This window comes from Microtus oregoni, unplaced genomic scaffold (assembly GCF_018167655.1).
Source record: "Microtus oregoni isolate MIOR12 unplaced genomic scaffold, Mior012 000022F_ref0000154, whole genome shotgun sequence".
NCBI lineage: Eukaryota > Metazoa > Chordata > Mammalia > Rodentia > Cricetidae > Microtus > Microtus oregoni.
In genome coordinates, this window is record NW_024543081.1 from 29894845 (window position 1) to 30039023 (window position 144179).

The following is a 144179-nucleotide window of genomic DNA, read 5'->3' on the forward strand; positions in this document are numbered from 1 at the left end:
TCCTGTCTTTCTGAAGGCCTGCTTGGCTGGTTATTGAAAGGAAGTGCTGTGCAAAAAACTCATGGCAGCTAGAAAAAACTCATCAGCTACGCACGCGTCCATGGGTACATTCCAACTCCTGTTATTCTCACCTGTAAACTGAGAAGAGGCGGATAGGAGCAGAGCTAAGGTGCTACACAATTTACAACTCTGCAGTCAAAAATGATTTCATCTGATGCCAACTCCACAACACAAGGCTTTCACAGGGAAATGCAATAATTAACATGTCAGCCAAGGAGGGGCCTCAGGAGCCATCACTCATGTGTCTGGACTTCCAAAGAAAAAAGCTAGACAGACTCTCATAATAGCTAACAAGGAGAAATTCTGTCAAGCACTCAGTAGCCATTAGGCATTGTTGCAAGCATAGGCTTATTCGAGCCCCTGGACTGGATGAAGCACATGCAATTGCCATCATCATTGATATGCGGAAATGGAGGTGGAGAAGAAGAAACAGCTACCCAAGGCCATACAGTTGGCAGAGCCAGGATTAAGCTCCAGGTGATCCAGCTTTGGAGCCTGCACCCTTTAGCACTCTGCAAAGATTTTGTAACGAAAAGACAAGGATGCTCAGACCTGGAGCAGATACAGGCATGAAGACAAACTGCTGTGGCCTGAATATCTTCACTCCTTTAGGTATATTCGAGCTCTTCATCCCAGGCCAGACATTAATGGCTATGGTGTCCTGTCAAATGGTTAGTTGGAATTAAATGGGATTGTTTTTGCCCCATCCCCCCCCCCACTTTATGAGGATATGCGCCCCTCCAGAGAGGCAAGGTAGTGTAGCAAGGGACCATCTTGGAAGCAATTACTTGGTCCTTAACGGACATTGAAACTGCCTGTGACTTAATTTTGTATTTTCCATCCTTCATAACTTTAGGCAATATATTTCACCCAGTTTCCAAATTATCCAGTTGTTACAGGAACACCAACTGACTCATTTAAGTAACATGGATAATAGTAATAACCATTATTCATAGAATATATATTCTCTGTCACACACTTGTGCCAGGTGACTTACCTCATTAAATTCCAACTTGATAATTCATTCAGTAAAATTTATTGGGGGACTGCCGTTGAGTGGCTACAAGTAACCTGAAGGAATTAAATTGTTCATACTTTAAAGAACCATTTCTGGATACATTATTTATTTATTTATCCATATATTTAAGTTTCTAAGTGATAAAAAATAACACAGTTTAAAGCTAGGCCCATAGGACCCCAAAGCCTGCTGCATCTGTTCTTGATAATAGGCTTCATGTGCCATTCAGAATCTAAGAAATACTTTCTTTGAGACAGTTTTGAGTGTTATTTAGTTACAAATGCAACCTCACTCTTAGCCCTGAAGATATTTTGACTTTAGAGTTTTGAGTTTGTTTTGATTTTAGTGTGTGTGTGTGTGTGTGTGTGTGTGTGTGTGTGTTCAAAGATAAGGATGCAGAGGTAGTCAATGCTCTGAAGCACTGAAATCAATTATTCCCCCACACTCATCACCTCTCACCTACCATTGCCAAGGTGAGAGGCAAGCAGGATGAGGAGAACGTAGAAGATGGCAAAATAAACAAATGGGGGATTTGCGGGCATCAACGGCAGGAAGCATATCGACGGCTCTAGGGTCAATCAGTATTTAGTGACTGGCTAGGTGTCAGCCAGGCTTCAAAAGAAGAAGAAACATCCCAGTAGCCATGGTAGATGTACGACTCCGGGAGCCAGGCTCCCCAGCTCAGCAGTCTGAGTCTCAGCACAGGCCTGGATGCTAATAGAGAACTGCCCATCAGGACAAGTCCATGAGAGACTGAAAATTGGAATTGGGTGTAATCAATGGAAACTTAGGTGGAAACCTCTACTTCCTACACAGGTGTGGGGTGTTTTATAGCACTTTCACATGTGTAATTTCATCCCAGCCCCCACAGGCAAAGAGAGCACGTTCCCTTGCTATCATGCTAACAAGATAGTGGAACCTTGGGGAATTCAGAGAGTACTCAGAATTCTTTACAGAAACACAACCAATCTGTATATGCAGATGTACTGTGAGGTCTGCTATACTAATGAGCTCATATCAGTGTGGAGGCTGACAAGGTTCAGGATGCAGCATTTGCAAATGGGGGAACCAGGAAAGCCAGTTGTACAGTTTGGGCCAATGGGGCAGTGGTGGCATGCCAAGACCAAAGGACTAATAATGAGAGTAGGCAGGGTTGATGCAACCCTGTATCTGTAGGACTGATAATCTCAAGATTTGATTGCCCCAGAGGAGAGGCACTACATAAATAAGTGTCTCAAATCAAGAAGATAGAGAAGAAAAGAGGGAGAGGTTGATTGAGAGAAGCAGAGACCAAGAGAGACAGAATGATTCAAATGGTAGGAATTTTTTAAAACGTCATAGACATATCCAGAAATGTTTTATTGGCCTTCTCTAGTTGAAACATACAACCATCTACTACAGATGACTAATACAGGTTTATAATATCAGCCCTTAAGCTAACATAAGAGAATTTATCTTAACAGTTTCACTTCTCTCTTGAGCTGAAGGCTTACCAACTTCAGACAGTCACTAGTTAGTGAAATTTGCATATATAAACCCAAATAATGCAAAATCTAAAATGGGCAACACCCCCACTATTATAGGATGTGCCAAGGTGAAGGAATGGGAGTTAGTCTCTTCTACTGTCTGTGTTCAGCTGCCCTGAAGACTGCTGAGTTCAGTTGTGTTTCCAAAGAGTCATCTAATTCCTAATCCACAATGCCTGTGAATAGGGCCTTAGTTAGAAATAGTCTCTGCAGCTGTAATTCAGTGCCTTTAAAGGGAGCCTTCCTTAAATCCCAAGAGTAGGGAAAGAAAAATGAAATTTGAGACACATAGTAACACCAAGAGAAAGGTCATGAAAAGATAGAGATGAAGATTTCAAATTTATTTTATTTAATTTTATGCGTAAGGGTGTTTTGCCTGCATGTGTGCCCGTGTACCACACCAAATCTGGTACCCACAGAAACCAAAAGAGAGCCTCCAATACCCAAGAACTGGAGTGAGAGATAGATAGTTGTGAACCACCAAGTAGTTGCTGGGATTCAAACCCGGTACTCCTGGAAGAACAATCAATGCCCTTAAACACTGAGTCATCTGCCCAGCCTTGAAGCAGAGTTGTTAGCAGTGCTTTTAAGTCGCTGGTACTCAAGTCCTAGAAGTATGATGTAGAACAGAGATTCCCTCACAGACTCCCAAGGAATCACTCCTGCTTCTTTACAGAGCACTGACTGGAGTCAGGTGGGTCAGGACACAGCTAACAGAATAAATTAATCTTCATGATTGACTATTGGCAATGGAAGGCCTCAAGAAGAACCTAGTTATTTTCAAGATCAGTCTGTCCATTCTTTTGCAGTTTAGCTGCAAAAGAAGAGGATTCTGAGCAGGTCCACTCCTGAGCAGTCCCTTTGGAGGGCAAGTTTTGATAACACAGCCAACACACATTCTTTCCTATGCCCAGTGCTCTGGGTTAATGGGGCAAGCGGTTAAAGCATACACAAGAACAAAAGCAGGAGTCTGGGCACAGCCATAGCCTCCTGTTTTCTTTTACATGTTTATTTAATCCCCACGGCCACCAAGGCTTGAATGGGGCAGGTTAACAGCATGGATATGGGTGGAGTGAACTGGAAAGAGGAAAAGAGCAGAAATACAAGCATGTCTTTGTCCCAGCTGCCATCAATAGGCAGGATCTGAAACCCTGTAGCTTGCTTGGGGGGCAGGGGAGGGAAGACACACTGTGAATGAATCAAAGGGCAGAGAGGAAATAGTATTCAGCTGGGACAGTAAAGTGATCTACAAGGACATCTCAATACCATCAACATTGTGAGGGCAGTAGCTTCATGTTGCATGCCATGCATAGTTAGAAGTGATACTGCTGCTGCTGCTGGTGTGTGTGTGTGTGTGTGTGTGTGTGTGTGCGCGCACATGCGTGCGTGTGTTTTCAAGTTCTTCCTGGACCATTTTATGAAATATTACTTACTGGAATAGTCTCACTTTCTATACACTCAGTAATATTTAAATTATATTCTAATTACACTGGACTTTCTATAAAGTTCAATTACTTGTTTAAAAGAAAATGCTGTCCAATAGGAAGTAGTAAGAGGGCTTTCTGCTGCGTATTTAGGAGTTTTCCAAGGAAATCAGAAAGTCCAACCACTTTGTCTTGCCCATCACTATTCATTCATTGACTTGCTAAAGAGGACATTGGTACAGTTTGGAACACAGTTCAATGACAGTGTTTGCTTAGCATGCATGAGACCCTGGGTTCAGTGTCCAGCATGTGCATGTATGTGTAGGTCAAGATGGCTTGTGCGTTTCCTGACCGCATAGACCTGAAATAATTACACAGAAAAAATATTAATTACAACACTGCTTGGCCAGTCACTTAGGCTAGCTAGCTCTTATATCTTAAATTAACCCATTATTATTATTTTATATTTTATCATGAGGCTCATGGTTTACCAGTAAAGATCCCAGGATGTCTGTCTCCCCTTGATGCTGCCTTCTTTCTCCCAGCATTTCATTTAGTTTTTACACCTATCTCTATTCTGCCCTGACATAGGTCAAAGCAACTTTATTCATTAACCACTAAAAGCAACACATATACAGAAAAACGTCCCACATCATGTAGGTATGTGTATATATGTATGTATACATATATACATATAATCATACAGAGTCTATTGTAGTTTTGAAAACACTCAATACTATTTTCAGTGCAACTTTTTTTTTCTGACTACTCCAGAACATAGTGAATAATTTGAATCTTGAACATAGCCAAGAATTCTTTCTTAGCTTAGGGTTGGGACAAAAAAAAAAAGATAGTTAATCATTGGTCATTGTAGTAATTTTCCTTTCCTTCCTAAGGTACCAAGAAATCAATATGTCAGCCCTTAAATAGTTTGCATTTTTAAGTTTTTATTAGTAAGATTTCAGGATGACATTTTCAAAAGACTTGTTTTTAAGTCATCTGTTTGTCGGAAACATCATAAATTGAGCAGTGAGGAGGGCCAAGTGTGCAGGGTCAGTGGTATATCTTCACTTTCCTGTGGAACAAATACTGGCTGAGATAGAAATCATTTTATTTACTAATGTATTTATTTACTTATTAGATTTACTTTCCTCTACGTGTATGTGTGAGTGAATGCATACCTTTGCATAAGCACCTGCCAAAGCCAGAAGAGGTAATTGGATCCCTTGGAGCTGGAGTTACAACTGCCCAACATGGGTGCTGGAAACCAAACTCTACTCTTCTGCAAGACTCCTTAACCACTGAGCTATTCCTCCAGCTCCTACTCTACTTACTGGTATAGATTAAGAGAAACTTAAATTCACATCCTTAATAGCAAACTCCCGATTAGCATATACCAAAGAATTTGTTGTATACTTTAATATTGTCTATCATCAAATATTCATAGTAACATTGCATTATAAATACTTCCATTCTGAAAATATAGATGAAGAAAACTTAGGTTCTAAGAAGTTCAGGAGCTTTCCCATAAAATATAGCATGTAAATTCAGAATAAAATTCAAGCAAATCTCTGGCTTGTAAGTCCCATGTTAATCAGGTGATAGTCAACCTTTCTCTCTTAGAAAGCAACTTACATTCATAACCATCTTCCCCTCTCCTTCTCATCTCCACCTGCAGTTATAGATTCATAAGTGCTTAATATGATGCAAGGGAACAGAACACACAACCCATAGTATGAATGATTTTACTCTTCTCCCTGGGATGTTAATTCGCTCAGCATCTTGATGCTACAGACCAGAAAACTTTGACTTTTATGTAGAGTTATGTTATTGTAACCATATTCTGACATATAAGGACTGGTAGATGCTTCCATACTGGTGTTATATCTTCATAATGTAAGCAGTCACACCAGATAGATAGATAGATAAATTGTAAAGTTTTCTAGACATAATAAAGAGGTTTTTATGTCTTGTGGGGTTTTTTATGCTTAAACAATTTATTATCTGTCTTTTCTGTTTACTTTGAACTGAATTCTCACTTATTATAATAAAGGAATATTTCAGCTGATTCGGCCCTCAGAAGAGGCAGGATTTGTGATTTCCTTCCTTTGCTGAGCTGTACACCTCACGTGTGCTGCTATGTGACACTTCAGCTGCACACATTTGGTAATCATACAGCCCCCAAGCAATGCACACAAACAAAAAAGGTCGCTTTCTTTTAGTGAACTGTAGTTTTAGATAGGAAGTATGTCATTATTTTAAATTGTATTTTAATGTAATTTTTTCTTATTTATTTATTTACTTGGTTTCCCACATTTTATTTTTATCCTTTTTTATTAATTGAGAATTGAAAGCATGTAAATAATGAAATATGATCATATCTGTCTTCATTTGCCCTTCATCCCTCCCCATATCACTCCCAACACCTCCCTTTCCCCACAATTGAGATTATTTCTTTACATCCATTGCGAGTTAACAGCTTAGGCACTACAGCTGTACCCCTGATGACACAGTAGGCTGAAATAGGAAGTTGTCATTTAAAAATATTCCATGGTATAGCATGGCCAGAGGTAAAAAAAAAAAAAGCAAACCATAGTGTGTCTCAGACAGGGGGATTCTACAGAACACATGCAACTCCACTGCAGATCAGCCATGAAAAAAATCTAAGCATGGATGCATATAAGAAATATCTAAAAACTAATAAATTGCATGAGTTCTTATTCCAGTTCTAGTGATCTCATACAATTCACTCTACCACACATGCCTCTGCTGTCTATTTGTACCAATCATCATGTTTACTTCTTGGGTAGAAATATAAATAATGCATAGTGTGATTTCTGGATGAATGATTAGATACATGTGTGTGTATTAACAGAACACAAGAAAGAAAATGATAAAAAAAAATCCCTAGAAAAGCTAGGCACTATATGATTATCATTCAATTTTGAGATTTTAAAGGATGAGATGTTTCCAAAATGTCTGGAAGAATGGGAAGAGCTTTCAACTCTCAAAGACAGGGAATACATTCACCTACATAGAGAAAACAGCTAGGATTCAGCAATAGAGAAAGATATCTTGAGGCGAAGTGAGTAGTGGGATTTGGCTGAAGTATCTTGGGAACGAGCAGCTAAAGAGATGCATGGCTAGAGTCAAAGAGATGGTTGTTTCTTTCTGGAAAGAGTAGTATAGTAGTGAACTGGGATGTTCATAAAGACAAACTAGTAATCTAAGTGACCAGAGCCACGCCAACAAGTAGAATATGGTCACAGTGAAAGTCTTAGTAAATTCTGGGATTTGAGAACACCCAAGACAAGAACAAACTAACCACTCCCAGCTTTTCTCACTGTGGGAGATGTTTGTAGAGTGTAAACAGAGTGACATATGTATGTTCTAAAATTATCTGTTCTCTTCTGTCATCTTTGGCAGGTAGGTGCTGAATGAAAATGGTTGAATGCGTGTAAGTTAAGTGACAGTTGGAGACATTTTTGTAGCATCTCAGTATAGTTAAACAGCAAGGGGACCAAACTACCTGCAAGAACTCAGCACAGCACGTCTCTGCACAAACTCAGAAGTGGCTTGATTTCATCTCTCTGAGAATTAGCTTTTCCTCTCTAAACAACTGGAAAATGAGGAATTGCAGTTGGATAGACTTTGATCCCTAGTCTAGAATGATTCCTTATGTCCTATATTACTAAATGATCCTATAATGATTATATTATCACAAGAGCTGCCCTTGGACTTATTCTCTTAAGCAAGCCTTTGACATGTGTGCTATTTATTGTAATAGCAGTTTTACAGAGATTTCTATGAAAGGTTCCTTTCCTATAGTATTTCAGGAATTGATTTGTGCTCTGAATACTACGACTGATAGTGTGTTGGTGTTGTACAAAAGCTGTTCTTGAAACTTCAGATAACAGATGTGAAATAAGTAACCTTTGGAAGCATTGGTACAATGTGTCCATTCTAAGATCACAGATACAATAACAGCCCTTAGCTTGTGAGGGTAAAGATCTGACAGCTTACTTCACCAAAATTAGGCTTAAGGGTAGCCATGGAATTTGTGGAAAATGGTTCCACAGGTAAAGTACTTGATATGTAAATATTAGGACCTGAGTTCAGATTCCTAGCAACCATGTGCTGGGCTACATGTATCTATAACTCCAGTGATTGCAGAGTAAGGCAGCAAAGACAGGCAGATCCCAGGAGCTTGTTGACCAACCCCATGCCCAAATTTCCAGTTCCAAGCTAAAGAAGAGACTCTGTTTCAAAGAGAATAGCTAGCAAGGAAGAGATAAAAAGGAAGCTCATCATGGACTTCTCTCTTGAACGTGTGAGCATGCAAATAAGCCTACTTACACACACACACATACACACACATGTGTACAAGCACACAAAGAGCATCTGCTGGATTGAAGATTAACTATGGTGGAATGGTAATGGCCTGGAAACCAGAATATGATCTTCTGACTTGAATCCTGCCCCTACACAGTAACTATATGGCATGTGATGTTCTACTGACCTTCCCTCAATCCATGTTTCCAATAAAGGCACTTAACCACAATGATGCCCATGATGGTGTTGATGAGAAATGATTTTAGGTTGTAGTGAGAATTATCTAAGAAATGGTATATAAAGAGTGTAGTAGAAAAAAAATAATATTGGGAACTTTTAAAAGCAGCATTTCTTGCAAGTCCTGGCGCTATACAAACACTCAGTACAAGTTCGTTATCTGAAGACTTAGTCCACAGGCACAAAAAAGTACCATTCTCTTTATGAAACCAATAAAAAACATTATGGACATTTAAAAGCTACATTTTTAAACAAAAGAAAACAAAGGGATGTTGGAAGAAAACAGAATGACAGAATTTTAACTTCCCTTTAATATGTTTAAGAGATGTGGCCCTAAACAGTGATGATGACCCTGTCTGGACTTTCTATTCTCAGCAGCCATCACACGGTTATCTGAAGCGGAGATAACTAAGGAAGGAGAAAGACAGGAAAAGGATTTGGATGGCTTTAGATAAAGGGTCATTGTGTCAGGGACTCCATCTCTCTGGCAGACATCACACCAATGCATGTTTTTGGGTTAAGTCCAGACATGAAGTCATTTATGGGGGGAAGCTGAGACAGACTTCTTAGAGTTCACACAAAGTTAATCCTGTTTGCGGAAACTGTATGACTAAGGAAGGACAAAGTTTCATCTTTGATTTCTTAATGTGTCATTATATGTATGTACACACACACAAACACACACACGCACACACACACGAGTATGTGAACATATGTGGAAGCCAGAGGTTCACATTAAACATCCTCCTGATTTTTCAGAGACAGAATCTTTTATTGAACCCAGAATTCACCAATTATAGCTGAACTGGCTTGCCACAAAGCCCCAGGGATTCTCTTGTCTGTTTGCCCAGCACTGGACTTATAGACATGTGCCAACAAGACTTAGTTTTTGTTGTTAATTGAAGTGTATTAGCTTATTGTTGTTATTGGTGGTGGTGGGCAGTAGTGTTGGTGGTGGCGGTGTTGGTGGTGATGGTAGTGTGGGTGTGGGTGTCATTTGTGTGTGAGTGTGGGGTGCATGTTAAGATCAGAGGATAACTTTCTCAAATCAGTTCTCCTCTGGCTTGATGGGTTGAACTCAGGTCACCAGGCCACATGACAAACACATTCACATGATGACCCATCTTACAAGCTGTGCCTATCACTTTCTTTATTGGTTGGTTTGTTATATGAGCACTGGGGACTGAACTCAGGTCCTCACGTTTGTGCACCAAGCACTCTACTGATGTAGTCAACCCCCTCCCCCAGCCCATGTGTTAGCATAGTGTAGTATTGAAACCTAAGAATGTGATACCAGTGTTCAAAAGGAGAGTTCCATAAATTCATCCTGAAGAGATTCTGAATCCTTTCTATTCTACTTATGTTAGACTTCGGAAAGCTCTTCCAAGAACAGTGTGCACACCCTGCACCATCCCCTCACCCTGCTCTGCTGTCTTAGCCGTGGTGATTCTTTCTGTTTCTCATGGACAGCCACACTGCATAAGCGATACCATTACTTCTCATGGAAGGACAGAACAACCCAATGGTATGGAGGCAGGATTATTCTAGCTTGGTAATAAAGGTCCAGATCATGACCATTTCTCAATCTTGAGGTCCACGTGCAGAATGATATTCACAGTCACTTGTCAACTTATCCTCCTACTCAGTGGCAAACCAGTTTTGGTTTTCTATCCACATAATTAACTCTGAGTATTGTGGAATTTCATAAAATAAATGAAAGCTACACTGTTTTCATCTATGTTGGTCTCCCCTTTCTTTAAAGTTAATGCTTTGATAGCTTGTTCATATTCAATGTACATAAGAAGTTACTTTGTTTATTTTGAGATAGGGTCTCACTCTATAGCCTGGGTTAATCTTGAACTCACTGTGTAGTCCAGGCTAACCTCAACATTACAGTAGTCCTCTGGTGTCAGCCTCCTAAATACTGAGATTGTTGGTGTGAGCAACCAACTTAGGCTATGTATATCAGATCTTTAAACTTCATTTTGCTAAGCAATATTCTGTAATTTAAATATACTATAACTTACTTTTGTTGTATGATAAGGCCTTTCTTGGGTATATTCCCAAAAGTGGTATTGCGGGGTCCAGGGGTAAGTTGATCCCAAATTTCCTGAGAAACCGAAACACTGCTTTCCAAAGTGGTTGCAAAAGTTTGCATTCCCACCAGCAATGGATGAGTGTACCCTTTTCTCCACAACCTCTCCAACAAAGGCTATCATTGGTGTTTTTGATTTTCGCCATTCTGACAGGTGTAAGATGGTATCTTAAAGTTGTCTTGATTTGCATTTCCCTGATCGCTAAGGAAGTTGAGCATGACCTTAAGTGTCTTTTGGCCATTTGAAGTTCTTCTGTTGAGAATTCTCTGTTCAGCTCAATGCCCCATTTTATAATTGGGTTGGTTAGCCTTTTACAGTCTAGTTTCTTTAGTTCTTTATATATTTTGGAGATCAGACCTTTGTCAGTTGCGGGGTTGGTGAAGATCTTCTCCCAGTTAGTGGGTTGCCTTTGTGTCTTAGCGACAGTGTCCTTTGCTTTACAGAAGCTTCTCAGTCTCAGGAGGTCCCATTTATTCAATGAGGTCCTTAATGTCTGTGCTGCTGGGGTTGTATGTAAGAAGTGGTCTCCTGTGCCCATGTGTTGTAGAGTATATGCTCTACTATGTTCATAGCAGCATTGTTTGTCATAGCCAGAACCTGGAAACAACCTAGATGCCCTTCAATGGAAGAATGGATGAAGAAAGTATGGAATATATACATATTAGAGTATTATTCAGCAGTAAGAAACAAGGACTTCTTGAATTTTGCATACAAATGGATGGAAATAGAAAACACTATCCTGAGTGAGGTAAGCCAGACACAAAAAGAGGAACATGGGATGTACTCACTCATATTTGGTTTCTAGCCATAAACCAAGGACATTGAGCCTATAATTAGTGATCCTAGAGAAGCTAAATAAGGAGAACCCAAAGAAAAACATATAGGCATCCTCCTGAATATTAACCTTCAGCAAGCGATGAAAGGAGACAGAGACAGAGACCCACATTGGAGCACAGGACTGAATTCTCAAGGTCCAAATCAGGAGCAGAAGGAGAGAGAGCACGAGCAAGGAACTCAGGACCATGAGGGGTGCACCCACACACTGAGACAATGGGGATGTTCTACTGGGAACTCACCAAGACCAGCTGGCCTGGGTCTGGAAAAGCCTGGGATAAAACCGGACTCTCTGAACATAACGGACAATGAGGACTACTGAGAACTCAAGAACAATGGCACTGGGTTTCTGATCCTACTGCACGTACTGGCTTTGTGGGAGCCTAGGCAGTTTGGATGCTCAACTTACTAGACCTGGATGGAGGTGGGGGGTTCCTTGGACTTCCCACAGGACATGGAACCCTGATTGCTTTTCGGGCTGAGGGGGGGGACTTAATTAGGGGAGGGGGAGGGAAATGGGAGGCGGTGGCTGGGAAGAGACAGAAATCTTTAATAAATAAATAAATTAAAAAAAAATAAAATAAAATGTAGTCAGATAGGAAAAATAAATAAATAAATAAATAAATATACTATAACTTATTTACCTCTTTAGCTATTGATGGATATCTGAGCTGTTTATAGATTTGTGCTATTATTAAACAGGTTCGCATAAGCAATAAGAAATATTTTATAGTGGCATATTTTCCTATTTCATTGATGAGCACCTGGGAGGAGAATGGCTACATAATGGTAGGTATGCTGCCACCATATATAAGAGCCCCAGTTTTTCTGCATACCAGCCGTCTCTGGGTACAGTCGCTTTCATCATGGCTTCTTTGGTGAATATAGAAATATATATATATATATATATTCTGTGATTTTAATATATGTGTCAGATAATATTTATGTCAGACTTTATGTACATGCTATTTGCCTTTTATATATTTTTATTTAAGAAGTGTCTGTACACAACTTCTGTCCACCTTATTGGATTCTTTCTGTGATAGGCTTAGAGAAGTTCTTCAATATCCTTTGTACAAGCCTGTTGTCATTGTAACATTCTACAAATATTTTTGCAGTCAGTGGGCACTCAATTACTAGTGGTAAGAATTGTTGAGCACAATTTTTAATGAGTAATCTAAAATATTGACAAGTTTTAAGCAGGCATGGTTGTTCATCTCTGTAATTTCAGCCACTCTAGAGGCCTGCCCTATGCATAGTGAGAGTTCAAGACCAACCTAGCAAACTTTAGAACATAAAGATTTTATTCTATGATTTCATCTAAAGCAAAAGCTTATAGTTCTTGCTTTTATTTTTGTATTCATAGAGTCTGTATGGAGTGTATTTTTCTTAGGAGTATTATACATTTAATCCCCAAATCAATTCTTAAATGTAACTTGCTGGTATGGTTTTTATTTTTTATATTTTTATTTATTCTTTGAAAGGTGTTTGTGTGTGTGTGTGTGTGTGTGTGTGTGTATCTTGATCATATCCACTCATTTCTCCCCTCAGCATTTTCCTAGAACCAATACTCAAATTCCAGTTTTTTTTTCTGCCCATGTGTATGTGGTTGTGGGGTAAAATGCATGAATAACATCACAGTGGCTATGTAACCCCCAAAGGAAGGTGACTTTTCCTACTCCAGTAGCCATCAAATGCCAATGACTGCCCAGTACTGCCTGTCTCCATGCTGGAATTTTTAATTGGCAGGTATTATGAAGACAAACATAGCTACTATGCGTTCATGTGTGCGAGAGTCAAGCTATGTCAGTAAAACACAAGTTCAAACACTTCTCTCCACTCTTTGGCCCATCCATTACTTCCATGGTGTTAACTGAGCCTTGAGGATAGACAGCCTCCCAGTGACTATATCACTGGTTGCCATAGAAAGCCCATATATGGCTGAGGACTCACAACCACTCATTCTTAGAACTTTGAGCAGCTTTGGTTCTTTGTCTCAGCTATTGCCCACTGCAACAGGAAGATTCTCTGGCCAAGGTAGAGAGCAGCACACATATATAGACAAAAATCATAAATGTTTAGAAGGAAACCTGACAGGCATGATCATTTATCAAAACCATAGCAGGTTCTTCCTTTGGGGTCCATGACCTTCGTAGCTCTAATTTTCTCAGCATGTTTTCAGTACCAGACATGAATTTTTCTGCCATGCAGTGAGCTTCAAATATTATCAAGAGATCCCTTTGTAACTGCAACCATCTGACTTAGCACTATTACGTCACTTGGGACGTGTTGCTTGGCAGGTTGAGATTGTAACCTCAGTCACTGGGACAGGGGTATCATGTCATCTGCATGTAACAATGGAAGTGTTTCTTCATCTTTTGACATTTTGATATGTGGGTTTCAATGCTCTGGATTTAAAAACATGTACATTTTAAACTGTTATGCTCTCTTGTCTGTCTTAATACCTGGAAGTATTTTTTGCTTTAAAGTCTTATTTGGGAAACATCCATACAATTCCCTTCATTAGTATTTAGTTTAACAATAGAAACCTACATGAAGCTAATCTGCCAATTACTGTGAGCAATAGGCAACAGGTTGTCATTTTACATCTGTGTAAAATGAGTAGGTATTTAGAAAATGAATCCGTTCTCAGCAAAAACAAACAAAGAAAACCCTGCTGCTGGTTAAATTTGTATTCACAGCATGGTAGGAAAGCAGAAATGACAGGAAGAAAGTCATTCAAGGATTCCCACTAACCTCTAGTAGGTCAGACATGGAGTTTGTCCCTTTTAAGTGATGTGTCTGTGGAGTGGATAGAGAAAGGCAGGGCTAACACCCATTTTTGGACTACAGTAATGTGTTTAGCTTTATACAAAGGCCTTTTTTATGGAAGGTAGGCTCCAAGGAAGCATGCTATCAAGCAATCTTCAACGAGAAAGTAATTTAGTACAAAAGACCACATCAATACAGACGTACCCTTACATCATCTCAAGCAATTCCACCTCGCCAGTCAGATTGGTAAATAGTCTGCCTTTACTGCGAGCTATGCTTTGCTTTGAAGTATTTAATTATGTTCATAGCAAACTTTTATTAGTGTTTCCTCTGCACCAATTATAAATGGCACTTTACAGACATCATTGTTGATTGAACCTCACAATAACCCTGTAAGGTAGGTACTTATTCATTTTAGGAAGGTCAGACTTTGAGGTTGTAAATTAATTTTATATGCTTTTTCCAATGGAGATGTCTCCCTTTCAGAACTGAAGCTCTCAGCTATGTGGTTGGTGTTTTGTTTAATACAATTAACATGTGTATGAACGTACAGTTTGGAAACACAACTGAGGGGCTGTATTGCAGTTGTTCCTAGTGAGGCAGATTTGGGGCTTAAATTAATTTTGCCATGAGTTGAAATTTACATATCCTCTCTCTTGGGCAATATTGTAATTGTTCATAAATAACTTTGCTCATTTTTCAACCAAACTTTAAAAATACCGTTTAATGTCAAAGTTACCCCACTCTAAGCTGGTGAGTGGGCTCAGTAGGGGAAAGTTTGTGCTATCAGTCCTGGCAACTTGAGTTGTGTCCAGTGAGCCTCCATGATAGAAGGGGAGAGCCTATGCTGGGAAGTTTTCCTCTAACCTCCACACTATGCCTACCCCTACACTAATAAGAGAATGTCATTTTTTAAAAAGGTAACTTCACCCCCATCAATAAGACCCATGCCATAGTGTAACTCGTCTTAGTAGTTCCCTGTATTACTTTCCTTTTTACTGAGTTCATTTTAAATAAGTAATTTATGCATTGGGCATTACCTAGTGCATTTGAAGTGACCATGCCTAAGAATACAGAGTAGTGGATCTGACAAGAGGGTTCAGCAGGTAAGGAACATTTCCTGTGTAAAGGTTACAAGCTAAATTCAGTCTCCAGGGCCCACACAAAGCTGGGAGGAGACTGGCAACAAACGCACCATAACAATGAGAATGATGATGATGATGATGATAAATGAAATAGATTTTTTAAAAATGCAAAGTGATGAAAACAAGTAATGTTTAGTTCGATAGTATTTGCTTGTAATCTCACCACTCAGAAGAGAGATGCAGAAGAATGTGACTTTGAGGATAGCCTGGGCAACACAGTGAAAGTTTGTTCTATATCTATGCGCACACAGGCAACATTAATGTGACTCAGTAGGTCTCGTTAAGTAAATTAGGCAAGAAGATGACATGAGTTTGAGCTGGGGATGGGGTGAGCCACATCTTATAGTCATCATCTTTGACTATTTCTTATGTATTTTTTTAATACAGTGGCTATTCTCCACCCTTGAATTGTTATAGAAATAGCTCATATTGAACAGCAAACACTACCTTACTGAAAACTGTCTGCACAGCAAGTACTGTGTGGGAAGTGTTTCATGATAGCATTTCCTTTGATACTAATAATACATGGTGTGGTACCATTCACTCTAATTAGAAGGTGGGGAAACAAAGGATTAGAGAAGTTAATTAATTTCTAACCATCCCTTCTTACTGCTATCAGAAGGATGACTGCTCACAATGCTGTTCTGAACCTCATGTTAGCTTATCTATCTTTGTATCAATAACTTTGCCATTCTGTCTGGATTTTTATGAAAGTCAACCTCAGACCACCCAAGACTTAGACTCCAGTACAAGGGGCTTGAGGAAGATCCAGGCAGTTAGTTAATGATATGACTAGGAGGCTCACGCTCTTTCCGTATTCCTTTTGTTTGACTGCTCCCAAGGACTTGTCTCTGGCTGGGTGGTGAGTGTGTAATGCTATAAACGAGACACTTTCATTCTCGGCCAGGATAAAGATGTGCTAAAGATCAAACAAGAATCTATAAAACTTCCCTCAGGTGTAAAAGGAACAAAGAAATAAAGTTCTGTCTGCTGCCAAAGAGGGTTCGGTGCACTGAAAATGTGCCTCAAATCTGAAAAGAATGAAAAATAAAGTAGGTGAAGCATGAGACCATGGAGACTGACATTGCTGCTGGAATCCAAGATTGGAGGCGGAATAAAACACAAAGGACTTTTAAAAGTACTGTGAAGACATTCATAAATATAACAGATTATTCAGCATCCTAAGCAATTCAATGGCTTACAGTTGGTCATTTACTCATTCAACAGTCATTTACTGAGTAATATGCCATGTACAAGTCACATTTTGGTGACACATAGCGATGTGCTGTCTAGCATTGTTCCTGTAGGCATTGCCCACCAATAAGGGAATATTTCCCATCACTGACTAGAGTCGCTGCTTATAGGATCATCTCTATCACCCCTGTATTGATTAATAGGAACTAAGCCCCTTGTAGGCTACTTAGATGCCATTCGGAAGCTCAAAGATCATTTTGTGACTGTGCCGTTGTATATGCCACCTCCACAGTCCCTCTAGACCCACTCTATCACAACTGTGTTGAAGCCCCCACAACCCAGACTGCTTTCCACCCTCATCCCTTTTCACATATGTGGGTTTAGTCACTGAAGTATCTATGCCCATTCTCTAAAATGGTATACTCCGTTGTCATCTCTTCGCAGTGTTTCTGCCCAAGTTTATGGCATCTCATGCCTCAGAAATGAATCCTTTTTTTCTATTTCACTTGTCAACCCAACTCAAAAGTTTGTATTTCATAAATCAGAAACTATATTAAGGTATATTTCTTCTCATTCTAAGACTTAAGAAAGATGCTTAGGGCATCCTTGATTAGAGAATACTCTGAGATGAGACAGCCTCTGTAGAGTAGGTATATAATTTTGTGACTCTCCTGGTCCATAGTGAACAAACAAAGATTGCTTGGCTGTGTATATAGCATCCTTCAGAGTACTCTTGAACAGCTCAGAAAGGTAGATAACTTTTTGACATAATAGCTCCAGTATGAGGCATCAAGCAACCATGTCTGTACAAATAAGTGCAGGTAATGTGTTTGAGAATCTAAATAAACATTGATTTTTCAACTGAAAGATAGTTGAAGTTTTCATAGCAATACCAAGATTTCATCTGAACGTTTAAAACCAAGTATTATTCCATGTGCATCATGAGGCTGTATAACCCCAGGCAATTTGAAGACAACAATGTTGACAGAGACAAAGGTAGGAACATATAGGTCACGGCAGAAATGCTAGAATAGTTGTACGAATACATAGTGTTTAGAGGAATAGAGAGAAACAGAGTTGTAAAATCACATAGGTTGAAAGCACCCCCCAAAAATAGTGAACAAAAGGAGAATGTCATTGTTGCCAAAAGTTGTGGTTTGATATTCTGCTAAAGTATTAAGGCCGCACAAGAAGCACTCAGGAAGATTATGGTATCTTTCATGAAACAAAAATGCATCGGAAATTTCTGTTATTTTTCAGTGGCTGCAAAGTGTTTCCTTCACAAATTTGGCTCAGAGGCTTCTCTCCATCATCTGGAGGCATTTAAGCAGATACATATAAAGGCAAAAGTTTGACCCCTTGCTGGGAGGGCTGTGTCTGAAGACTGTACTTCCTGAGTAAATTGAAGGGTAACTGGCCACACTGCCATTCACCTAGTCACTGCGCCTCAACACTTCAGGTTAAACAAACTCCTTCTGTGGAATCATGTACGTGAGACTTTGGCAACAAGATAAGCCCATCTATCTGAACCACATATGCAATTGTTGGGAAATATTATTTTCAGGTGTGTGACTTTTGTTTAAGCTGCATTTATTTAACTCTGTGAAGCTGTGTTTCCGTGCCTTTTTAAAACACCTGATGGTCCTAAAAAAAAAAAAAATGATCGAAGAAGGGCCAATAGCGAGGTGGGAGCAAGGATAGGCAGGGTTAGCAGCCAGAGAGAAGAAATAGGAGAAACAAGGAGCACAAGGAGCAAACAAGAGAACAAGGAGAGGAGGACATCAGGGGCTAGCCACCCAGCTACACAGCAAGCGATACAGAACGAAGTAAGGAAAGGTATACAGAAATACGAGAAAGATAAAAGCCTAGCAGCAAAGAGTAGTTGGGATTATTTAAGCTAAGAAAAGCTGGCAAGAATCAAGCCTAGCTAAGGCTGGGCATTCATAACCCAGAATAAGCCTCCATGTGTGATTTATTTGGTAGCTGGGTGGCAGGTCCCTCAAAAGAGACCAAAAAGCCAAAAGAAAAGAGAAAAAAAAACACACACAATATGTAATAGTAAGCCATGCTAGATTAGTATATTCCTTCAAAAGTCTGACAGAGGAAATAAATGAACCTGACTATTTAGTAACTGAGGGAACCTAGAATCCAGTCACACATCCAAAAGTATGTTCCTTTTAAGTCACAGAAAGAAACGTTTGCTTTTCAGGGGAAAGGGAAGCTAATGCATTCCTCTGCTTTCCAGGGAGGATTTTGGAGCCTTTGATGCCAGTGAGTCTCAGGGTGTCTTTGATGCCTTTTGTCTCCACATATGAGTACGGAGCCCCTCCTCGTTTTACTCTGCTCTGCAGAAACTGTGTTTCATGTATTCCCTTCTTTCCCTAAAGTTTGATCAGTTCTGTCTTTAATCAAAGCTGTGCTTGAGGAACCTGGCCAATTTGTTTCAATTCTAATTCAGTCAGGCACCAGCTCTTAAGTCATTCACAAGAAATTGATCAGCCTTATGACTCAGTTTCCTCATCTGTAAAAGATACACTTACCTCGCAAAACTGTTGGGAATATTTGGTAGTATGATTGGTGTATGGGCTCTGCTGATTGCCCACAATGTAGTAGCCTACCAACTCTATTTATAATTATGAGCAATAGCTATAACATATTTACACCAGATTTTAGCTCACCCCAAGGGAAAATATGACCGTCTTGCACACTGGAGTGGACAACTTTAAGATACAAAGAGCTGAGTTCAGGCAGCTTGCTTTTCTTAAAGAAAGATGATTTTTTTCCGTTACATTTTGTATTCAACTGTTTGGTTTTACTTCAAGTTAGACATTTGAAAATTGTTTATCATAAACTAGTGCCTCCAAATTTTAATCCCCACCTCCTATTTTACACCCTGATGAAATATTCCACAGACACAACAGTGCAACATCTACAAATGGGATCAAAATCATAGCGTTTTTAGAGACGGGATCCTATGTGGCCTAAGCTGGCCTTGAACTCACTATGTAGCTGAATGCACATTTGAACGTCTGATCTTTTGCCTCCTCTTTCAAGGCTAGGATTATAAGCATGCACCCCCATGCCTGGTTTTATGTCATGCTATAGATGGATCTGAGGATTTCAGGCATTCTGGGCAAGCACTGAACTGACTAAGCTAATCCAGGACAGAATTATAATCACTTCATCTCAGCTGTCTTTCTAACTTCATTCAACTATTATCCTCACCTTGCAATGATTGTTCTAGATCTGGGAATTAAGTTTACTTAGCTAATATATATATATAATGTAATATAATATAGTATAGTATCCTTAACTAATATGTATATGTATATAGTTAACTAATACACTTATATAAAAAATACTTAATTAATATATATAATATATACATATTATATATACATGTGTGTGTTCTTTCCCATCATCCCCGAAGCAAAACAAAATGAGCAAAAGCATTATATGATCCTGGGTTTTTCTGTGAAGATGTTTTCCCCAGTTTCCAATCTTCATTCTTGCTGTTCTTTCTACCAGGAAAACACACCTGTTCTGTCTAGATCACTCATTTTTTTTTTCAAGAGCAAACTCACAATTCATTTCCTACTTGAGCTCCTCATAATCCCTCCAGTTTGGACTGTATTAACCCTGCTTTGTGCTCTTTAATCCACCGTCTCACTCCAATTACAACCCTCACACAAGCTGCTCAAATTGTGTCCTAACAGGGATACTAGATTGTAACTCCTAGAAAGAACGGCATGTCTCATTAAAAGCAGGTCATATATCCAGTCATTGTTTATAGACAAGACACTGCTTGGTTATCGTTTTCTCGGCCATACATCAACGGACCTACATTATGGTCTCTGTCATCGCGGCCATTAGTTAGTCACATTTTTTAAAAATAAACTATTGAAATTCTTTGTGGGCCATTTCCTTGCGTGCAAAAGGAGAATGCTTTCCTAAACGAGCCGCCATCTGCCTGACCACCTTAACAGTTACTTGAAGAAAAGTCAAACAAATTGATTCATGTTGTTTTTTTAAATTACAAAATGTTATAAAAATACAAAATATTATTAGAGCAAATATTTAATTTGGTTGGAACCTTTTGAGATCACTACGAAAGTATGCATACATGTAAGCGACCTGGTGCTTTTCCATTGGAATGAGGAATAAAAATGGAAATACAATCAACCTCAGAACTTGAAGTTTCTTATAGAAATTTGTTGAAGCTCAAGTAAATGAACTGTAAACCTGGAAGTTTCGTAGGAATTATGCTGCCCCTGGTTTTCATGGATGCTCAGTGATCTCATGTGAGCGGCTAGTGTTCTTGATATGAGGGCACTTACAAGATCCTCCAGGCCTGCGCCTTTCTTGCCTCATACTTTTTATTCTAAATCAAGCAAAACTTAAAGATGTTTACTAATTCCTAAGTGAACAAAATTCATTGTTCACTGGGAAATTTCTGTGATTTATTTTGTAAATGTCACCTTACATCTATGCAGAATATTTATAGATCTCAATGCAAGGAATTTACAGTTGATATAAGATCTTAGGAAACCCTCTTGAGAAATCTAAAGGTAAGGACAAACTTTCCTTTCCAGACATATAGGATTGCATATGACTGGCAGGGCTGTTGGGGGAGACCCACAAATAAAGTATGACTTTCAGCCATCAGCTGCCAATAACCATGGCACTCAGTCCTTACTTACCTACCACCAAAACTATCTGTCCCTGCATCAAAGATAACAGATCTCCTTATATTTTTAAGGGATTCTGGGATGAATCCAGTCCTGGAAGCTTCTGAAACAGTAAAGTCTCACCAAGAGTAAGTGCTGGGCTCTCATAGGACCTGGAAGCTGAAGATGAACTGAACTCCTCCAGGTCTTTGCACCTCCCATGGGATCTCTGCACTGTGGGTCTCTGGAAGCCGCTTATCTCAGCTACAGCCTACGTAGATAGTGGTTGGCAGAACTCTACCGTTCTCTCAGTCCAGTGTGAGTGCTGTTCCATACATTATGAATGGAGCAGAGAATGGGACAAATGAAGGTCCAGCCATATGGGGTTTGTGACAGCTGGCTTGCCTCTTGATCAGAAGTGAGATTCTAGTTTTGCTACCATCTACTGCTCGACTCTGTGTCTATGACTCTTAGCATTAATCTCTACCCTTTTAGAGTAGTGACTATAATCTTCACTTATATGGTTCTATGGGGGATCAAGCAGGATGTCTTACCACTGTGCTCACTCTCATGCACGAGATTTCCAAAACCATTGATCTTGATTATTGTTATACATCACTCCTCCGCTGTCTCATTATTCTCCCCAGGTCTATGTTCTCTAAACCTCCTACTAAGAACTGCTCCTGAAATAAACCAGTCCTCACTGTTTTCCATCACCAATGCACAGCTTATTTCTTATTCTTTTTTTTTTCTTGCTCCTCTCCTAGTGTAAAGTGTTCTTATTGCCAGTGTTCTCTTTACAGGTTGCAAGCTCAGTCGTTAAGGAAGCCAGGCAAAGAATATGAAGTCAGCAGATAGTCTGGTGCAAAAGAAAAGGCATTTGTAGGAATGAAAGTGAAAGGAAGTGACCATTTCTATAGCTGCTCTGCGCTCTTGATAATTACTGTCAAGTAAAATGTATCACCAGCAGGGCTGCGTGTCTTGATGCGTTGATGGTGTCTCACAGGACTCTCAGACTCAATTTTCCATTCTTTTTTTCTTTCAGTCCACCAGAGTGGGCAATTTCAATTGACTTAATACCAATCCTTCATTTCCTCTTCAGTAAAGAAAGAGATCATATAACTAATTCTAGCAAGATAGAATCATATATATACAAAACCAGACAAAATATCACAAAGAAAAAAAAAACAATTAAACTCTTATTTCTCATGAAAGAAGATGCAAATAGCTACAGAACTTTAGTGACAAACCAATACTACAGGAATAATCATTTATCATGACAAAATAAGACTTATCTTAAAAGTGCAGACTTGTTGTAAACATGTTAAAGTGTCATACTAATGCAGAACAAAAATGCATGATCATATTTATAGACACAGAATTATTACTTTGTATTAATAACAACTTTTCATGATAAATACTCAAATAACAAAGATTAGATATAATTAGATAAAGACCATGGATAAAAACCACACAGTTTGAATCTCTTTGAGTTTGAGATCAATCTAGTCTAAAAAATCTAGTTGCAGGATAGTCTCCAAAGCTACAGAGAAACCCTGTCTCAAGAAACAAAAATCACACAGCTAACATCACAGTTATTAGTGAATGGTTAAATCAAGGACTGTATATGTAGCTAAAAGGTAGAAAACAAGACTAGAAAGGTATTAATTTGGTCCATAGCACTAAAGGGGAAAAGGTCTAGGTGACTTCCTATGATAAAGTGCAGTAGAAGATAGATTCACTTAGTGCTGTTTACATTTTTCCTAGAGATTCAAGTTAGTAAAGCTAAAATATCTAGTGAAAAACTTAAAAGGAATAACTATAACAATTCCATTTTCAGATGATATAACATTTAATATAAAAGTGCCAAATAACATATAAAAACTACTATAACAAGCCTAGGAAATGATGCAGGTTTCAGGATACAAAATTGTCATTTGAAAGCTAGTTATACTTGTTGGTCTGTGGTATCTGGCGGGGGGGCATCATTGCCCCATTATAGGGCAATTTCATTTTAACTTTGTCTCTATCTTTGTCTCTGTCTCTGTTACCTCTCTCTCCCCTCTCCCTTCCTTCCCCTCTCTTTTCCCTCCCTCCCTCTCCGTGTGTGTGTGTGTGTGTGTGTGTGTGTGTGTGTGTGTGTGTATTAAGAAGCTTCTACAATGGTAGGTTTACACCTGAATTTTGTCGTTAGTGTTTTTCATCATTCCCTTTAAAATTAAAGTTACTTCCTTTGGAATTGGTTATCAGTGAGGTCCCATAGACCTCCAAACATTATAAGCTATTGCCAATTTCCTTGGTTTCCTCTAGAACTTGATAACAACACCTTATTGCAGAAGATGCCACATATTTGAATCCTAGAATATGGAGAAATCAAACTGATATTCATCTGAAGAAATGAAGCTTCATCCCTTCTGGTTAACTTTCATAGTACCGAAGGATGCTGTGCATGCTGCCAGGGGAGAAAGGCAAGAATCAGGTCTTACCCATATGTGAACCTTATGAGCTATAACGATGAGTTGCCTGTCAAAACATACCCACTGATGTAATAGTCATACAGACATCGTGTGAAGAACAACCACTTGCAGATTGCATCTAAATCTTGCTTCACAAGATAAAATACATACTTCACAACATCATCAGACCAAAGCCCTATGACTAGACAGGCCATAGGCTCTAGGGCAGTGGTTCTCAACCTTCCTAATGCTGTGACTCTTTAATACAGATTCTTATGTTGTGGTGACCCCCAACCGTAAAATTATTTTCCTTGCTACTTCATAAGTGTAATTTTGCTACTGTCATTAATCACAATGTAAATATCTGATATGCAGGATATTTGATAAGCAACCTTGTGAAAAGGTTGTTTGAACACCCCCACCCAAGGGAGGGTTGAGACCTGCTGTTCTATTGGAGAACATATTACTATTATTCTACTAAAGAGACTTGGTATTAGACTGATGCCTAATGACTTACAATTATATCCACAGATGTGTGCATCTCTCTGCCTTCATCTGATAAGGCTCTTTGAGCAGTAATAGGTGGTGATTAACAGAGATCCACAGCTGGCCAAGTCGTCGAGAATAAGAGACTGGAAAACCATCCCTAAATGGCACAGCTATCTCATACCAAGTTTCAGGGATCACTGCAGAAGAGGGTTGGAAAGAATGTAAGAACCACTATCAGTGTTAATTAGGAGGAAACAGTATCTTCTGGACATAGCAATGCAGCTGCGCATATGGACTCATGGTGGTTGTGACAACATGCACACACGCTGTGCAAACCCAAGCCATATCAAGTCCCAGCAAGGAAAGGGGAGCTGGACACAGCCTCCCACTCCTAGCAAAGGAGCTATTGGCAATTGTTTGCTGCTGGAAAAGGGACAGTCTGTTTTTTCTTAAGTCCCTAGTAAGTAGATCATGTTCCATTGGAAGACCACACCTCCCAAAATCCATGGGTAACACAAATTGGCATAGTTTATTTTTTTTTCGTAAGTTTGCATGGGTGAGAAACAGGATCTGGGAATTGTTGGGTAAAGGTGATCAAAACATGTTGTAGGAAATTCTCAAAGGACTAATATGAAAAAGCATTGTCAAAAGAGAAAAGGAAAATCAATTATATCTTAAAATACAAAGAATAAATAATACAAAACAATTTGTAATAGTTTAAAAAAGAAAAAGTACTTCAAAATGAATTTCACAAAAAAGCAAAAAAAAAAATGCTCCTGAGAGAGAAAAACCTTTAGACACCTCAAAGTTATCAATTGAGATGCACAGTTATTGCAAATCTATCCAAGTGATCTACCCTAACTTGATTTATGGATTAAATGAAATAGCTATGAAAATCCCAGGCATATAAAATTACGCCATAAATACTTTTATTTTTCCCAGTAGCCACCAGTTGGGCTAAAATTGACTTTTCAGAAGTGATAAACAAATTCTTGAAAATAGTGTGGTGCTTAGAAGATGAAGCATCAAGAGTAGAGAGAGGATCAAAATTTCACAAGAGTCAGCACTTCAGGTTTGCACTGTGCTTGCAACAACTGCATCCAACATGCGCGAAACAAACTCTTGCTAAACGTGCATTTATTAAACATAAATGAAAATATTGAATGAATTAAACATTTATTTAAAGAATCCATAACAATCCTAATATGAGTCTTCTGTTTAGAAAAAAAAAATCCCTTGGCATTGCAGAATCTCTGTTTGGAAGAGAGATTTGAATTCATCAATCCAATTTCCCAGTTCTGTCTAAATACTATGCTCTCTCTCCCTCATAACTGATACGCTTGCGTTTGTGTCTTCGTTTATTGAATTCATGCATTCTCAAGGATGGGGCATCTTTGAAGATTCAGCAGTTCATTCTGCATTAAACTAGTTCAAGTTCATTGAGGGCTTATTTCCAGCCAGTGGGCACAGGGGTACCCCCACAAACCAACCTTTCCTTATGGTGTTACCGATGAAGTAAGAGGAAAAGAAACAGGTAACTGAAAAGCAGGCTTTAATCGATTATTTAGTTACAGAAAAGCATAGAAAAGGAAAAGTGAGTGCTGGGGTGATATTTGAACAAAGACGGAAATCCAGTGAAGGAGATGGCTGGGCCATCAACATCTGTAATGCAAATAGTTCCAATGCTGGAGACAGCAAATGTAACGCCCCTGAAACTTGGCACTCCACAGAAGTCAGAACACAGGCATGAAAAGGCAAGAAATTCTTTGTCAGTTCTATACTTCTGGAAAACACATATCTATCTACCTGGAGTTCTGTTAGAATGAGATTTCTCTCGTGTGTGGGGGCGAAATTAGCCTAGGGGTCTAAACTACATACCTACACTACAGAAAGCACCATAGCTCTGCTGCTAATTTATGAGGAATCCTTTAGCAAACTGTGTTTCCTCTTCAGGATGAAGCTTCCTTATGCATATACGGACTGAATGATAGGGTCCCTTTTAGCTTTAAAATACTGTGATTGGGTGAAAATGGCCATCATTCAAGGTCAAGCGAAATATGAGCAAACTGTGCAGCTCTAGGAGATGTGGGCAAACTGCTGACCAGTTTCCTGGTCTGTAATAAAATATCCTCTGTTCTAAAACTATGCAAGTCAAGGTCACAGTTTACGTCTCTTCCTTCACTGTGTCCTCGGCTAAAATCCTCCTCCTTCTTGTCTGCGCACAATAGCGCCTTTGTGAAATGTTTTCTTTGAGCGAGGATTCAAGCTCAGTTCCAACTCAGGAGTCAGGTACAATGGCAATGTGGATAATTCTATTGTAATGAATGAACACAGTTTGGGAGGGTCGATGGTGGATCTGCCCTGTCTCAGTTTTAGCTAGAAATCAGAACCAGGTTAACTTTGAGAAGTCCCAGTGTCCAGGCTCTCACCCTGAAATACCTAGAATCTCTAGGTATTTTTTTTGATATTCCTCAAGCCACTGTAATGGGCAGCTGTGGCCCAAAACTGGCAAACATATTCAAGCTGCAGGCTGCATTGGATCAGGGTGGCTTGAATACAGTACAACACATCTTAGACTTATTTGAAATGTCATTATTATCATCATTATTGTTGTTGCAAGGGCATGGGAAGTCAGAGGATGGCTGTGTAAAGTCAATTCTCTTTCAGAGCTCATTAACTTTAAGATGATAGGTTTTACCTGCTATGTTCTCTCTCACTCCCCCCCCCAGGTTTGCTTTCTTTCTTGTATGATATGTGATGCATTACACATGTGTGAGTGTCTCTCTGTGTGTTTTCCACAGTAGAATATTCATATGTACCAATGTTGTATCACAAGGTTAAACGTTGAACACTCCTGTGTCACTACTAGGGAGAAAAACTTGGCTTTCACAGTGGGCAGAGAATCTGATTTCAGTATTTGTCAGGCACAAGATGCTGAGAAAAACCTTGATTTTTATTTGGAAAGAAATTTTTACCATATAGAATGTCTGAATCACAAAGAAACCTGAAATTGATGTATTTTCCTTAAAATTTATTTTAAATTCTAATATATAAAATTCCCAATTTTACAGAATTCTACACCAACTCTGAGAAGACAAATGTCTAAGCCATACTCTTCGGAACTGGCAAATCTTTTCTCAAAGCCTTGAAGTAGAAAACTTTAAAAAGGACAGAGATGTAATAAAAGTCCAGCGATCCACTGGTAATAATAAGAAAGTATGTCCTGGCTCGGCTACAGTGATAACAGTCAACAAAAGCACATATTTCTATTATCAAATTATTGTGATTGCTATTATTCCAAGCTGTAGTAGCATCAGACAACAGCAGGCATATATCTCAATGCATTGAACCGAGCTTCTGAGCACAGATTCACTGACTTCTTTGGCACTGGGGCTCTGACAACTCCACGGTTATCGCAAGGCTCAGCTGGGGAGGATTTGCCGCTTAACTCACAAAATTAGGTGTTAGCTGGATTGATCTTCTCACCAGACATTGGGCAGAAACCTTATTTAATTTCTTGCAGGCTTTCATTTAGAAGCTTCGCTTGGTTCCTTGTTACGAATCTCTTGAAAACCATATCACACTATAGCAGTCAATCAGCAGCGAGAAGACAAAAGAGGGTCCCCATCAAAGATGCGCTAAGGACCACTGTGAAACTTGGATAACTAGCCATGGAAGTCACATCCTACCACATCTGCTAGGTTTTAATCATGAGGAATGAGTTCTGGAACTTGGCTCCACAGTGAGATGTGGGAAAATTTGCTTGTCTGTAGTTAATCGTCCCAGAAGAGAGAGCCTTGCTGCTTAGAAGTTTCACTATTGTTTTCCTTTCGTTTATAAGAGCCAAGGCCCATCTTACTTCATTACTACATCAGGATATTTCGTTTACTGTGGGCTTGCTCTGAGTTGGGCACAAGTAGTAAAGGCTAATCAATTATATTTAAATGGATAAAGCAGGCACTTCTTTCTAATTGCTCACTAGTACATGAGGAAAGAAGGAAGATTATAAATTTTACTATGGAGAAATTACATGCTAATAACAAGGAAAAGCTCCTAGCTATTTGATAATTAAAATCCAAAGCACATCTACAGTATGAGGACTTTGACAAAAGAATAATTCAGTTTTACAGAGACAGCTTGAGCAAAGGCTTGATGGCAGGAAATTTGAGAACATACCCTAGGACTGTAAAGATGAAGGGTGGGAATCAGGTATAGAAGGGAAAAGGAAAGCCGAGTCTACTCCCCAAGAGATAAGATGGAATTTACCCGAGGGACCACCGTAGAAACAAGCAAACAAACAAACAAAACCAGAAGTGGATACACAAGACAAAGATCACTCAGCCTGTGTTTAAACCAGCACATTCCAACCCTGTGACAGACACAGGAGTCAGCAAGAGATGGAGGAGACAGGGTACAGGGAGATCAGCTAGTGGACTTTGGAATGTGCAGCCAAGAGGATCTGACAGGGTTGGGAAGGAAAAGTTAAGTAAGAGGAATGAGTGTTGAGTAGATTTTCCCACCCAGATGATTAATTTTCTATCGGTGACTCCTGAAGGGCCTCTGGAAATGGGAAAGGAGATGCTGGCTGATCTGTTCTTAGGGTCATGTATCTATCTAACATCCTCTTATTTAGGGGTGTGTTGCTTATTTGCTTGTGTAAATGAGAGCTCTGTTATTGTGGATTTATACACCGTGGTGTGTTGGAAGAATTAACACAGGACATGGATTCCAAACCACATAGTGAAATTAAGTCATAGATCAAATTTAGTTCTGTTTGTTCTTTTCTACTAGTGTATAAAAGTGTTTGTTTCTCAGTTCTTGGGTAGTGCTACTTAGCTGCTTCACTACCCCATAGCTAATGGGTAGCTAAGCCAACGTTATTTTGTGCTTGTTTGGAAAAGGGCTATTTTAGGTCACTTACAATTTAGAAGTTGCGTAGGCATGACTTCCCCATTAATGGATTTCACGTAGCATATCTAATAAATAAGAATACTTGAAGATGGCAGGAGAAAGGAATGTCTATTTCCATCCAAGGGTATTTGAAGAAGCCAGGATGGAATGTAGGCTTGGCTCACAGGGAAGAGCATATGTCTTTACTGTATTGCAAAGCCACCACACGGAGAGGAAAAATACTTTTTGGCCGGTGATTCAAACACCAGCACCAAAACAAAAATATCTCCAGGGAAGAAACAGCAAGGGGGTTGAAAATTAAATGGTAAATGGATGCACCCTAAGAGTGCCATATCCTGCAATGACCACAATCTTGTGAAGACTATCCAGGGAAGGCAACAGTAGACCATAAAATATTCCCAAAAGGTGTTTTCATCTTCTTCATCCCTCTGTAACCATAACAAAGCATATTTCTTGTGGTGTATTTATGACTTTTGCTAATCTCATCCTCCAAAACTACTTGGAATGATTTTTTTTTTTTTACAGATCTGATTTTCTCCACCAATCTGTTGTAAATTACCCATTAAAGCTTAACCTCAGACAAGGATTTCAAGACACTAAGTTTACTCCAGAAATAATACCAGGACGCTTTGGTGTGGGTGTACAAGTGTTGGCTAGGTGAAGAAGCCTTTGAAAAGGGAGAGAGTCATCAGCAGGTGGCCATTGTGTCTACCTGTGCCTCAGGTGCGTTTGGAGCCTCGCAGTGATGATGTGGAATACACCTCAGAGTTCCACAAGAGGAGCAAAACATGAAATATTTATCTTGCTAGTCATTGGTTTATACTACTCTCAGAGGCCATCAATTTTCAAACATATCTGATCAGCTCTTATGGAGACTGGATTCTCTAAAACAGACTCGGGGAGGGGGGTTGCCTGCAGGTGAATGTGCAGGATGGAAACACAGTACAGGGGTGGAACGTGAATGGCAAGACCAACACATCAAAATGAGAGGATTTGGCAGCATCTACATCTTCATCTGCTCTTGGCATAAAGCATCTCCTTTGCAACTGGCAAAGTCTCACCTTCTCGCCTTTAATTATGTATTTACTGCACAGGTACCAGACTATAGCCACTGGGGATGAGGCAGGAAGCAAAGCAGACAGACATATTCTTTGCTCTCATGGTGCCTATGCTCAAGTGAGGATGACATAGAATTAACCCAACAATTATAATAAAAATTATATTGTAAAGTTCTTCAAACATATGCGAAAATGAAGAATTTTGTAATGAACATTCAATTAACCTTCATTCAGTAGAAAAGTACTTGTTGGCGTGTTGTATTTGTTTTGTCTTGTTCTGTGGATTTTGTTAAATTATTTTAAAGTATTACACAGGCTTTTTAATATGGACCCTCTGCCTTTTTTTTGTGTGTGTATCTCAAAAGAAATAGTAGAAAGACAGAAATATGGGGTAATGGTGGGTAAGGAAGCAAAAGAAGAGAAGGAAGGTGACACTTCAATAAAGAAACACTACACTTAACAAAATAAATAATTTCTAATAGTGATACCTAAACTTTAGCATTGACTGATATGTCCTTCAGCAAAATACAAGAGTGTGTAGGTTGTTCTGTCTTATCTAATGCTCTGATTTATGGAACCATTTTGAAAGAAGAGCCAGAAAACCTGGGTATAAAATCAGTTGTTAACCTGAGGATTGAGCAATTGTGTCAAAAGGCAAACTGGTTTAAGGAAAAGACAAATTTTACTGACTTATTACACTGTGAGATCCAGTCATAATACATTTAATAACCTATTTACCCAGCTACCTATGAATGAAATAATTTGTCAGAGCAACCTAATTTGGTTGAATTATATTCAGTATTTAATATATATATATATATATATATATATATATTGAATTTTATTTGGTATTATATTTGCCCCACAGATTAACACAGGTTGCTAGTGGTAGAACTTTGATAAAGTAGGGCAATGTGGCTCCCAACTTTAACTTAAGTTGGATGCAGGGACTTAACTTATATTCTAAACATTCTTCCTCCATAGCATTTTTTCCCTTGACTTTTGGACACTCATGATTGGATAACAGTTCTGTTGTGTTTTGTTTTTCCTTTGTCCACCCTTATGCTCAACTGTCATAACAGAAATTCTGTGTCTCTTTTTACACTTTCAATGCAAATGGATTCAATTGCATTTCACTAGTTTTTGCTTAGCCTGGTTAAAGTTGTGACCCACCCTTCCACAGGCTCTAAGTCTGAAGAATTTTAAGAATCACAAACATACAGATTGGGAAAGCACAGCCTCGTGTTCACCTCAGTGGAGAATGAAGGAAATGGAGCTGTTGCTGCCTGAATAAGAGCTGAATGACAATGGCAAAAACATCCTTACAGCTCAGTGAGAGCTCACGACACAAAACCTGCTTTCTCACTAGAAAAAGGAAGGTAGTTAAGCATCTGGGGATCCTTGAGAAACTTTGCAGCTTTATTTTCTAAATCATGTCCAGTGCAGTACACGTAGGCAGGAAATCAGAAGAGATCTGTCCATAATGATGAAGATGCTTTGTGTTAGAGTGTGAATTAGAGGCTGAGATCCTGCAACAATCTCAGCCTGGAGTCAATTCCTCTTACATCTATAGCCACTGTTTCAGAAGAGGGTCCTCAGAAAACCTCTGCGGAAAAAAAAATCAATTTCTGGCACCAGTCCTTAGCTTGGAGATCAAGGACTTTTCAAGAAAGAAAAGGCATAAAATACAGGCATTGACCTCATCTAGAAGAGAAATATTTGGTCAATAATTCTTAGTAAAACCCCCAAAACAGACAAAAAGAATTTTTCAGATGATCCTCAAGACTAACCTGAGATTCCACAGGAATGTGGAGTTGTGATGATGCCAAGAAGTTAGGATGCATCTGATGTCATCAAAGGAGTGAACAGCTCCAGACAGCTCACTTGGCACATCATCAAAGCTATTGACAGCAAAGGAGAGAAAGTCCACCCATGCTTGACATGTCTGGATCTGTGTGAACTCATGTTGATCCTCCTCCTCACTTTGAAGTAAACCTACCTGGTGCCCAGGAATCAATTCAGAGACCACCTCTCATCTTGGATCCAAGAACAGAACAGTTTTTCTTCTAAAAGAAAAACAAGAAATTGAATTGTTCACTTCTTACCCAGCTATTAGACAGAGAAGGAAACTTTGGTAGATGGTAGGGAAAGAGTCTGAAACAGAAATTAATTCTTTAGCTATCTTTTTAATTCTGTTTGTGAAGCAGGAATTCAACGAATTAACAACAACAAAGACTCAATGACAACATGTCTACTATGTGTAATTGTAAATCTGTCCTGTTTTCCTCAATTGGCTGTTTTCTACTTTTTATGTTGGCTCAATCAGAAAGTAAGTATGTCCTATTGGTATTTAGTAATCATCTATCTCCTTTAGCACAAAACCTACTTGTAAGTAATTGCATATGAATAATGGAGTAATGGAGAATATATATATATATATATATATATATATATATATATATATATATATATAGTGTCTAAATTGCCTAATACTAACACACAGCATAAATCTCATTAACTTGTTAAAAAGATGAGGGATTTGAGGCTCAACATCATTGACCATTCTTACGACGATGACAGAGAAGCAGGCAGCAACCTTGAAATCTAAAGCTGAATCTGACTTAGCATATCTTCTGCCTATAGTTTACTCTTTTCCCAACTCTTTAATGTCACATTGTTAGGTGTTAGTAAAATAACTGTTATGATTAGCAACACAACAATATCACTAGGCAATCTTAATAGTGTACATTAAAAAGTCCCATCGTCAAGTAACAGAATAATCTGCATATAATATTCTTTTAGTAAAAATCATACTGCTGGCAAAGTACGTATTCTGAAACGTACTAAGTGATACAACTTGGCTTTGTTTAACCAGTATTCCCTATGCTTATTTAATCGTAAAATGCTTTTTCAGATAACATTCTTTAACTTCTCATGAAGATAGAATCTCATTGAACAGTGCATTGGGGAATATAAAACAGTATCGTGTTATCTTACCATTTTATGAATAACAATACTATGTTAGAATGCAATAGCCACTTATGAATGACCATATTGTCTCAGAAAGAGGAAATGGTTCAAATCTGAAATCACAGATAATGGCTAGAAGACCTAAAGACAGAGATTAGAACTCCTACCAAAAAATGAGTTAGGTTAATTAAGCATTGGCATAGAGCATCATGCAAGCATTACTTAATGTTACCGCTCTTCTCTGGGAAAGAGTTCCCATATCTCTCTTCTCAGCAAAAGCTCACCAGCTGCCAGATGAGGGAAGGATCCTCCAGTTCAGCTTTTACACACTTTCTCTGTCTCCAAGAAACAGGTAAAGAAAATGGAAAAGTGTCATGTCTATATCTTGTGCTAAAATTTGATGTCTCCAATTAAAAGTCCAACCTTCATGTTTAACCTAGGCATGGTTCTTCGGTTTATGAAATTTTTGAATTGGCATTCAAATTTAAACTTAAAAATCATATTGAGTTTATCTACAATGTGCATGTGTATGTGTGTATATGTGTATGTATATGCACATGCATGTGAATGTTCACGTGTGTATTGCATGTGTGCATGTGTGTGCATGTGTCTGGGCATATTTTTATGTGAATATTTGTGTGTGTATATGTATGTGTATCTGACATCTTAAATTTCGGCATTTTTTCCTGTGCATTACTTTCAGCTTCACCAACACAATTTTAATTGAAGATATCAGTCATAACAACCTTTTCTTCTTTCTTAAAGTCCTCAGAGTACTCATTCCATGGCAGATGGTATTATGTGAAATTATGATCTCAAATAATATGTTTTAAGCCCTTCAAGTGACCATAAAAGTATAGAATCCCCAAATTTCAAATCTTCAGGGGAAATATGACAAAAATATGTCTCGAAGTGATGGGAGAATTGGCCCAGTAGCAACAAGCTTAAAGTTTGGAACCCTCTGAGTACCCAAACCTTAAGGAACCCGAGGATTTGATCGTCTCAAGTCTGTAGGTCTTATCTGAGTAACCCAGAGGGTAAAGTTGTCTTTCATCGTTCACATTCCACAGAGACCAACAGGAACTTCTGGGGTTTACCTTTATGTTGGTGGGAGTTCTTCAATTTGTGACCACAAAACATGTAAATCTCTTAGTAGTTTTCCTTCCCCTCAGGGTATGCTCGCACCTTCTAAACTGTTGAAATCCTGAGGGAAATTGCCAAAGGATGCACACATCCCCTTAAACAATGCCTACACCTGAGTCTGAGGTATACAGCTGGATGTGATTGGTTTAAACCATGCCAGAGCAGCTAATGGATCCTTTCCATCCTAGCCAGCAGCGCCGCTGTCTTCTCCCTCATTTGAAAAGTTGAGTTATAAGCTGAGACTGAAGAAGCCAAGCAGAGGTGAATAAGAGGGGAGAACAAAAGTAAGAGTCTGTTTCCAGCTGATGAGACCCCATTAACCAAGAGCTAAAAGAAAGATTGTTCATACCTGGTACTAGGTTTCATATCTTATAACATCTGGGAGAGACATTGACCCCGTGGTAGGTAATTCCATTGAACTCCTTTTATATATGTATGTGTATATGTACATATATATATATGTATATATATATATATATATATATATATATATATATATATATATATATGGAAGCTTCTACAGAAGTGGGTTGCATATAGCCTTTTCAAGGGTCTTTAGTATTATGTATCCCTCCCTACACTCCCTCCTCTGCCTTGTTTTTCTATCCCCTAACCAATTAAATTTTGCTTCTAATACTGGTCTCACCCAAAACGTCTAGACTCAGATGTCCAATCATCCATTAGGATGATTGATTGATGAAAAGCATCATGGACAGATTGAAGGATGAAAGACTGACAGATGAAAATTATCAGTTCCCAACGAGAACCCCTGCTTCTCAATGCCCAACTCAGCTTCTTTTCCTTTCACAGTCGAGTCCTCATCTTTCATGCTGTTGCTTGAGTTTTGATGTTTCTCACTCACACTTCGTGTCTCATCCGTCAGCACACACTTCTCGTTCAGTCTTCACAATCCATCTTTCACTGAGACCAAGCTCATCACCTTCATTAGCGCTATTGTGAAACCACCTCTCTTCTGAGACAGTATCACTGACTGATCTTTCTGCTTCAATCTTGGTCCCCATTCCTCACTGAGGAAGCTGCCTCACAGCAGAACCAGGATTTATTTTCAGAACACAATATTAACTACTTGTTCAAAACTGTCCAGTAGTTTCCCATCACACCTGGAATGAAACGAATTTGCATGTAAATAGGTTCCTTGGCGTTATAACAGATACCACAGAAATTTTGTTCTTATCCATAAACCCTAAACCCAGATCGTGGAAAATAAAAGTCTCTCATAAGCAATCTGTCCTCTCGAGACATGCTTTTCCCACCTTTGCAAGTTGCCAATTGACAGTTATCACTTTCTAGAAAGCTGTGACTTAGTTTCTGGAAACTGATAATAAGATATTTACTACTTTTATGAATAAAACAGATCCTTTTCGAATGCTGTAAACTCACATAAGGACTTCTACAAAATAGTTTGTTAAATGTCCCAAGGAGGCAGAGAAAGTAACTAGTCACGTGTCAAACACTAAACCAGCATACTGAGCCACATGAATCCCAAACGCTCTCGGACAAGTACTATAGAATGTTTCCTGAAAAATAAATGCAAAAATGTTAAATATAATATGTTCTTACACTTCAATCTTGGGAACTTGAGAGATGGCTCAGCAGTTAAGAGCTCTTACTGCTATTGCAGAGGACCTAAGTTCAGTTCCTAACAGCAATGTTGAGAAGCTCATTGACACCTTTAACTCCAGCTCTCAAGGGATCTGATGCCTCTGGCCTTTTCAGCACCAGTACCCATGTGCACACTACCACACACATATAAGAAATAGCAAAAACAAAACTAAATAATTGTATTATAATATAAAATTATCATAATTGGGGAATAGAAATGTGATTTTTAAATAAAATAGTATTTCTCTTAGCATACAAATGCCTAAAAGACTTCATGAAATTATGAGGTACTTACTTATTTAAATCACCAAAAATGTAAGTACAACTGGAGTAGGGGTTATAAAAGATACATTACCTACCATTATTTCCTAAAATTGTGCAAATCTTTCATTAAATTCTGAATAAAACAATAATAATAAATCTATAAAAATATGTAACTATCTAAATATTGTACATATTACCTTAGATCACACAAATAACACATTCAGTAGGAAAGTTAAATTCAAGAGAGTTCAAATTACTTGCTGAAGATTTCTGTGTTCTTAGAAAGTATATGACTTCTCTTGATTATGCTCAAATTCTAATTCTGGAAAATTCTGTGCCCATTAAAACTGGACATATAAAATTAAATTTCTATGTGTATTTTAAAAAAAGAAGCAAGTTGTAGAGTCAGAAATTGTCAATGAATCTTCAATGAATAAATGTCCCTCAGAAGATCAAAACTTCAAGTGAGACTCATTCTTGGTTGTGCATACACACATATGTATGTATGTATGAATGCGTGTGTCATATAGTCTGTGCCCCCAACTATCAAATGCCAATTGACCCTTCTCTTAGTCAATATTCTATTGCTATCGAAAGACACCATGACCATGCAACTCTTATAAAAGAAAGCATTTCATTGGAGCTTACTTCAATTTCAGACGTTTAGTTTATTATTATCATGGGAGCATGGCGACATGCAAGCAGACATGGGGTTGGAAAAGAAGCTAAGAGTTCTACATCTGCATCCAAAGGCAGCAGGAAGAGAGAAGTACTTATGAGTTCTACATCCAGATCGGCAGACTGCAAGTAGAGAAAGACTCTGGTCTTGAACTCCTGAATCATCAAAGCCTACTCATAGTGACAGTCTTCCACCAACGAGGCTACACCTCCTAGTCCTATCGAACTGTGCCACTCCCAGGAGACCAAGAAATCAAATCTATGAGCCTGTTGGGGCCTTTTTTTTTAAGACAGAGTTTTTTTGTGTAGCCCTAGTTGTCTTTAGAACTATCTTTGAAGACCAGATTGGCTTCGAACTCACAGAGATCTGCCTGCCTCTACTTCAGAATGCTGGGATTAAAGACACACAACCACATGCCTTTTAAGTAAAAATGGCATTCTTATTCAAACTACCACAAGACTCCTATTTATTGACACAACAAAAACCACCCGCACAGTGTCCCAGAACACGTGATTGATGTGGAGGAAGTCTAAAGTAACAAAATATACTTTGTTATCCTTGTGTTTCTCCTATATACTTACCCGGATCAAGTCATCACATGCGTCCAGACCCATTTACTTAACTTCTAATTAAAGACACTGGTTTAGCTCCAATGTATCAAGGTTAGATGCAAATGAGAAAGGCAGAGAATATAAAGAGCGAGTCAATGCTAAAGATACGTAGCAAACTCTCTTTATCAGCTTTTATGAGCCTGTTTTTGGAGGGACTGTAGAGAAAATGATTAACGTAAGCATCACAAAAACATACTTCTGTCTACCACAAAGTCAGAAGCTGTTTTGTGCTCAAGCCTAGTGGGAAGCAAAGGCAGCTTTAAAGCCTGGCCTTCTGCTTTTATTTTATGTGACTCTTATACTTCAAATCATTTGTCTACTTCTTCATGCAGGCATGATAACTGGACAAGAGGTGTCTGCCTATAAACCCCTAGTACCAATTTATCTCCTTCTCCTTTAAGGCTACAGGCACGACATATCATTGGTCTAAACCTATATTCACTTGGATTCCAGGAAGAATAAGTGGCTAGCAGGTAGCGCAAGCCCATCTCCAAAATGGAAACAGTCATCTATAGGAGAGAGGGCAGGCTGTACCCTGGAGCAGATCACCTGTCCCTCAGCAAAGAGAATAAGTACTAGATTATCAATTTATAAGATCTTTTTGAAGGAGAGGGCCACAACTTGACAAGTCCTGCTGAATTGTACAAGCATCTTTCTCTGTCCCAATTCTACCCTTCTATTTAAGCCTTAAACTAATATTAGCACCCCAAAGAAAGACAAGGTAACTGGACCCTTTTATTCCTCCTCTTTAAGCACCACTACTTAATTTATTTGTCATAATTGGACAGGTAAGCAATTCCAGCCTGGGTCTTTAAATTAGTAATGTAAAGAGAGACAAGGGAGCCTTCCTTCACAAAATTGGTTACTCGGTCTTCCCCAGTTATTGTCATTTTGATTCCCGCTGTTAATGTGCCTCCCACTTTTTAAAACACATCTTTCAAAATGTGAACTCTATTAATTATTAATATTGACTCACATCTTTTAAAAACATCATGAAAGTAGAACAAAAGGTACATGCAAAACTTAAATGTCCTTAATTTGCTCTGCTACGATTTCTTCCCATTTCATCCTCAGTCAGTCCCCTGTGATGTTACCGATTTTTCAGAATGTGAGTGGAGAAATGCTTGAAATTACAAAATGCCTGGCTAGGACAAGAGGTGAGGCCAGTGAGGGAATTCCAACACCTTCCATTTCGAATGCAAGAGTCAGAAAGTCAACTCAGAAGCTCTTTAAAAAAATACTCCACTCTCCATTTGAATAAGTAGGCACTCCGAGGTCACCCAAAACAATGTGCATGGCTTCTTAGGCGTTTATGTATTTATTTATGAGCAGAACAGGATGCAAGGTCCTAGTTTCCTTTAAATACAGTACTGCCCCTGACATTGTTTATACTTTCCCCTATGCAGGGCTTCCAGGCACACTTTAAAGGAAGCGATAAGGCTGGGGAAAAGGAAAAGCCACTCACACCCAGCAGCCCCAGGAACTTTAAGTGCCTTCTGAGGGTGGCAAAGCTCTTCAGCCGCTCTTTTATTTATTTTTATTGTTTTTTTTTTCTTTTAAGAAATGGTCAGGAAACATAGCTCCACCTATGCTGTGTGCTTGCTTGGAAGTGCTGTAGCAATGAGTCATTCTTATTAAGGATGCTTGCATTTGTCACTCATGCGAGAAAGCCGGGGATGTGTATATACATTGGGCCGGCAGCTTGTAGTCTACTCAGATATCATCGAAAGGAAGGAAATTGGAGTGACAGGATGTGGTCTGGTTAGAAAACAGTCTCTGGAATGTGGAGGAACAATCCCTAGCTCCCCCTGGACTGCCAGTTCCCTTTGGAGGGGAAGTTTCTTGCTTCTTCAAGTTCAAATCAGGGATGTGATGGAGCAGGGCTTGGGGAAGGAAGCAGATCTATTTTAGTGGCTCAGTCAAAGTTAGCCTCACTGTCCAGTTTACTGGGCAGCAGGTGACGAGCTCAATCTCGAGAGTCGGGCACTTTTCCAAGTGTAACTTGGAAAACTTTCTGTTCTTCTTAGGTTCACTTTGTTTTTCGCTTGAATGATGATGTAAATTAAGGCTATTGTGAATTTGGGCCTAACTATATACCACAGTGAATATAAAATGAAAACATATTTCCTACCAGTCAGGATTCAACTAGTTTAGATTTATTTCTTTCGTTTTTTTTTTTCTTATTTTAAGTACTCAAAGAAGAAATCATCTTAAATAGAGCTGTCTTGGAAATAGGGCATTTTTCTTTTTGTGAGGTGCTAACTATAGGCCTCAAAAGAATGTCTTTTATCCCTGGTTTCTACCATAAAGTATTCAGTGTTTGATGAAACTTTATATCATAAATCTTTAGGGTTGTAAAAGTAAACACTTAATATTCTATCCAGTGCTTTATCTTGCTACTGACCCTAATAACACCAATGTCCCTCCCAGTTATCTGGAGTCACAGTAAGTATTCATATAAACTGCATTTCAAGGCAGAAAAATTAAGTTAAGGTAGCTTAAGTATCCCAAGTGGCTAAAGTAGACTTAGAAACTACACCAGTTTGATTAATTTTCCCTGTTGTCATCAGTGGCTTACTGACCATTCAGGCATGACTTGTTCAACATCTATGTGTACATATCACTTAGGTTACTTCTTAGCAATTGATTTTTCTGATTCCATTCTCTATTAATCTCACAAGATACAAGAAATTCTTTGAAAAATCTTGGTTCAGCAAATAAAACAGCTGAGTGAAGAGGCAACCTGCACAATGAGAGAAAATTGTTCAACATTATATGTGAGAAGGGATTAGTATCTATGATATATAAGGAAGTCAAGATTTAAGCACAACAGAACCCAAATAATCCAGTCAACAAATGAGCAAATGAATTGAACATACAGCTCTAAAAAGAAATACACATGGCCAAAAAATGTATAAAAATATTCAATATCCTTATACAATAGGAAAAGAGAAGTTAAAGTCACTTTGAGATTCCATCTTACCCCAGAATGGATATCATCAGGGAAAAAAAAAATGACAGCAACACTGGCAAGGATGTGGGAGGGGAGAAGAAAATGTTGCATATTGCTAATGGGAATGTAAATTTGAGAATCCATCATAGAAATAAGAATACAGAAGTCCCTCAAAAAAAAAGTTAAAACTGGAATTATCATATAATCCAGCTGTAACATCCTTAAATATATATCCAAAAGAATCTAATTAAGCATGCAATAGAGATAGGACTGCATGCTTGTGTTTATTGCAGTACTATTCATAGGTACAATGTGTGATCAGCTTAGATATTTATAGACAGAGGAATTACTAAAGCAAATGAGGTACATATGCACAATGGAGTTTAATTTGGCTCTAAAGAATAACAACTTAGGTTTATTTTGCAAGAAAATGTTGGAACTACACACTATTACAGTTAAAGAAACGTCAGAGTCAGAAAAATACCATGTTTTCTTTCTATATAAATCTGTGCTATCTATTATATATGCAACTCCAAATGAATGATATAAAAGCAGAAGGAGGTCTCTGTGAGGTAGAAGAAGATGTTTAAAGAATGGGTTAGAAGAGGTAACAAAAACTGGCTGGGATAAAAAATACAAATATGTTACATTATTTTATTTCTTTTTATATTCAGAATTTCGGTCTAGAGAGATGAGAGATATAGATAGATAGATAGATAGATAGATAGATAGATAGATAGATAGATAGATGATACATAGATAAGTGATAGAAAAATAATAGATAGTCACTTATGGAAAGAACATAAAGTATAAAGGAACATTAGCTTCCAACATGGAGGTTTGAATATCCACATAGGGCCCAAGAAAGCAGTCTCTCAGGTAGGCTTAGCATATGAGGCATTGTTCTTTAAAGAGGCCCTGCTGTACAGCCAAGCACTCGAGCAGTTAGTACTAGGTACAAACTACTATTTCAGGTAGATACATTAAATTCCCAGAGCTGGGGCAGGTAAATGTGACCCTAAGCCTGTACCTGCCCACATGAGATGAAACTTTCACAGAACTGCAACCGAGGAGGGAAGAGCCAGGCACAAACATGCCATGTGTTAACTGGAGCCACTCTGTGGTAGCTTAGCAATTTAAGATTTGTCTCATATGGTTAGAGGAGGCTGCAGACATGCAGAAAGTCAGATCCAAACTGAGAAAAATCTCTGAATAGTTATAATATGCTTTAAAATGGGCTTAGATATTAAAGAATGAAAACAAAATGGATATAGACAGTCATAGAAAAAAGTTTAAGGCCGGGCAATGGTGGCGCACGCCTTTAATCCCAGCACTCGGGAGGCAGAGGCAGGCGGATCTCTGTGAGTTCAAGGCCAGCCTAGTCTACAAGAGCTAGTTCCAGGACAGGCTTCAGAACTACAGAGAAACCCTGTCTCGAAAAAAACAAAAATAAATAAATAAATAAATAAATAAATAAAATAAAATAAAAAATAAAAAAGTTTAAAAAATAAAGCAAAGTCTTTAAAAAAAAGAGTAAAATTATATAAAAAGAATAAACCATGTAAAGATGGGAAATATTATAACACAGGGAGTTTGGACCTTAAATGGTGTTTTTGTTCATTTAAAAGTTTTTAAATGCTAATGAACAAAAAAATCCAAGCTTCTAAGAGATATTGGATTATGGAAACTGCCAAATTAAAGCAACATGTGTGTGTGTGTGTGTGTGTGTGTGTGTGTGTGTGTGTGTGTGTGTATGTTGTATATGTACATATATATGAATATCCTAACTTCAAAATGGAAGTCAGAAAATGTGTTGCATTGGGGGAGAGGTTGTACTTTTGTTCCCACAGGAAACAAAAAGCTATGGATTCCTTCAAGGTTAACTGCAATCATATTGGACTGCAGGAGACCTCCTGAAAATCTTAGCTATCGATATGAAAAAAGAAACCAAGAAAGACTACAGGACAGGTGACATATATGCTGATCCCTTAACATGGGAACTGCTCTGGCACCAGATAAAACATGATAAACTTTGTTGGCTACAGAATTCTCATGACTTATTATTATGTGCCATCCTTCCATATGGCATGGATTGAGATTTGGTTATATAGTCCAAATGGACTTAGACAGTTGACAGATGCCTTTTACTTGCTCAAATTTAAATCAAAAAACAATTATCTTTAGCTGGCTTGTATACATCACACATTCCATACTTGTTTTAATGCAGATATATGTTACCTTTAAAAGTTTGTGTGTTTTCAGAACAAAAGGACCAGACATCAATGAAGAAAAGCAGCCTAGATGATCAAGCCTCTCAGAATGCCTGTTTAAGTTTCCTCGAAATTCTGCATCCAAAACAACTTTAAAGCTGCTATATGAGATGGTCCAGCCTCACAGACTGCTCTAGTCAAGACTTCAGATAAGTTCTACATTTTTTCATTACACAGAGGCTGAACAAGTACATAATACAGCTAGTTCTCCAAGGATTTGACCATTATCTCAGTTTTCTCAGGGTCCCCTAAAGATGCCATTGCTCTGGGAATAAGAAGGACAGAGTGGTCAGCCAGAAGGAGAGGAAACAGGAGGTATAAGATGAAAGAAAAGTAAAGCCATGTTGCAGAAACTGAGATTAATATAAATGGCTTTCATTTAAGTTATAAGAGCTAGTTGAGAGAAGACTAAGCTTTCATAATGAAGAAGAAGTCTCCCTGTCATTATCTGGGACTGACAGTGGAAAAGAAAATCCATCTACATAGCATTTTGATGGTTTATCTCATGTGGAATCTATTTGAGGGGAGGAGGGGCAGCAACAGTAGACATGGGTAGAAAAGAGAGAATAATGATGAGTAAATACAAAGAAATAACAAGGATACATGTGTAGGAAAATGTTCCTGAGAAATCCATCATCCTGTATCCTAACAAAAAATTAAAGATAGAAAATTGTGTTAGAAATGAAGCCAAGTCTTTATGTGATTATTTTTTATCCTTTGCCCCATCATTTGCAGAGGACTTTCATGGCTTTACTCTCAAGAATGCAAATGAAGAAGCAAGAAGATCACTGGTAACTAATAGAAGGAGTGTCCTCACTTGAAGGCTCATTGGTAGGATTGTAAGGCTTTGAGTATCATACACCTTGAAATACTATGTGTCCTAGAGGTATCAGGTTTCAATATTTCCTCCTCAAGGAGAAACATCAGACTCCCCTCAACCCAAAATGACCATGCCAGTCACAACCTTCTCACAAGGGCACTGAAAAAGACCCCACTGTGTTCTCATCACAAAATCTCTCCTAAATTGAAGAAATTTTGCTGTTTCCAGGTTTGCCAGTTTGTCTGCTCTTTCCTCCGCCCTTGGCTAGAACGAGCTTTATACGGCCAGCTCACTCATTTGTTTCCAGAATACTGAGCAGTGTCAGTCACATGGGAGCCAGCTCCTGGACAAACATGTCCTCTAGATGAGTAAATGAACTCATGCTTTCTATTTTCGACTTTGTGCTTAGTTTGGGGATTGGAAGTCTCCTCAAATAACATTTGCCAAAACCGTTTCCACTTGGTTTCTAATCCTATGTCTGTTGAGAAGGAAATCAAATCCAGCTGTATCTGAATCACCCTCCCTGACCTCGCCAGCACTCGGTGGTGTAAGAGCTGAGTTGGGAGCTTGCAGTGAGGAAACCAATGCCCAGAGAAGGCAATGGGGACTCCCTGGAGATGAAGCCGAATGCAGACACTGGGAAATGACAGCTCCCACTGAAGTTTGGGAAGGAGTTGGTGAGGGTTGCTGTGCTACCTAGTAAACCCTACACTTGTTTTTCTTTGCCAAATTAGGACAACTTCTGTGGGCTGCCCCATTAAAGAATCTTATTCTCTAACCAGTAATACAACCTTCCGCCTGAATCGTTTGCTCTCAGTCAGAATCAAGGCAAGTTGCCAACTCTCGTTCTCATTATTAATTTTGCTTGCTATGGTACCTTGGGAGCAGAACTCTACTGGGGATGTGGGATACATATTGTCTTCCAGTAAGAGATCTTTCAAGGTAAAATTGGGAAACAGGCAAATCTATGAAATGCCAATCCAGTTTTTTTTCTTTTAATTGGAGTATATAAAGTGTTGGAATCCTTTTATTTCCCTTTTGATTTTGTTTATTTGGTGTAATTGTGTGTGTGTGTGTGTGTGTGTGTGTGTGTTTACATGCTTTAGCACAGATTGGAAAAGGAATATGAGTTTTGTAATAATACACATTTGTATTTTTAACTCTGCTTCTATCATGAATTTATTGATAGTATTTGGGATGGGGCATGACATAAATTCTTTCCTCTCCTGTCTGTAAAATTTAGCCAAAATAGTTCAGAGTAATTAGAAAAATAAAATCAGGGTTTTTTTAAGACCTGTCAGAATACCAATATATATTAAAGATAAAACACAAAAGGAAAATTAATGAGGGAAAAAGGAAAGAGTGGAGAGCTTTGGAGGGGACAGAAGGAGAAAGACAGTGCTACCCTGAAAACTGTTTAATAACATAGCAACTGGCTCTGCAATAAAGTGAATTTAGTATAGACTTAGGTTTTTAGTGTTTTCCAATTTCCATGGTAAAAATACTCCAACAGTGGCCAATTACAAGCTATAACATGAGGTCAACGAGTCCAATTTTTTCTGAAAATTTAATGAAGCAAGCTGGTAGGGGTTGCACCTGCATACCACTGGAAAAAAGACTGCAAGAGGCTATAGTCATTCAGAAAATAAACATTGGCTAGTTGGCCTATGACTGCAGTGGGTTTAAATTATAGTTCTAATTCAAATTAAGGCATCAATGCTAATGCCTACCTACTTTAAAAAAAGGGTGTTACACTTAAACTGGGCTACAACAGGGGCCTCACCAAATTTAGCATAATCTCTGGGTCTGGAAAGATTTGTGAGGAAAAGCTGAAGAAAATAGTAGAATGTAGTTCTTTCTAAGGTGATTGTGTGTGTGTGTGTGTGTGTGTGTGTGTGTGTGTGTGTGTGAGAGAGAGAGAGAGAGAGAGAGAGAGAGAGAGAGAGAGAGAACATCATTCACTCACAAGCAGGACCACGTTGCAGGGTCATCTAGTGATCTTCCTAACAGACTCTAAAAGTAGACTGAGATTCTGAAATCCATGTCACTCTTAGAGATACTGTATCTTTCTAAGGTTAAAATGCAATGCAGCCTTAAAAGGGGATTGCATTATAATTGCTATCATATGTTTAATGCCCCAGTATTTGTTTTGCTTATTTGGTAACCAGCTACTTAGCAGAATCTGATGGAGGGGGAAACAGAGTGCATTGCTTTATGAAGGGTATTCAAAATTATCACAGATATTGAGACACTGAACTGATGCCTTGGTCTGGGGAATGTATGGGTCTGCTCAGGGTTAAGCAAAAGGAAGGCATGAGAGAACTATGCCAGAGAATCAAGGGGACCAGGAGCACGTAGGTCCTGAATGACAACACAAAGACACACTTCTATTTTAATTTAAAGGAAGGAAATGTAATCTTAAATTAAGGTACATATTAACTTATGTACCTTTGGGGGGAAAGTACTTACTCATTTTATCCAAGAAGCTCCAACAACCTACCTATTGATTCAGCAAGTCTTCCCAATTTCAAGAAGGAGACTTATTTATCCATCACCTGTGACCAGGGGAGGGATTCGGGCTTCCTTACTCTCCTTCCCTTTCATAATCTGTGTGTGTAAGGGATGGAAAGACAAGAGGGTGTTTCATGAAAGATACTGGAAACTGTGTCTGTTTGTGAGCATATGTGTGTACATGTGCATGTCAGTATTTGTATAAATGTACATGCATGTATGTATGTGTATATGATTAAGTATGTATTGTGTGAGTATATCTATATGTAATTGTATATGTAGGGGGAAGATGTATATGTGTGGGACTATATTGTGTTGGTATATGAATGTACATATTATATATGTGTGTATGTATGTGAGTATATGTATGTATGTGTATATATGTATATGTGCCCATGTGTATGTTTATATGTGAGAGTATACATATGTCTAAGGATATGTGTATATGAGTATTATGTATATGAGAGTGTACTACATACATGTATGTCTACATGTGTATGAGCTTGTGTGCTTCATAAATGCATTTAGACATCTGATTTTGACTTGTTAGAAAGGTTTTTATTATAATAACATGGCTTTGCTTGGTGCTTTTAAAGGTGCTATGTTCTATTACAAGATTCTTGACTTCCCCTAGATCCCTTTTAACATATATGTGATGTGGGAGTCCCCTCTGTGTGTTGCTTGTATTGGTTAATGAATAAAGAAACTGCTTTGGCTTGATAGGGCAGAACTTAGGTAGGCGGAGAAGACAGAACTGAATTCTGGGAGGAAGAAATCCGAGTGAGAGAGACACCATGGATTCGCTGGAGATAGTAGCTGGAAATATTCCCTGGTAAACCACTGCCACGTGGCAATACACAGATTAGTAGAAATGGGTTAAATTAATATAAGAATTGGCCAATAAGAAGTTAGAGCTAATGGGCCAAGCAGTGATTTAATTAATACAGTTTCTGTTTGGTTATTTCAGTTCTGGGTGGAGAGGACAAACAAGCGGCCTTCCTGTTACAACATATATGTCTTTAGTGAAGTTAATTCTCCCCAGAAGAAACAACCTCCCTTCCAGTCCACTGTTCAGCATCTTCCTCTCCATTGTGCTATCTGGTGATATAATTATCTTGCTGTCCCTGAGATTGGGCATTTGATCTTTTGCCTGGAAAGAGGTAACTTCCCATGGATCACCTGAGGTCAGAAAATGTTTGGGGAAGAAAAGAATGTGTTTAAGAAACACAAGAATCTCAATCACTTTCAGAAGAACTCAAGAGAACCTAAAATGTGCCTCCAGAAGCAGCAGAAATGGCCATACATCTAGATCTCCTTAGGAAGAGAAAACTATCTTTAGAAGCCAAAAATTCACTTGCGATCACAAAGGACACTGTGGTGGTTTGAATGAGAAGGTCCTCCAGAAGCTCAGCGACATTTGTTCTCCAGTTTATGGTACTGTATGGGGAAGGTTATGAGGTCATACAGCCTTGTAGGAAGCAGCATGTCACTAAAGATGCCTTCTAAGTGTCCATAGCCTGGACCCACTTTCAGTTAACTTTATCTGTGTTTTTCCAGCTCCTAAAGATGTGCTCTCTCAGCTTCCTGCTCTGACAACTATACCTTCCCCCTCCCCATGACGTATTCAAATCCTTCTGGAACTGTTGGTCCAAATCAACTCTTCCTTTTATGACTTGCTCTTGGTCATGGCATTTTATCATGAGATGGAAAGGAACTGTTACAGAATCCTTCACAAACCCGAAGTACATTTTGATGTACCTAAAATGCACATACCTTGGCATCCCTGAAATCCCACAAGTATACAGGTGACAGTGATTCTGAATCTGGATGCACCTTTTACCATGTCAAATACTCCCCTGTATCTGCTTTTCCTCTTTTCTTGTTCCCCTATTTATGGGTGGCAATCTCTTTCTAAAAGTAATTGCCATTGTTCACCATTGTGTCATTGGCCAGCCCTTGAAGGTCACACAGAGTGAGGTAGCCAACTAGCTGTCGTAGTGTTAGGTGCCCAGGACACACTCTGAGATGCTGGGTTCCTATACATTAAGCACAAGACATCTTATGGGAGTTAGCTATGTGTTGGGAACTCCAGCAAAGGAGATTGTAACTTGACAAGACTCCATTGTGTCAATTACTGATCTGAAAAGTTACAGATTGTTTCTAATTCATCCCCTAATCTCCCTCAGCAGGAACTAAAGCATGGGTGCATGCTTAAAATCCAGTCACACTAACTCCTCTTTAACTTACTTGGACTCTCATTAATTATGAATATGGTTTGATAAGGGTATGCATGGTGTGTGTGTGTGTGTGTGTGTGTGTGTGTGTGTGTGTTACAAATAACATAAAATGTATTAGAGAAATAAAAAGTATTCTCCGTAGCTTCTATTTCCAGGGATTGAAAATACTAAATGGAAGATTTCAGAAATAAATAATAAGTTTTATATCATCCATCACTCTGAGTAGCATGATGAAATCTTGTGTTGCTCCACTCCATTCTGCCCTGGATGAGAATCATCTTCTGTCCTTTGTATCTGTGCTATTTATACCACTTGCTTGTTCAACTCGTAGAAGCAGTCTCAGCAAATCAACTCTGAAAGTACTGCAGTACTTATGTCCAAGTGATCCTCATTTTACTTAGTAATGGCTCTGACCCTGTCCTGAAACATAAAGATGTGATGGTGGCAAATTAAGTTTGCAAAAGAGTAACCCAAAAGGAATTTAGCTGGGTAACAAATGCTTTTAATCCTAGCACTCCAGAAGCAGAGCCAGGCGTATCTCTGGTCTACATTGCAAATTCTAGGGCTTCCAGGGCTACATAGAGGGAGCTTGTCTCAGAAAGATAAAAGAAAGAGAGAGAGAGAGAGAGATACAGAGGGAGGGAGAGAGGAAGAAAGAAAGGAAGAAAGAAAGGAAAGAGAACGAGAAAGGAAGGGAGAAAGACTGAAAGACAGAAAGAAGAGAGGGAAAGAAAGAAAAGAATAGTCAAAATAGAAAAGCAAAATGTTCTTCACACACACACACACACACACACACACACACACACACCCCAGTTGTAGAAAGTCATTCACAGAAATTGCTAATATCTGGAGTGAGAATTAATCTCCTAGAAGAAAAACTGGGAGAAAGAAGACTTGTTCTAGTTCTGCTGTCACACCTCAAGCAGCACTTAAGTGGGACAAATAGGAGACACAGGTGGGTTATAGGAGCATGCTAGGGGACCTCACACGGGCCAGAGACTAATGCATATTCTATTACAGAAACCGAAATCACAAACAACATAGCAGATACCATTTTCAAGAAAGAAAAGGTCTTAAGGGGCTTCATATCCTCCCTCCCAGAGAATACATGGATTTATTTCATTGTTCATTATGATTCCTTGCATTCCTCATGGGATGTTAGTGGCCTTGGTCCAATTTCCACAACCAGAATGATATAACGCTGAAGTGCATTTATATGTTTGTCTGCTTTGTATAAGATGTGGGAGTTTCATTTCCATTCTTCTGGCCTACTTCCCGATCCTCTTCCATGTGACCGGAAGCAGGAAGTGATCCTGGATACGAAAGGAGTTACAGAGTTCTAAAGTGTCATTGTCCTCACTTCTCAGTTGTGGCTTATATGCTTCCAGTGAGATGGTGGGGGAAACACAAGCACCTGGGATCAACCCGATTGTACCGCTTACACCGTGGGATCAACCCGATTGTACCGCTTACACCGTGTTACACTGATCTGCACGCCTACAAACATTCATCTCCATCTATCTTCTTGACCTAAACATTTTCATCATAATGTTGGTCACATGGCATGATTCAGTATATCGTCACTAAATTGCTGACCCTATACAGTTAAATGGATGGCACTAATTAACTCAGAAATGAAAGTGTCACCGTTGAAATCACTGTGCACTTTCCCCATCAACTTCCTTTGCTAGATCTTGCCTCTGTTCACACTACCTTCATCGATAATGGTAAGATTGACAGACTTAGCCAGTGTGAATAGAGGGCACCCAACTAAATCAGGATTATCAGAGAATAAATAAAAATGCAGTGTAAGTAACTTCCCCATGAACGTGCTGTTTGTCATTCAAATACAATTGAGTCTTGTGCTTAAATGGTAGCTCTCCACGCGTACCAAGAACCCTGGCTATGTTACCAGGTTTTTTCCCCACCTCCACTCTGTGACCTCCCACTGGGTGCTCCTCTGATGCTCACAACACTAATCATATTGCTTGCTGAGTTGGGATGTCAGCCAGAATGAATCTTTCTTTAATGAAAGGAGGTGCTGGTCTTCCAAAAAGCCTAAATGTGGGGAAGGTCTCCAAAGGGCTTTCTAAAGAAAACAGGAGCTTCCAAGGAAGGGGGAGGACATTCGCCTGAGAACACTTACCTCTTTTGTTTAAAACAAAGAAAAGGGCTATTCAGAAAGCAAATTGATTAAAATAGAGGGAAATTGCCAGACCATTGACAATCGCAGCAAAAGGGCAGTGGTCACTACGACTGATTGCCACTTCAGAGGGGCCTGCGCGCCCACAGCCAATCAGGGGCATTAGTGAGAAACAACCTTTTAGTGACCCACGATTCCCCCTTGGGAAGGATTTCACACAGGCCTTTAAGGCTCGTGCAAAGCATTTTCCGCAATGTATTTACCTTTAATTCCCAAGTCTGGAAGGGCTGAAAGTCATTCAGCCTCTAAATATCTTTCACATGCTGAAGAGATGAATGAGCACGGCCTCCACCTCTGAGCTGTCTCCATTCACCAGCTTTTAAAGCGCAACAAGCGGAGAGCACCGCTGGTCCCAGTGTATCCTACCGCTCTGGTTACCCACCCTTTCTGCCCCAATCAGCCGGACCACAAAATGCCACTTCTGTTCCACACCAGGAAAGACTGAGCAATTGTCTGCGGTGTGTTTTTTCTTGTATCCGTTCACAGTGGCACACTGACAAAGATAAATAAGTCCCCCTTCATAAATGGAGTGTGTTTATACTTTCTGAGAAAGATTTTTAGCTTGGGCCCTGGGAAACTTGGAGTGGTCCCAGCTAAAGGGCGCGGTCTCTGTGGAAGGACTTCAGGCAAGCCGCAAAGCACTTCGGGGCTTTAGGTTTCTCACTGGGAACATAATATTGCACAAAGTAGCCTGGCCACTACCTATGTTAACGAATCTAATACCTGGGGACTCAGAAGGCAAAACTCTGGATATGTTTGTAATTTATAAATAATATTCTTTAAACTACACACGTACACATACACGAGGCAAGCAGTCCACAACTGAGCTACACATCCAGCCCCCCCCCCCACTTAAAATAATTTATTTTAAATATTAGGGTTTTTTTTTTTTTGAGCAATCCCCTGGAAATTTGTGTTTAGAATCAGTAATCTATATTGTATTAAGCACTCTGGATGGCTTTAAAGATTAGACAGGTATGGGAATAACTAGAGGTAAAAGGTCACCAGTCTCTCCTCCTACTTAGCCTTTCATGGAAAATTAGACTTTTATTTTCCTGGATTTTCTTATTTCCCGAGGCCTGGAAGCTAAACACATAACAGGGTAGAGAAGACTAGGTTTCCAGTGATGCTGGGGGGGAGGGGGGAGGGAGCAATGGTGTCACCTTTAGGAAGGGATAAGTGGAACCTCTGTCCCACAGCAGGAAGAGAGACATGTTTGATGAAAGGGCACTTTCTCCCCCGAGAGGCTGGGGTTCATGTAGCATTCCCTTAACCCTGCCCTGGCCTGTGTCAAAGGAGGCTTTGCTGACTAGGAGCAGGCCAGCAGAGTGAAGCCAGGCCTTGAACATCTGTCCTAAATGTGGTTGCTGTGACACTCATTCTCACACAGGAATCCACACTGATCCTCTCTGCCATCACCCACCTGTAATGGAGGTCAGGCTTGTCACCATAGTTCTGACATCTGGCTCCAGAGAACCTAGCAGACTGTTTCATTTGACTTTGAACTGTTCTCTGACTTAGGATTGCTTTCATCTGTAAAGTAGGGAAAAGGAGGAGAAAGAAGAAGGAGTGGAAGAGAAGGAGGTTAAATAGTAATGAAATTAAGAAGACAATAGGCTGGAATGAGCTGGCAAGGGAGCAGAGGGTGGATATGATCAAAACACTGTCACCCTGTAAGAAATTAGCAAAGCACAAATTAAATTCCTTTAAAAATAAACATGATTGTGATGTAGTAGTACAGGGCAATATAATATGAAGTCCAATTATTCGAAAACCCAAGCTCTCCACCTGGATATGTATAAAGGCTGTCTGCAGCTCATTAAGAGGTCCTGCCACGAAACACTTAAATGGTGTTGACGAAAAGCTGAACGCATGCTTTTCGGTTTTCAGCCTTAGCAGGAAAAAAGCTGCGCCGTTTAAAAATGCCAGCTTTCTGGGCTGTCCTGCCAGGGCAAACTCTGACTCTTTTACGCAGGCGGTTCGTGCGGTTTGCAAGCATAGGCTGCTGAAGCTCGCTTGCTGGCAGGGACCTTGAAATGCCATAGAGTTGTGGCAGTAAATGTTGCTACAGCCAGTACCTCAGCCATGAGGCTGGAAAGCTAAGGAATGGGCTGGATCCAGCAGGCAAAGCCACACCTTTAATCCTACTGATATTGCATGGTAAATTAAAGACTCATGTGGTCAGAAAAAGAGAGATATACAGTAAAGAGAGATTCAAAGACAAAGAAAATTTTTAAATGGTTTACAGTGTGTTAAAAATATATGCAGACTAAAAGTTGAAGTTCTTAAAGTAAAAAACAAAAAAAAAAGGAAGAGAGTTGTTGTGTGTGGTAGTACACACCTTTAATCCCAACACTTGGAAGGCAGAGGGAGATTGACCTCTGTGACTTCAAGGTGTGGTAGCACACGCCTTTAATCCCAGTGCCTAGAAGGCAGAGACAAACAGATCTCTGTGAGTTCAAGGTGTAGTAGTGTACACCTTTAATCCCGAATGCCTGGGAGGCAGAGACAGGCGGATCTCTGAGAGTTCAAAGACAGGCTGGTCTACAGAGTTACTTCAGGTCAAAGATACAGAGAACCTGTCTCAAAGAGCAAAAAATAAAAGTAAAAATAAACAAAATAGAGTTAAAATAAAGCCGCACGATGATGGAAAATACACAGAGACTTTTGATACTATATGCTATTGTGCTCTCTTTAAATTATTTAAATGCTGAGGAAGGAGCAACAGATGCTAAAAGATATTTATTTATAAATGCTGCTGAACTAATCCAACATAGATATTTTGATGCCTTGACTTTGAAATTTCCGTTTAAGGACATGATGCTTTGGAAAGGAGTTTCTTATTTTGTTTTCACAGAGGATGAGACCCTGTTCATTTCTTCTATTCCGATTTGGTATGATGGACCACGCCCTCCTGAAGGGTTGGTGTGAACACCTTCAGAAAATTGCTTCGCTCAACTGCCAACTGAGATGAAACTAGCACACAGGTTATACCATGAAAGACCTAATTAACGACGCCCCCATTCAGCAGGAAGCAGTTTGGAGAGAAATAACTGCGCCCATATTCCCAAAAAATGTTTATAAATGTTCTTTTACATTTAAAGGGGGATATGATATAGGTATGAATAATTTGCATTAGTATAGATTTTGCTTTATTGATAGAGATTTACAGTCAATTTTGTTATATGTATATGTATTTCTGATATTGATTAAGGTATTGTGATTGTGTAGTTCATTATTAAAATGTAATATATAATTAGGAAATATAGGTTGTTGATGGATAATCATAAATAATAGTCAAGTTTGTAGTCATTTTAGTTAACATTTTCTAGATGTGCATAGATATATTTTAGATAGGCATTCTTCAAATTTTTCATAGATTATAGAATATGGCATTTTAAATGTTTTAATAACTTAGGACTTTTCATGACAATGAGACACTCTGCTCCTGGCAGCACCAATCTACTTCAAGAGGAAGATGGGCATCGAAGAAGCTCGTTATGGAGTTTGATAGCCATTTGGGCAAGAAACTGCTCTTGCCTGGACTATTGCATAAACTGGACACAGAGAACCCACAGATAGAGGACTACTGAACTTGCCTAAGGTGAGATGATCTTTTGGGGTTCCTGATTCATGAAAGAGTCTGCGAGACATTCTGCAGGACACAACAGATAGTGACTGAACTCACTTTGAGTTTTCCTGCTTTATGGAAATGTCTGCTGAATACCATGGGCCTGAAGGCTGAAGACGGATGCCCCAATGGTACAGAGGAACTTTGGGTGACTGTCCAGGCAGCGAGATGTCTCTGTCATTTCTAGAGTTTTAAAAGTTGCTTTTTTCTTGTTTGCTTAGGTAGTATTGTATCTTTCTGGAGTCTTTGATGGAGTTAAGAATAGTTAGTTATAGTTATAGTTTTCCTTAGTTATGATAAAGATTATTGTAACTTTTACTTGATAACTGTTTTGTTATATGTAATTTTGCTATGTTAAAGTTAAAGCCTTTTTTGTTGTTGTTTAAACAGAAAAAGGGGAAATGATGGAGGAAGGTCATTGGCTAATAAAGGAACTGCCTTGGCCCATTTTATTGGTTAGAAGATAGGTGGGAGGAGTAAACAGAACAGAACGCTGGGAGGAAGAGGAAGTGAGCTCAGACTCCACAGCTCTCCTTCCGGGAGCAGACACCTGAGAGAGACGCCATGCCCTGCTCCTGGGCAGACGCACGCCATGAAGCTCCGACCCAGGATGGACATAGGCTAGAATCTTCCCGGTAAGCGCACCTAGGGGCGCTACACAATGATTAGAAATGGGCTAAATTAATATGTGACAATTAGCCTAGAAGAGGCTAGATAGAAATGGGCCAAGCAGTGATTAAATGAATACAGTTTGTGTGTTGTTATTTAGGGCATGAGCTAGCCGGGCAGGCGGCCGGGGTGCTGGGAACACAGCCCCGCCGCCCCTATTACTACAGCTGTCTTCCACACCACCCTTACGAGGAAGCATCCTTTCTCCCAGGAAGTGCAAACATCACTCTTCCGCCTGTCACTTCCACACCAACCTTATGTCTGCCTCGGTGAAGAACTCCCTGCACGTAGCACCTACTCAACAAATTTTGCGTAAAGTGCATTTGTGCCTAACCTTTTGAAAATGTTTTTGTTAAATACTGGAGCAAAACCCCGTAGATTGCGATGGAGATGAGCAGTAGTTTGGATTTTGTTTCAAGTGATCATGTGAGTGCGTAGATCAAGGTTAACAGCGCAAGTAGCCATCCATCTATGCTAATCAGCATGACTTAGATGGTCGTTTGTGCTGGTTATTGCGGCCCAACCACTCTGAACCTTTGTCCTCTACCTTCTCCACAGGGGGGAAATAGCACAGATTTCATGAAGCAACATCCTTTTTGGTACCAAAAGGGTAAGCTTAAAGTCCTGCTTCTGCTGCTTCTGGCTGTTGGAATCTGGTGAGTTTGACCTCTCTGTATCTTACCTGATTATCTTCTGAATGAGAAGATAGTCACGTGACTGCTTTACAGCCATGGTGAATTACACCAATCAACGTTTAAGTTCTATGTGAACGGAAGTTGCTGATTTTTCCTTTTTATTAAAGCACTCCTTGTATGGTATTTGTCTCTCCTGTTACTCACCTGAGAAATTGGAAGCAGGAGTGTAAATGCAACGTGGCTATGGTGTGGCATATTTAAATAAAGCTGTTGCATCAAAATGAAGATGTCAGATTAGACAGATGTGTATAGATTACAGTGATCTGTACCTGTGCCAAACTCCATACCTGCATATGCCTATATATACATATAAATTGTACTTATGTATATTATATACACATATTATATTTTATGATATCATATATACACTACTTGCATATAGTATTTATATATATACATATATATGTATATACATTCATAAAGACTCTAGCACAGGTTTGCAAGAAAATGAATGGCAAACTGGAACAGCCAAGAGATTACAGCATGGCATGATACCACCATTTTACTTTGGATTTGAATTTTTCCCAAAAATAAACTTTAAAAAGTCTCAACAACTGTAAAAATAAATACACAGAAGAGAAAGGTTTCCAAATAATTGGTATGGCGTGGTTATTCCCTATATAAAAGTATTTGTCATTTGGAAAATAGTACTTTTATTTTGTTCATTTGTAAGCTCTTCCAAATGTGTCTAATGTCATAGATCATAATTCACACACACATGCATAAGCATGAACACATCATACACATGCATGGACAAGCAAGCATGAACAGGATATCTTTCAGTCAGTAAGTGATTTGGGATTCCCCTCTGTATGCTGTCAATATGTTTTATTACCACTGGTTAAAAAAGAAGCTGTTTTGGCCAATGGCTTAGCAGAGCGCAACTGGGTAGAAAATCTGATCAGAGATATAGAGAGAGAATAGGTTGAGTCAGAGAGTCAAAGGAGTGACCTGCTGGCACTGGTAAGCCATAGCCTTGTATTGATATACAGATAATATCTGTATTTTTTAATACAGAATAATTAATAGAAATGGGTTCATTTAAGATATAAGAGTTAGCTAGGAATATGTGTAAGCTATCAGTCGAGTAGTGTTGTAATTAATATAGCTTCTGTGTGATTATTTCTATCTGGGTGGCCAGGAAGTGAACGAGCAGTCTCCATTTACAAGCTAGAGCCAAAATTTTCCTTCTGTTTCTTCTGTGGCTGTCACTATCCTCCACTCTGTGCAGGCAGAATGAAAACAAAATTTGCTAAGCTTTCGATCTGAACAAATGTTGATTACAATCTGAACTTGCACTTAAAATCTATGGGCCAGGTGTTTTAGCTCTCCAAGACCCTGTTCCTAAATTTAGACATGGGTATAATGATATCTGGATTGCAAGTTACTATGAAAACAGGAATAAAATATGTCAAGTGCCATAGTAGTCAACAAATAACAGCTCACATAGTAATACTGGCTTTTGTGATTTTGGGTTTTTTTTTTTATCAAAAAGTGACTATTGTTCGCACAAGGAAGAAATCAGAGACCTGAAAAATGCCTGTTAGTGACTGCAAAAAAGGTCAGAATTAAGTTTTCTAGTTGCTCCCAAAGTTACATTTTTTTTAAAATTACATCTCTCAAATGCTAATGCCCAATCATGATAGTAACTTGGACTATACTCTGTTTTACTGTAAAACAGTTTTGTATTGATAACTATTTCTACTCTTTAGTCAGCTGGTACAACTAGCAATCAGCCATTAGGAATCTACCAGGGAGAGGCTTACCTACTCATACCGCCCATGAGTTGTACATTTCACCCAGCAAGACAGCTTCACGAGTAGAGTACAGTCTCTGATGTCTGACTGGAGTCACACCCAGCTTTGCCACTGTCCATCAATGAGGGCAGAATTTAACTCGCTGAGAAGTTCATGAGAGAACACGCCATGTTCATTTGGGGCACCCACATCAGTTGAATGTATAGTTACTAAGACTCTCCATATGGCAGACACTGATGCTCATACTATATACCTCTTCCATAATAAATACCCTAGGGAAAAACATAGTCCCTCATTCTGTTTTTTCAGAAGAGAAAACTGAGGCATAATACAAATATGTATATAAATCTGAAAGTCACATGTCCCCAAGTAGCAACACTGATCATAAGCATATTGACACAATCCCTTTCTCATTGGTTGTTAAATGTCATGTCAGACTTTAAAGTCCCCTTCCTGAGGATGAGTTTTCACAGTACTGGAAGGTTCCACATAAGCTGCTAAAGGGAGGGAAGCAACCAATGACAACCTACCTAGCCATGACACCTATGAACCACAATAATGACCAGCATGGCATAAACTCTAAAGGTGTAACAGTACCATACATATATTTGTAGTAACCAGCAACTCTTTAATTGGACTTAAGGTCCACTCAACAGGCAGAAAATCACACCGGGTACTAGAAATGTAGCCAACTTTCTGGATATAGGGAGGTTATCAATTAGCCAACTCCTTGAGTATAGATAAGGGCATACCACTGCCACTTTACTAAATCAGCATAATCTCTAACTGCATCCTAAATACGTATCATTATACTCACAGGTGAGTATAGCTCTTACCACTCATCCAAGGGAATTCTTTTTGCAACAGACAGAAACTATGGCAGGAAACTACAACCAGTCAAAATATAGAGGACATGTAACCAGCCCAACTGGTACATCAACATCACAACTCCTGCTTCTAAAGCTCATGGAATGTATCAGGAGAGGGAGTAGAGACTGTAAGAACCAGAGGAAGAGGGAGTTTGACTGCAATACTGCATGTGATGCTTGCAGTCAATTCACGCGCTGGTACAAGGCCCTTGCATACAATGGTAACAAGAACCACAATGGCCTCTTCAGTTATGTATTTTGTCATGGCTTAGATTATTTGAGATCTACATTCCTAGGTAAAACTAAGCAAATTTTCCCATCCTTCGTGTATTTCATCTTTCCCCCTTGTCTTGTTTTGAACTGGCACAATGAACACTTGTGTAGTTTTCTTTCCTGTACTGGGTTCCCTCTTCCCATAGTATGCTAATTCAGTTACATATGTTCTGTCTGAAGAGGGGCACACATTGCACAATTGATCTGACCTTGCAATGCCCGATCAATCCTCAGCCACTTCCATTCCTTTCTTTTTCAGGTGTTTATGTGTGTTGATGTATGTGTGTGTGTGTGTGTGTTTGCATGTTTGTATGCACATGGACATAGGTGTGGGCAAGTGCATGCATGCATGTGTGCACACATATGTGCATGCAGATGCCTGAATGTGGAAGCCTGAGGTTGGTATCAAATATCTTCTTCAACTCCCCATTTTATTTATTGAAACATGGTCTTTCACTGTAGCCCAGTTTTCTGGGTCTAGCCAGTGTAGCTGGCCTGCTTGTCCTGCAAATTCAGTGTCTGTGTTTCTCGAGCACTGGTATTAAAAGTGGCCACCACCACTTCCACCCCACTTTTGCTTTGGTATTCATGTCTGAGTGTCATGCACTTTACCCATTGTGACAGTTTCCCAGCTCCCACGGCTTCCTTTCTTAGACCTTATGTCTACTCTAAGGCTTGGGATTATGGCTATTGCATTGAGCAACCCCAGGACTATCCTTAGTGTTTTGGCAAGTAAAATAATTTGTAAATATATTTTTATTGAACGATTGAAATGAAGAGCTGAGAACAATGCAAATGGCGTGTTGAGGGTTGCAGTAATAGCTCAGTAGGTGAAGGGCTTCTTGCACAAGCAAGCACCTGATTTCCAGCTCCAGCACTCAAATAAAAGGATTACAAGTGCTATGCACCTGTAATCTCTGCCCTCGGGTGGCAGACGGATGGTTCCTTACCTCTCACTGGCCAGTTAGCCTAGCCAAACAGGCAAGCCTTAGGTTCTCATAAAACCCTAACCACAAAAATTGTGTTGGGCAACCCCTTAAGAATAGTACCTAAGGCTGACCTATGACTTCCAGGCAACATGCACACACATGAACCCACATACACACGGGAACATTCTCTCTCTCTCTCTCTCTCTCTCTCTCTCTCTTTCTCTCTTTCTCTCTGTCTCTGTCTCTGTGTGTGTGTGCACGCATGTCTGTGTATGTGTTTTGTTAAATAGAAATCATACCATATTCTTAAATCAAATTAATGATCCTTACATTCTTCAGAGAATATTGAATGTGAGCCATGATACACATAGATCATGCAAGGATTATATGGGAGAAAAGAATTCATGATCTAAAATTTACTTATGTCCATGGCAAGAGGAGAAAGCATGAGAGCTTTGTACTAAATTCCTTGGAGGAGTTAAGATGCCCAGGAAACTAAATTATTGCCAGAATAAAACATTCTGTGTTATTTACAAGCCGGAGTTGTCAGGTTATCTAAATCAATTATTCACCATTTGTTCTATTTAGGTTTGTATAAATCTTCATTTTCTCACATAACAAATTCTCAATTTATTGTGGAGCCATATACAGACATTAATGAGGATAGAACACCAACATTAAACTAAACACAGGGCAAAACTTGCAAGTTCTGCCCCTCATCTGCCTTCATTTCCTTGCAACTTTGCCTTACCCCAAAGCCATTACTTGGTCTCATTTTCATATGTAAATTCTAAACAAAGGCACGCACAATTCTATCACCCAATCAGCAATGGTTGTGCAACTACTTTGCTTCATGATTTTGAAACCCAGAATCCTATTGGATCCCTAGCATGTGGGGCACTGGTGAAGGCTGAACAATAGCACTAACAACAGCAGTAATAGCTGCACTAGCAGCCCTTTCTAAATCGACTACTATGTGGCAGAATCTAGGCAAAGCACTCGGTGAATGTTATATCATTCGGATTGCACACTTTGAAGAAGTCATCAATGGCATTTACAGCTGGGGAAGCTGAAATCTGAGACCTGAGACTCTGAAAAAGCTAGAGCAACATGAAAAGGGTTATATTGTATAGTCAAGGGTCTGGCATGTGTTTGGTGTTTGATAGAGGTCATTTTTATCCATTCTTTTCTTTTCCCACCTCAGAGAAGAAAAGAGAAACTAAAAGGAAGCACCTATGTAATTAAAACAGGACAAACTCCCTCCATTAGGAGGAAAAGGAAGTGAAACAGCTCATGAAATTTGATCGAAAATTCATTTCCAAAGACCCAATCTTAGACCAAACAAATTGTTTCTTAGCTGGAAACATTTAATAGACTCACTTTTATTTCTGAAGTTTGCTGAAGAACTCCAAGTGTCCACAGAAGAGGAAAGGTCTAGTCAATGGTGTAGGCCTCTAAGGAGATTAAGACTGGTAATTTGTGCCCAACTCAGGCATCTGAAGAAATGCCATTGGGCTATTAGCAACAGACCAGAGGGTACATGTCCTGTCCCCCACAATCTCTACAATAGAAGCCTTTCTACTCACTAAATTCTGGTTTTTGAAGGGAGGGTCTGATGTGCAATGTTTTTAAATATGGATTCAGAAAGCCTAACTTGACTTTTCAAACTATCTGCTCCACGTGGTGACCATGTGTTTTGGGTTAAAACCACATGGCTTCTATAAGCCCCATCTCTAAATTACTAACCAACCTGTGTAGTCATAAAGAAAAAAAATGTGCCAACCAGCACTAAGAGGTATCAGGAATGGCCATGGATGTGATGTTGTATATTTAAGGCACTTGTTAATAACACTATTCATGAACTGCATTTGGGAAGTCATCTCATAGGCAAGGAAGCCTCTAGAATGGGGTCTTGCAGAGCCTAGATCAAAGCAAGATACGTTTAGTGATCAGGAGCAAGGACTGTATTCTACTGACTTCTACAGTGTTTTACTGAGCAGCTTTTTGCCAAATGATGAATACCAAAGCTTTCCGTCCTTTGCTCAGGGGAGACAGTGGTGACCAGTCATTGAGGTTCCTGCCTCCCTCCCTGTTTAAAGCAAAATTACAGCATGATTCTCACCTTTTGACCTTGGCAGGGTCTGTTTAAGCCCATTCAGAGGCTCGCGAAGTCATGTGTGCATTGCAAGGAAGTAGCCTTAATTCTCCATCCTTTCACTTGGTTGAAGGAGACTGAGTTGGTCACCCAAGGAGAATAGGGAAGGAAGAAATACGAAAATTCTCACATTGTTCCATGGCCTTCTTAGCTTCCTCAGTTGACTCACTTGGAGAACAAAACACAGGAAAACAAGCAGAATACCTGTACCTCATGACAATGACAAAGTGGTCATTAGGACAACTAAGGAAGCCAGTGACTAAGGAGACTTGGAACCAGGTGAAAGGGCAGGTTTTTTTGTGATATTTTTCTGAAGCCAGGTTTTAAATCTGGATCTTAATATTTTTTACTGAAGGAAAATTTTATAAAAGAGCAGTTAAGAAGACTCACAGAGACCTAAAAATCTCAAACACAGAATGATGGCATAGTCTCCCAATTCTCCTTCTGAAATGCCAAAGCCCATAAGAATTCAAAGCAGAATCTTGAATAGATAGTTTGGCATTCATGTTTGTGGCACACTTTCTAATCATTGGCAGCCATTCGGGTGTTCATTGGGGAGTGCTTATATAAATAAAATGTCTGAGACTGCACAACAGGGTCTTACTCAGCCTTAAGAAAGAAGAGCTCTTAGGCTAGACCAGCCACAGGCTGGAAATACCTAGTGCTTACTGAAATAATTACGTCAAAAAAGAGCAAATTTTGTATGATTCTACCCACATTGCACAGAGACCTGGAATCATCAGATTCATGGCAACAGAAAATCAAATATTCTCAGGGGCTAGGGATAGTCAGAACGAAGAGTTGATGTTCAACAACTTAGACATTCAGTTCTACAAGATGAAGAAGTTCTGTAAATGAATGGTGATGTTAGTCTCACAGAAATTCAAAGATCCACGCCCCTGAGCTGTACAGCTGAAAAGAGTTCAAATGGTCTACGTTCTGTGTACTTTGCTGTATAAGAAAGGGGTAATTCTAAACAGAGTTTTGAGATCTATGTGTGCATATAGTGTTTAACAAAGAATTCAAAATGCATGCCCGCAGGCCCTGGACGTGAGCTGCAGTTCTGGGTCTTCCAGTCAGGACTCTGTTAATGAGAGCACACAGTAAACAGGATGCCCATTGTGGCAGAAGCCAGTTTCTGGAAGGATCCTGAACTGAATATTTTGGGGAAATTTTGCCTAACTCTGGCTTATTATTAGAATCTGAAGGGTGTGAGCTATTTTAAAGAGACAGTGTATTGCTCAGCAGCCACTGGAGGCAAGAAGTAGCTGAGACTTTGATATCGTCTCTGATGAGTACTCCAGAGACAGCCCCTTTCCTGCTCCTCTGCAAGACAGTCTTTCCAGCACATTGTTTTAGAGTCATCCTTATCTTCACACATAAAGAATAGAAGAGAAGCAGGGACTTTTCCTACCAAGGTTACTGAGAGGAGAAACATGAGGTCACTGTGTGTGCACACATCCTTACTTTGTGGGAGAGATGAAGATTATGTAGAGCATGGCTCACATTTAATTTTTTTGCTTTTGTGTGTTTTGTTTTCAGAGGACCTTGCAGTAATATTTTTCTGTTGGTGTGACATGTAGGCTCTGCTGCCATCACTCAGCTCTGTCACTGTAGCCTGGCTGTGGCTATAGATAAACTGTAAGCCAATGGTTGGTACAAAGAAGAATCGTCTCAGAGAAGTCTGAGTCGAAGATTATGAAGATTTTGGGAGGCCAGGGGAATCATCAAGAGGTTTTACAGTGGTCAGCTGAGGTGCTGGTGGTACCGGGAACAGGAGGAGGATATGCTGTGGGGTCAAAGTCAGCAGGAGTGGTTGACAGGTTGGGTTGGTGTTACTCGGGCATGGAAAAGAAGAAAGGAAGATGAGAATAAGGTGGACCACCAAGTCCATTGGCAGAACAAACATGCCATTAAGCTATTAAAGCCTGGGTGCAGTAGAAGATCAAGTGCAAAGCAAAAGCTCATATTTTCATCTACACCAGTCATGTTTCGTCTACCGGTACTTACCCACACGGAGAAGCCAACTAGACAGGAAAGATTAGGAAACGGTGGGAGCTGATAGAACTTGCTAGGGCAATTGTGAACATCGCTAACAAATGGGTATGATTGAAAGCAATGGATAGAGTCATAGCACGTGAAATATTAGAGAATTTTTTAGGTTGAATGGTACAGTCCTTGGAAACAAGTTACGGTTAATGTAAAGGTGCAGGAAGCAGGTTAGCATCATGGTAATTACTGCAAAAGCTATGCATCACCTGCAAGCTCCCTGAAGAGTAAGTCTATAGCACAGTACTTTGCATAGAATATAGTTGTTAATGTTTTCCAAATACTCTCCAATCTCCTGTGATGTCCTTGCTCTGAAATTATACCTCCCTGCTGGCTATTTCAGCTTCCCCTTGGCCTCAGGGCTTCACATGTCCATCCACCTGACCTGCTGCTCCTAGCTCCATCAAGGTACTTGTCCCTAACTCTCTTACCCTTTCCTATTGTCCCTCAGCCTTTAAACTTTACCCTTTGGACAGTCTTTCTAGATATGTCAAGCTGCAGTACCATTCCCTCACAGATTCTTTTTAGTCCCGAATTACCTTCATGGCACTGTGAGGACAATGGGGTAGGTGAAAGCTTCCAAGGAACCTGAGGTCAAATCTTGAACTGTCCACTTACAGGCAGAGAAATCCCAGGTAAGTGTATCTGCTGTGTGCTGAATCTCTCTTACCAAGAAAATGAAGGGATAATACTGTGTATCTCATAGGCTCCCTGTAGAACGGAGCTAGTTAATGTACATCAAACAATTTGGAGAGTGCCCAAAAGGGTAAAAGGTCAATTGAAGCTTTGTCATTATTAGAAAGATCACCTAGATATTGATGTATGATTGATGAAAATCTGCCTACTCCTGTAAAGGGTAAGTTTTCTAGTAACAAGAACTGTGTCTCTGCGATTCTCTACTTTTTCATCCCCAGCACTTGGTGCTCCTGAAATGAGTAGCATACATGAGCTCATCTTCCTCATCCTCAGCATTTTCATCCTGCTTTGCCTCAATGATTCCCCTTTTGAAAGATGAGAATATCATCAACTTCCCTGTGAGAGGTAAATGAGCTCCAGGTGGTGCACGAGCCTTCATTCACAGACAGAATTCGTGTTCAATCCAGATCCATAGACAGATGCTCTGCCTTGCATGGTATTTGGGAAAAAAATGCCTAGTTGATCATCTGCAGAATATGATAGTAGAAAACTGTCCATGGATGAATTGCCATAGTTAAGTCCTTAAGTATTTGAGGATTTCAAATGATTATATTGATTATAAACAATACATGAAATTTAAGATAAAAAGATCTATTAATAAATCAATGCCAACTAAGGTAGCAGTTCTTAAAATCCCCTTTTTATCTCCTATCAGGCAAGCTCAGTCAGTGGCAAGAAGAGAGAATAATGTGGCCTAGTGATTTGGGAGGTAGGACCATTGAAGTGTTCTGATGTATGAGATATAACCATTTAAAGAGAAGAAAGTGTGAGGAAACAGTCCCCAATCTCCCAATAACGTGACAGAGTTAGCAATGGTGCTGTCTGGAGAAATGTATGTGAAATATTTGGGTAGAAACAGAGAACAAATTTCCATAGGATTCTCAAGTTCAGTATACTTTGAAATTCCAATGGTAGATGTCCAGTCAGCTACTGTTGCCTCATGGTGCAATCATGAAGGAAGGACTGTAATTCTGCTCCATTTTTAAGTGCTGAACTCAACACAGTAAAAAAGAAACATTGTTTACTCCTAAATTCCCAGGAAATACGTAAATTTACACCATAGTCATTGTATAAATAATCTGAGTGCCGGATCACATACTTGAGAGCATGGATTTCAGAATGAGCTTTACAAACCTAGATGAGCAACTGCTGACCTTAGTGATCCTGCCTCACTGGTATCTTTGAGCCTCATGTTCTGCTGTGAAGATGCTATTACATGATCAGAAGGTAGACGAAAGGGTAAAGTAGATCATGTAAGTGGCAAGGGTTAGTTGTTACTGCTTTAATATGAACTATTATTTTATACTGAGAGAAATAAGATGACGATTATGAACAAAAGTCATGGTCTGGGATGGTTCCTAAATGAAATGGAAGCCTAACACCTGGAAAGGCCAGTGCAGGGAATAAAATGTGATACCAGAGAAGAACTCCAAGCTCTTACACAAGCAGATCCTAAAAATACACTCTACCCATGAAATTGGACTGGAAAGGCTCTTGTTGAGGCCAGAAACTTGGGCTCTAAAATGACTCATACCCTACTTTGGGTGTTCTTGGGCCAAATTTATATAAATTCTCATAATTCAAATCCATACAGAAAGTCTTCCTTTTAACTGGTAAACTGGAGATCACTTAAGGCTGAATGTTATTGACTGGTTGGCAACTGGGCAGCTCACCAACACTTGATGGTCCCTTGCAAGCATAATTGCTGCCCTGTCCTGTTGGCATTAATTGGCACTGTTTTGGGTGGGTTAATGGTGAAACTTATTTTTTCTCATTGTCAGTTGTGGAAGAGGGAAGCCAATGTTTCAGAGTAGTTTTGATTTCAAGTGTCCATATCCATTGGATTTCCAGACCTAATCAAAGCAAATGTTACTTACCCTTTGGGCTGTGGGAAAACAAGAGTCAACCACTGTCGTGTCTTTCCTAAGTCACAGATCTGGTAGAGGATAGGTGTTCTTTGAACCAAGATCCCTTCTAATTCCTTCCTATCAGTCAGTCCTGATAGAGACTAGTTAATCAGAAACTCATAGCCCAGGAACAAGATCTGTTTTCCCATGTCTGCTATAACTTTATCTATAAGAAGGAATGATAAAGGTGAAGCAAGTGGGGATCCCCCTTTGCTTCCCACTTCCCTTTGGGCAAGGTCCTTTGGATTAAATTCCATGGTCCTGAAGTTGGCTCCACAAGGAAACAGGTGATAAGACTTGACTGTTTGTAAGAGGAATTACCTGGCCCCTCATCTCTGTGAGAAAGATGGAAAGATCCACATTTCTCTGAATCAGGGCTTGCAATAATCTCTGGAGATCCTTCCCCTTTACTCTACCTCCCCATCAATGTTGGAGTTATTGAAGTATGTCACCTCATCTACATTTTATAGGGGTGTAGGAGATCCTAATTCAGGTTCTCTGGCCTAAGTAAGTCAAGTGCCTTGCCTACTAAGCCATAACCTCAGCCCACCTACAATTCTTGTTTCACATTCTCAGTAGCTCTGACTCAAGAGAGCCAAGGTCATATCCAATCCCCCCCAAAATAGTTACGCTGCCTGTGCTCTAGAGAATTTAGTATTAATCTGCATGGCTAAAGTGCAGGAAAAAGCTACAGAAGAAAGCAAGAGGTATCTGGAGGAATAGGTAGGGGGAAGACCATGGAATTGTTTGACCTACTGTAAAAGAGTTGTTGTGAATGAAACCGGATGTTTACAAATTCTTTTTTAGCCAGTGAGTGATGCAGGGTATGCATTTCAATGATCACACACTGCTGCAGGAATACTGTATTGAGTTGTTTCAGTACATTTAGAACAGTTATGAGAACAGTTTCTATTGTTTCTCTCTCCCTCTCTCTCTGTCCCTCCCTTTCTATTGATAGATAGATGATAGACAGACAGACAGACAGATAGATAGGTTAGATAAGGAGAGATGTCATCTTCCTATATCTATGTGTGTGCATGTGTATTTGCATAAGTGTGTTTGTGATTGTGTGCCCATTGTTGGTTCAAATAAAGGAATTCTAAGGATTAAACTCAAACTAGCAAAAATGTAGCACGTTTTTGTGGTAGTTTGAATAAAAGTAGCTCCCATGGGCCTTTAAGGAGTGGCACTATTAGGAGGTATGGCTTGTTGGAGTAGGTGTGGACTTGTTGGAGGAAGTATGTCACTGGGGACAGGCTTTGAGGTTTTAGAAGCTCAAGCTAGTCCTATTGTCACCCTCTCTTCCTCCTGCCTACTGAACCAGAAGTAGAACTCTCAGCTACCTCTCCAGCACCAACCTGTCCGCATGCTTCTCACTGTGATGATAATGGACTAAACCTCTGAACTGTAAGTCAATCCCAATTAAATGCTTCCTTTTAAGCGTTGCTGTGGTCATGGTGTCTCTACACTACAATAAAAATCCTAACTAAGACAATTTTCAAGTAAGGATCATTTGAGGATATTTAATACAAACTCCATTCAAGGCGGGGTATAAGGAAGCCACAAGAAAACTATACCTGGGGGCCAAAAGCAGTGGTGAGGATTGCTACACCAAGCCCAAGAAGGGGAACTGGAACATGGAGAAAGGACTGTGTAAACAGAGACCGCACTTTCATTTCCTGGGCACTCAGACTGAAATAATCACACAAAACTATATTAATTACACCACTGATTGGCCAAAGACTAGGGTATGTTCCTAGCTAGCTCTTACATCTCAAATTAACCCATTTCTGTTCATCTGTGTATCACCATGAGGCTGTGGCTGACTGGTAGGGTTCCAGTGTCCTTTTCCTTCCACAGCTACATAGAATCTGCCTGACTCCGCCTCCTTTCTCCCTGCATTCAGTTTTGTTTTTCTTCCTAGCTATATTCTGCCCTGCCATAAGCCCAAACAGATTCTTTATTAACCAGTGATAATAAAACATATTTACAGCATACGGAGGGGAATCCCATATCATGACTGGCAGCCTATATGGATAAAGGAGACATTACTATTGAAGAGGCCCCTACAGTTTGTGGTAATTCTCAAAGCAAGATGACCATGGAACATATTCCTTAATTCTAGGCTTTCCTTTCCTCTGTTTCTCATATGTGTACTCTCTAAGCAGAAGTCCAGCCACCACGGAACTGATGAGGACGTGTATATATCCAAGCTTACCAAGGAATGACACAGGATGGAGAAGGGCGGAGAACAACTCTAGAATGGCAATGAAAAACCCATACCAAGGAACTCATCATAAAATGGTGAGAAATCAATAAACTGAAGAAGCCTTATATATCAGAGTCCATAAGCCAGAAGATACCCATGGAGAACAGAATAGAGAAAGAGACTAGCTAGGAAACCCAGACTTCCGGCTGAAGTCGTAAGAATCCTAATGGGACAATTGATTTCGAAGTCGTAAACATGGAAAACTGTATTCTTAGGATATTCATGACTCATAAGTATGTTGATATAAGATACTCACTGATTATAGAGTACCCAAGTAGAAATGCCAACTGGGCAGGTGAGTGAAGCACACGGTATCTCCAAAGACACGTGCTGGCTACAGAAGTAAATCTGAGAGCTATCAGCACGTGCGTGGTGCTTAATGGGATGATAATGGCTATTAACTTGAGAGAGGATGTAAGAAAGAATAGGAAGACAGCTTCCCTCCTGCTTCTCAGATCAGGCCGAAAAGAAGAAGCTAGCATGGAGAACTAAACAGGTGTGATAACCGAAGGAAAAGTTAGGCCTGCAGAGGGTCACAGAAACCCCAGGGAAAAGTGGGATTCAGGGAAGAGGCCACCAGTTATGAAGAGTGCAGAGCTGAAGCCAATGGAGGAAGGGCAGAGGCCAGGTTGGAATCAGTTGCCCACCAGCAAAATTCTGATATTGAGTTATTGTGTTATTCTGTCTTCTCTCCCAATAAACAAAAGAAGGTTAAAGATGAACATTAAGTCAATGGTTCTCAATTTGTGGGTAGCAGCCCCCATGGAGTGGTCGTAAAACCCTTTCACAGGGTTGCTTAAGACCCCCTGGAAACAGAGATATTTACACTAGCAAACTTACAACACAACACTAGCAAAATTACAGTGATGAAGTAGCAATGGCAATCATTTTATGACTGGGTGTCGCCACAACGTGGGGCACTGTATTAAGGAGTCACAGCATCAGGAAACTTGAGGGTCACTAAGCTAAGTGGCTTTTTAGCTCCCTGTCTGGAGATACGAATGCAGGTCTCTGACTCCACAGGCCGCCTCTTTCTCCTCACTGCTGAGTAATTTTCCAATCTGTGATTCATGTTGCATGGGGAGAAGGAAGAAGGAACTTTCCAGTGGGACTCTTGCCCCAGGGATTTGCCAAGTCTGACCTTCTCTTAGGCAAAAGATGAAGAAAATTTCTCATCCTAAGGAGGAGAAAAAAAAAACCCATAAACTAAATGGCAAGATATTAATCTTGAGACCATTTACAGGGAGGTGTTAAGTGGCCCCGTTGGCATTAACAGCAGTAAGCTTCGAATATCGCTTGTACAGCAAGCTGCTTAGCTCTGCAGATAACAAGTCACAGCAGGTCTTCTTGGGTTGCAAATATAGTCACTCTGTTTGCCAATTAACTCTTTCCCACATTGTTTTTTTTTTAAATATATATATATATATATATATATATATATATATATATATAACCAGCCAGGAAGCTTTGCCGAGACAGCAGAATCTTCTGGCAAGCAGCGCCGGCCTGGGAATTAGAAGTGATGTGATAGGAGCCACGGAGGTGGTCAAAAAGGACAGAGAAATCATGGTGGAACAGTCATTCGTCAGCCAGAGCCTCCTGAGGCTTGTTCTTCTCTGGAGTAGGTGTCCACATTCTCTGAGCTTCTAATCTGTCAGTGTAATGGGCAAGACAATGTTCTTTTATCTTAAGAAAATGCAGCCTAGCTGGTATTACAAACAAGCTAAAAGAAGATTTTGTGTTTTCCAGGTGCGTTGCCCTCCGCCTCTAGTGCATCTTGCTGTTTGAAGGCAGGTTTCTGCAGGAGCAGGTGGCTGGCTCTGGGTCATGACCTCCAGCAGGTGAAGCGACAGCTCCATGGCTTCTCTGCCTCCTGCTCCCTCAGCTGCACTTGGCGCGCCTGACCAGCTCTCATTACAAAGCCTTTAGTCCCTCTCTCTTACACACCACAGACTATTCTTTCTCACCTTTTCTGGCTTGGCCCCTCCCCTTTCTTCATCTGTATACCCTGATAGGCTTTTTCAGACGGTCCCCTTGTCCAATTCCTTCTTCATTGATGAGATATGATGCAAGTTATCATCCCAAACAAGCGATTTTAACAACGCAATGATTCTGAATCAGGCAGTAGACACAGCTGTGTGGCTTGGCAGTCCTGTCCACTACACTGTGATGTTTCTTAGGTCTTTGAAGCCCAGTACTCAACTTGGTATATCTGCTGCTCGGATTCAAATAAGCACTTATGGTAGTAGCAACAAAATGGTCTCTTGAGTGTTTTTGGTTTGTTTGGTTGTTGTTGTTGATTTGCTTTGTTTATAGGGGAAAAAATTCCCTTTTTCTCCCTCCTTGTCAAGATCTCTGTCACTCCCCCACTACTCAAAGGTCTCATTTTTATCTTTGCTTTCTCTTTCTTTATTCATCTCCAGCTGATTGTCAGGTTCCATTGACCCCATTCTTGTGTTGGGTAAAGCCACTGCTCACCCGTGTTAATTCACATCTTGCTGCTCTGATGAAATACCTGGGGGAAACAGTTTAAAACCATGACAGGTTTCATTTTGCTTCACAGTTTAGTGTGTGGCCACTGGGCTCCGTTGATGATAAGCCTGAAATGAGGCATAATGTCATGACAGGGAGCAGGTGATGGAGCCCTGGGCAGAAGGAAAAGGGGTGGGCAAAAGAGGCAAGGATCAAGACAAAGAATGTACCCAGCCTGGTGACCTGTTTCTTCTGATTAGACCCCCATCTCCTCAGGAATCTGTCCTATCCACTAGTGATATAAAAACACCAGTGCATCTATAGATGAAGCTGTCATGGAGGTCAGAGCCCTCAACTCCTTCCAAAGGTCCCACATCTGAAGCCTTCATTACGTGAGCACCAGGAAGACAGCCTAGAGCTAAACCACAATAATACCCAACTAGCTGCCACCATGGTGTCTCAACTGAGCTTACTTAGACTATTGGCTCTTTACTACCTTCTGCAATGCTGTCAACATATGAAGCTTCTCATGGTGCACAAAGTTCAACTTGATTCGTTCTTTCTCTAGACTATGGTGGTTTGAATGACAATGGCTCCCATAGGACCATAGGGAGTAGCACTATTAGGAGGCATGGCCTTGTTGGAGTAGGTGTGGCCTTGTAGGAGGAAATGTGTCCCTGGGGTGGGTTCTGAGGTTTCAAATGCTCGAGAGAAGTGCAGTATTATTCTCTCTTCTTGTGATCTGTCAATCCAGATGGAGAATCCTCCTCTCTTTCCAGCACCTTGTCTGCCTGTATGCTGCCATGCTTCGAGTCATGCTGATAATGGACTAAGTCTCTTACACTGAAAGGCAGCCCCATTCATTGTTTTCCTTACTAAGAGTTGCCATGGTCATGGTGTCCCTCCATAGCAATAGAGACCTAAGACATAGACTATAGCACTATTTCCTTCTCCTACCCCATCCTCCATTGTGCGTTGCCTCTCTGGCATCAGCATCCCTTCTCTTTCCTTCCCGTTTTTGTACCTGGAGTGGCTAAGTTCTTGAGATGCAGAGCACAGCTTCCCATCAGAGCGCCCATCTCAAGTAGAGTTTCTCATCTGAATCAATGAAACATCAAAAGGTACTCATTATCTTTAAACTTTGAAATTCTCTCAAGGCCTTTTCATGCCTGGTGCCACTCTAGATTGCTACATAGAAGAGAGGTCGTTAACATCTTCTATCAGATTCTGCTGAAAAAGGTACCATGTGCTGTCTCAGCTCAGTGGCCATGAAGACCTGATGTTTCCCTGATTGTTTATTTCTCTGTTCTCCCCATCCCCTTTTTTGCTCGGCTTGTAAATAGAATGATATAGATTGTGTGCATTCCTTTGCTGGTACAAAGCATACAATGAGAAAATGGTTGCTGAACGATGGCGGAACAACGAACTGAGGCAGAGGAAGTGTTTCTCTCCAACTTTTTCTTAGGCTGTACTCACTACACTGGTCGCTCCAGCCCAACTTTAAGTGATTTTGTAATTATGTCCTCATGCCTGCCTTTTGTGACAATCTCTATCATATCCTTCCATTATTTCATTGCCACCTCTCCCCCTCCCTTGGTGGCTCCCCTCCCTCCTTCTTCTGCCTCATAAGCTGAGAGCCATAGTAAGAGAGAGCTCACCTGACTTCCTGTTTTGTGTATTGCCACAGGTTCTTTGAGTGCTGGCGTATCAACCTACTGTTGTCTACATGACTGAAAAAGAGGGTAAGTTTCTGGATAACGGATTTCAGCATAGGTTTTGCTTTGTGTCCTCTTTGACACATGTCAGGGTTACTTACTAAGCCAATCTCCATGTCATATTTCCTCACCTGTAAACCAGACCCATCATTAACAGCATAAGGAGTACAGCAGCTCACATGTTGTTGTGATGTGATGCCTCCGTTTGAATTCTTCAGAAACAATTAACCACACATGTTGCAGATGCTTGCTTTTGTTTCTGGGCCCTCTTAAATATTTTACAAGCTGTAGATGGTTGTGGATATTGGAGGAAGAAAATGTGATAAACCTTAATCAGGCATTCAAAAATACCTGGGACCCCAAAGAGTTAGGATCCAGCGATAGCTAACTCTAGACTTTACCCGTTTTCATCCATCCATTCAGTATCATTATTCTGGGTACCAAAGAGGATGCTGCAGCCACCAGGATCTCACAGCAGCCTTGATGCTGTACTCTTCCATGGGTGGAGATTTGAAACAAGGTCACCTGTTGGGAGCAGTGAGACCCCAGATCCTGAATTTCTTATAATCCCCTGATCTGAGTGCCTACAGCTGCTCTGAGCACGAGACCTTCAGGAGTTCCTGATGGCAGTAGAGTGGTTTCTAGTGGGTTTGGCTGGGGCGTGGCTATCGCTATATAATCTGCCCCTGAACACAATAAAGGGGGCATTCTTGGGGAATTCTAGGATGACCCGTGTCGCTGTCTTTCTGTGTGTGTGTGTGTGTGTGTGTGTGTGTGTGTGTGTGTATTTTAATCTCCAGCCCCCTTGCCCGAAGCTCGGTAACTGGCTAATAGTGCACCGAGCGCAGACACGGGGGCGCGGTGCGCTGCAGTCACCTAGACTGTCTTAGGGGGGAGAATAGAAGCCCCATACACACGTGGCTGTACATAATAGACCATTTCTGATTTTCTAGGCTGCTGAGAAGACCAAACGGCACAAGCACCTGGCACTGGTCTTGGCACCGAAGCATAAAGAGCACCTTTAAATTTGTTACTTAGATACCAAAAGTGATTAGACACATAAAGCCATCCCTGGCTGGAGTTCATCCCAGAGGAAGTGAGTGATGGAGCATCTGGACTGCAGTGGCTAATCTGACCTTGTGGATGTTTCCGAAAAGGCCATTTAAAGACAATGACAGGGGGAAGTCCATTTATGGCCTTCAGCAGGCCGGGGTCATTGGGATGGATTCTCCCTGTGCTTGCCAGATCCTGTGATAACACAGACAGCTGGAAGGTCAAAAATAAGGAGAAACTTAGATGTGCTGCCAAGTATTTCCTTGATGTGGGTAGGTGGGGCCCAGGGAAATTACTCTCCCAACATTTGCCTTCAGGATGCGAGGCAGTGTCCTTAGCTTCGGGACTTCAATCTTAGGTGCAATCGTAATGATAAGAAAAAGTCACTTGCCTGCTATATTTTAGTCCTATCTGAATGCGGGTGCAGGAGCCACTCTGAGAAAGTAAATGAAAGTGCCTCAATGGGTGCAAACTATTGTCAAAGAATTGCTGAGAAGCATCGCTATAGTCTGGAGAATGCGGGCTTTAGTTTTCATAGGGCCTGGATACAAATTCTGCCTTAACATTTACGAGCTATCAATTGTTAGAAACCTCGAGAAAATCAAACCCGTGTGTGTGTGTGTGTGTGTGTTTGTGTGTGTGTGCATGAGTATTACACACACATGAATTACGTGAATATTTTCAGATTACAAAAATGGAAGCCGGGAGGAAGATTCAGTCAAGCCATTGATCTGAAGTGAATTGGGGAAGGATAGTGGACTTAAGCTAATTGTAGGACTTGTGCTTAGTAGCAACCAAATAGAGGTGGTTTCAACAAACAGTGGTCCATAAGCCACAGCAGGCCATCCTGTCTTTGAAAATGATGTTTTACTTGGATCATGGCCACCCCCTTCATTTATATTTGAACATGGCATCTTCTGGGCTCTGGCCATAGAGCAAAGCCCTTGACCATCTGGACCACAGCCTAAAGTGCCGCTCATTCACTGACTGTCAAAGCCAACATCTGTTGAGTCCTGAAATAAAGTCACATACCGTATGCATGTCCCTACCTCCAGCTTTAATGCCTGTGCCATCCCAAGGCAAGAGAGCACCCTGCAAAGACGGCAGGAAATATGAGCAGAACTGATTTTGCAGAAGCCTCAGATTTTGACAAGTTTCTCCCCAATTTGTCTTCTCCTTCCTCTGTGTCCATCCTCATGGAAACCTTCAGCTTCTGTCCATTGAGATGGGAACCAGCACGCTTAGCTGCTAAATTGGAATGGGGAACATGTGAGCTCTATGAACAACCCTCACCTGCCTCAATCTAGAGGATTGAAATTGGAACTTCAGAGACATCCTTAGCCTGCTATTGGTCACCCTAATGTCCTCTTGGTGGATCATACTTACCCCGTCCCCACCATCTGGGGATGGGGAGAATGGAAATTTGGCAGGTTTTCAATTTGGTTGGAAAGTGAAATTTTAAAGTCAGACAGACCTACATTGGGCCCTTCAAGTCCATAGCTACCTGGATGTGTCCCAGTTTCTCCAACACATTCATTGTTTTCTTATTCCACAAATTAGGGGGTACAGATAGCTTTCTGGGGACAGTCATGGAGACATACCCTAGGAAGCCATTGTTTCAACATCACTCTCCCTACGCCACCTGCAGAACTCTGTAGATGCTCACGGCCTACCCTCAGGGCAGGGAAAACAGGACGCCAAGGTGAAGCTGTGGACACAGCCCTCACTAGATGGTTTTACAGTGAAGTCCAAGCTAAAGACACGATGTGTAGAGGCGCTAGCGGGGTTGTGACTCAGGACCGTCCATCCGTAAATGGCGGCTTCTTGTGTGGCAGCCCTAGGACACTGGCGCAAAGCTGCCAACTCTGCAACCAGCTCTGACTTCCTCCACCGCGACAAACACCTCAGGTGAGAATGTCATTGCACCCGCATGAGGCACCGCCATCGCAAACCCTTACGTCGTCCTCCTTAAATCATGTGTGGAGACGGCTGCTGACTCCACCTGAAGCCGGTCCCCAGTGCGAGCGGCTGCTGCTCCTGCAACAGTCCAACAGAGTGGCGCACTGATGCCTGTGAATACTCAGGGATCCGCTCTGATAAGATCCCGGCAAACTCAGTGCCTGCGCTTGGGTGCCACCAGCTGCCCGTGGGATGGGTGAGAATTGGCTAAAGCCCCCTGGACTCATCTCTGCACTCCTTTCTCTCCATAGGTTCAGAGTGTGTGAGCGTGTATGGGATGTTCGAATGTGTCTGTGTACGTGAACTAGGGAACTTGAGACTTGCCTTCAGAGTTCTCTGTTCTCTGTAGCCTTGTTTACATGGTTTAGCCATGGTTCCAACTAAGTCAGAAATGGTCCCCAAAGAGTACATTTGGAAGGTAGCCCAAGAAACAAGGACAAAAAAGGGGGTAACCGAAACAGAAAGGAACATGAATACAAATGTTCTATCAACTTGACCACAATGGGGAACAACAGCACCCCACTTTTCCCCTACCCGAGACCTGCCTCAAAATCATCAGTCTGGGAAAAGGAAAACAAGAAATTTTGACCTTTGGCATGAGCAGCCCTTCCTGGTTAAACTCCCAGACAATCCAAAATTAGAGCTGTGTGCCACACGTCAGCCAGCAGAACCCATGGCAGCAAGAACACTCACAAATGCTGTGGAATCATCTGTATAGGCAGGGGACAGCCTGTAAGGGACTGCAGCAGATGCCCACACCTCCATCCCTCCATGACTAAGGCCCTGTGAGACACACACCCCATGTGGGCCTCATTCCTTCTTCGCCAAACCCCAAAGATGACACCAGGAGGCCCAAGTTGGAAAATAAAATCAAAACTGGTTGCCCTTTCTTGGCGTCCTCTGTCCTCCATCCCTTCATTGTGAGATATGCACTCTAGACACACACACACACACACACACACACACATCATCATCATCATCATCATCATCATCCCAAGTTTACTATTTTTGGTGTACCCAGTCTGTAAGAGCAGGCAACATTCTCCCTCCCGGGCTCTCATGAAGACAGAAGTCATGGAGAGAAATGGGTTTAAGAGAAGCGTATGTGAGTTCTCAATGAAGTGCACGAACTGGGAACTAAATATATTTTTGTTTTATTTTGCTTTTTGAAAACACAAAGCAAACCACAACATTGCAATAGGCAGCAGAGGACAAGACTGACAGGTTCACAGCCACAGCCATGCCTTTCCGGTGGGGAGGTGGAGGGGCTCTGTTTAAGCAGAATGGCCTCTGCTATCACGAGTCAGAGCAGTGGCAAGATTCTCTGGGGTTGCATGGGGGAAGCGGGCAGCTCTTCTCTGGGATTCGAGGAAACGTTCAATAAGGAGGGAAGAAGGAGACCTGAGGGATGCGCGTCTGGTTGGCCCACAGAAATGAAAACTGCGAACCGCAGCTCCTCTCATGAGGTGAAGTAGCTTAGCAATTGAAAGACAGCGAGCCATCCGCCCAGAGCAATTATGTTTTCATTATTATTCCCAAGCTGCTGTGTCACAAATCACATTTTCCGTCCCGGGGCATGTCGGTGCACAGCCGCTGATTGCGGCTCCAATCCCTCCGCCAGCTGACTATTCCAGCCTGGCCCTGGGAGCAGCAAGCTGCTGGGTCATTAACCGCAATACCTGCTCACTGACAGCAAACCCTGCGGAACAGATGCTGCGGATTTAAGGACGTTCTCCCCTATTGGAAATGAATACAAAGTTACTTGTGTCTTCTTTTATCTTTTCTCCCCGTTACTATCAAACTCCTGTTAAGATTTTTCAAGAGAGACCGTGAAACCTTTATAGCTTTTCATGTCGATCTGCGTTGAGGCTCAGCTGAGACTATTGAAGATGGACACAGCTTTGATTCTCAGGCGCAAATACAAACACACCCAGACTCCCACGGCTTTTAACTGGAAATTTAAAGTTTCTAGCTTTAGAGAGCCGGAGGGCCAATGTGCTTGTGCTGCCACCCTGTGGCGGGATGAGGAACTGCACCAGAGTTGAACCACCAAAAACTGGAACTTCTGGGTCCCTTACTTTCTCCACTTCCATCCTCTCTCTCTGCCCCTACTCTTTTGAAACAGCTTCTGCTTTGAAGTAGTTTAATAAAAGAGAAGAAGAGTGGAATGAACCAGGTCCCAGTGTTTGCCTGTCGGTGTTCGTGGAGCTCAGCATGTGTTTCCACGGTTAATCCTCACAAAAATAACCCTCCGTAGCACAAACAATTATTGACAAATAAATAGTCCTCAAAGGAAGCCGACTACAAATCCAACATTCCTAATGCTTCCATTAGGTGAATTCAAAGTCAAAACTGAGCTCAACAGAACGCACACACTCTGTTTAAAGGTCCAAGACTAATTAGAATTCGGCTCATTGCTTTACGTAAAAAAATAAAAAAAAATCAATATTGCTAGAAACTTAAGATCTTACTACTAAACCATCAAGGTCTTATCTGTTATCTAAAATCTGCAATTTATAAACGAATAATCTTCATTCTGGAGCTTTTAGCTTTTTACTGATAATACAGTTACTAATATTATCTCATGGTCACATACCACGTTCTTTAAGGGGCTTCCAGTCCATTCTGGATTTTGAAAATGATTACTACTGCATTATAAATATAACTGAGACTGAAAAATCTTATGTCGTCTTTTACAGAGTCCGGGTTGCCTACATTGCTTTCAAAGGTTTCTCAAGGGGCTGGAGAAAGGAGTCACTGCTTAAGAGCGCTTACCATTTCTCTCAGATGACAGGGGTTCAGTTCCCAGCCCCCCTAGAGTGGCTCACTACCCCATTTAACTCCTGTTGCAGGTGGTCTGACCCTCTCTGACCTCCATGCTCCTGTGTGCATGTGGTCCATATAAAATAGTTTTCTGTGAGTGTGTGTGTCTCCTAAGGATGGCAGAAGCTACCCTCAGGAAGTCTCACCACTCAACACAATAGACTAAATGCAGGCTGAACAGGGGTTCAACAACAGACATGTTCTTGTGAATGGGGGAGACCAGGAGGCCAGAACCCTGCCCAACGGAATACCAGCAACTAAGGAATGATGAGTGTTTGAAAAACAGTCTTCTCTGGGGAAGAATACACCTATTGGTTATCCAATACCAAGTAGCCCTACAAGCATACACACAAGTATACAGAATGAGAAGGGCATCTTTATATATTTAGAAATACACACACAGACACAGACATAGACAACCAACAAGGACAACAACAACTAATGAAAAAAGAGGGCCTGAATTTGAAAGAGAACAAGGTTCCTAAGAGGGTTTTGGAGAAGAAAGGACAGGGCAACAAGGATGTACTTTTATTATAATCTCAAAATATAAATAAAGAAAACAAATGCATTTTAAAAGGAAAGTCTCTTAAGATAAGAAAATGGTTATCGGGCTGGAGAGATGGCTCAGAGGTTAGGAGCACTGGCTGCTCTTCCAGAGGTCCTGAGTTCAATTCCCGGTGACCACATGGTTGCTCACAACCATCTGTACTGAGATCTGGCACCCTCCTCTGGTGTGCAGGCATACATCGAGGCAGAATGTTGTATACATAATAAATAAATAAATCTTAAAAAAAAAGAAAATGGTTATCAACAAAATTTTATTTTTCTTTATTCATCTCTCATATATTATATTCCAAACAAAGTTCCCCTTCCCTCCACTCTTCCAGTTCTCCCATTCCAACCTCCCCTCACCCCTGGATCCATTCCCCCCCTTTCAGTTTCCCTTCAGAAAAGATCAGGTCTCCCAGAAATATTCACCGAACATGGCACAACAAGTTATAGTAAGATTAGGCATAAACCTTCATATGAAGGCTGGATAAGGCAACCCAGTAGGAGAAAAGGGGTCCCAAATACAGGCAAAAGAGTCAGACACACCCCACTCCCGCTGTCGGGAGTCCCACCAAAGCACCAAGCGACACAATCATTGCATATATCCGGAGGATTCAGCTCAGATCCATACAAGCTCCGTGATTGCCTCTTCAGTCTCTGTGAGCCCCTTTGAGCTCTGCTTAGCTGATTCTGGGGGTGTTTTCTTGTGGTGGCCTCAACTTCTCTGACTCCTACAATCCTTGCTCCCTATCTTCTGCCTGGTTTCCCAAGCTAGACCTAATGTTTGGCTCTGGATCTCTGCATCCGCTCCCATCAGTTGCTGAGCACAGCAGAATTTCATTAGGAATGAGTTCATTGGTTCCTTTGCGCCAGTCATGTTTGGTGCTACCCTAGGTCTCTGGGCTGTCCAGCCTCTGGTTCCTGGCCATCCAGGCAATGTCAGACTTGGGCTCTGTCTCATGCCATGGGCCTCAAGATGGACCAGTCACTGGTTGGCCACTCCCAAAAGTTTTGCACCACCTTCACCTGAGCACATCTTGCAGGCAGGACAAACTGTGGGTCAAAGGTTTTGTGGCTGGGTTGATGTCCCAGCCCCACTACTGGAAGCCTTGCCTGGTTGACCCAACACCAGGAATTATCGTTAGGGTCACTTTCATGGATTCCACGGAATTTCCACTGCACTAGGTTTGGACATTGCCCCTGAAATGCTCCCCAACTCCAGTTGCCTTTCCCAGTACTCTCTTGCCACCCCTCCTGTTCCCATCTTCACGTGTCACCAATCCGCCTAAAAAAATCTAATCTATTTCCCTTTCCCAGGGAGTTCCATGCACCCCACCTTGAGCCCTCCCTTGTTACTAAACTTCTCGGGGTCTATGGGTTGTAGTATTATCATCCTTTACTATTCAGCTAATATCCACTTATGAGTAAGTACATACCACGTTTGTCTTTTGGGTTCTGGGCAATCTCACTCAGGATGATTTTTTCCTAGTTCCATCCATTTGCCTGAAAATTTCATTATGTCATCTTTAATAGCTGTTAATGTACCACATTTTCTTTATCCATTCTCCAGTTGAGGAACATCTAGGTTGTTTCCAGGACCTGGTTATTATGAATAAAGCTTCTATGAACATAGGTGAGCAGTTGTCCTTCTGGTTGGATGAAGCATTCTTTGGTTATATGCCCAGGAGTGGTACAGTTGGGTCTTGAGGTAGATTGATTCCCAATTTTCTGAGAAACCACCAAACCAATTTCCAAAGTGCCTGTAGAAGTTTGCACTCCTGCCAACAGGGAGGAGCACTACCCTTGCTCCACATCCTCCTCGTCATAAGCTGTCACGTGTGTTTTTTTATCTTAGCCATTCTGACAGGCGTAAGACAGAATCTGAATGTAGCTTTGATTTGCACTTCCCTGATGGCTAAGGATGTTGAACATTTCTTTAAGTTTTTCTTAACCATTTGCGATTCCTGTCTTGAGAATTTTGCTTAAATCTGTACCCCAGTTTCAGTTGGATTATTTGGTTTGTTGATGTCTACTTTCTTGAGTTCTTTATATATTTTTGATACTAGCCCTCTGTTAAATGTGGGATTGGTGAAAATCTTTTCCCATTCTGTATTCTGTCATTTTGTTCTTTGACTTACAGAAGCTTTTCAATTGTTCATGAGGTCTCATTATTGACTTTTGATGTGAATTTTCAGTCCATGTAATTTGTTTTCATGCTTTTTCAAGGTGGACTCACTTAAATTTTTCATTTAAAAATATGGTGTCAATTTTGTACCATTTTTAAAAAAAGATAATCCACTTCCCTACTTAAGCCTATGCATCATGAATTGAGCACCTAAATGTACTAGGGCCACATGAACCCCATCAGTATAGCACACCACCATCCTATCTGCTAGAAAAAGTTCTCACCCCCTTACTATTATCATGTGTGTGTGTGTAGCGGCCAGAGGTCAATTTTGTGTATTGTTCTTCAGATTCACCCACCTAGTTTTTTTGACACACTGTGTCTCATGGGTTCCTAGGGCTCCGCCATTGGATCAAACTAGCTGGCAAACCCCAGGGATCTACCTGCTCCCCAAGCTTTGTAGCACTGTGATTACAAGGACATTTCAAGTCCCATTTTGTTCACAGGTGCTGACCATGAAACTGAAGACCTTACATTTGAGAAGCAAGCACCTTAGAGCTTAAGCTATTCCACAAGCCCACTATTATCCTTTGACGAAATATTCTTAGTCATTCTTGACATAAGGTTTTCTCCCATATAAAGATGCAGTTTGGAATTTTTTATAGCAAGCATGCGTTATTTTCATTAATGAAAACAAAATCAGGTCTGTAGCACCCCTAGAACTCATGGTATTTCTCTTGATCCACAAGAGAAGCACCATTCTCTAACTTCATTCCTGCCCTGAGAAAGTCTATATTGCTAGAAGGAATCCCCTTGACTTTGATTGAAGATCTACAACAACATAAACGTAGCTTCCCAAATGTCCACCCCTATCACCAAGAAGTGGTTGTTCTCAGTTAAATAGGGCAGGTCATGGATGGAGAGGAACCTTAAAGTTTTTAACTACAGCCCTTAATTTCCAAAGTCATTCAAATATATGTACTGATTGTTCTTTTATATGTCAAGACTCGGAACTAGATAATAAACAATAAAGTTGTTATATCCTATGGTTTCAAAGAGCATGTGATCTAGAATGGATTCATTAAGGGAACAAAATAAAGGACCTACTAGGAAAAAGAAATAGAGGCATGACCACAGTACCATAGGGGCCTCTAGTGAAGGACCGTGACATCTGCTTCGGTGGCTCATGATTAAGAGGAGTAGGTGCTAGGTGAGGGTCTCATTCATGTCTGTGTTAGAAAGGCGAGTGCTGCCTCTGTGGGGTGTACTGTGCGTGTTCCCAAGTACACAAGCTGACCCAGTCCCCCTGAAAAACAACCCTGCCAGAAGTGACAGAGGTGGGAGAGAGTACATCTAGAGAGAGGGTTGGAGGCATGCAGGGAGGATGTTGTTATAGGCATCCCAGCCTTCTTTCCTGACCTCCAGCTACAATACAGGTAAATGCTTGTGGCAGAATTTCCCAAAAGGCCAAGGTCCTCCCAGTCCTGGGAAACAGGAGCTCACCCCCTGAATAAAGACTGCTTCATGCGGTGCCGCCTTCTCCCGCCTCCTTCCTGACCCACAAGCACCGTTTGTTTGAACATTGCTCTCCATTGCAGGCTTCAAGGAAGGGGCGGACATGGCCAACTCTATTGTGCTTCAACTGTAGCTGATGTTTGTCTGTCCATACCGATGAGGTCATGATGATCACAATCAGAGGCAAGACGATCCTTTCTGTGATAATTACTATTCTTGAAAATCGGAAAGCTAAGTATGAGGGATTATGAGGGCTGCACCCACCAAGGCAGAAATCCAGGCTTAACCCCAGAGGGAAACAAGGCACAGAGGTGGGATAATTCCACCAGGTTTGTACAACAGGTCCACTCTGGACAGACACAACAAAAGAAAACTTCTTAGAAATTCCTCACCACCCTGCCATCTTTCAGGAGGCTTTTTATAGATGAAATACACTATTGCTCTTCTTCCAAACATTGAGGTCAGGCCACTGACAGTATTATTTTGAATCTGAACATTGATAAATATAAATTTTTAGTTCAGAGGGTGACTGCTTCTGAGCAAACAAGCTACAAAACATGAAGACCTCTCAAATGCAGAAGTCTCAAATAGACTTCTCAGGTGTAGAAGGTCTCCAGGAAAAAAAAAATTTCCCTCATTGTTCTTGTCCCCTGATTGCCTTCCTCCTACAGGGTCCCAAACATCACCTAACTAGGGACTTTGGTACACAGCATGGGACTCATAAAACTAGATCCTCTCCACTCTTGTTTGTCTGGGTCGTGGTAGTTTGCAGATAACAATCATTTTTCTTGCCAAATAGAAATAGTTCTACCCCTCAAGGAGAATAAAACTACTATTTCTGCTCTGGCTGAGTACATCAATGCAATTAACTCTGGGGAATCATTTTAGGGAGCCCACTGTTGTCTTGACCGCCAACACCTGCTTAGACATGGCTCCTAGAAAGATGGTGTTCTATTTCCAAATATTGACCCCTTGCAACTCTAGCAAGGAAGGGGGTGTCCTGTGCTCATTTTCTTAAACCTCTTCTATCACAAATGTCAGTATATGCACTGTAAGAATGTAAAGGCTTCCTTGAATTCTCTGAATGATGTCAAGTTGCTCCCCACGTCTTTATTATAACTGAAAGACGCCAATCAACTCAACCATTTTGCCCACTAGTTTGCCCTTTGGGTAAGTGCAGAATAGAATATATGACTGGCAAGAGCTTAGTCCAGTTCTCGAAACCACCATTATCATGGAGAAAGACACAAGACAGCTTTAGTTTATATGTGACTTGCTCCCAGTGCCGTGGTGTTGAGATGTGGTAGGGAGGAAGTGTCACTGGGAGGTGATTAGCTTGTGAGGTTGCCATCTTCAGCAATTGCTACTTAGAGAAATCTTAGAGGAATGGGTTAGGTAGCCGGGGCTAGATTAGTTACCAGGAAAGTGGGTGTTATAAAACAAGTCCACTTTGTGTGTTTACCCTCGTCTACACTTCTCTCACAGGTTAAGAACTAGAGTCTAATATTTCCACAAAGCTGCCCATTCCAATAAGAAACAAGTCCATGTTGGAGAGGGCATAGTTATTATTATTGCTATTCATTTGTTTTGTCTTCCTCTTTGTAGAATTTCATTTCCTCTTTTATGGAACAATGCTCCAGTTTATCCCATCTAAGATGTAGATTTACTTATATTTTATTTGTGAGCCTGGGACAGTTTGATCAATTGAGGGTGTCACGTTGCCATGCTTGGTCAGGAAAGAGGATATGGCTTCCTTCTGCACTAGCGAGTCTGCTGCTCCCAGCAGTGCAGTGAAAACTACAAGCTCTGCACATTTCATTCATCGGACCCTCTAAGTGCCTCTGGAGTAAAGAACTGAAGCTTCAGTGACCCCAAAATAAACCTTTACACTGAGATTTTTTTTAAAAACCACCAAGACACCAGTATTGACATATAGAGTCATCTAAAAGAAAAAGAAAAACAAAACAACAACAACAACAAAAACCTCCTAAAGGCAACAGTGAAATACTTAAACAGCACTGCACACTAAGAGTCTCACTAAAAGAGTAAAACTGATGGTGTCGTAACGCAAAATTGCTCATCTAGACATCCTAATTCATACATGAAGAGCTACTTAGGAAAAACAACATGCACTGGTGATTTATAATGTGCCTGCAACTCCGGTAAGCCTTTCCCATATTTTATTCTGCTTAATCTACATGAGAACCTAATGAGGTAGTTAGTATAAGCCCACGCACCCTTATCCAAAACGTTTGGTGGGGCCAGGTGAATTTTGCAATGTACAACTCTTTTCATTAAGAAAGGAAATATAGTCTACATATTGTAGGTGGTTTCAGCACATCTGCAAGGCCTGGTATAACATATTGGAATCAAATGCCTTACTATGTTGCAGCAAGAATCCATGTGTATTTATACAGAGTGCAATAAAAAAAGACTAGTCTAAATCTGTCATCCCATACCCATTGAGGTCAAATTTCATCTGCTAAATTAGTTTGTGAGGGACCTAGGAACAGCTTTCTGTTTCCAGATTTGAGGGCATTTTAAGGCATGTAACTCAGAGGTTCCGGAGTTGTGACACTCCATTTTGCTAATAGAGACTTCATCAGTAACTTCTCTGCCAGTGAACCTATGACAATCAGGGCCTTACCCGTTTTGTTTGACACCTCAGGGAAATGCCACTGACAAGTACTTGTAGACACTGCTAGTCCCAAGTTCTCGTCTCCACACTCAAGATGGGCTTGTGATCACGGTCTCGGTCTTCTTGCCAGGATGGATATTCTGCTTTGATCAGCCAGCAGGTTCCCCTTAACCCTCCAAAGTCATCCTGTAGATCAGTAACATAGAACATGGGGAGAGTTCTCTCTTCCAGAAGAAGACAGTGATGGGTGAGGACACTAATAGCTACAGCCACTTGTCCATTTCAACCAATAGCATAGCATTTGCTGTGGCCTCTTCTGTTACAATGCATACTGTTTAGAGAGAAACTATAAAAGACAGATCCACCCTAGGTTCCAGGTCCAGGGTTGGGAAAAGAGCATCCCAATTCACAATTTGTCTTACAATCCCTCTAAGGAAGTCACAGATATCAAAGGGACTCGGCATGATAAATAACAGGTTCTTCAGCCAACTCCCCTGGTTTGAATCTCATTGTTCTACTTTCTAATTATGTTACTGTAAGCCAATCGCTTACTCTTTTTATGCCTCCGTAGCTCCATCTGACAGTAGCAGATGGTAAAATGACTTAGCTTTAAAGATTGGTGTGACAAATGTAAGCACCTGAGCTGATGTCCCAGGTAGAGCAAGGAGGTCAAATATGCTCTTATTGTGTTCACCAGGTCTTCTCAAAAAAAAAAAAAAAATGCCAACCAAGGCACTGGCTCTCTCAGTCTCTGACATACTTAATTGAGTGTGTGTCAGGCTGTCCTGTTCCACAATGTTTGGGGTACCTGTCTGTTGCCTAGAAATCCATCTACCTGCAAATTTTCAGGCCTTCCTCAAAGTCATTTCAAAGAGCAATATTGCATATCTTCATAACACAGGGTACATGACTTGGTAAAAGATGAAAGAAATATGCACAGTCTCCTTGGTTAACTGTGCTGGACTGCATCTGTTTCAAGACTGTTATTAGTCATCTTAACTTCCAGAAGCAATCTGTGTAGTGCTCTCTAGAGAAGTGAGGTTGGCTCGGTTCACTGTCTCTGTCTTTAAAAAGATCACACCCTGGAATAAATGAGAACACATGAATACTGATACTAGAATACAGTCTAAGGCATATGTGGATGGAGGAACAAAGTGTGATTGTGTGTGTGTGTGTTCTCTAACACCATACTTGTATCGTTATCCATATACTATGATCTATAGGAAGAACCTTGCTTGCGGTCTGTGAACTGAAGACAATGATATTTTTTACCTATGTTCGTTTTCCACAAATATCTAAGTATAGAGTAATCTTTATCTTTCCATTTTCAAAACCTACACTTTTATTATTTGATTCTTCAAGGTAGAGTTCATTGACCCCCTTCTCTGGAAGGCTCTGAGAACACTTGCCAGTTGGGAGGCTATAGGAAGAGTTATTATGTGCTTGAACTTCTGTTCCTCGTCTGTGGTTGGGAAGAACAGCATCTGACTGGCAGGGTCAATCTCGGCACTAGGTGGTGTTTAACAAGCCCATTATTCTGTGCATGGGACTCATTTGTTGCGTATCAGCATCTGACTGTGTTGCAGGGAAGGTGATTTCTATTTACATTCTACATTTCGTTCTTAAGTGGAAGGGGCACGCTTTGTTCTTTTCTCAACTCACAAAATCTCTCTTCTCTTTTTGAAAAATCGGTGCTTGATAATGAATGGATGATTTGAGTGAACCACTGAGTCTCACAAGCAATTCTCATTTTGTGAACCTGTGCTGTCTATAGTAGCTTCCAGAACATAAACACCCTCATCCTTCCATTCTGGGGAATGTTCTCTAGGGAATTGCACTAAATGGGCATGAGAGAATGAAACCGAAGCCAGGTGGTTGTGAAACACACACTGTCTGATGCTCAGGCCATCCCCAAGGAGAGAGATTTCAGTTGATAGAAGGTACATACATTCTGGTTCCTTCTATAGAAGGGAGTATTAAAGGGAGTTGAAAAAAGGAAATCCACTGATAAAGTTCTTAAATGTGCCTTCCCAGATTAACCCCTCTAGGAACCTTCCTTATATGGTTCAGGTTCCCTCTGCTGATGCCTTCTTCTGACCCCCTAAAATGGCAGATTAATAATGTGTTTGGGTAAGACAGTCAAGCCCAAATTCAGACACCTCCTCATATACTAATTCTGTGAGCAGCGCATTGATGCTGTTTAAATCTCTGTTTCCTAATTTGGGAACATGAACTGTACCCCACAGAGTTTCATTTATTTATTTAGAAATCAAGTGAGATGGTCTACATGAAAATGAAAAAAAAAATCCCCAATCCGTAGCTTGACAGAGAGATAGCTGCCAAGAGAATTGAAAACCGTTATTACTGTTATTTACACATTGATAACCTATGTTCATTGAATAATAGATGCTCCTTATGCTGTAATTTAAACACATAATGCATGTTTGTTTTGTCCTCTTGTAGGCAATAGCTACATACTGAATTTCCTGTCAGAGTCTCAGGATAATTAATGTTTTGAGACATGATGTGATTTTTCAGCGAGGGATGATGATTCTCGAAAAACTGTGAAGCAGTTGAAAGAAATCTGTATTGTCTAGAGGGAAGCAAGCTTCCAAGGCCTTTTTGCAGCATCTCCAATCGATTGCCTCCCAGGCCACCTCTTCCTCTTCTTGAGGAGACTTCTCCCAGGGCCAAAGAGTACCTTGGAAGCCAGATTTGAAAAAAAAAAAATCAAGATTGCAGATGAAATGAAAGCAGCTCTTCAGCTGAATTGACTGAGGAAATTATGCTGAGACCCAGAAAGGTCCCCCATTTAATCACATTGGCCCTTGATAGAGGAAGAGAGGGGTATCAAAGTCACAACCGGTGAGATGACATCATGAGAAAGCTGTGCAAGTAGACTGATGGCTTTTAAAATGAGGTGGGGGGGAAAGGCTATGAGCCAAGGAGACTGGGCATTTTTACCAAACTGAAAAACACCAGTAGACAGTGCTCACTTGGGTTTCTAGAAAGAACCCAATCTTCCTGGAACCCTGACTTTAGTATTGTGAGGACTACATTGATTTCCTGATCTCCAACCCTAATCATAAGACTGTGCTTGAAGCTACTGCATTTGTAGTAATGTGTTATAACAATGAGGTTTTTCAGCCTAGAAGAGTCTATTCAATGAGAAGGAAAAGCCCCTGAGGACTCCTTCAGGATGTCTGACACCAAATTGGCTCTGTACATGCAGATACTCCTTGTGTACAAAGGCTGCAATAATGTGATGATCTCACCCACAAGAGCAAGTCTTTATGCATCAGTAAAGACACGTCCTTTTTTTCTCAAGACTCCCAGTGTGGAAGCTCATGAAAACAAATTCAACATCTATCGTAGTGTTTTCTAACATGCAAGTTTATACTGTTTTCATTAAAAACACATAGTAAAAACTCTTCCTTCTTTCCTTCCATCTTTCCTTCCTTCCTTCTTTCCTTCTTTCCTTCTTTCCTTCCTTCCTTCCTTCCTTCCTTTTCTTTCTTTCATATTTATAGTAACAGTAAAAGCTTCTAAAACTCCTGAGTATTTAAGCAAACACAAATTCAACAGGAAGCAGAGAACTTAGAGAGATGAACCTAGGAATGTGAAAAGTGAAGGCATTTTGTTTGACATGTTCTGGGTACCTGGTGAAATAGACACAGACCACAAGGAAGATAAGTGAACAAAGTATTTCACTATGGGCATTGGCCTCTTTGGGCCATCACCTGGCTACCAATACCATGGTTTAGAAAAGATGCTTTTTATCTAACACCTGTTCCTCTCCTAAGGGCTAGTGTGAGAGCCATCAAGGCAGACGGCGTGTATCAACCTGACACTTGGAAGGGGCGTTAAAAATTATGTTTATCAAATCAGTTACTTCCACACACTCAGTGTGTTTAATTATATGTGAGGATCTATTTTATAGACTATCTGGACCCAGGATCTACCCCCCATTTGCTTTGTTTGTGGTACCCAAACTGTGTCACTGGGTTAAACCCATGAACGGCATTTAAACCCCTGCCTTCAGAAAGGTGCTTCAACATCAACTGGCAGTTTGTTGAAAATGTGTAATCTCAGAACCAGAGAGGTAGTTTGGTTTGTAAAGGACTTTCTATGCAAGCATGAGGACCCGAGTTCCATCCGCACTGCTGAGGATTCAGAGATAGCTAGATTCCTGACTCACTAGCCAACTACCCTCACCCAGTCAGTGAGCGCTGGGTCACTGAGAGACCTTGGTTTTATTTGTTTGTTTTCCTTGTTTGTCTTTTTAAACAAAAACAAAAACAGAAGAAAGCAAAAGCAATAAGATGGAGTGTGCCTGAGAACACCCATGATTGTCCTCTGGTTTCTTCTACACACACGCACACACAAAGCTTAAACAAATAATCTTCAGACAATTCCAATTCAGAGCTGAGTCTGAGCCGTGCTCTCAAGAAGAGATCATCTGATAGAAATGGCGACCCATCTCCAGTGGCCTTGCATGGGAGTGTCAGTGCAGGATTGCCTAAGAGTACCAGAATGGCCTTCAAGCTTCAACAAATGCCACATAGGTCTTCAGCCTCATGCAGATCTTTGGCCCTGTGGGATAGTCCTTCATGATCCAAGTCTCTTCTCAGGAAACAGTACCCATTTGAATATCTGGGGATGTGGAGGGAGGGCATCCTTTTTTATGAAATTAAAATACCCAATGACTATGACTCTTTTACTAACTTCTGCTTCCTTTGCTTCAGCTTTGGTTTCATGAAACCAGAGCCTTCTGTTTACATAGGGTTTACATAAGGCTCTTTGTTCTCTCTGTGACACACACACACACACACACACACACACACACACACACACACAAAGCAGACTAGAGGCGGAAAAAGGACACGGGGCCCAGAGTCACTCAGATGTTGATTTCAATCCTACCTCATTCTGTCAATAGCCGTGTGACCCAACGTCTGGCAGTTGACTGCTCTGAGCTAAACTTCCTCAAGAGCGAGTGGTTATGCCAATAGTAACAAACACAAGGAAGCTCTAAGAGATAACATGGGTCAGAAATCTGCTGCCTCACGGCACAGGCTCAGAAAGGTTGTAAGGAGAGCAGGCAATAAACACTTGAAGAAGCCACAGCACACAACCAACAGTGAAACAAATCCGGTGTCTGACTCAGTAGAAGCATCCACTGGGAAAGTTCGAGACAGTGTGGATGCCTACCAAAGAATGAGTGTGTTTGTGTGTCCAGTTATGTTCAAAGGGCTTTCCAAGAGATTGCTGATGCCATCATCTCCCCTCTCGTGTGAATACTAGGTGTTACCACTGGTTAATTCACAGATGAGGACATCAAAACATAAACAAAACCTAAACAAACCTGGCTTAGCACAGTAAGTGTTTGGGTAGTTCTGGCCTTGAACTCAGGCAGATGGTTCTGGTGCCTACTTACTAAAACCTATATTCATAATCTGACTTACCAGAAGCTGACACACTTAAGAGAGACAAGACCAGAGATCTAAAACAGGTGAGTCAGGAGACCCCAGCCTCATCTGAGGAGGTGAGGAGAAGAAGGAACTCAGGTGAGGATGTAGTCCCAGTAAGGTCCTGCTAGAGTAGAGACCTGTAGTGGATCAAGAACTGTGTTGACTTGATGTTATTAGATCATAGAATAATACTTGGTTCCTCAAGACAATAGCTCAAAAATTAATCACCCAACAAAAACACTCTCAAATAAAAGTTGCCCGGTATGTGTATCTTCTCTCCTCTTCGTCCTGAGCAGAACAAGTACCCATTATTTTTAGAAATACAAATGGGGACAGGTGAGTGGACCATGAGGAGTAAAGGTTTTCCTATCAGACATGGTCTGATTCTTTCTTTAGGACCTTGAGAAGACAGAAATCAGTTTGCTAACCATGTGTCATCTGCAAAATAAGAATAGTAATCCTTCTTGATATAGAACTCAAGGCGAAACAAAGCCGTGCATGTAAGGTTTTGGGAAACCTCAAGTTTTCCATTCCTTTCCCTTCCAACATCCAAAGTTACAGATGGAGGCAGAGAGAAGGAAGGCCAGACGCAGCTCCCAGTACGGAGATCCCTCACCTGGTTTATCCTCCATGTTTGAAGCAATGTTTGATTTTCTCTTAACTGGTACTCAGTCTACACATTCTCCCACAGGACACCCAGGAGCCATTTAAAGTCTTTTGCTTAGTGTTTCCAAAGGAAACAATACACCAATTTGTAGGAAACATCCAAATGCCCCATAAACAAAGCATAAACAGATGAGATAAAATTGGGCCGACCACTGACAATACTGACAGTAATGAGAATCCTAGTTTTCTTTTCTTTATTTATTTTCTGACTGGAAGGACCCAGCAAAGAAACAGATACAGTCTCAGACCCCACCAAACATGATAGAAACTGGAATTCATAAAGGTGAAAACTTCTCAGGGATACCTAGAGTTTTGGAATGGAAACTGAGCTCAGGAGCACCTGATTAGCCTCCTGGTCTTCTCGTGACTGTTGGTGGCTTTTAAAGCTGCAGTACAGTTGACACAGGGTCACCGGCCAGAATGGGGACTTGAATCTGGGATCCCTGGAGTTGTGGAGGGGCAGCATACACAGTGGCAACTGCCCTGGTGAGCTGAAGGGATTTGCTACTCAGAACAAAGAATTTAAATTTCAAATTGAAACAGAAAGCTGCTGATAGATACCTGGCTAATTTCCCTTCCCTGGAGGAGCAAAATGGAACAAAACTGCTCTCAACCAACAAAGTCCCCGTTCAAGAAATTTAAGAACATGTTTTCTAATAAATGCAGTAATTCTCATGCGTCTCACCAGCCCCTTTCAGGAAAGCCGGTTAAGTTTGCTCAGATTTGCATGTGATTTTCATATTGGATACTCAACCCCAAATTCATGCCAGTGACTGATTTTAAACCTGTTCCCTTTCCGGTCCATGGTTGTTATGCAAAAATGCCCAGGGCTTTGGCATACAAAGCCATCACTCAGGAGGGGAAGGTGGCTCTTTATTATTGCTCTTTTCCAGCTGAGGTTCAGGGCACTTGTACACCCTTCAGTTGTCTTTCAGAAAGTGCCAAAAGATGCCCAATGTAGAGCGTGGCCCCGACCAGTCAGCTATGGATGCCAGAGGACATTTGGATTTTGACTGTCGTATGGCAATGGGGAAGTAGTGCTGACTTGATAGCTTTGATAATGGCAGGATTGTAATGGAGGAATTCATTATTTTCTAGAGCTGCTTTCTGAAATAGTTGGGAATAAAATATCATGGTGGCTACAATTTTCATAAACTATAAGTATTTTCAGATATCAAGCCCAAAAGCGATAAAAAGGATAAGGTGCATGCAGCCAAATGTTCATAAGTTTGAAACTGATCCATGACATCAATGTCCATTATAATATTTTTTTTGCACATAAAGGGTTTATTTTGAATGTTTTAAGGAAGGATAGAGTTTTTTATGTGACAATGTATTCAGTAAAATGTATTGAATGTTTGGAGTTTTTCTAGGATTTCAGAGCTATTGAAGATGACCTCTGATCCTGTGTAACCACCTAGGATATGCTGACGAGATTGGGAAACAAAAGCGCTATCCCTCTGAGGGGATGAGTACCGAATATCAAGCCATCAAGAAGGATAAGGGGCCAGTCCTGCTTGCACAGGCTTGTAATCCCACTCCCAGGAAGGTAAGATAACAGGATCACAAAATCAAGACCAGTGTGAGTTAAAAGTGACTTCCAAGTTAGCCTGGGTAACATAATGAGATACTGTCTCAAAAAAAATAAATAAATAAAATAAGATAAAAATAAGTAAAAGAAAGGAAATAAAGAAAAAGTAAATGCAGTAATTATAGCAAGATCTTCCCAAGACCTGCGCAAAATCAATGTAAGTAAAAAGTCCAACTATTTATACCCTAACATAAACTAGTCAACCTGCTGCTTTTTAAAGAAGCCTATGCGCCTAAAAGGAGTTGAAAATTAAAGAAATATAAGAATTGTAACTACTGTGATACTAAGAAGGGAGAGAAACCAAGGCACAGGATTCATTGTAATGTCATAGAATATATCATAAAACATGTATTCCCATCTGTCAACATAAATTATCTTACTAGCCAAAGACCCAGGAATAAACAAGTCTTTGATGACTGAGCAGCAAAAATGGGTGGTATGTCACATCAAACACAGGATTAAAACCGGCGGTTTCATGAAAATGTACATTATTATGATTCATACCCCATAATCCCTGAAACTGGATAGAGGCAAAGTTTTATGCTGATAGCCATACACCTTAGTGCTCACGTATAAGGGCTTATGTCTGCAATGAGAGCAGGGCTGTCTGCCTCTTGACAGTGAATGCCAAAGCTCCCTTGGGTTTCAGCCCAAAGAATTCAATCATGGGGTCTGTGGAAAGACAGCGAGCAAGAAAGCCAGGATCGTGTCTTGTATCCGGTGCCATGTTGGTGAGTCCTACGAACTAGATGACTCAGACTTCCAAACCATGTAGTGGTCATTGCAACCTGGCTAGACTCCAGATGACCTTCATAAATGCCACAGAAGCCATATGTGCCATCGGTGGAAACATGAGGAGTGCTTCCCTTGGCAAAACTAATTCTCTTTCATGCTGCTGGCCATTATGAGAGAGCTCTTTCTACCCCTTCTCTTAGAACTGTAAAATGTCAGAGATGGGTCAGGCCACACTCCTCAGGGAGGGAAAGGGGATGAGGTGTTTCTCAGTACTCTGGCACTATAGAGTAAGTTAGGAATGCTTTGGAAACTGGTCTTAACAGTGGCTGGGACAAATGCTACACTTGTCTTTCTTATCCCATCATGTCCCTTCTTATGTCAAGAATACTCTACGGTTAAAAGCCCTAAAATGACTCGCGCAGGCATTTCTACCAGGGATGCCCCTCCTGACATCTCTAACCCTCACTGTGTTTAAAAACTCAGTCTTTCACCTTCGTTGTTGTGATGCTGTGATTACAAAATGGATTTCCCAGCTCCCCCAAATCACAGCAAAAGAACAAAGTAAGAAAGGTATCTGTCTCCTGTCCCTGCAATCCTAAAAGAAAATGTGTGCACATGCTTGGCCAGATTCCTCTTGACTCGCTTGTCTGAACGGGGGGACACAACCACTGCTGGCTTTGAGGGGGACAAGACGTGGTCATTTGTACAGGATAAAAGGTGTTCGTGAAGGAATGGAGCCAAGTGGGCTTGACTTCTAGGAACGGAGAAGATCGCAAATCTGCTGTTGGTGGGGCCACTGTTATGCTGGGAGCTTGCAGCACCTAGAGAAACATTACTGTGCTAGTCGCCACGATAAGAATTTACACGGCTAATGGTGTTTGCCTTTAAACATGAGTTCGAATCACCCCACTTTCCAAAGAAAATTGCTAAATAAGGTCATACAGCTAGTACCAGGAGAAACCTAGGGATGAGCCGAAGAAGACGAACTCTTGGCTATTCTCTGTTCTTAGCCCTGTGAAAGATGTGCTGTTTTCTTTTTTGTTCTCTCTCCTCAGGTGAGGTTCACTAGCATGAGACTGATAGCTCCTTATACAAAACAGTTGTTCTTCACTGGCTGTGGTTTGCATCCATTCATTGCCTCCATTCCTTTACTTTCTTATTTTTTTTTCTTTTGAGATAGAGTATAGCTCAGACAGGAACTCATTATGCAGCTCATCTGGCCTTAAAGTCACAGGAATCTTCCTGCCTTGGCCTCCTAAGAACTGGACTGATGTGAGACTCCCTTTCTGTACGCTGTGAATACCATTGGTTAATAAAGAAGCTTCTTTGGGCCTATTGCAGCACAGAATAGGGCAAAGCAGGAATTCGAAGCAGATAGAGGAGGAGAGAGTGGGCAGAGTCAGGAGGCTGCCATGTAGCTGCTGAAGGAGAAAGATGCCCGTGGAAGCCTGTCAGAACTTTGCCGGTAGGCCACGACCTCGTGGTGATGTACAGATTAATAGATTAATGGGTTCATTTAAGATGTAAAAGCTAGCTAGAAATAAGTGGAAGATAATAGGCCAAACAGTGTTTTAACTAATACAATTTCTCTGTGATTATTTCAGGTGGGAGGCAGGGAAATGAACAAGCAGTCTCCACCTACTCTAGACTGCAGGCATGAGCAGATAGAGCCAGTTGTTATATTGTGTTTTTTGGAGCAGGTTACATTTGGTGCTTTCAATGAAGTCAATATCCTTGCAAGTTGAGCTTAAAGAAGAGGCTGAGAAGCTAGAGCCCCGCTTGCGCCTGGACCTCTTTTCTGTCTTAGAGCGAGTGATCTGATAGAGGAAGATGAAGATAATCGTTGGATATCAGAGATTTAACGTCGCTAAAAGAGTCCAAGAAAAAATCCAAACAGCAAATACAGCTTCCCACCTTGTATAAGCCCTCCCTCTCTGTTAGGACTTGATTCTCACAAAGCACAGCTGATAGCCTAGGTGTATGGTACATTGGCTGTACCTTGAACCTCAGAGTCTAATGGAGCTTTCACGTCAACTTCAGTCCTTACAAGCACAAGTCTTAGAAGTTAAATCTCTCAGCCTCTGAGTCTGCAAGGGGCTGTGGGAACAAAGGAAAGAGCACGGGTAGCAACAGCTGTCTAGACCTGTTTGGAAACCACCACCACTTCTCAGCCATCAGAGGGTTAAGAAAGGCAGCTCAAATGCAGCCATGAAGTTGGGGGTATCTTATTTCTGAACAGAAGTTCTATAATTTCAGCTTGCCTCTGACTGCCCAGCTCCTCGCCGAATCCTGTGGCTGCCTGTGGGACTTGTAAGCAGATACAGGGCTCCCTTGGCAGTAATGCGCTTGGAAAAAGCATTGTGTTTTAATAAGTCACTTTTCCCTCCTCTGGCGAAGTTCACACGAATTAGACTGCAAGGCTCTTTATGCAAAACGGCTGACCTTCACTGGCTCTGATTTGCATTGTCATCGGTGCTTTATTCTTCTAAAGTGCCTTCACTTTGCATAATGTTATAATGTTATTCAGGCTTGGCAGTTAGCACTATTTCATGTCTCCAATTATAACCATTTTAGGCAAAGCTATCGATAACCTTCAGAAACCCATGCCTGTGTGATCTTTCATTCACAAGGAGGAAGCAATGAAATTGGTCTTTTTCTTTCTTTCTTTTTTTATTTTTTATTTTTTTAAAAAAGGAGGATAAAACTGAAAAGCTCATTGGGAGTCGAAATTTAAAGTCCAAGAATAGATTTTTCTTTCCCTTCATGGGGATTAAGAAAGTTATGTATACACCCCCGTGAAAATCTATGCATCATTGGAGAGTTACCATGGTAAAGCTTATGATTAAAGCAAGGCCATTCTCCCAAATAGCATAATCCAGAGCCACTGGTGTGTATCTGGAAGGGCCTCTCTATGCACCATATATCCTCCAACTGTCTCTAGGGGACAAGAGCGCCTTCCTTGAGCTAAAGATCAACACAGGCCGGTGGGCAGTAGCATAGTACACGCTTTTCGTTCCTTGTGCTACCTGAAATAAAATTCTGGTTGTTTCTTCTCTTAAAGCCAGTTATAGAAGAAACTAGATACAGATGTAGAAATGGAAAGGGGATAAGGATACAATCCCAAATCAAATGTCAAGCATTTCATACTTTGCTAATACAATTTGGATGTGCTAAGCCATAGAAGGAAACATTGACTTTTTATAGTGTGTATTAAATGCCTACTGTTGTCCAGACACTGAGTTAGGTACAATCAACACAGATTGTACCCATTTCAGCAAGGGCTAGATCCTGGCCAGGACACTGTGGTGGGCTGGGGAAAATGGTAAATGGGTCATAGCAAAGTAGAAATCTTGAAATTCTGAAGCAGAAATAAGTTAAATTTTGATGCATGGCTCCTTCATTTCCCTACTATTGTTTTACTCTCCCTCATCTCCTCGATTTAAAATATTAAATATTCAATTTGAGTATTTAATAAAAGATACTATGCTTATTTTATGCTGATTGGTAGAAAAGTGGATCTAATCAATTTCTAAATCATTTATTGAAATGTAAGGCTATGCTTGAATTGCTGCTCTTCTGTTCAGCCCTGTTGTCTACGTTCTCTCCTTTAAGCATACAGGACCCATGGACCAATGTAAAGAAAACAGCCCCTTGGTCGGATATTGAGTATACACTGGGCATCATCTCATCCAGTATCCCTCCTTTTGCCTTTCCCCTGGTTGCTCAATGGCATGGCCACATATACCCATATATATGACTGCTTCTCCAGACTTTCCTCCATTCAGTTGAACCACCTGCGTCCACCAACCCCTGAATATTACCACTATCTCAGCTCTCCCTTTCTCCAGACTCCAAGTCTGCTCTAATCCCTAGCTTCAGTCCTGGTCCTTCATCCATGACTCTACCTAGAATCTCAATGGTGCCAACCAAACCCTCCCTCCAGCAATCTCATCCTCTTAAGCCACACTGAGATCCTACCTTTTAGGATGCAGCTAGTCTGCATCATGGTGTCCTTCACAAAATTTCATCAGGTTTGTGGGCTAGAGCCCTCTGCCTCACGTGACCACTCAACAGAATCAGCGTACCTTGTGTCCCCTTTCAGTAGGAGAGATGAGGTTGTACCCCAACTGCATTCCCTTCCCATCCCCGTGACTTCCATCTCATTCCTCTGGGTTCAGGGAGGGTGAGTTTCTCCCACTTTATAAATCTTCTCTCTCTTTCTCTCTGTCTCTCTGTCTCTCTGTCTCTCTCTCTCTCTCTCTCTCTCTCTCTCTCTCTCTTTTGGTTTTTGAAACAGGGTTTCTGTGTGTAGCCTTGGAGCCTGTCCTGGCATTCACTCTGTAGACCAGGCTGGCCTTGAACTCACAGAGATCTGCCTGCCTCTGCCTCCCAAATGCTGGGATTAAAAGCAAGCACCACCCACCGCTCTGCCCACTGAAAAAAATCTTGCTAAAGAAATCCAGCCCCCTCTCAGCATCATCTCTACTGCACACTAGCCAACTGGATGAAGGGAGGCAGGGACATTAAACTCAGTTGGTAAGTATCTGTAAGTATAATTCCATCTGTCCTTCAGTATCTGGATTATCATTCCCCAAATACCTGAACAGCAATTTTCTTCCCCATTTTTCAGATAAGAAGAAAGACAAAAATCAACAAACTCAGCAGTAAAATTGAGGGTACATCAGTCTCACCGCCTCAGGCACACTACATTTTAGGAATTTCTAAATTAAATGTGTCATATTGTTTTTTGTTTCTTTTACAGGTATTTGCCTACTCCTGCAAAAGAAATATCCTTTCAAGATATTATTTCCTTGGGCAATTTCCTTTTCAGGGTGTGTGTGTGTGTGTGTGTGTGTGTATGTGTGTGTGTGTGTGTATTATCCCATCTACCTCAGAATGGAGCCACAATCTATGATACACACAGAACTTCATTCCTGCCTTTGTACAAAAATTTCTGTCTACTTTATGCTAGTTCCTCTACTGGGTGAATATTCACAATGGTATTTAATCTGGAATTTCTATTCAAGCCATATTTTCTTCTAATATATTGCTACGATTTTGGGGGGGTCTTCATTCTTCAATTCTCACTATCTGGATTCTTGAATATGTTACATTCTTCATCCACATAAGATCTTCCCTTTCTCTCTTCATCCTTCCATCTTCTGCTACATACTAGGATCTTAAGGCTTCTCACTGTTCATCAATAAGGTCAGGCCGCTATGGCAGAGTTCAGTTGATATGACATGGTACTTTAATAAGCCAGTTATTACATACTTAGCCTTAGAATTCTTGTCTTAACATTTTTACTTTAACACATTCTCCATAGACCTGCTGAAGCTGAACTTCTTGCTCCTTACAGTGGGCTTTCCATCATTTTGCAATAGCTAATATCTTTCTCAGTCTTAAATGATATACAAGACTCTTCACTTAGGCCAATAAACCTATCAGTCTAGACCAGTGGTCCTCAAACTTCCTAATGCTGCAACCCTCTAATATAGTTCCTCATGTTGTGGTGGCTCCCAACCATAAAATTATTTTTTGTTTCAACTTAATAACGATAATTTTGCTGTCATTGTGAATAATAATGTAACTACTTGGAGACAGAGGTTTGTCAAAGAGGTTGCAACCCACAGGTTGAGAACTGCTGGTCTAGACACATTCTGAATACAAACTATTTCTGGATATTTCTTGGTAACTACCTTTTTGGAGAGCCTGAAAGTCATCGTCTCTTCACTTGTGTGAGAGGAGCCTTTTTTGATCTGCAAATCCAGATTAAGTTAGGATTCCCTCCATGTTATGCAAAGTTTTAGGAGATTTCCTTCCTCTCTGGTTTCCTCTTTCTGCAAGATAAAACCAGGGAGTAAAAACCAGATGCAGCTGGTCTTTCTCTCTTTCTCAATCACTCCTTCTCAAGCTAGGGATAGTCATGGATTTGAGAGAAGGAGCTGATCAAGTTTACCCTTGCCCACCTTTCTTTCCCCTCCCCTCTCCTTGTCCCTCTACCCTTCATATTTGACTTCATTAGTATGCACTTTGGTGTCCTCTCCCCAGAGAGTGAGAGTGAGGAAGCCTTATGAAGCAGTTCAGTCCAGGGCCAAAACATTGTTAATAAGACCTCTGGGTGTCACATCTGGCACCACATCATGCAATCCCAGTTTTCTTTCTTAGTAGTGGTAACATATTGTTACCTATGTGTTTCTTTCCTGTGTTTCCTCTGACACAAAAGGTGACATGGAGAAAAAAAAAAAACAGAGCATTCTGGCTCCTTCCTTATGGTTTCCAACATGGTCAATTTAAGCTTGTTTTTTGGGGGGATTGTCTTTTTTCTTTAATTATTATATGTATCGATTTTCATTTTATTTTTGAGATTATATTTTAATTACAACATTTTCCCTTCCCTCTCTCCAAGCCCTCCTATAAATCCCTGCCTGCTCTTCTTCAAATTCATGCCCCTCCTTTTCATCAACTGTTATTGTATGCATATATGTATTTGTATATACATATGTATTCCCAAGTATAATCTGCCAAGTCCTTACAATGATTCTTGTTGTATGTCTTCAGGGCTGACTGTTTAGCGCTGGACAACCAATTGGTGTGCTCTTCGCTGGAAAGGATTACCTCTCCTGCTCTCAGCTTTGCTAAGTTCCTTGTAGATCTTTGTGTGGAGTTGAGGCCTTGTGGGCTTTTTCCTGTGAAGTTTGGCATGATTATTGGTGTCATCTTTGTTCAGTTCATGTTTACATGGTCAAGTTGGTGAGATTTTATGTGTGTAGCTTCTGGTGTTACTAGGAAACAGAATCTCACAACAAGATCCTCTGGATTTTACAATCTTTCAGCCACCTCTTCTTCTATTTTTTGTGAGCTTTAGGTGTGGTCATGTTATGTAGATGTATCTGTTGGGACTTGGATGAATTCACAATTCTGCATATTCATTGGTTGTAGTCTTCTATAATGGTCTCAATTTGTTGCAAAAACAAGGTTCTTTGATGTTGGGTGAAGACTAAACTTATCTCTGTGTATTAGGACAAATGATAATAGACTGTTATTAGGGATTATACAGGTTTAGTAAATTAATGGCTGTGTAGTTTCCTCCAATAACCATGTCTTCACTAGAAATGATTAGTTAGTACCTTGGCATGGTAGCCCTCTTGTTGACCATGTTTTGTGTTTAATTAGAGAGCCATTGATTATTGCCAGGGTATGTATGGCACTATTGCACCTGTAAGGACATCATGCCATGTTGGTCATTGCTGTTGTTCATAGACTTCATTGCTGGCATCGTGGATTCCTCTGTCTTTTGAAGCCTGCACAACGTTTTCTAGTACCATGAATGCTAGTCCTTGTGGAAGGAATATTCAGGTCAGTTCCAGCTCAGTGCCTTCTGGGCCCTGTTTCTGACATACATGGTATCATTAGCAATAAAGAATTACTTTCCAGCTCTGTGATTAACCAAGGACAGCAGCGATAGGGTGTGCATTTGGGGGGGGGGTCTCTTTGACAGCTCAGGGCTTCTCATGTCTGGCACTGAGGTTTTGTTAGATGGCCTTTGATTCTTTAGTGAAGCTTTGCTTTGACTTATTCTGTCTAGCCTACAAATTCTTAGGATGTGAGGATCATGCTCTTCTTCATTTTTGATTTCTGTGTGTCCCTTGCTTAATTCAAAAAGTAATTTGAGTAAATTGATGACTGAATGGATTGAAATTTGGTGTTACATTGATTGCTCATCATATATCTTTATAACAAAATTACACCAGTGAATGAATGGCATGTGCTTCCATGCTCCACTTAATTAACAGAGTCTTTATCACATCACCTACTAACTCATGCAATGTACAGCTCACGAGTCTGCTGCCAGTCTACTGTGCCAACCCGGGCTAACCACCACCTGTAGTGTTTCTTAGCTTTGTGCATTTCATTATTCCTTGCTTGGAACACTTTATGTCTTCCATGGTGGCCTAGACATGTTTAATCCCAGTCCTTGGTTTTGATTCACACAAAACGTGGTATCAAAGAGTTAGTGACAACATCTCTCTCACACTGGTCTTCTCTTACAGCCTGTCTTTTCAACTTTTGTGGGCCAGGTCTGTGTCTTGGAGTGACTTAAATAATAATAGTGTGTCATTCAACTTCACCAATCGCCAAAAAACTGATATGGTCATTGAGAAAGCAAGTGATATCTACAGAAAATGAAAAATACACTTTTGTCTCAATATTTGGAAATTTAGCTGTGATATTTTGACCTAAATTAGAATCCACTTCCAAGGTGATTTCCAATCTATAATCAGTGTGATATATTTCATGATATACCCTTATATTAGCTTATTAGAAATTGTTTTGTTGAGATTATTTATCTCTATGGACTGGCCTAATATTTTGACAAAGAAGAAAATCACTACTATGATATTTTGTGATTTTTAAACCTGTTACCATTAGTGTATGAAAGGAAACCACAAGGAATCCAAACATGGCAAGAGTAGAAGGAGGCCACTTATTTGTCCCAGCCACACAAAACCAAAATAACCACGCCGAAACTGTATTAATTAAATCACAGCTTTGCCCATTAGCTCTAGCTTTTTATTGGCTAAGTCTTACATATTAATATAAGCCATTTCTATTAATATGTGTATTGCCATGTGGCAGTATCTTACTGGTAAAGTTTGTTCAGCTCCGGTGGGGCTACATGGCTTTTTTTTCTGACTCTGCCCTTCTTTTTCCCAGCATTTAGTCTGGTTCTCCCTGCCTAGCTCTGCTCCACCCCACCCTATTCTGCTATAGGCTTGAAGCAGTTCTTTGTTCATTAATTGTTATCACAGCATACAGAGGTAAATTCCACATCACCTCCCTTTTTCTGTTAAAATAAAAAAGAAGGTTTTAACTTTAACATAGTAAAATTACTTATAACAAAACAGATATCAAGCAAGGATTACAGTTATAATATATTTACTTTATTTTTATCATAACTAAGGAAAACTATAACTATCCATCTAATCTTTAACTCCGTCAAAGACTCTAAAAGGATATAATATTACCTAAATAAACAGGAAGTACATTGTAAGCAACTTCCAAAACTCTAGAATTGACAAAAACATCTTGCTGTCTGGACAGTAACCCAAAAAGTTCTTCTGTACTGTTGGGCCATCCATCTTCGGCCTACAGGCCCATAGTATTCAGCAGGTTTTTCCGCAAAGCAGGAAATTTCAAGACAGTTCCATCTATATTGGCAGTTGTCAGTCACTTTTTCTGTGTCCTGTAGAATGTCTCGCAGACTCTTTCATGAAGCAGGAACACCGAAAGACCATCTCACCTTTAGGCACGTTCAGCAGTCATTTCTCTGTGGTTTCAGTTCATCAGGTAGTCCAGGCAAGAGCAGTTTCTTGCCCAAATGGGTAGCCAATGCCATAAGGAGCCTCTTTGATACCCATCTTCCTCTTGAAGTAGATTGGTACTACCAGGAGCAGATGTGTCTCATTCTCATGAAAAGTCCTAAATTCTTAAAGCATTTTAAATGCCATATTCTGTAGCCTTTGAAAGGTTTGAAGAATGCCTATGTAATTGAAATACATATCTGTTCATCTAGAAAATCTAACAAACATGGTTACAAGCTTGACTATTATAGATGACTATCTATTAAACTATATTTCTTAATTATACATTACATTTTAAATGAGCTTGACAAACACAATACCTTAATCAGGAGCATAAATATACATATAACAAAGTTGACCTTAAATTTACATCAATAAATCAAGATATAGCAGGTTTATTGTATAGCAGGCAAGTACATTCTCATCATCTTTTGCTAGTACTCAGCATATGGTATATGCTCTTTATCTATTAGTCCCTGTTCCACAAATAATTTCTTATTTTCATGACTTATTTTCAGACATGTGTCATATTTTATATCTGTATAGATCTTCTGGAATGTTCTTCTGAGCCTGACTGCTCTTGTCTGACCTGGACTGCGCTCATGCATGCATTTTCAGTCAATTGAGAAGCAGACAGCTCTGTTGATCTTGTTTGACCTCTCATCTCATATAAGTGAAGGAGGAATGGTCCAGGAACCCCTTGATGTGACTCTTTAACTGTCTTGTCTTTTTCTTCCTACAGACAAATTCAGGCTTGGTCGCACAGAGCTGTTAGGAGTCTACTTCCAGGTAAATCCAATCATGCAGGAAGAAAAACAGAAACACTCAAGAAACTTTCAAGCCTTGACTTGAGGTTTATCTGTTGGTGTTTTGAAAACTAAAACAAAGAAATCTCCATGCCCCAAACTAGAAGGATGGGGCTGCATTTTAAAGAGAAGAGAGTGTGAACAAGGAGGCACAAAGTTGGGACACCAACACAACTGATTTACCTCTTCCTCTGTTGTTTTCTAACAATTTGTGCCTTGTAAGACTGTAGCTGGAAGGTCCTTCCCAGCTTAATCCTTTTTGAAAATAGCATCTTCATCATCATCACCTCCAAGAATAAATAGTCTTCCTAGAATATCAAGCAGTAGAGTGGACAATGAGTAAGTCTTCATATTTAATCCATATAACTGCCCTTAAAAAGCAGTATTTGTCAAACTTTGGTGCTTTAATTCAAAACGCCCTGGGCTTAATGTAAGACTACTCTACGTGTAAAAGCAGATTTGAAATTATGTATCCTGCAACATCACTTATCATGTTGATAGCCTCTTGTCACGTAGTGCTCTTATCTCCCAGCAAAAACTCTTTGTTGAAGAGCTTATATTCCAAATCCCTTCCTGCAGCACAAATTATTTCAATGGCCAAAGGGTGTGCGAAAGTACACGTATGTGTGAAATTGAGAGGTGCAGCGAAGAGCATAACTCAGGGATCATTTCTCAGTAATGGCTCACAAGTCATCCTGTGCCAAGTCCTCGAGCCTTTCGAATCTCGATGTCTCCCTCCAATCGTTGCTAGGCAACAACAATAGAATCTGCTTCTGGAAATGCTCCTCGGGACTGGGCCCAGCTTTTCAATCCCTGTTTTCTTCAAGATACTAGATCCAGTAAGGATGCATGTAGTCATGGCCCAAAAGTAGCCATATTTAACAGTAGGTGATAATGAGGAAGGGCACAGTGTGTAAGAAATGCCTGTTGCTTAATACGGCCCTGACTTTGGGTGTGCTTGTTTTTAATCTATTCTTCAGCAGAATCCTTGAGAAACCTTGTTACACACAAGGAAATTTTCATCTGTATGCTAAATGAGTCTCTGAAGTGACAAAGACAGTCAGTCCACCAAAACATTTTTTAGGTTTCTGTGAGCTTACTAACACTGTGTGTGAAAAAGGCGCAGGGCAGAATACAGCATAGTACATTTGTAAGTTTCTTTTTTCAGATCAGTTCCAGTTCCATTATATGTTCCGAGGGCCCCAGGTGACAGTCTAAGCCAAGACTGACAGAGATTTTCTATAAAAACAAAAAAAGCAGATGGCAAGTATTTTAGGATGCTTCAGCTGTATAGTCTATGTTGCAACTCTGCCATTTTGCACAGACGCAAAATAACAAAGTACATAAATAAATGTGCAGAGCTGTTTTCTCATAAACCTTTATTTACAAAACAGATTGTGGGCCAGAGTTAGGGCTGTGATTTTTGACAGCAGATCTGTCTGCCCAGAAAGTCTGGGAAATTCTGAGATGTTTTTCCATGGAGGAGTTTGGCTTTTGAGCAATGAGGTGCAAAGGAACCTGACACAGAGCTGAAATCCTTCCTTCCTGTTAACTCTCTGCAGTTGGAATAGGTCCAGCTTGGCTAGGGAGCGATGCTGTCCAGTGGACTTGACATCCAATACAGGACTTCTATTGGAGAATCTGAGTCTCCTCGAAGTACTGGGACCCCAGAAGAACCTACTTGCCTTCTGAGCTCATTGGTTTCCACTACCAACTATCTGGCTATATCTAAAGTTCGTGGAGTGCTAAAAGAAAGAAGAATCAATGAATTTGACTAAAATACTTGAAAAGCAGTAGGCTTGTTGCAGAAAGACATGAGGCCTGGCCCTCCTCCTGCTGTCAACTCCCTATCCCAGATGGCTATTTGATGACTGAGAGCAAGTTTTTCCACCCAGGAAACAAGTGAATCTGGCGTGTCCCTGAGTGTCGCCTGTGTCTCCGTCTGCATCAGAATAATCTAAGTGCTTTTTCCAAATAGACCGTCTAGACCCTCCCCAGAACCATAACTTGTGAGGGCTGACGCCTGCTGCTCATTGTGAATGGACTGAAGTCCAGCTGTGTGTGTGTTTGGGGCGGTGGGGGGGGGGGTGCCTTGAAAATTGGAAAATGCTGAACAGTCCCTGGACCATGGGGGTTCTCCAGAGTATGGCTCCCATGGGGAGCCTCTGGGTACATTGATCTTCTGTTCACCACTCCCCTCCCTGCTCAAGAGGAAAAGCGGCCAATGATGACAGAGAATTCATTAGAGCCCTGCAGGACTTCAGAAAGGGTAAAAGGCCTCACCTGTACCTCAACTTGGAGAAGTGGCTTCTGGGCTTAGGCACATGTTACTTAACAACCTGTGAAGGGAAAATATCATGACTCCACACCCTTTTCCTCGGGCCAAAATATGAACTTGGAATTCTCCCCACATGCCATTCCAGGGAGGTGGCTACAGCTGATGGGAAACCTCCTGCCTGCAGCAACAGGCCCTGCAAGCTGAATCATCACAGCCCTGAAACCTGTACCGCTCCTCTTCGCTCAGCTGAGTAGCCAAGAGAAAGGCGAGGTGTGTGCGTGTGTTTAAAGTATGGGGTTTGTGAAAGCACTGTGTATGTGTGTATAAGTATGTGTGTGTATGTGATGTATGAATTGACTGTGTGGCTATGATATCTTAGTTGTGTAGATGTGTTGTGAATGTAATGATTTGCACATTGTACTGTGTAGTATGTATATAAACATGTCTAGTGTTTGTGGTTCATGCATGTGTGTGCTGAATAGTGTATGTTTATATGTGTATGGTGTGTATGATATATGTGGTGTTTTAGCCCGTGGCATGTATATGTATGTGTTAGGGAGGTACGTGATGTATAGTAAAGATGGAAAATGTGGTGTAAGCTGTGAGCAGCAATAGTAAGCTGCGGAAGATGTCTGTATATGGAAGGGGTGAGAAGCTGTGGCATTTATGTATGGGCATATGTTTGGGGAAAGGAGTGTGAAGGGAGTCATTAGCCAAGAAAGTTAGAATCTATAAATTTAGAAGTCCCTACTAGGTGCCAACCTCAGACTAAGTGCTGAAAGTGTAGAATTGGTCCCTACCCTGAAAGTCCTCAGGGATCAGAGCACAGCTGTTCATTTTCTCTGCGTCCCTTTCACATAGACATTGTGATTATTCCCATTACACCACCAAGGAAGACTGAGGTTAAGGTATCTAACTATGGAAACATTTTAAAAAAAAATACATCAAAAAAAGGGAACTCAGCCAGCCCAATCCATGGCTCATTCCATTAAGCACTATCTCTACAGCTAATAGGTTTTGTTTGAAGTTTGCAACGGGTCATGAGGCAGACACCGGCCGTCTTGCCTGATGAACCAGAGACTGAATTGCCCAGTCAAGTCAGTGAACATTAGAGCTGAGGTTGGAACACATTTGTGCTGAGGTATGAACGCAGGTGTGCACTCTAAGCATTCTGTGACCTTGTTTCTAAGTGACAGACAAATGCCGGCGAGGTGACAATACACAGGATGGATACATGAGGGTTAGTAGAAGGAAGGGATAACTTTCTCAGGGAGGTGGGGAATGAGCCTTGGAAAGCCCCACCAATGTACATCAGGGAATATGACACTGGGGAAACTGGAGGCTGCCAGCCCACACCTGTGCCATTGGTCCTAGTTTGGACGTGGAGCAAAGTTGTGTTCCTTTTTCCTTCTTTTTCTTTTTAATATAAACTCCTTTGGTGGAGTCACAGCAACAGCTTCTGGAAATGCCCTTCTTCTGCCTAAAAGTAAAGAGTGGTTGATGGTAGACAAGCCATTCTGAGAGCAGAGTAAAATCAAAGGGGGCCTGAGTGTGCCGAGCACTGCTGTCCCAGAGAGCGAGACACTGGAGCACTAGCGATAGCCCTGGCTTCTTATTTGGTGTTGGGTGAGGCAGGCCTGTTTCAAGTCTTCCCAAAATAGCTGGAGAGCACTGATTTAACCTGTGATCACTGGATGTTAGACCTGGCCAGTTTCACCTCTTTCTTAGGCTTCTGAGCATTAATTATTGGAACCTACAGCTTGCTGAACTGTGTTTGTTATGAAAAGAGAGAGAAAAGAAAATATATATAAAAGAAAATCACCCAAATCAAACAAACATGCATAGAAACTACATTGGAAGGTAGTCATCAGACTAGCCGAGCCATCTGTGAATTGTTCTGTGTGTGTGTGTGTGTGTGTGTGTGTGTGTGTGTGTGTGTGTGTGCACCTGTGTGCATATGTCTTCATCCACCTTGCACTAGCAAATTTCCAGGGTTTGAAGAGCACTGCCTGCCCAGGCAGGTCACTCCTAAAGCTCAGATTCTTAGCAAGGTTCAGACTAGATCCATCATTTGTCCCAGTTCTGATTGCTGAAGTCAGTCAGAGTAAAAGAACAACTTTTAGGGACTTCAAAACCTTCTGGGAAGAAAGACTTGAAAAGGAAACACGCATGTACGTAAAATAAAGAAAGCGATGAACTCTGCTCCACATAAAAAGCACACTGGTTGTTTGAAGATGACTAATAAATCCCTCTAATCCTTTCTTCTGCATCTGGTTGAAACAGCACTCCCACCTGGCTCCGATCCCCAGTCTGAGAGTATCCTAACTCTCCCAGACACACGTGGGCAAGCACGTGCAGGGCCAGCTGACAGGTTCAGCCATTTTTTTTTTATTTAATACTCTGTGACTGATGCCAATCTTAGGGAAAATGGGATGTATTAGGGGGAGTCAAACTAACTGGTAATCCATCAGCACTGTGTCCCCAATTGCGACCTTTCTATTTTTATCTAAGTCTTGAGCTCAGCTCCACAGCAAAGTTCTTACATCACCCTGTCGTCTTGCCATCTCTTGAGTATGTTCTTGTCTTAAAACATTTTAGCGCTTGGAACTATTCACTCCAAACTGGCTTAATCTTAGACTGAAGTCTTGCATTCAGGTTCCCGCATCCCTAGGCAGTCTCAGATAATTGATTTTTACTTCAGTATCTTACAAGTTTATAAGGAACACAGAGGACACAGAAGGACAGAAGTGATGGAGAGGTACAGGTTATTCTGTTTTTCACCATTGTGTACCAACTGAAATTTACTACTTTCCACTCTTCCTGACTCAAGTTTCTCTTCCAGAACATTCTGAAGGAATCCCTGGGTCCTTTGATGAAATGGACACCCACGGTATAGGTGATACAGAACTCCTATCGACAAGGGAAACAGGTAAATTTGACCTCACTCCTTATCATGGTGTAAATCGGTTTCTGTTCTGGATGATTCCTGCTTCATTCTCAAGATGCTACGAAATACGTATCTGACAACCAGCTGCAGCTTTTTCCTGGGGTTTCACATCAAATTTACATACCAGATTTAGCATTCACTTTTCCTTAACATGAATTGAGCCATGCCCCCTCTGGGGATATTTTCTCCAGTTCCTCTAGAAGTTGTTGGATTTAAGTATTTAGGGTAAACCTGAGATGTTGAGGTGACCTCAAGTCTTGTCTTTGAAGTAACTGATTCTGGATGGCAACCATGTGCCGTTAGATTAGTTTTGTACACAGTTAGCTCAGCTATAAAGTGGCTAGTAATATTTGCCTTCAGGTTTGCTCTGAGACAGGAACTCAAAGAGCTATCACAGAGACTGGAAAATCTTTGTAATTGGTTTATTCATTTCTGTGTTTGTGCATATGTCTGGGTTCATGGATGCATATGTGCATGTGAGGCATGTGGAGGCCACAGGTTGACACAAGGTGTCTTCCTCAATCCTGTCTCCACCTTAGTTTTTCAGAATGAGTTTTCCACAGAATCTGAAGCTCACCAGTTTGGCTAGGTGCTGGCCAGGGAGTTTGAGGGATCCGCAACTCCCAGAGTTGGAATTAGAGACACGTGCCTTTGATCTTAGCTTTTTAATGTGGGCACAGGGGACCTCCTTTCAGGTCCTTCTATTTGTGTAGCAAACACTTTACTGACTGAAGCATCTCCCTGCCTTGGGACACGTTTTTAAATAAGCATTTGTCACTACCTTGGGGGAATGACTTCTTACATTCTGTCTCTTGAGTTTGACACGTTTGCCATTTGAGCTCTGCTTCTGAAGTATATCTTGAAGCAAGAGCATACTCCTTGGGCAACCTGACATACGGAAGACTTAAACAACCACGTGGCATCACTGTCATTAGGTAACGTGGCTCTTGCTTTAAGTAAAGAGCCTCTTCATAATTCTCACTATGACAAAAACTTCTGGCCAGTCCTCCTCATCTCAACACCCTCTGTATTCTGGTGTTTTTCTTACAAACCTTATTGTTCTCCCCTGTGTTTATTGAGTAAGTAAGATGTCCAGGCATGCAATAAAGGCTGAAGATGGACAGATAAGTAGACAGACAGGATTCCCATGGCCACACAGCTAATAGTGAGCATGTATTTCCTATCGCTGAAGCTGGCTTTAAAAACGTATCTCAAATTTTAGACTCCCCTATACCCCACTAAGGAACTGCGATTCTAAGCTATGTACCCTTCATGTCACATGACGTTATCACAAAGGATGTTTTCAAGACCTCTGGCCCGCAGCAGTGTAATGTTGTGAATTGGGCTGTGAGGGAGCCCATGATCTCCACCTCTCCCTACATCATTGGTCTCCATTCAGCCGATTATCAGTTAATCCTTATTAAACGGTTACTGGATAGGTTAACTGTGGCGTAACTGATAACAACTAGGTGTGAACCACTGCCAGTGGGAATGGAGTGAGAGGCTTATTCAGATCTAGCCCAAAGGGAGTGAGAAATGATGTAAGTGTTGTCCTTCCTCTTGTCACTTCTCAGTTCCGATTTCAGCTTCGGGTGCTCTAAAGCTTAATATTTCAGTGCTGTGGGCTCTCTATTCCATGGCCGTACAGATTTTGTTTATGAATGCACCCATGGCATTACTCCTCCATGGATATAAAGAGATTTCATTAGCAGAGGGTGGTAGAACCCAGCTACTGCTTACCTTCTCCCAAGAGCTCTGTGTATTACTATGGAGAAGAATTCTCTGCATCATTTCTTTCCCTATTGGAAACAGGCACTGGAGATGAATCACACTGAAGATGAGAGCTTCCCTCAAGTTCACAGTCCAGAATTCTTACACTATGGTGGTTAGGAATCTGGGTCCTCTCTATATTCAAACAGTTCTACGGAACTGAAGACAGACTTGCAGAGGCTGGTTTCACCATGCAGTCTGAACAGTCATATACTTCCTTTAAGTCTCTTCATTCAAGCAGACTGTCTTTCTGGGGAAAAAAAAAACCAACTAATCTGTACCTGTGGCAGCAGGCTCACATCCTGTTTTCACCACTTTCACCTAGGGTAAGCTGGAGAATGCTGTGCCACCACTCTGAATCCCTTGTATTCCCTTGCAAATTAGACATAATGATATACTCCACAGGCTGTGTCAGTTTCATAATCAATGAAGGCTTGAGTATGGGTCTGGTAGGAAAAGTGGTAGGAAAAGGGTCTGGGAGACTGGCTTGGGCTTGGTCTCTGTTAAGGTTTCTATTCCTGTGCTAAAACACCATAATCCAAAGCAACTTGGGGAGGAGAGGGTTTGTTTCATTGTGCAATTCTTAGGCCACTCGCTATCACTGAGGAAAGTCAGGGTAGAAACTCAAGGTAGAAACTCGTAGGAAGGGAATGATGCAGAGACCATGAAGGGGTGCTTCTTACTCATTTACTTCCTGTGGCTTGCTCAGCCTGCTTCTCATACCACTCAGGACCAACTTCCTACAGCTGGCACTGCCCCCCCCAGTGGGATAGCCCTGCCACATCAATAATTCATGAAGAAAATCTCCTAAAAGTTGCAAAGAGGCCAATCTGCTAGAGCTAGATTCTCACTTGAAGTTCCTCTTCTCAGATACATCTGCATTATGTCAGGTTTAAAAACAAAACAACGGAACAACAAGAATAAAAACCAACCAGAACAGACCTGCAGTTACAAGAAGGACAATGAAGCTACAGAGATGGCTTGCTTTTCCTGAGGTGAGAACTATCTGTGTGAAATGTGGAACTCAAGTCTTTCCATGCTACCACAACAGCAGAGTTCTTATTTCTAGAGTTACTGATGAAGCACAACACAATTCTATATGGTGAGATCTTCACATGTTCTCAAAGAACTGAAATAATAGACCAGTTTTGAGTATGAATCTGTGTCAATTCAGGACTCCAGAGTACAAAGAACTTGTGAAATTCTCTCTTGTCATAACCTCCTCTCTATAGGTAGTGTTCTGGAGAGCAGTGGCTAAGAAAGCACAGTCATACCCTATCTGGGAATACTGTGTGTTAAGACCTAAGATGGCCGAGATCACACACCACTCTGGTTGGCAGCCTTGGGGCTCAGTCCATTAGTTCTTAAAGCATGGCACTTGCAGAGCTAAGGGGTCAGGCTTGGTTAGTCACAGCTTCATTAGGATTTCAAGCTGAATTTGGGCTAGCCACAGAAAGCTGTCTTAATAAATGGCTAGTAAGTAGATAGGTAAAATAGGAATTAATGGGTAAATGAGAAAAGGAATAAAATGTTTCCTAAGTCCATGTTTTTTTTTTTTTAGTTTTACTTTCATACTTCTCTACCTATCCCCAAAATGAATCAATCCAAAGGTAAGATTTGGAAGAATATTACACTCATGGTGGTTGCTCATATGAAAGTACTCAAAAAAATGTTGAAATTTTAAAATTGGATCTGTGCCTATATTGATCCTAGGCTCTAGGAGAAGAGCCTATAATCAATCTGTAATTGATTCTGTGATGGATGTGGTACTAAACTGACTCCTTATGACTTATTATTATAATCACACATTAGCACATTTCTCAATTCTCCCCCCCCCCAAAAAAAGAAAATTCTATTTTTTGTAGAAGCTGATGAACACAGAGACTTCACAACTGGTCAGAGTGCAAAGGATAAGAAAACACAAAATATTCAGCCCCACATGGGATGCCTACATTACAGACCCCTTCCCAGAGACCAAGAACCATTGGGGAGAAGGGAGTTGAATGATTATTAGAGCCAGAGGAAGTAGAAGGCTACAACGAAATCATGTTCTCCACACACAAAAAGACAGTTGCATAAGGAAACTTACAATACTTGAGAAAGTGTGAACAAGACCATTGCAAGATCAATCCCATTACAGAGAAGAGAGTGGAGTATAAACCTCTGGATGGCTTCTGAGAGAGAAAAAGCCAGTTTTCTTGAAGGGTGTGGCCCTGATAAGTCTACCATGTTCCAGTGGATGGCCACACTTTAAGAATATATGAGCAGCACAAATTGGATTTGATAGTATTTTTAAGGAAAAAAAAAACAGAGGACACAAAAGTTTAGTGGGAAATGAAAGGGGATATATCTAGAAGGAGCTGGAAAGGAGTAAATATAATCATAATATATTGGGCAATATCATCAAAGAACTGACAGGGGAAGAGAGAGGAGAGAGAGAGAAGAAGAGAATGTTCTTTTTCTTCTAGTCATAGCAAGTTCTACTTAGAAATTTAGCAAAAGGGAAAAACTGAAAACATCCTGTTGCATATAAGAATTGTGTCAGATGAAACTGCACAAAAACAGCTAGCCTGACTCATGGGAACTCACAGAGCCTGAACCAACAACCAGGGAGCCTGCATGGGACTGACTAGGCCCTCGGCATATATGTGACAGTTGTGTAGTGTGGTTTATTGGTGGGACTCCCGCCAATGGGAGCAGGGGCGGTCTGGTGCTTTGGATGGCTCTTGGGAACCTGTTTCTGAAGCTGGATTGCCTTATCCAGCCTGAATACAGGAGAGGTGTTTGGTCTTAAGGCAGCTTGATATGTCATGCTTTGTTGATACTCATGGGAAGCCTGCCCTTTTCTGAACAAATTTGGAGGAGAAGTGGATTGAGGAGGGGCAGTGGGGAAGTGGGAAGAGGAAGTGGGAGAAGAGGAGGGAGGGAAGGATTTGGTCAGGATGCAAAATAAATAATTAAAAAAAAAAGAATTGTGGGTGCTGTCACCCAATGCCTACTTTCCTCTTCTTCCTCAGTGTCAGAGCCTGATTTGTCAGTGGGACACTGATGCTGTTGATACAAATTTTATTTTCTGGCCTCAAAAGAGCCTAGCTGTGACTCTTTTATATATTATATATTATAATATTTTATTATATATATATTATTTATATAATATATATTTTATTATATATATAAATATTTTATATATTATAAGTGGAGGGATGTGAGTCAAAGTATGGAAAACTTTTCCTAAAAGTAGCATTATCCACGGGAGCCTGTTCTTACCTGGCTCCTTCTTATGTTGGCTGAGTAACCATTTTGCACACAAACTAAAGCTAGGAAGGGAAGTTATAAAACAGTCTAAGAGGATAAGAGGGATTTGGTCTCAAAAACCTAACTCTATAGAGTGTAACTAAAAGAAAACAAAAACTTCCATCTTACAAAACAACAGAATGGAGTGTGGTTAAGGGTAAAGCGCTGGCCCATACACCTGAGACCTTTGGTTGAAACCCCAGTATCCCTCCTACCAAAACTACTAGTAAATAGAGAAGCAGCCTGTGTGTTTTGTACATCCTGAAACTTACCTGGACTTGAAAGGCGGTTCTAGAAATGCCTTTCAAGCAGCACATTGTAATACAATGAGTACTGCTATCAGGCGTGAGGAAGAAGCATGGAGCAGCTGTCCATCTTCTATAACTGTTAGTTTGTTGACAGTCAAGACATCGCTTCCCTTATTGGGTGGCAATTTTCTTTTCAATGGGGGCCCTAGATTAAGAGGTCTCCCCAAACTTACTGCATATAATATTTTGTAGACAAATAGGATATTCACTCCTCTAAAAAAGTTTACATTAAATTGAAGATTTAGAGAAAAAAATCTGGCTGTAAACACAAGACAATAGAAGACTTTAAAATCCCCTCAGTCTTGACCCAAACATCATCAAGCAGGCTTAGCACAGCATTGATTCAGAGGAATTTGTTCTGAATTACACTTGTCTGTTTCTAAAGAATTGGCTCCACCTTCGAAGTTAACGATACAGCACCAAATAAAAGATGCAAAAGAATCTTCTAGAAGCTTCAAAGGTAGTACTCTCAGGAATGTTCAGACATGTTTTGAGAAGTTCACGGCCATCTGGATGAGGACTCACCCGCTTCTAAGTAACTCCTTTGAAAGTGGAAAAGAAAACAAAAACAAAAAAGCAATTCCCTGAAGAACTGAGTATGTTTGACTAGCCTCATCAGATTGGATACTTTTAAGAGAGTGAGTAATATGGCATGTGAGTTGTATAGCATATAAATCATATTTTATTAAAGTCTATTTTTTAATCTCATGGATTTATCACAAACATACTTTTCCACAGAGATAATGGCTGAAAAGCTAGGCGAACTATTTTTTTTCATTCCTGTAGGTTTACAGTTAAGTTGGAGAAACATCACTAAGCCCACCTCTTCCTGCTTGTGAGATAGAGACCTCCCTAGGCCTCCTTGGGCCCCATGAGGACATTTTCTTCATTCATCTGAGCATCTGGAGAACTGGGTTGAGCCTTCCTTCCTATCTTTCTTAAACAAAGATATTACAAGTGGGAGAGTTTTAAGAGAAGATAATCTCCTTATCACCATCCCATCTTCCTTTGGGTGTGCCAGAGAATCGTGGACACTGACACATCCCCAGGGAGTCCTCAAGAAACCATTTCCTCAAGAAGATTCCCCACAGCCACGTTTAAGGAAACTGTAAAGATGGCCAGCATTGGGAGACAGTAGAGCTCATTGATAATAAAAAGAATCTAGCTGCTAAGTGGAAGAAGAGAGCCCAGTGTTCTAAAAGAAGTTTACCTCTCTCAACTGAAACTGTGCACACATTCAGACATATGCTTATTTATAATTTAGACAGTCGTGTATAAAATTAACTTTCCTTTTCAAGTCTGCCACCTCGCTCCATTTGACCCGTCTTCTTTGAACTGATTTATCAAGGCATATTGTGTGCCAATCACTGAAGCCACCATAACCAAGGACTCTGCCACGGTCCCTGGTCCTCAAGAGCTTTCAGTTACTGGATGTTTGCCAACAGAGAATCTAAATTTTGCAAAATTGCTTTCGATAGGTGCTATAATCTAGTATGTATAAGTGCCCCATTAAGCAAAAACGTAGCATAAATGAAAATGCTTCCTTTGGTCAAAACTAGACTGGTTTTAGTTTCCACCTAATCTTGGGGCTTCTTTGGGGAGCCACTAATAGTGGAAGCCATCATAGACACCAAAATGCCAAGGGGAAAAAACTTTATATTTTATGTCACTGGAGCAGACTGGGAGACATTCAAACGGAAAAATTCTGTTTTTTAAAGTCTACCTGACCTCCCCACAAAGAATTTGTTTCCTTTAATTACTCAGCAGCATGGGAGAAAAGCCCAAAACATCCAAAGCTGATGGTGAACAACTTGGGACCAGGTACCTTGTCCAAACCTGCTGGGAGTTCCAGCCCTTAAAATGACTGTCATTTGTAGAAAACTAGACAGGAAGACAAAGTATCTTGATACTGACTCAAACAGTGACTAAAAGGACAGCAGGAAGCTATTTCTGACACAAATTAATCATGTATATAGTACTTTATTGGGGTTATAGTCTACTGTGGATGAAAGAGAAAATTCTTGCTCAAATGAAGGTCTAATATTTCTTGCACTTCAGCAATCTTGAGCCGGGTGTTTGAGCTGTACACTCTCAGCAAAGGGAATTCTACTTTGCTTTTTTAAGAACATTTTTCTTATAGTTCTCAAAGGAAGAAGTTCAATATGAAAATGATGATGGCACATGCAGTGTCTAGTGAGGGCCGGCTTCCTGGACCACAGATGTACCCTCACATGGAAGATAGGTTGGGGGTATCTTCTTTCATAAGAGCATTGGTAACATTCAAAAAAGCCTCTCTTCTCATAACTTAATCAGCTTCCAGTGGCCCCAGATCTTGCTCTAGCATTGAGGTCTACTTCTTTAATTCCTGAATTTGGAGGGGATATAAGAATTCAGTGTACAACAAGTAAGACTGGATTGTTGCCCTAAGGCATGGGGGCATTTGAATTATGTCCAACGCATTATCCTTCCCATGGTGTACCAAAAGGAGATGCATGGAGTAACTGCCCCCCCCAGAACCCTTCATAGTAAAGCTATCCTTTTCTCTACTTGCAGATAGCATTGGTTTCCAACCTCTTCCAAGCAGATCTAGTCCTGTATTGTGCACTCATGTGGTTTACAAATAGACTTTGCCTACAAATAGCCCAGAGACCTTGGAAAGAAACCATTCTGCTGCTCTGACCTTTGGCTTCTTCAGCTGTAAAATGAGGACACATGTAGCAAGTACCTCAGTTAGCTGCCCTCTGATTTATTAACACCTTCTTGACACAGGCAAATAACAGCGAATTTTACCCATCTCTTGGCTCTAACTATGTCAACAACTATCGGGAAGATCTGAAGGTCTCTCTAACATTTGAGCGGTCAGAACAAGAAGATGAATTCCTGTGTGTGGTAAAGCCAACAACAAGGAACTGCAAGGTTCATTACCCTCCAAGCTCATTGTCAGTGAGCTACTCTCAATTAGTCAATTCACTTATAAATCAGACAGGATTACGTTAGTCCTTAGTTTTCCAAAAACTTGTCCTGTCATGAGGAAGGTGACATTTTATGGCCATCGACCTGCAACTGATCCTCGTGGGAGCCATCTGAGAATGCAAAGGAAAAGGAAACTATTTTCGCCCCTCCTTGTGTACCTTTTCCAAACACGGATGCTGAAATGCGCTGGGAATTTAGGTGGCTTTGTGCATGAGAGGTGACTGGTCCAGAGAACTCCACAATCCTGAGTTTTCTGACGACTGAAGTGATAATATTTGAAGTTTTTATTGTTGGTTCATCCATTATTTAGAGAGAAAATGTCTTTAACCTTGAGTTAAACTTTCCTTTACACACTCAACCCCCAATACCTTTCCCTTTCAGATCATCACCCAAATTGAAATTAAGACCGGATAGCTAAGATTCTTCAAGTCTTTGCTAGTAAAACTTATAGTTTGGGGGCTAATAATGGTGATTTGGTAACTAGCTCAATGGAGAGCTATGTCCTCTCTGAAATTTGCAAGCATATGACTTTGGGTGGGTTATCTGATGTCTGCCTGCTTCACTTTCTCCTCTACAGCAATGGGAGGGGTCTTGATGCTTATCTCTTTGTAAAGTTATAAAGCATAAGAAACCTTGACATAAAGGCACTTGATAAATGTGACCTTAAAATACAAAAGATAACTTTGATTCTATATTCTCCACTTCCACTCAACTTCCTCTTTGGCCTTATAGCCATCTCTGATCCTAAATCCTTGCATGTTCCTATTTTATAGTTTGTAATATTCTCCTACCTTGACCTGTCTTGTCATCCTTTATAAGTTTATCCTGTGATATATTGCCTGAACAAAATAGCTTGAGAGTGAAGAGACTTATTTTGGCTTGGGGGGATAGACAGACAGACAGACAGACAGATAGATAGGTGGGTGATAGAAAGAAAGAAAGAAAGATAGATAGATAGATAGATAGATAGACTTTTTCTTCCTTCCCTTTTTTTCCTATATCACCCCCACTTGTGGCATAGCACTGTCCTCATTAAGACAGATGTACCCCACCTAATTAATCTTCTCTAAGGAGACCTGGACCCGCACTTCCAGAGTTAGGCTTCACCTAGCAGCTTCTTGATCCAGTAAAGCAGTCCATCCCATAACCATCTCATGAGCATGTTTAATTATGATTACTCTAACTGAAGGAAGTCTGAGTTTCATTTGCCATTCATTCCTTTATTGAAATGGCCACCCTACTTTAAAAAAAGACTACCAAGACTTCTGATTCCTTTCCCACTCCTTCCTCTTAGTCTTTTTCTCCAAGAAACTTACACTTGCAATGTCTGCAAAAGAAGCTATCCTTGTTTCTCTACAAACCAAACTCCTTCACTTTTATTCTTCCCCAGTCTCGCCCTTTGCCTTTGGTACCTGCTTTTAAGTTTCTTTATTTCTTCCATTTGCTTGGTTGATTCTTTACTCCTCAATGACTTCAGCAGCCCCCATTCAGGGACAACAACAACAAAAATAGCCTTCAAACAGACCAGCCACTTCTTGATATACTCACCAATTTACCAAAAGGATGTGCCTTAATGGCTGTCTCCAAGGTCACCAGCAGCCACCTCAGCTACAAATCCTACACTGCTTTACTTGGTCTTCAGGTTGTTTGACTGACCTTTCTGTTGCGTTCAGCTCTGATGCCTTCGCTGACTTGAACCTTCTCTTTGTCCTTGCCATTGTGTTCTTTGCGACATTGCCACGTTTTTCTTCTCACTGTCCTTCCTGGATCCATAACTTCTGACCCCAGAGGGACACATGTCCCCAGGGTCTACAGTCCCACCTGGCATCTGTCGCCTGCTCATCTGTGCCATCACTACACTGATATTAAAATTACATTTCTTTCTCTTTGCCCAGGCGCTAGACTTCAGATTTCCAGCGATTCCTAGATACCTCCACATAGATGCACAACCAAACACAAATCTCAAAAGCAGTGTATAGCTTTTATCGCATTTTTCTGTCTGCCTGCAGAGGCCCCTGAATGGTCGCTTCTGCAGAGTTGGCATTTTCACTGCCGTAATCCATTATGACCAATGTAACTAAAGATATTCTTCTCAGATTTAGAGATAATCACGTCAACCTTCCATCCAAAAAACATTCATCAAAATCCTTCCACAAAGAAAAATACAATTTGAATCTTTACTAATATAATACTCACACACCTCTAGGATTTGAATCCAATTTATCTCATCTTCTTTATTCATTTCCCCATCCAGTCGGTCAATAAATATTCATTGGAGATGTATATGAACCATGCCCTGCACTAAGGTCTAGTCTGCAAAACAGAACTTTTATTGGGTGGGCATTTCTCTCCCACATTGTGCCAGATTCTACTCAAACTGTAATTCTCCTTTTGTGGTCTATATAGTCTTATTTTTCAACGTGGTTCATAATATTTTTTTGGCATGGAATTTCATTTCTTTGCTTCCTCCTCTTCTGAAAACAAATTTGTTTTCAAAATATCATTAATGATCAGAAATAAATCCTCAGCAAGGAAAATTCATCAAAATCTATCCTGCAGCCCTTAGCTTCAATCCAAAGGTATTATATTGATTTCAGAAATCCCAGACTCTTAGAGCCTGGAGAAAGCTCAGCTCTCCCAATGCCCTGAATCTCTGCCTGCAGGGGTTCATCCCGCCCCTGGAACATTTTCTTCTTTCTTTTGAGTGTCATGTGGTGGAAGGCACATTGCCTCAATCCAGTTGGTGCCCAGCCTGGCGGATGCCACAACAGTGCCAAGAGTATCAGCAAATGCAACAACAAGAGCTGGAGCTGAGACAAGCTGGAGCACAGACCCCACTGGGCTGCCCGAGAACACAGCAGCGGGACAAGGAGAAGGCAGTGGCAGTTCTAGGCTCTGCATGACGAAGAGTCTGCGGCAGAGCGAATTTAAATCAACAGACTGCCCTATTGTAAGAGCAGGTGGACTTACAACAAATGTCTTGTTCATTATTTCGTATGAGGAACCAACAGTCTCTGGGATACTTGAATCTACCTGTCTTACAGGCTTAAGTTGCTCTCTTGTGTTCCCTAAAAGCCAGTATTCTCCTGAGGAGATGCTGTCACTCTCTCCTGAGTACAGGTTCAATCAAAGTGACCAAAGGCTGTGTGGTCAGGAGGGTCTTCAGTTTTTATAAAAAATTTAGGGGGCAAATGTTGGGAGCAGTGAGACCCCAGATCCTGAATTTCTTGTAATCCCCTGATCTGAGTGCCTACAGCTGCTCTGAGCACGAGACCTTCAGGAGTTCCTGATGGCAGTAGAGTGGTTTCTAGTGGGTTTGGCTGGGGCGTGGCTATCGCTATATAATCTGCCCCTGAACACAATAAAGGGGGCATTCTTGGGGAATTCTAGGATGACCCGTGTCGCTGTCTCTCAGTCTGTGTGTGTTTGTGTATTTTAACCTCCAGCTCCTTTGCCCAAAGCTCGCAAACTGGATGCCAGAGCACAGAACACAGACACGGGGGCGCGGTGCATGGCAGCCAGCTGTGGACGGGCTTCCTCCACATGCTGTAGACCTTTTCTGGTTCTAGTAGCCATCTCCTGCGCCCATAAGCTCCTAGTCCAGCTTCTTTCCAGGACTGAGGGGCAAGTGTTTGAATCAAATATTTACAGATATTTGCAACCTGTTAGGGCAGAGTAAATTGGAATCGTATCTTTTCTTATTTTATTCTTTGTATCTTTTCTGCATTTATTTATAACACCCAGCAAAGGAACTGACTTTGGGGAGGCTCAAGAATGTCCCATGTAGCAAATACAGCTGTACAGCATCTCTTAAAAGATGCACACTTAGCTGTTCTTTTCATCAAACTGAATTAGTCATCCTGACCCAACCCCATAACCTTCACTCTGCCATTCTCACGGTTTCTATAAGGTTCACTTCCCTGCTAGACTGTAAGCTGCCTGGGAGAAGCAGCTCCATGTCAGAGCATATCCCAGCATCGGTTTGTGAGAATACAGAACGAGCCAAGCTTCCTCTGAAAACAGGGGCCACAAGAATTGGCTAACTACACTAGTGGATAGACAGTGACAAGGCTTCTCCAGATTCCTGCTTTCTTCACAAACTGCCCTGGGCACAGTGGAAAGCTCTGCTTGCTCCCTATGTGACAAGACTTAGGAAAGGGAAGCAGAGGGTCCAGGAAGTCATGGAGCAGGGAGAGGGGGGTAGGGGGGAGAGGGGATGCTTGTGTCAAGCTCCTGTTTCATCGTGGGTATGTATGCATGCCATGACACATCAGGAAAGCTTTTTCCAGGGGCAGGCTTTCACTTTTCCTGCCCTCAAAGCATGTTGAAAGATCACACATACGTTTTCAATGAAGTCACTGACAATCACAGGAAAACAGACCCAGCGACAGCTGGTGGGTTCTGTCACCCCGAGGCCATTTAATCTCTCGGCCTCACACTGGGAAAACCCGTGGAAGGAAGGAAAAGATTCTGCATTTTTATTTTTATTTTTTAAAAGGGGGGAAGAACGCGAAGAAAAAAAGGCACCAGAACAAGGAGAAATTATACGGCTGAAGGCAGCTGCCGCTGTTGCTACCAGCTCCGAAAGACAAGCGAGGGCCTTGGCCCACGTGGACGAATGAAAGGGTGCTTATGAGCAGCGGGTGGCCAGGGAGGTGCTCCTGGGAGAATATGATTTCCTTTGTAGAAGGAGATGCCAGACACTTTCCGACTTCCAGCAAATCAGTCTAGGAGTCTGGGACTAAGGCCCTTTGTGAACCGGAATCCCAGGACTCATAAACTGTGTCAGCTACACTAGCGAGATGAGTAACAAGAGAAGGACAATTAACAGGCCAGAGAACCCTGAAAACAGTCATTAAAGACTTTCGCGGATGTGGGCAGCCGTGTGGCACAGCTGTTGAGCATGTCAATTAGGGGTTTAGGGGTGGGGGCAGGGGTAATGGCATATCTAGGAAGCCAGCCGCTCTCACCCGGCCTGCTTGCACGGTGGGCTGCTGGGTCCCACTCTGAGGTTGCTTCCTGAGGCAGAACAAAGAGGGAGCTGAATGTGGAGGTCCCGGATGCTCATGTATTTCCTGCTGTGATTAGATACCTACACGTTTAGTCAAGCATCTGGGATTCGTGTTTTCTACATCAGTCACTGAAAGAACCATCCTGGGCTAGGGAGAGGGCACAGTTGCCACAGAGCTTCCTCCTCAAGCAAGAAAACCTGAGATCACTCCCCGGAACCAACATGGTGGGTGGAAAAAGAGAACCGATTGCTGAATGCTGTCCTCTGTGCATGCTTCTGTGCGCTTGCACGGGCGCGCACACACATACAAATATTAACAAGGTAGATGGCTCTTGAGCGAAGACACTGGGGGTTCTCTTCTAGTCTTCATGCACACCTGTGTGAACTCATGCACCACACCTGACACATGAAATACAGAACCAGTGTCCCCACCGGCAGACACACCTACACTGAGCCATCCCACAAAGAGAACACTTAAACTTGCCTTGACATTGGTGCGCTTGCTTACTGTGGGCTTAGTCAGTTCACAAGTGGAATGGTGGTCTCCACTCCTGCAGGTCTCTGGTCTCAACTGACTCATCAGCTCAAAATGCTCCCCTCATCCCTCACAGGCAAGATCACTAGTAGCAAGGCAAAGGGAGCCACATAAACAGAGCTACAATACACTGGAGTACATGTTTGGATGGGCTGTTGGACCCACTGAGAGCAATGAGGTTGATGGAGACATGGCGAGGGCTGGGGTTGAGCAAGCAAGAGAACAAAGGCCAGGACAGAGAGCAGCAATAAGGAAATTCCCATTCTCCACGTTTCATTTATTTGTTTTGTATCCGAATCCATGAAGCCCTTTGTTGCTCCTGGAGGGCTGCTCCTTGGCTGAATTTTTCCTAACTCTCTTTCACGCTTTCCTCCCGGTATCCTGTTTAATTTAATCTTAGTGCACACTTTGTGCTTCTTTATACTGTTTCATCCCAGGTCTGAGGAATGCCCTCCCCGGGGTCTTCAGTGTCTCAGTCCACCCATCATTCCTATCCTGTTTTCCTTTGGTTCCTTTTATCTCATGGAATAGAAGCTTTTGCTTTCACCCGTGGCCTACTCAACAATGAGAAGGAGATGGGAGGGAGACAGTGTGGTGAGGAGGAGTTCGTATTGCTTTGTAAATGCTTCCATCGAAGCAGCACGGGCAGAGTTTAGACAAAACTAGTGCTTTGTTTTGTTTCTGCTGCGATTGCCTCATTGCTTGCTTGCACCGTTTCTACTCGAGGAATACGGTAAGGGTCCTATATCCAGGATGACAGGACCCTTGGCTGGGAATGCTCCAGAGGATTTTAGTTACTTTTTGTTTTATCTAACATGATATTTTCCTTCCAGAAATTCATCCCACCCATACATACCATCTCATTCTCCATGAGATGATTGACTGTATAGCCCTATCTCTTATGGCGTGTTAAGACCTTGAGCAATACTGACGAATATCTTGCATATCATCATAGAACCTTCATCTGGTGATGGATGGAGATAGAGACAGAGACCCACACTGGAGCACTGGACTGAGCTCCCAAAGTCCCAATGAGGAGTAGAAGGAGGGAGAACATGAGCAAAGAAGTCAGGACCACGAGGGGTGCACCCACCCACTGAGACAGTGGAGCTGATCTATTGAGAGTTCACCAAGACCAGCTGGACTGTGACTGAAAAAGCATGGGATAAAACTGGACTCTCTGAACATGGCGAACTATGAGGGCTGATGAGACGCAAAGGACAATGGCACGGGGGTTTGATCCTACGTAATGTGATGGCTTTGTGGGAGCCCAGCCAGTTTGGATGTTCACCTTCCTAGATATGGACGGAGGTGGGAGGTCCTAGGTCTTACCACAGGGCAGAAAACCCTGACTGCTCTTTGGACTGGAGAGGGAGGGGGAAAGGAGTGGGGGAGGGGGAGAAGGGTGGGAGGAGGGGGCGTAGGGGGGGAGGAGGGGGAGGGAAATGGGAGGCTGGGAGGAGGTGGAAACTTGTTTTTTTTTCTCCTTTTCTCAATAAAAAAAAAGACCTTGATATGTACTTATTATTACTTATATGATCCCATTTCTTTGATGCCAGTGATTTGTTTAGGCAGGAGAATATGACAGTCAGAGATATCAGTGACATCCTGAGTGCATTCCTGAAGCCAAGCTAAGCCAAAGAGAGTGAATTCTGAAATGGCTCACAACATACAAAGAAATGTAAATGGTAACCTTGCCTGTGTCATGAATCAGAACCTTTTAGGACTTCTCAGTGATAAGGCTCTATCAATTCTGCCTATTTTACTAATGAAGTTGGATTCCATTGAGTGCATGACGTTTAGAACAGAGTGCACTTCTGAAAGACTAGTACGTTAAACATAATAATCCATATACTGGTGATAAGATTTCTTAAATAAAAAACAGGTATTTATCATAGAAAACTAAAAATAAATGAGTTATGTATTAAAAATTATATAACTGAGGTGATACTTAAGGATAAAGGACTCAATTCCCCAAAATTACATAGCAAATATATAATACATTATACATATATAGCAAACATACACTAAAATAGCAGAACCAATACTTATCCAGGGTCTAGCCTAGTGATTCTCAACCATCCTAATGCTATTAAGTTCTTCATGTTGTGGTAATCCTCGACCATAAGAATATTTTCGATACTACTTCATTATTGTAATTTTGCTACTGTTACGAATCATGATATAAATATCTGTGTTTTCCAATGGTCTTAGGAAAGCCCTATAAAAGAGTTGGTCACATCCCAAACAAGTAGTGACCCATAGGTTGAGAAACACTGGTCTAGACCAAAACATGTAGTCCTCACCCCTCCTCAAGGAATTTTCTCTTTGCAACAGAGAACATTATGAAAGCTACAACCAATCAAAATGCGGAGTTATGAAGCCCAATTTCAATGGATACATCTACAAAATAACTCTCATACACAAGAGTCAAGGAACATTGGTGGAGAAGGGGTGGAAAGACTGTAAGAATCAGAGGATCGGGGCAGGGGTTTGTTGTGAGATTGTGTCTCTTTAAGTAATGTCAGAAGTGACACTTAAAAGTCTCATTAAGATGACTGCCTATGCATGAGCTGAACAAGGTCAACAGCAATAGACATGTCAAACTAGGTGGAGCAGGAGAAAGTCATGAGGCCTCAACCCTACACCAAGACCCAGAAGGCAATGAAGCAATGAGAAGGTTGGGAGGAATGGTCTTCTCCAAGGAAGATCACACGAATTGGTTATCTAATACCTAATGGTAGGCCCTGAAAACATATGTACAAGTAGCATTACATAGGCTGAGTAGGCTCTATTTATGTATTTGGAAATATATACGTGTGTACATATATATGCATGTAAAATAATAATTAATGCAAAACAGGCCATGAATTTGAAAGACAGCAAAAAAGGTTATATGTGAGGGTTTGAATGGAGAAAGAAGAAGAAAAATGATGTAATGACATCATAATCTCAAAAAGAATAAAAAGAAACCCAGCAGAACATCAAACATCCTAAGCATAAACTGAGAGAGCTGATGGTAGAAATAGATAAATCTACAATTGTAATTTGGGACTTGCACATCCTGTCCAAGACAAGTGACGGGATTACTGGACAGAAGACCAGCAAGCATGCAGAGAGAAATCACCTCACGCTAGGAAAGAATGTCTCAAACCAGCCCATCTCTAACTTCATACCCAACAAGGAAAAGCCAAATGTTCCCAAGATCAGGCAAAAGACGAAGAAATCCACATCTGTTTTCCAATTCAGTGTAATGTCAACTACAGGGGAATCAAGGGAAAATGCAAAAGAAAACAAAAACTAAAGCTAAAAACTATGCAACTTGGCAAGGAAGGTGTGTGTGTGTGTGTGTGTGTGTGTGTGTGTGTGTGTAAGGGGGTGATGTTGTGTAAGTGCATAAGTGTATGACATTATTTCTACATTAAAAATGCCATGAAATTTTCAAAAGAAAGGGAGCCTAGGAGAACTGTATAGTACAATGTCAAAACATTAAAAATGTATACACTGACAACAAATAGCTAGAAATAAACTAAAGGAACAATACTGCTGGCAATTACTTCAAATAAAATGAAATATCAAGGTCTGCATCTTACTGAAGGGGTATATGATCTCCATCCTCAATATCACAATGCCGTGTTTGCAGCTCTTTAGGTAAATTCAATTCAGTCTGGAATTCTTCCATTTTGCCACCTAAAGCCCTAGACTCTGGACTGACATTGGGCTGGAATGTCCAGGGCATGAGGTGTCATTAGCTGCAGACAGTAACAAAAAGCAGCAGGACCCTAGGTGATATTTACATCAGACCACTCCCATATGAGGGTGCCCCCTCTAAGGTACCATTAAAGCAACCACTTAGCAGGAAGTACCAACAGCCCCTAGTACTTAGGAGGGTGGAAAGTAGGCAGAGTACTTGATTAATAAGGTTTTTGTGAAATTAGTGTGTAGGGATAAGTCCCGCCCCTTAGGGGGCGTGTTCGCCTCGGGCTAATGTCTGCCTATAAATTTGGCCAGCATGCTCCCAGCATAGCTTCTGCTTTCCTGGTCTCCGCTGGAACGGTGGTTCTGTAAGTCTCTTTCGACATTAAAGCTATATATATATATATATATATATATATATATATATATATATAGTTACAATCTGTCTACATTCGTTTACGCCGCTACATTAGTGGTTGTTTGGTTAATTGGAAATAAACACATGGGTAAACAAATTTTATTGACAGTGTTAAGTGCTTTATTTTAAATGCTATTCATCCTATAACATGCTGAATCTTGATTCTTGTTGTGTTAGTTGGACACTTTTTCCCATAAAATAGATGAGGGAACAAAAGCACCAACATATTAAATAATTGGTCCAAATCACCAAAACCAAGAGAATCTGGACTTAGGATACTATCTGTCTAACTTGAAAGTTTACAGTTGCTCAGTAACGCTGGCCCCCAGAATGATCAGACGCACACAATATTCTGTTATGGTCATGATTACCATAAACAGCAGGCATCTTCAGTAATGGAGAACCCGAACAATTCACTTACAATAAAATGAAATGCATAGCCCCATTTTCTAGAGCAAAACTTTCTTAATATTGGTGAAGAAGTAGCAAACTTTGGAAAGACTGGCAATACATTAAGGCAAAATTTACCAAGAGCACAGATGTCACTCAATATTTATTATAAGAGAGAAAATTGTGTTTTCTTTGCTTTATTTGGGTAAAATGCAGGGCAATGTATAGCATATAAGTGCTATAGGGAAAGTGGCGGCAGCTTATCATAAGGATAAGTTGGCAACTAATTCACTTTCCAAAAAGTTTGCTCACAATAATTGTCCTATAACGTTGTTCTTTCTGCAATAAAATAAAATTCTCTTTGGGAGGAAGAGGAGTCTATAGAAATGTGTAAGGGAAGAGACACAGGTCTCTCACATCCACCCTACCCTGAGTATTATAAGTGTCAACATTTAGCTGTTTTGTGAAGCTTTTTCCAGCAGTCAGACTTGCCCATGGAGGACTTCTTAGTGTCATATGAAATGAAGTCTCCATTACTAGAGACACATAAACAAAACCTGACTGAGTATTGGACAAGGATTGCTACAGATGTAATTGTAAGTTGGATTAGACTATGAGGTGAGGAGTGCATGAGTCTCAACTACAGGAACTTATATGCCCCAGTACATGAGCACAGTTTTATCCGGCTCATTCGCTAATAATTATTCAGAGATAAATGCAGTTTCTGATCCATGATATTGAGCTGGTGGACATAATAAATTCAAAAGAAAGAAGAAAAGGAAGGGCAATCTGGGAGATTGTTCAGTAAATAAAGTGTTTACTGTATGAATTTGAAGATTTGAGTTCAGATCCCATTGTATATATTAAACAAAACAATCTAGGTACAAAGATAGATGCCTGTGTTTTTAATATAGCATGGAGAAGAGAGAGACAGGCAGATCCCTGGAACTCACTGACTGACCAGTCTAACCAAACTGGCAAGTTTCAGACTCGATGAGAGACTCAGTAGGAAAAGAAATTATATACACAGAGAGAGAGCTGTAGAAGAAGGTATGCAATGTTAGCCTCTGCTCCCTACATGATCATGCATGGGTGATTACACATGAATGTCCATGCATATGCGTGTGCATACATGCCTCCCCCACACAAAATAATAAAGAAAAAAAGAGCAGGAGTAAGGGATGGAGGAAGGAACAAATGATGAAGCGGCTAATTAGAGATTCAGCTCCTGTTCATGCCTCAGTCCTCAGTCTCCAGCTTTGTATTAATTCTAGGACCTTCGTTGGGTGTGAGTTTAAAATAGGTTAGGTAGGGATGGTGGAGGTGGCAGGCATCATGACTAAATGGAAGGGGATGCTCAATTTATCACTGGAAACAGACAGATGTATTTAGAAGATGGCTAATGTTTGGAGAACCTGAGCTGTGCAATAGGAGGGGTCAGAAGGGGCTGGGAAGTGTGACAAGCCTCAGTGAACCAGAAAGGGCTTCAAGAATCATTTATTCTCTGTACTGGGTGAGTGAACAAGAGACCTAGAGGTGGTTTCCTAGGTTACAAGCACATTCAGGTTCATTACCCCAACATATGACCCTGTGAGCAGCAGCAGCAGCAGAACTATGCGGTGTGGCTCGCAGTCTTGGAAGTGAGTGTCATTTAACTATACCAGCTGGGGCTTGTTGTGAGTCGTGCAGAGATAGGAAGCTCTCAAACAGGAAGTTGGGATCAGGTTGCAATGACAATTCTGCAGTTTTGCTTATGACTTTAGAGCAAAGGAATGCTCACTGCAAACCTGCACCGTCGCCACCGCCCTGTAAAGAACACAAATCCATGTGTGTGAGCCACAGTTTTTGCTGTCTCTCTGTTTTGAGAAGAGCCCCTTGGCACACGGAGGGAAACCCTTCTCTTCCCTTGGATATCAGGATCCCCCTTTTTAAGGCTCCAAGGTCACTCAATGCCCACTGTTCTTCAGGAATCTGAGAGCTTCCTTCCTCACATTGAATATTGAGGAGTCACCGAGCTCTGGCCTTCTAGAATTCTGAAATGGTTCTCAAATGTAAAGGTTGATGGATCCACGGATGCTCACAACCGCACTGGGGAGCTTCATCAATTCCTTCAAACATGGGACACTTGGGTCCTGGACTCAGTCTCTGCAACCCCCCCCCACACACACACACACATGCAGACACTTCCTGATGTCAGTGTGGCCATATGAGAACAATCCATCTAAATAATTCTGCTTCTTAGAACCTTCCTGACCCCAGCCAGAGCACAGTGTGGTCTGTGGAGTACCAGTCCATGATAAGGTTAGCAGAGAAGTTTGGAAGCATCTAGACTTTTGACGGCATCATCTTATTCAAGTATGTGGGAAGCAGAATGGAGTCATTAGCAGGATATGTACAAGGTGCTCCTGAATTCCATCCCTGAAGTAATTTCATGTGGTACCAACCCCATACCCCCATAGGCTGTGACAGTTCAGACCAAAGCAAACTGTCCCTTCACCATAGGGGTTGAGAAAAATGGATCTACAGAACAAAGTCTCAGGATTCCGTGGTAGCTCCTTCACTGTCTGACACACATCTACAGTGCTTCCAACATCTCTTGGGATGTGGAGGCCTTCATTCGACTGAGGCAGCTACGTATGTGCTGGACCCACGTCACTTCTTTTTTCAGAAATGACTTCCTTGCCTTATGTATCTGCGGGCTTTCTCCTTTGCAGCTTACTACAACAGTCCCTGGGAAGCCGTGTCTGATTACCCCTCCTTACATCCTTCCTTGTGGCCAGTTCTTTGGCTCAAACGATATGTGATATTGCCAAGTTCTGAATGAATAGAATAAGCCATGTCTTTCATAGCAAGTAATGTTTGACCCACTAACAGATCTCTTGAGAATTTTCCATGTATCTTCTCCTTGAAGACAACGTGTTTCTTAAATAAATTTGCATCTCAGCATCTTCATGCTGCAGCAGAGGGGAAACTCCAGGATGCTATCAATTTCATGGTCATTTAGGTGTGGTACTTTTGCTGGCTACTTCCAGACTGCTCCACAGTCAAGGGATTTAAATAGAAACAGCACTCACTCTCCAATTTGGACTGTGACCTACCGACTTTGTGAAGTGTTTTGCAAAATTGAGGCCAGAAGAAAAAGGACACAAATTAGGGTTGGCAAAGAGCATCTGATAACCATTTACACATGAAAGGAGACCTGCTGTATCTCTTATTGAGCATAGCAAATGAACGGGAATTAGCTGGCGTGGCGAGTAATTAGACCAAATTAGCCCCACCTCCCCTTAAGCTGCCCGAATGAGGTAGCTCTCTTCTGTCTGTCTCACCTTGCATATCAGATTTCACAGACGCAAAATGTATGAAGAAATATGTATTGTTCTTTGGTTACTCAGAGGAGAAAATTCCATATGAGCGCAAGCTGCACTGCAGTAGGAAACCGGAAACCGTTCATACACTTGGTCCATTAACTCTTCATCTGCAATGAACATCTATCAAACCCAGTTCTGCAGCTGATCACACTTGATATTCCTGGACAACGTACTTACTTATTTTAAGACACAGCAACATCATCAGACAATGGTCATTTTTGCACTCCATTGCTTTTCTGGGAAAGGGTTAACTTGCTCACAAACATAATCTTCCTCTTGAACCTTTGGTACCTTCCCAGCACCGGTCCCTCTAGTCCAGAACATCAATCCCCACCCTCACTCCTGGCCACATTGGCCTCCTCCTTGCAGGATTCAGTGAAAAGTTGCTCCTCAGAAGATTCTTCATCTGTGTGACCTCCTAATGGAGCACACACCTCGCTTCCTCACTCCCTTAAAAGGGATGCTTTCAAATAGAAATGATAGCAAAGCAAGCATCACCTCATTCTACATCGTGAGCAAAGCAAATAGAACACAGTGATTCTGATGCCTCCTTCCTCCAGTTTGATGTGAGAAAAAAGAGAAAACATTTCAACTGAACAGATAGTGTAAGGGCTGATGCTTTATGTCTCCTGAGCAACCAAACGATTCTCAGAAATACTCAGTGGTGTCACAAGACAGTCAAAGACGCTTCCAGCATAATTGTTATGCCGCCCAGTAATGGACCTCGTTGTGACGTCACAGCTGGGAGAAAGACAGGAGTAAAGGAGCAGAGGTGTTTCTGGAGCATAACTCACACGTCTACACACCTGCCCCACTTTCGAAAGTCCCTCTCTCCAAGCCCTGTCCCCCAAATAAAAACTCCTGATAATTCAGAATATGAATCCTGATGAGCGATTCCTTAGTCGAAGCTCAGAGAAGAGGAGAATTCTGCTTAGTCTCCTGTAAGCCCCTCAGAGGATTCTGTCTCCCTACAGCTCCTGCATCTGTTCCCATCCTTCAGGTCCCTTTCTACTAATTGACAGGCCAGTCCCCTTCCCCCTCCCTGGTGCTGTACTCATGGCCTGCTACACACATTAATGCTTTTAAAGCAATGTTCCCATAAGGAGTTCCCAGAGGGGTCTGCACACCCAGGAGGAAGGAGATAAGCTTGAAAACTCAGTTTTAATTGCATTCGGATTTAGGAAATCTGTTTTGATTCACAAGAAACACCATAACTGCGTATCTCTTACAATTTAAATGAAAAGAGGATATTTTTTTCCTTCTTAAGAAAGTGGGAGAGAGAGAGAGTCAGATAACTCTAAGACGCCTACCCCATCCATCTGCATAATTTAATTCTTTCAGGCTGAGTAATTGGAATGCCAAGAGTATTAGAGCGACAAGAAATGCCTTTCAAAGGTCTCTGGCGCCCTCTACTGGTCATCAGAGCTGAGACAGGACAGTATTTCATGGTCCTTCAAAGTTGGACCATTTCAGTTACCTTAAAGAAAATGATCGGGGGAGGGGGAGGGAAATGGGAAGCGGTTGTGGGGACGAGGCAGAAATCCTTAATAAATAAATAAATTTAAAAAAAAAGGAAAATGCTGTTTTGAAAGGGCCTTGCCTAGTACAGTCAGTTAGCTAGTTGATACAAAGGGCACTCAAATCCCAAAATAATGTGTCCATGCGAAGAACCACCATTTTGAATTCTATGGTCTTATTTTTTCTTATTAGCTGTGTCCTTGAATGAATCATTGACCTTTAGCCCCTGCCCTCAAAAAATAAACAAACAAACAAACAAACATGACAAACCAGCAAAGAAGTAAAATCAAGTGGCTGAAATTTTTCAAATGATAGATTCCTCAAGAGACACTGGTTCTAACTTTAGCATCTTTTCCACAGTGGCTGGGACAATGGAAGGGTCCTAAATGGTAGAGCCCCTCTTTAATCCATGCCCCATTAATTCAGTTAATGAGAATGTAAGGACAAGATGGCAGTTGTTTTATTAAAGCTATCTACTGCTCCTGCACACACATCTGGCCTGTTTCTGTATTAACAGCAAATTACATTCCATATAATTTCAGATCTAATTAAAGTATATATGGGTTGTTAATTACCAACACTACTTATAATTTATTAAGACACCACCACCCTCCGTTGACTGACTAGGGTTTATGCATTTCTTGCCAGATGCCGCATCTCCAGACTGTGGATCACACAAGAACAGTCAATTTGCTATTTCAAACCTACGACGCTAATGAGAGGGGATTCTTAGAATTTCTTCTGGTGCTTATGTATTTTTATCATCAGTTTGTATTGCTTTGTACTAAAAAATGGGTGGGTTTAGAAAATTAGAAAGTCGTGGAATTCTTGATTGTGAGCTTCCTGCCTGTGAAAGCCACCGAAAATGTTGGCCACGGTGAAAAACGTAGTGTAGACCTACCTGGCTTTTGGCAGGGCAAGTACCACGGCTGGGTTGGTATTTTGTGGAAACCCCCTTCCTCATTGTACAGAACCAGTCTTCCTAACACAACAGACACTTATTGGATCGCTGTTACATGTGTTCATTGCTCTTAATATAGGAACCACAAGGAGCAAGACAGACTGTTTCCTGACCCGATCCCACAAAGTTCATATCCATCAGAAAAGATGGTTATTGATTATTTATCATTTTACAATTTCCTCTTGTCTAACACAGGTCATCCCATGGTAGTAGCAAGGGCCACACCTAGAGTCCATAACTTTGGTTACCTGGGGATAGTGATGAGAGAATTCTAAAAATGAGCACAAATATTTTAAGCACTTAAAATGCAGGGTTGATAATGTTTCATGCATTATAAACTACTCAATAATTTTTTGACTACGTCAGTAGACCCTAACCATGGAGACAGTCAAAAAGTCAGTGTTTCTGATGATGCACAGATGATGATGCATTAAATTTGGAATAAAATCCCAAACCAGTGTCTGTGGTCCACAATAAGTGTTTCATCTTGTCATTGACTTTTTTTGGTTTTTCAAGACAGGGTTTCTTTGTAGATTTGGAGACTGTCCTGGAATGAGCTTATGTAGACCAGGCTGGCCTTGAACTCACAGAGCTCCACTTGCCTCTGCCTTCTGAGTGCTGGGATTAAAGTCGTGCACCACTACCGCTCAGCATCTTTGACTTTTCTATCACGACACTTTCTGAACACTTATTCATGGAGAATCTGGGTGTTTTTTGGATAGTTTTGCTTTGGCAGGCAGTGTGAGCAGTGCTTTCCCTATTAATCTGAGCAAAGAAGGGGTAGTTTTCATCCCTGTACTATTCAAGACATATGCAACTTTATTTGGGCGTGTAGTTTGTCAGGTTGTTCTTCATGGTCAGCTCGCTCCATTGGCTTTGGGGCTGTAGCATACATGAGACATCATGATGAAAATGCAAGGCAGGGAAGAGGCCCTCACCTCATGACAGGAAGCAGAGCAGAGATTGACATGAGCCAAAGGGAACAGCCTAGGAAAACCTTCTTCATGGCATTACTATGGTGCTAAGTTGTCATATGCAAAGCACTCAATGGAGCATCTAGCATGTGAAGTTGGATGTTCCCATTAACTCTGTGGTTGGGGAGTTAAAACCGGACAAGCACACTCTAAAATGAATGATACCATGTACCCATTTGTAGCTGGAGTCCTAAACCAGAAGCCTGTTTTGAAACATGTTCGGTCTGCAGTCTATATACCCACAGCAATGAGTCTTGGAACAAAACATGGTATGAGCCACAGGAACACAGGACCAAAGCGTTTTCAGTGTGTGACAAGCTAGGCATGGCGACTGATAAGCCCCACATCCCCTTAGAGACAGTAGCTCCTTGCAGACTTGAAAGATCTGCCTGCTGCTTGAGAATGGAAAGATGGCTAAAGAGTTTGAGCCAGTTAGAAGCCTAGGTTTCTAGACATTCTGCTTTCAGTGCGAGCGAAATGGGAAGGCTCATCCATAAAAGCTCAGGGGCCTGCCAGATCTTCGGTATCTCCTTCACATGGGAGGTATTGAGCAGAGGCTTGAGAACAATCTGCAGTGTTTCCACGCTTGGGTCTAATCACATTCATTTGATGCAAACAATCTTTCCCAAGAGGTGAGACAATAACCACCCCCCCACACACACACTGAAAAATAAACTTATTGTATCCTCCTTTATTATCAGGGGAACTGAGACTCTAGATTTTATGTTATAGGTTAGAAAGTTGAATGTCTTTCTCAACAGAGATAAAGGGAAAACAGTGCTTTGTTCATAAACCAAAGAATGAGGCAAAGGTCAGTCCATGATTACACTGGAGTAGGGGTGATGTTGTCTGTAGCAGATTGGTCCAAGCGTCCATGCTCCTTGAGGAGACCTACTGTGGAGCCAGGAAGCATTCTTAAGTTTTCGCAGACTTTGAATGCAGGGGACAGGCTCAGGAAACAGCTTGAAAGAATTCAGGGCCCTCAATCCAATGATCACAAAGAAATAAATTCTGTCAAGAAAATACTATTCACACAGAAGTATATTCTTCCCCATCAGATAACAAGAAAGCCCGAGTAATAACTGCATCGTGGCCTTGTGAAACCATCAGTATGTGAATGAATGAAGCTAGTCCAGGATTCATGACCCTAGACACTGAGAAAACATGTGGGTCTTGTTTCAAGTCATTAAGTGTGTGGCAAATAAAAACAATACAACAATAGAACCGTATAATGCATATATCACATGGTGAACTCCCCGCCACAGTAAAGGAGCCTAGAGAACTTGGGTGGGCTAGGTCACAAGATAGTTAAACACCACCTCAAATTTCTATCATTAGAAGTTTCTCCTGTGCCATGTGTGATGATGCATGACTTTAATCCCAGCACTCGGGAGGCAAAGGCAAGCAGATCTCTGGTGTACAACGTAAATTCCAGTTCAGCCAGGACTGTTACAGAGAGAAACCCTGTTTCAATAAAACCAAAAAAAAAAAAAAAGTTTCTTCTGCTACTGAAACAGACAGCTTGCCAGTAGAACAGAAGGGGAAAAAAATCCATAAGTAGATCTAATTGCACATGATTTTATAATATTAAAAAATTGCAGCATCTCAAATTATGGTTAGCATAGCCATATTGTCTCAAAGTTAAAATTGGAATCATCATTTGTAGCAGGATGAGTTGTGCGTGTATGAAAGTTTTAATTGTAAAAGGGAAACTATGTAAGTAAGAGAAGAAAATGGGTGACTTTGGTACTCTGTCTATGGGCAAAACTGTCGCAACTAGGTCTCCAAATTCGATGCAATAAAAAACGTAAGTAGTGCATTTAGTTAAACCTATGACATTGCTGCATCCAAACACAACAGGAAACTACAAAACTACTCCTGTGGGCTCAAAGCACAGACTGTTCCTCCAACGGACCCAGTCAGCCCTCACTTGGTAACTCACAGCCGTATGTAACTCCAGTCCCAGGAGTGCTGACAGCATCTTCTGACCTCTGCAGCACCAGGCACAAATGTAGCGAACAAATAGAACTGCAGTCAACCCCCCCCACACACACACACAATTAAAATTAAAAACAGTTCAGTTTAAAAAAGATGCACAATAAGGAAAACTCTGGAGCGCACCTCTTAATTTATAGCACAGATCAGTGCTGCTCTCAATCTTGGTCAGAGACAATTCTTTCAGCAGTCAGCAGCAATCAGCGCAGAGACACAGCACTGGTCACAGAGCTGAGAACAAGAGACTGAATGCTCAGGCCTAAATAGGACATTCTTATCAGCAAGCCTCCAAGGCTCAGGGAACCTCACAGAAGGCTGCGAGAAAGTATTTAAGTGAGGGAGGGTAAAAGAGGCGCTGTGAAATTCTGTCTTGCGGACATGGTATAGCTATTGTAATCACCAACACACACAGCTGTGCTCACCTACACAGGTTCATACTAGCCCACATTCCTTGAAATAAGGGAGATGTCCTGCAGCCCACACCCCTTTCCTGGGAGCTATTGGCGGTTGGTGCTTGGTATCATGGGTAGGGGAGCATTATTTATGGACAACCCCACATCCATGCACAGGTAAAAGCACGGATCAGGCTTGGTGAATTCTCAGTAGATGAGACGGGAATGGGAGGGAAGAAAAGACACAACACGGGGAGGGGAGGAAGGAAGGTTGTGTGTAATGTAGAGGAACTTGGTAGGAGGAAGGTACAATAACCATATTGTACACATATATGAAATTTTCAAAAAAATTAATGTGGAAAACACAATGCATATTGGGAGCCAAGTATTAATTCCTATAGTGTGCAAGAAGTTTCTAAGATATAGAGATATATATAGGTCAAGTCTTTACTAAAAATAGGGTAGAAATACAAAGTGGTCATATAAAAGAAACGTAGATGGTTTTTAAATACATGAAAAATTACAGCTATACTCACAGTAGTATAAGGAAAATGCAAAGCATGATTATATTTTTATTTCATTTTTTGTAAAGTGTGATTATCAAAGCATGCTAAGGAAACAACATAATATACGGCTACTATAAAACAAAATATTTCAGTGGCTCTGAAGAAGTTGGCAGCATATAGGAAATCTACAAATTAGACCTCGCCTCCATACCAGTGACATCAATTAGGTTCTTTCAAGAGTGTATTCAGGGAGGTGTTGCTGAAGTTTCATACAAAATAGCCACTGGTTGTATAACTCAGTAGTTCAGAGACCCTTTATCAATACTCATGCCACAGCCTCATCTTGAGTACAGTTGTCTCCCTTTCCAGCCTTGGGCTCGACCATGAAGTCTGTTCTGAGCAATGACATCTGAGTAGAAATTACAAGGTTCCAATAGGAAGTGTGGGTTTCATCTAGGACCTACTGGAGCTTGTGAAAGCAATGGTCGTGCCTAACAATACCCACAGGATCTCAATGACTCTGGGCAGCCATTGGATAACCCAGAGGAGTTCTGGTGAGGATCCAGTGATGATGGCCAGAAACCAGAGGCCTTGAACCAGACTGGTGACTCATTGCGATGAACATTTGCTGGTACAGCTGAATGGAAAAAGGGGTACACGGTGTGACACACCACTCTGAATGCCACCAGGGTGAATGAAAAGGTGTCGGAGAAGAAGGAAAGAAAGAAAAGCGAAGGGTTTTTGTTTGTTTGTTTGTTTGTCTGCTTGCTTTATTTCATTTGGTTTTATTTTTTTTTAATTTTCATTGGGGGACACTGTAAGGATGAGAGGAAGATATGGGGTACCAGGAGATGAGTATAATTGGGGTACATGATGTGAAATTCCAAAAGAATTAATTAAAATTATGTTTTTTTAATTTTTTTTAGATTTTTGGGGGGTTGGGTTTTGGGGGAGCCTAGCTGCAGGAAACTCCCTGCCTGCTGGCTAGAAAAGCTGAGGGAGTTGGGGGAGGGTTCCGAGGTTTTCTCCCACTGTGAAGGTCCTAGAAAGTGGGGTCCGGCCATGTGGCTGTTTACTTACCTCTTAAGTCCCCTCAGTATTGGGGCAAGCAGTTTTTTGAAAAAGTTTTTAATATGAAAAAAAATAAATGTGGCTCTTGGGCAATGTAAACAATAAATAACTATTTGCTAGGAGTTCTTTAACTCCCACCGAAATATCACAAAATGAAAACAATCATTCTTGAAAGCATATTGACATTTTTACAAGAGATCGCTCTCACCTGTGACAGTCTCAGAGGTCATGTTGCTTAACAGGGTTCCCTTTGCCTTATTTAACCTAGGTGTGTATTTTGGATTTGATTTGCAATTACATACTCTCTCTTCCAGTAAAAATGATGACAGATCCCATGATGGGCCTATGACTTGATACGTGTCCTGGTTTGATTTCTGCGGCACTGACCCAAGAAAGAAAGCAGTCTAGGGAAGAAAGGATGTATTTCAGGTCACAATTCCAGGCTATAGTCCATGACAGTAGGGAAGTTCACGGGCACAGACACAATCAAGAGAGGGAAATGAATGCATGCCTTTAACCCACTGTCTCTAATCTTTCATTACTTGTGGATCAAACCTAGGGAATGATGCCACCACCCACATCGAGAGGGGTCTTCCCATATCAAAAAACTTAAGACACTGCCCTCCATAAAGGCACACCCCCAGGGTCACTTGATCCAGGTGATCAGGTGATCTGATCCTTCACAGAGACTTTTCCCAGATGACTCCAGGTTATATCAAGTTGACAGTTCAAGGTGACCATCCTGTTTCCTTATGTGAATGTGTTGGGGGTGGTATATTCACTTCTTTATCTCACTTTTAAACACAGGCATGTGATTTGGTGAAGATGTTAGCTATAACGCATACAAAGGGAAGTTGCCAAAGCCATCAAAAAGAGAGTGAAAAAAATTACACTCATACTACAAATGGCATCTATTATTAGAACGCTTATGCTTAAGACTGAAGAGACATTAATCTGAGAAAACATCTATAATTCTTAAGTAGCAAATATACTGAGCCTTTTAGAACATAGAAACTCTCTGTTGTGTATCTTGTATCCTTTGAAACTGAAAATGCCCTTCTTGGGTAGTAGAAAAAAGAAGCCAGTGTGCTAAGTGAAAGACTAACTATAGGTACCACTTATCTAATGGTACATACACGTATACACATATATACATACATATACATACACTTATCTAATGGCATATCATATATACACATATATATATACTCATATATACATACACATGGGGGGATCAAGTTACTTTCACATAGTTGAACTGGCTTGATAAGAAATTTCAAAGTATTTACAGCTAAGAACATCAACATTTGTCTTAGTCTGTTGAGGCTACCATAAGACAGGTGTCTTATAATCACAGAGACATATCTGCTATAGCTCTAGAGGCTGGAAGTTCCGGGACCAAGCCTCTGTGAGGTTCAGTGGTGAGAGACTGCTTCCTGGTACTCAGAAATTAAACATCGCTAACATGCCTAGAAAAGGAGATGAGGTCACTCACTGAGACAACTTGTAACTTACATGACATTAATAATAACAATGAAAACTAATGCTCCACTTCCAGAGGCCTCTCATTTTGGGTTAGGTTTCTATATGTTCATTTGGAGGAAGAGGACACAATTCATAGCAGGCTCCTAGAAGTTAAAACTCATGGTGTTTAATGTCCAATAAAAAACAAATATAACTCCTAGGCATTCACACTGCATCAAAGTGAAAACGATAAGAAAGATAAATGCCAGTTAATCAAAACTGACCCTGAGCTGATGAAATTGTTACCGTGATTTGAACTATTTTGACTTGAACTGTGGCTCGCATCTCTGCTTGCTTGCTCTCTTTCTCTCTTTAGCTATTGAAGACTTTCTCTCTTGAACTGGCAGGCAGTACTTTCCTGTAAAACTTACTGAAGATTTTCCAGGCATGAGAGGCAATCAGACAGGCCTCTCAGGACACTTCTGGCTGCCTTAGCAGAGAGGCTTTGTTCATGTCTATCCTTTATAAACATAGTTAGGTATTTGGAAACCTTGGAGGACAAAAATTTATCATGAACCTTCAGTACCCTGAAGCCTCTGTTTGTCCCTTGTTGACAAAGGTAACCAGCAGAGGAAGCGGCAGAGACGTGTGTTCAGGAAAACCACTAGATGGCGCAATGGCATCGCGGTAGCCATCGCAAGAGCAGTGAGCAGGTTCAGGGTGAGGGACACAGTGGGATCCTTCTGGACATTCCCCTTGCCTCTCTTACTCACCAACGATCTTGTGAAAATCACTGTGTCTAAGACAACTTGGCTTTACTTCACATGAAAGACAGCCTTTACAGCTTTTTAATACTTATTTTTTTTTTTCATATTAACACTATGATAGATTCTGAACATTTTCAAAAGCAGCCCTTGAGATGAATCTGGTTCTTGCGTCCATCTTTCATCATGAGGGGCTTGATTCACTCGGCTCCACCACCCCAGATTCCAGGATAGGAACCTAGGCGACCTCCTTTTGGGTAACAAGCCTTTATTAACCTTTCCAGTTCAGTACCTCCCCCCACACCGCCACCACTAAAAGCCTGTAATACTTGGTCCTGTTCTCTGCTGCTCATTCCATTCAGATATGGGGAGGAAAGGAGCCATCGCTGAGAACCACTTCTGTCACCATGTTTCCCTACGATAGACCAAACCGGGAAATCATGAAACAACGTGAAACTTCCTTCTCTTAAATGGCTTCTTGCCAAGTGTGTGGTCAGTGACGGGCTACGTAGCTGATATAGAAAACATTGCTCTTCATTATCGTGGGTCCCCAAGCGTGCATTTGGCAAAGAGTCCCTCAGCACGGACAACTTGCCCACCCCCTGAGTGCTGCCACAAACAGATAAGTAAACGAGTTTCCAGGTTCAGGTTTCTATAGGCCTTAGGGTACAGGGCGAGGGAAGAAGAAAAATTAACTGCAGTAACTCGGCAGAGGAAGCCCAGAGAGCTGGGGGGAGGCGCAGAAACAGTCGCTTGGTTTCATGTGCAGTTGCAAAAGGCTCCTCCAGAAAGCGCTACCTAAAGGTAGGCTGTGAAAAATTTTAGCCATCAACCAAGTAGGAGGGAGAAATTAATGAAATTTTAATTCCAGGTTATGACCAGTCAGAAAGTCCTGGTGCTTAGCACAGTCGAGTTCAGATGATTTTGACCATACTCATAATGAGACATATGTTATGATTATAAATGTATTACATATCCACACGACTGAAGTAAGGATTACCTGGTAGACCTGGACAGGGGCCCTTCCTTTCCAAGTATGCTACTTCAGAGGCTGAGGCGAAGGGACTATATGTTCTCTCTTCTCTTTAATTTAAAGGTACTCATTGTACCTCAAAGCAGATCAAAATATACAGTTTTCTTCTATCCCTGCAATGCTTAATGTTTACATTCTGAATAAATACTGGTGTACTTGTCCAGTGTATTTATGTCCTGTATCTGCTAATGTTCATGTTTAAGTCTTGCATTGGAAACAGGATTGGCTAAATTATAAGGGGATGGTAACTATGACTATCTAATCTTCAACCCCAAGAAAGACCTGAGAAGGGAGATAATATTATTTGAGTTGAGCAGTATATGACGGAGACAATTGGCTACCTGAGCAATCACCCAAAATCTCATTTGCAGTGTTGAAGCAACCAACTTTGGCTAAAGGCCTAGCATAACTGACAGACCATTTTCAGAGGCAGGAAAAATTTCAGAACCATCTTACCCTGTCTTGGCAAGGTTTGGTAGTCCTTTTCCTGTGTTCTGTTTATCCAGTCCTGATACCATGTACTTTATCAGTGGTTGAGGGATGGGCAGTTCCTTGCCCAAAGGCCAATTGTACCAAGAATAAAAAAATACTCCCCAAGTGGAGTGTTTTCGGTGCTCAACATTCTCTCAGGAATAGATTGGTGCTGTCAGGAGTAATCATGTCTCATGTCAACAGAACCCTAATTTATTTAAATGCCGTGTTCTACAGCTCCTTAAAATGGTTGAAGATTACCTATCTAGGCAGAATACAATCTCTATGTATCTAAAGATCCTAATTAACTTGACTATATGTATAACAAACATGAATAACTATTAATCTATAATATTTAATGCCTGTATAACTTAAAGACTAAGACTTTTTATCAGAATAATAAATAATCTGTAAAGAAACATGTATAAAATGAGGACAATGACCTCAAAATGTAAACAATGCATAAATATCTTGATCAGAGGTAAGAATAATATATAATGCAATATGAAAATATAACCTAAAAGTTGTATCAATATACAAAATGTCCTAAATAAAGGTAGAAACATTATGTATACAATCTGACAGGATAACTTTGCATAGGTGTACAAATATTATTAATGGAAATAACAAATATAATTTGAACTTGTATCAATATACAAAAACTATACCAATGTAAATTATCTATAAATAATAGCTCACAAGTATTCACTCTATTGCCCAATATTATTATTAGTGTGAATAAATTCACACTAAATTATCTATTATCCCATTCGATTTTTCCTTTTTTGTTTTTTGATCCTACATGGTTTCCACCCCAACCTTCTACCTTATATAAGTAATAACCAACAACAACCCCTAAACGGTGTTTCCAACCCTGAGGACAAACTTTGTTAGGAGAGGGGACATTGTCTTCTAGAATTGCTTCCAACTGTCATGGGGGTGAGATTCTTTTTAAGGGATTCTGTAAAAGTAAAATGATGGTTAAGTTTCAACATTACTGTCTAGTATATAATATAGTCTCAAATGATTTTCAAGCAGTTAATAGGGTTTTTACAAAGTTCTTATTTGGAGTTCTGGTCTGAATATTATGAGAAGGTGCACCATTTTAGCAGCTGGTACCCAAAAACCAGTCTTATAGCAGCACTACCAGCATCATGATGTCATCTCAACCATAGATCATATTATGACCTTCATATGTAAGCCTTGTTACACACAAATACAAACACACACTTCAATAAATAAATGAACAATTAAATAAATGTAGAAGAAATATTTAAACCTACTATAAGATAATAGTCATTGACATGGTTATTTTTCTGTAGGTCTATGATTTTTTCATGTTGTTATTGAGACTCATGTATGAAATTGTCAAAGAATGCATTGAATAAATGGTATAAAATGTAGACATGTGGATAAAGATAAAATTACAATCCCAGAAGTAAATTCATGTATGTTTGTTCAACTGAATTTCAGTAGGGTTCTTCAAAACATTAAACAGGAAAATTATCATATATATATTCTTTATATATATGAAAATTATATTCTTAATGAATAGTTTCAACTGAATATCTATATGTAGAAGAAAAGAGTTGGACCTTTCATATGCACCAAAATTAACTCAAAATATATCATAGATTGGAATTTTATAACTAAGCTTGCAACCTCTAAGAGAAAATGCAAAAGCAATTCCCTGTGACCTTGGATTAGGCAAAATTGATTACATTATACCCAAAACACAAACACCAGGGGCAAAAGTAGATTAACAGGACTTTATCTACACTGAACTCTTTGTACTTCCCAGAACTCTATCAAGATTGTAAAGGGCAAATCTCCGGGTGGGAGCAACATTCCCAAAGCAGAACTGATATGGAAATAAGGTCTAGAATAAATAAGGAACTCTTAACAACAATAAAAAGATAATTCAACTAAAAATAGATGAAAGATATTACTAGACATTTCTCCAGTGAAGATAGGGAAATATCCTGTGTTTGGAATGGTGCAGAAATATGATTGGTCATAAGGCAAATGCAAATCGGATTACAATGAAATCCCTTCACTTACACTAGGGACAAGATGGATTAAAATAATAACAAGTATTAGTGAGGATATGGTGAAATTAAAAACTTTTTGCCCTGCTGGTATAGATGTGGGATACTG